The sequence below is a fragment of the Aptenodytes patagonicus genome, chromosome W (assembly GCF_965638725.1).
Source record: "Aptenodytes patagonicus chromosome W, bAptPat1.pri.cur, whole genome shotgun sequence".
In the NCBI taxonomy this organism is placed as follows: Eukaryota; Metazoa; Chordata; class Aves; order Sphenisciformes; family Spheniscidae; genus Aptenodytes; species Aptenodytes patagonicus.
This window is the reverse complement of record NC_134981.1, coordinates 31,512,622-31,656,800: the sequence shown is the minus strand read 5'-3', so window position 1 is coordinate 31,656,800 and position 144,179 is coordinate 31,512,622. Positions and strand designations below refer to the sequence as shown.

The window sequence follows — 144,179 nt, the reverse complement described above, 5'->3', positions numbered from 1 at the left end:
TCCCTTGACCTTACTTTGTTTTATGGCAAAACCGGCCTTCAGCAGGATTTGGACTATTTCCTTCCCTTTCTCAAAAACTTCTCCTGCTGTGTTGCCCCACACGATGATGTCATCAATGTATTGCAGGTGTTCTGGAGCTCCACCCTGCTCCAGTGCAGTCTGGATCAGTCCATGGCAAATGGTGGGGCTGTGTTTCCACCCCTGGGGCAGTCGGTTCCAGGTGTACTGAACGCCCCTCCAAGTGAAAGCAAATTGTGGCCTGCACTCCGCTGCCAAAGGGATTGAGAAAAATGCATTAGCAATATCAATTGTGGCATACCACTTGGCTGCCTTTGACTCCAGTTCGTATTGAAATTCTAGCATGTCTGGCATGTCAGCACTCAGCGGTGGCGTGACTTCATTTAGGCCACGATAGTCTACTGTTAGTCTCCACTCTCCATTAGACTTCCGCACTGGCCATATGGGACTGTTAAAGGGTGAGCGAGTCTTGCTGATCACTCCTTGGCTCTCCAGTTGACGAATCAGCTCATGAATGGGAATCAGGGAGTCTCGGTTGGTGCGATATTGCTGCCGGTGCACCATGGTGGTAGCGATTGGCACCTGTTGGTCTTCGACCTTCAGCAACCCCACAACAGAGGGGTCCTCCGAGAGACCAGGCAAGGTGGACAGCTGTTTAATTTCCTCCGTCTCCAAGGCAGCTATACCAAAAGCCCACCGGTACCCTTTTGGGTCCTTGAAATACCCTCTCCTGAGGTAGTCTATGCCAAGGATGCACGGAGCCTCTGGGCCAGTCACAATGGGGGGCTTCTGCCACCCATTCCCAGTTAGGCTCACTTCAGCCTCCAATACAGTTAGCTGTTGGGATCCCCCCGTCACCCCAGAAATACAGATGGGTTCTGCCCCTATATATCTTGATGGCATTAGGGTACACTGTGCACCGGTGTCTACCAGAGCCTTATACTCCTGTGGGTCTGATGTGCCAGGCCACCGAATCCACACAGTCCAGTAAACCCGGTTGTCCCTTTCCTCCCCCTGGCTGGAGGCAGGGCCCCTCTAATCCTCATCACAGTATTCGTTTCTCATTTATTGTAAATACAAGTCAGAAAGTCTCTTCATTAAGATCAGAAGTAAGATCAGCCCTTCTACTCTCTCTGGGGAACTGCCCGCTGGAAACTGGAGCAGCAATTTTCCTGGGAGAACCTCTTTCTGTGATTGTTTTCCCTTGCAACTCACGTACCCGTGCCCCTTGGGCTGAGGTAGGTTTTCCATCCCACTTCCTCATGTCCTCTCCGTGGTCACGCAGGTAAAACCATAGGGTGCCCCGTGGTGTGTACACTTTTTATTCTCTCTCTTGAGCAAAAGAACGCTGACTCCTAATAGCCGAGATATTGGTCCGTACAGGTGAGGAGTAGGACCTATCCTCTCTGAGTTGCTGGATCTCCCGGGACAATTTTTCGGACAGTTTCTCCACAGCCGAGACGAGGGAGGAAGAAAGACTTTCCTCGTATTGCCGGAGTTGACTAGCCAATTCACTGTTTGTTCCTCTCCATCTTTCCAGGTCATCACTGCCAATGAATTGGCGTATGACGATGGTGAGCTCCTTATAAACTTCCGCCACATGGGTCGTGTGCACTTGACTTCATCTGGATCTTTGGATAGTTGTTCATTGTTCAGGTCATCATAAATCCCCTCCAGCACAGCTAATTCCCTCAGGAACTGGATACCCTTCTCCATGGTGATCCACTTGCCTGGGCGACATATGACATCTTCCTTAAAGGGATACCTTTCCTTCACGCTTTACAAGAGTCCCCTCCAAAGGCTGAGGACTCGTGTCCCTTTTCCAATCGCTTTGTCAATGCCCCCTTCCCTGGAAAGGGATCCCAGCTGCTTGGCTTCCCTACCCTCTAATTCCAGGCTACTGGCCCCATTATCCCAGCATCGGAGCAGCCAGGTGACAATAAGCTCGCCTGGACGACGGCTGAAATCTTTTCGTATATCTCGCAGCTCACTCAGGGATAGAGATCGGGTGGTCACTGCCTCTTTCATGAGTTCTTCCTCTTCTTCCTCCCCGAGCAGTTGCTGGCCCTCCTCCTAGTGTTCTCGTGATGGCCCTTCTCCAGGGTAGTCTGCCTCGTACACTTCTTCCTCTGGCTCCCTTTTAGAAGAAGCTTCTTCCTCCCTTACTAAACGAGCCGACTTTTGCTTCCAAAATTTCTTCTTATGTACAGGGGCGACTGATACCGGCAAAGGCTGGTTCTTTGGTTCAGCCACAGGGCATGCCGCTGGGGTCTGAGTGGCCACAGAGCCTGTCGCCGGGGTCTGAGTGGCCCAGGGCGTGTCACCGGGGTCGGAGTGGCCGCAGGGCCTGTTGCTGGAGTGTGAGTGGCCGCAGGGCCTGTCGCCGGGGTCTGAGTGGCCCAGGGCCTGTCACCGGGGTCGGAGTGGTCGCAGTGCCTGTCGCTGGGGTCTGAGTGGCCTCAGTGCGTGTTGTTTTATCGTCAGATACAAAGACCTCTTCCCTTTGAGGGTACTGAATGGTGTTGAACAGGGCTCGGTAGGCATGGGCCAGGCCCCAGCACGTTGCAATGATCTGCATCTCTCTGGAGTTGCCAGGGTGACAGCATACTTTCTCCAAATGTTCTACTAGCTTTTCAGGATTCTGTACTTGCTCAGGGGTGAAGTTCCAAAACACTGGGGGTGCCCATTGGCCTAGGTACTTGCCCACCTTGTCCCACACACCCTGCCACTCGTAACTATTCGGCCTTGGGGCAGATCTCTGGATGATATTCTTAAATTGCTTACCAACTTTAGACAAAACCGAAACAATATTCCCAAGAAGTACCAATAGAAGTATCTTAACTACCCAAGGCTGTTCAAAATACTGAAAAGTTACTGTAATGAAGGAGGAAACATCATAGAAGAAGGTAGTGACCCTGCCATTCTGTGTTTCCTCCGAAAAGGACCTGGGGGTGCTGGTTGATAGCCGGCTGAACATGAGCCGGTAGTGTGCCCAGGCGGCCAAGAAGGCCAATGGCATCCTGGCCTGTATCAGAAATAGTGTGGCCAGTAGGAGTAGGGAAGTGATCGTGCCCCTGTACTCGGCCCTGGTGAGGCCGCACCTCGAATACTGTGTTCAGTTTTGGGCCCCTCACTACAAGAAGGACATTGAGGTGCTGGAGCGTGTCCAGAGAAGGGCAACGAGGCTGGTGAGGGGTCTGGAGAACAAGTCTTATGAGGAGCGGCTGAGGGAACTGGGGTTGTTTAGCCTGGAGAAAAGGAGGCTGAGGGGAGACCTCATCGCTTTCTACAACTACCTGAAAGGAGGTTGTAGCGAGGTGGGTGTCGGTCTCTTTTCCCAAGTAACTAGCAATAGGACAAGAGGAAATGGCCTCAAGTTGTGCCAGGGGAGGTTTAGATTGGATGTAAGGAAAAATTTCTTTACTGAAAGAGTGGTTAAACATTGGAACAGGTTGCCCAGGGCAGTGGTGGAGTCCCCATCCCTGGAGGTATTTAAAAGACGAGTAGATGAGGCACTTAGGGACATGGTTTAGTGGGCATGGTGGTGTTGGGTTGACGGTTGGACTCGATGATCTTAGAGGTCTTTTCCAACCTCAATGATTCTATGATTCTATGATTCTATAAACAAACTCTCAGAAAAGTTACTGTAATTGCTAGTTGTCTCCACGAAATGGTATCCGTGGTACAGTAACGGCTTCATTGGGAAACTTAGATACCACACTAAGGTCAAGGTCAATGTTCTAAAAACAAACCTCACAAGCAAAACATCACTAATCACTGCAGACCACAGCAAACTGCAAAAACCAACACCAATCTTTAACATGTACAGCAAAGAAAGGAGCGCGATGCAGATTATACAAATCAATATCGAGAACAGAGAAACCAACATTGTGACCCACAACTATTAACAGATATAAGTTCCTTAATACACTCGGGTTAATCTGTTATTATCTCAAACCCTTCGTGCCCCACGTTGGGCGCCATAAAGGACTGTCGTGGTTTAACTTCAGTCGGCAACTGAGCACCACGCAGCCGCTCGCTCACTCCCGCCCCACCCCCGGTGGGATGGGAGAGAGAATTGGAAGAGCACAAGTGAGAAAAACTCGTGGGTTGAGATAAAAACAGTGTAGTAATTGAAATAATATGATAATAACAATATAATAATAATAATAATAATAATAATAATAATAATAATACACAAAACAAGTGATGCACAATGCAATTGCTCACCACCCGCCGACTGATGCCCAGCCAGTCCCCGAGCAGCGGCCCCCCCAGCCAGCTTTCCCCCAGTTTATGTACTGAGCATGACGTCACATGGTATGGAATGTCCCTTTGGCCAGTTTGGCTGTGCCCCCCTCCCAGCTTCTTGTGCACCTGCAGCCTTCTCAGTCGGTAGAGCATGGGAAGCTGAAAAGTCCTTGGCTAGTGTAAGCACTACCTAGCAACAACTAAAACATGGGTGCGTTATCAACTTTGTTCTCATCCTAAATCCAAAACACAGCATTGTACGAGCTACTAGGAAGGAAATTAACTCTATCCCTGCCGAAACCAGGACACCGGGACATGGAGAAGGCGGAGGTACTCAATGACTTTTTTGCCTCGGTCTTCACCAGCAAGTGCCCAAGCCTCACTGCCCAAGCCTCACTACCCAAGCCGCAGAAGGCAAAGGCAGGGACTGGGAGAATGAAGAGCCACCCACTGTGGGAGAACACCAGGTTCGAGACCATCTAAGGCACCTGAAGGTGCACAAGTCCATGGGACCCGATGCGATCCATCCGCGGGTCCTGAAGGAACTGGCGGATGAAATTGCTAAGCCACTATCCATCGTACTTGAGAAGTCGAGGCAGTCCGGTGAAGTTCCCACTGACTGGAAAAGGGGAAACATAACCCCCATTTTTAAAAAGGGAAAAAAGGAAGACCCGGGGAACTACAGGCCGGTATGTCTCACCTCTGTGCCTGGGAAGATCATGGAACAGATCCTCCTGGAAGCTATGCTAAGGCACACGGAGGACAGGGAGGTGATTCGAGACAGCCAGCATGGCTTCACCAAGGGCAAGTCCTGCCTGACTAACCTAGTGGCCTTCTATGATGGGGTGACTACATCAGTGGACACGGGAAGGGCTACAGATGTCGTCTATCTGGACCTCTGCAAGGCCTTTGACACGGTCCCCCACAACATCCTTCTCTCTAAACTGGAGAGGTATGGATTTGATGGGTGGACTGTCTGGTGGGTGAGGAATTGGTTAGATGGTCGCATCCAGAGGGTAGTGGTCAACGGCTCAATGTCCAGATGGAGGTTGGTGATGAGTGGCATCCCGCAGGGGTCTGTATTGGGACCGGTACTGTTTAATATCTTCATCAATGACAGAGACAGTGGGATCGAGCGCACCCTCAGCAAGTTTGCAGATGACACCAAGCTGAGTGGTGCGGTCGACACGCCAGAGGGACGGCATGCCATCCAGAGGGACCTGGACAATCTCGAGAAGTGGGCCCGTGTGAACCTCATGAGGTTCAACAAGGCCAAGTGCAAGGTCCTGCACCTGGGTCGGGGCAACCCCCGGTATCAATGCAGGCTGGGGGATGAAGGGATTGAGAGCAGCCCTGCCGAGAAGGACTTGGGGGTACTGGTGGATGAAAAGCTGGACATGAGCCAGCAATGTGCGCTCGCAGCCCAGAAGGCCAATCGTATCCTGGGCTGCATCAAAAGAAGCGTGGCCAGCAGGTCGAGGGAGGTGATTCTGCCCCTCTACTCTGCTCTGGTGAGACCCCACCTGGAGTACTGCGTCCAGCTCTGGAGCCCTCAGCATAAGAAAGACACGGACCTGTTGGAGCGGGTCCAGAAGAGGGCCACGAAAATGATCAGGGGGATGGAACACCTCTCCTATGAAGAAAGGCTGAGAGAGTTGGGGTTGTTCAGCCAAGAGAAGCGAAGGCTTTGGGGAGACCTTATTGCAGCCTATCAGTACTTAAAGGGGGCTTATAAAAAAGATGGCGGCAAACTTTTTAGCAGGGCCTGTTGCGACAGGACAAGGGGGAATGGCTTTAAACTAAAGGGGGGTAGATTTAGACTAGATATAAGGAAGAAATTTTTTGTGCTGAGGGTGGTGAAGCACTGGCACAGGTTGCCCAGAGAGGTGGTGGATGCCCCATCCCTGGAAACATTCAAGGTCAGGTTGGACGGAGCTCTGAGCAACCTGATCTAGTTGAAGATGTCCCTGCCCACGACAGGGGGGTTGGACTAGATGACCTTTAGAGGTCCCTTCCAACCTAAACTCTTCTATGATTCTATGATTCTGTGTTTTCACTGCTGTCTATGTCAAAATGCTGCCAGAGCCAAGATTTTCGCAAAGGTGCATGAAGTCACCAGTAACTTACTAAAAGGTAGCATTTCTTGGCAAACTCAAAGATCTGGCAAGACAGATTATGTTGCAGACATTTTACTTATGTGAGTATTATGTGTGCCAGGTTGTATGAAAGCAAGGTCCTTGGATCTGGGCCCTGCATTCAGAATGACCAAACGCAGCAGTAAGTTAGAGAAAGAAAGGAGAGATGGCAGGACCCATAATGGACCCTGCCAGAATAGTTTCAGGACAAGGAGCAGTATTGGCTTGGAAGGAGGATCAAGTATTCCTTCCTCAGCCAAAACCAAATATACATCTGATAAACTAGAGTCGGCTTTTGAAGGGAGATTTTGCTGGTCTACAGCCTCTGCCTCCATAAGACTTAACCCATCTAAGCCCTTGCATTGTTTGCTGCTAGTATATTCTACACTGACATTCCTGAGAGTAAGTGGCTCACCTGCACTGTTTAAGAAACATTTTCAATGAAACTGCTAATCCTGCCAGTAAATAGGAACCACTTCACAAAATTGTTAAGTTATATCACTTTTATGCATGTACTACTGTTTGTTCCAGAAAGGAATTGTTCAAAAAGGATAAGTAATCCATGGACTCTATTTGTGATATGCCTCTGAAAAGTACATTGGTCTAACCAAAACAAGTTAAGCAGTTACCCAGTAATTCAGATACACTTAAAACATCTTAACTCAAGCATGTATCAATTTATCTTGCGTCCATAAGACCATAAACTGGTGATAGCAGCTTGCTATCACCAGTTTACATCAACTGAATGGATAAAAGGGCAAAAGTTCTTACATCATGTAGATAAACCAGTGCCAGGCCAGGCAAGACCTCAATATGGACTTAGCAAATCAAAGGGAAAAATAATCTCTCATAAGATCTGTGCTATAAAAACATTTAGGTATAATACCTAAATGAACATTTTACTATCAGGTATACCACGACAAAACCAGAACATGAGCAAACCATTTGGAACACAATTCTCAAATGTGGCACTTTAAAGGATAACTCAGGCCTGTTTTGGACTACTTCGATAAGATTTGTGTGCATAAGTGGAAATACCATGCAGAGAAAGCACTATGCATGTATGCACCCTTCCAAAATCCTAGATATTTAGACTTTGCAGTTTGCCAAGACGCTAATGTTGGCTCACTGAAATGATGATCTCCAGTCTTGAGAGGATCACAAACACCCCACACACTCCATACTTTCATACTTATTTCATCTGCTGTTAGGTGCAGGTTTTACATCACCTGCAGCAGCTCTGAGCTTCTTCCTAGGAGGTGATACAAGGGCTAAGACTGACATTGTAAACTAAACAAGGCCTTTCAAGACCCTCCCTATACCAATTCTACCCTGGTAGAATAAAAACAGATCTGAGAAATCCTCTAGGATCCCAGCATTTCACAAAGAACGAGAAGCTGGTGATGAGCCCCTGTTGTAGCAGTATTAAGGCACCATTGAAATAGCAGTTATTATTGATAACTGCTGACTGCAGAGATCCCACCCTCCTCCAACCCAACCAGCCCTTCTGCACCAAGGTGTGTAATCCAGAGAAAAGACTCAAACCTGGCAGCTGTAGGTAGTCAGCTCTCATAGCTTGGTCTTCACGCTCATCCACCCCAGGCTTGGCTCTTCAAAACAGACAGTCCGTTTCTCTGGCTGGCCTCAGAAATCCACTTCTCTTGCGGGAGTTGATTGTCCTTCATATGGTGAGTTGATCTCCCTTTTGCTTTTCAAGATCCAGACCTATTTCCTGACTCTGCACCAGGGTGAGTGTAGCAGGACTACACTGATGCTATGGTGCACAGCGGGAGTGATTTCCACACCACCAAGTACCCTCTGACGTGGCATCTGCTGACAGCTTAAGCCCAGACTAAGGCACTTTTAGCCATCTCACTCAGCCAGGACTCAGAACTCAGGACTCCTGTCCCTTTTGTAAGGCACAGCCAGCTCATAACACAGGAGGCAATTTAATAAGAACCTTCCTTGTTCCTACCCAGCTCCTCAGGGGTTCAACAGTCCAGTAGCCATGGAAGATATTTTTTTTTCTTAGAATTAATCCAGCTGTGAGCTGGATTAACTGACACAGAGGCTTCTCATCACCACCAGATGTTTTTAAAGTACCCAAATGGCAATGTGTGTCTGCTTTTAAATCTGGTTTGCATTCCTGAGGAAGAGGAAAGGGGGGGGGATAATTTGACCAGTGCTGGATTTGTGTGGTTAAGATGATATGTAACAAATTTTGTTTGGGCATGCCCAAATCCAGAAAATTGGTCCTTATGACCCATGGCTTCTTAGGGGTTTTTTGTTGGGTTTTTTTTGTTTTTTACCCTAGAAAAATGTGATATTCAGGGTCCAAGTCTTTGCTGATGGAAACCCCGCACAGGCTTATTAAGTCAATGCAGAACCACTGGTACTTGTTTAAAGTCATCTTCAGATACCTACTGCTTCTTGTCCTGCCCCTTAGCTGGTTATTCTACCTTAGCACAGCCACTGATTCCTTTATTTCTCATCACAGATTTTGCCTACCTTACTGAGATCAAGTCCCAGGCAATGCATTATTACCTGAGAGCTGTACTACAAAGGACATGCATGAGTTGATATGGGAAGGTATGCTACAGTTCCTACTGACACCAGAGATAAAGTTCCCCTTGAGTGCAATAGGAGAGGGCCATAAATCTTGGGGACTATAATTTGCTACATCTTTGTGTAATACCTAGCGTGAAAGGACCCCAGCCTAGCAGATGCTCAAGGCACTATTGCCAATAATATTGTAGCAGCAGGAGTTTCTGATTAAATAAGACACATCCCAAAATAGATAAGAGCTTGCAGTGGTGTCAGAGTCCTTATGTGGCAATGTGTCTCCCTCCCACAGCTGGTGCCAAGCAGCTCAGCCTGTCTCAGGATACCTCTTTCAACGCCCCCCCGCCCATGCCATCCAGCCAGGGGAGGGGGGAGGCTTGCATCAATCACAGCAGTTACTCTCAGCGTTAGGAGCAATGGAATTTTCTTTGCATTAGCCTCCCTTCATCCAGTGCTTATAATCTGTTCGCTCTGGATTTACAGGATTACATTACTGTATGTTCTTAAATAGCAAATGTTGTCCATTTTGGGATACCAATGTCCTTGGCTTACTGAGATCATCACTGAAAAAATTGTCCCATTAGCTTGCTTTGGAAAAAGCTCGCTTTCATTCTCCATCTGTTAACTCCTGTCAACATACACAGTGTAAAAGCCTTATGGTTTAACATAGCTATTTTAACAATAGATAGATAACAATAGAGGATCATAGATGAACCAATAACTAAACACAAGAAAGTTCAAAGAAAAGTTTTCTTAAATCTCGACAGAAATGTGACTGTGCAACATTCTGAGTTTGGCTGTTAAAATAGCCTTGCATGTATTTCCATTCAAAATATTGCAATCTTACTTTAATATGTTATGAAGGTAGTGTCAACAATAAAAAATGAGAATAGTGCATACAGTGACACCTTCCAGACTAGATTTCTCAGTTGTTTTATTTTCTTGTTTAATAGCCCATTACACAGAATAAAGAGTGAGTTTTCAAAGTCATAGATTTATTTAGCCAATCACTGGAGATTTAAAAGGCAGAGAGATAATTAGAATAGAATAGAATAGAATAGAATAGAATAGAATAGAATAGAATAGAATAGAATAGAATAGTTCAGTTGGAAGGGACCTGCAACAATCACCTAGTCCAACTGCCTGACCAATTCAGGGCTGACCAAAAGTTAAAGCAAATTATTAAGGGCATTGTCCAAATGCCTCTTAAACACTGACAGGCTTGGGGCATCAACCACCTCTCTAGGAAGCCTGTTCCAGTGTTTGACCACCCTCTCGGTAAAGAAATGCTTCCTAATGTCAACTCTGAACCTCCCCTGGCGCAGCTTTGAACCATTCCCACACGTCCTATCACTGGATCCCAGGGAGAAGAGATCAGCCCCTCCCTCTCCACTTCCCCTCCTCAGGAAGCTGCAGAGAGAAATGAGGTCGCCCCTCAGCCTCCTTTTCTCCAAGCTAGACAAGTCCAAAGTCCTTAGCCGCTCCTCATAGGACTTGCCTTCCAGCCCTTTCACCAGCTTTGTTGCCCTCCTCTGGACGCATTCAAGGACCTTCACATCCTTCTTAAATTGTGGGGCCCAGAACTGCACACAGTACTCAAGGTGAGGCTGCACCAACACTAAATACAGCGGGATAATCACCTCTCTTGAACAGCTGATTATACTGTGCTTGATGCACCCCAGGATGTGGTTTGCCCTCTTGGCTGCCAGGGCACACTGCTGACTCATATTGGGCCTGCTGTCAGCCAGCACCCCCAGGTCCCTTTCTGCAGGGCTGCTCTCCAGCCACTCCTCTCCCTATTTATACTTGTGCCTGACATTACTCCATCCCAGGTGCAGAATCTGGTATTTGTTCTTGTCAAATTTCATGCCACTGACGATTGCTCAGTGCTATCTAGATCCCTCTGCAAGGCCTCTTGTCCCTTGAGAGAGTCAACAGCACCTCCCAGTTTGGTATCATCAGCAAATTTGCTAATGGTGCATTCAACTCCTGCATCCAGATTGTTGATAAACATATTGAACAGAACTGGCCCTAGAATTGAACCCTGAGGAACACCACTGGTGACCGGTCGCCAGCCAGATGTAGCCCCATTCACTACAACCCTTTGAGCTCTGCCCTTCAGCCAGTTCTTCACCCAGCGCACCGTGAACCCGCTCATCCCACAGTTGGGCAACTTGTCCAGAAGGATGCTGTGAGGGACAGTATCAAAAGCCTCACTAAAATCCAGAAAAACTACATCCACCGCCTTCCCTTCACCCACTAGGCAGGTGACCTTATCATAGAAGGATATCAAATGAGTTAAACAAGACTTTCCCTTTGTGAACCCATGTTGACTGTGCCTGATGATTGCATTATTCTTTAAATGCCTTTCAACAGTACCCAGTATGATCTTCTCTATAATTTTTCCAGGTACTGAGGTTAGACTAACAGGTCTGTAGTTCCCTGGGTCTTCCCTCACATCCTTCTTGTAAATTGGAATAACATTGGCTAGCTTCCAGTCAGCAGGGACCTCCCCAGACTCCCAAGACCTTTGGTAGGTGATTGAGAGGGGTCCTGCTGTAACATCCTGGCCAGCATTCTTCAAATATAACCCCAGAGATTTTAATAAAAAAAGCTATATCAAGAGCTAGACAAAAATATTTGAAAGAGTTAATAAAACAAATTATAACATTAACCTATTCAATATTAACTGTTTTATAAGAGTGAAACTATTTTAAAAGATGAGAATGTAATATATTCCTCCTTCCCCCTTCCTGGAATTAAAATTATTAGGTTATCGTTGAAATATCAAAATAAGAAACAACTCTTAAAATCAGTTTTGCAATAAGTAACAGCTCAGATCTATCCCTTTTATTACAAATAAATTGTCATAGTATAACTCCAAGATCTATCACACATCTTTGCACATATAGCCTCTCCAGCATTTGTTGATAGAAAAAGGAGCAAAGTGTGCCTGTTAGTCTAAATGCTTTAATTAGCTCACATGAACAACACATCCACAGGATCATTTTAAACACACAGGGATAGTAGCTTTCTGAAAGAAGCAAACCAAGGATGACATTTGGATGAATTCTGATGAGAACATAACAATCCCCAACTCTCTGGGAACTGAACAGACTCGAGAAAGTTCATATAACTAGTTCTGCTTTCCACAATTCTTACACTCATGCTGATATTAATTAATTCCTTTGGTAGTCAAAAGGCAAATGAGAAAAGACACTGATGTATATTAGACAGGCTCTAATTCTGCAAGGTGTTTAGTATCTTAAAAAATAAAACACTACTCAAATCGGAATGGCCTTTGACTATATAACACACAACTGAGACTATGTCAGTTGCAGAGACGGGCTTGGATATTGTTAGTACAGCAGCCATGGCAACCTAGGGCTTACTGAATAGCCTGGATGTGCATAGCAGTGGTTAGCCCACATGGTTAGCTGCTGTGGTTAACCGGTTAGCTAGCTTAAAACATGTTCCTGTGTGACTGCAGAGGAAGCTCGAATGCTTCAGCTGTGTAATGTGGCCATCCCTGTGTCCATGTACCGCCTCCCTCATGGACTTCATGGAGGTGAGCGCTGAGGAGAGGCTCTGGAGGAGATCCCACGTGCTTGTGTCCACGTTCACTGTAAACCAAAGCCCTCTCTTTGTCTGCGTTACTATGCACTGTCCTCTTCTGTAACAGTCCTCATGCTCAGCCAAAATGGCAGCAGCTACAGGAAAGAGAAAAAAAGGAAGGAAGGAGCTGAAGAGTAGTCACCCTCCCTGCTGTTCCTGGACTGAATAACTAATACTCTTTTCATATTCCATCACACTGCCTGTTAGCAGCACAGATGGTAAAAAATACCCCCAAATTGAAAGGAGTACAAAATAAAGATATAACCATGTGGAACCTAGACAGGCCGACTGTGTGAGGTAAGCAGAGTACATTTGAATACAGCTAAACGGCAAATCATCCATTGAAGACCACAGAGCATAGTGTAGGTTTGCAGGATAAGGGAACTCATCCCAGCAGTTCGAAGAAGGACGTGGGGTCATGGCAGATACTTAGCTAATCGCGAGCAACTTGTGTGACACAGGGGCCACAAGGGCTAAAGCAGGATGTAAAAACGGGCCTGCATCCAGTTGCAAGGAAGTTGCCACATGTCTGTCTTTGACATTGGTGCAAATCCTGGAGTGCTCAGCTGGTTCCTGATGCCTGCAGTTCAAGAAGGATGCTGGTGAATTAGAGGCTGTCAGAGCCAGGAATGATTAACAGATCAGAAAACTGCAGGAGCTCTGTCTGTGCAGTTTAGCAAAAAAGAGGTGTTTGGACGTTCTTGATGACAGTCTAAGAATACTTGCAAGGGCATAGAAATAGGATGTTAAGTTTCATCATTCTGGCAGAGAATGGTATAGTCAGATTCAATGGCCAGATGTTGAAGTGCAATAAACTCTACCAGAAATATGGCACTGTATTCTTAATAGGGAGAATATTTAGTTCTTGGGACCTCTTTGCAATGTTGTGGTGATTCCACCTCCGTGGAAACTGTAAAATTAAGAGGGGTGGTTTTCCAACTGATCTGCTCCAACACAAGCTGAAATTAATTCAGGACACTTTTCTGGCCTGAGTTTTAGAAAAGCTCAGACTGGATGGTCGCAGCATCTCTTTTGGATTTTCAGTACAGAGACACTTGCATCTTCCCTGGCCCAGCCTAACATCTTTCTTGAAATTATAGTTCATCTGCAGGCACTAGGCCTACATTTCAGCCATACAATTAAGGCTTGGTCCTGGAAGGTCCTGGAGGCCTTGGGGAGCAGTAGATAGCTCAAGGGATCTGGCCTACAAATAAGAGAGGAATCAAAAGGTTTCAGTACCTGAAATTACTATTGTCTGTAGCAGCATGCAACTTGTTTGCTAATGAGCTCATTAATCCTTTGCTCTCTGAAGATTTTGCCTTTGAGGTTAGATAAAAGCTGTTCTCTGAGGAGACTTCCTCTTCCTTGGCTGTTTTTCTTCTCCAGGAGCAAAGATGAAGCTTGTGCAGATGGGTGTGTTTGAGTCAGGAGTTTGGCATTTGTTGAAGAGGGCAGCTAGGGCATTCCCTTGACATCCCAAGTGGTGGTAACATTGGATAATTTCTGATCTTACCCCCTGAAAGATTTACTTTGCTTAGAGAGGGTGGTCGCTGAAACTATTCAGCAGCTGGAGGGGAGCTGAATCGCATTTGTGAAACTGTGCTCATGCTCTTGCCTCCTAATCCTGAAACTTGGATGGATCACAAAATTGTGAGTGTTATGGGACCCTGGGAGCAGGTGATGGAGGAATAAAGCCATGTGTATTATGGACACCACTGTTTCTCTCTACTGTATCCAGCCTTTAAGGGGAATCTGTTTGAATGTTTCCAAAGCTCTCATCAGGATTAGCTTTTACATGTGGCCTGTTCATGCTGCTGCATTTTTGTTGCCTCCTTTTTTGAGGCACTCCAGAAGCCAGAGGAAGGCATATTAGCTGGAGTCCAGCAATAGGAGTGAGACCATGGTCTATATAGGCCCAAGGACTCCACAGGGACAGGGCAGAGCTGCTGAAAATCTGTAGGCTGAGAGCTAAACCCCCTTACCTATGTTTCCATGGGTGAACCTGACATGATGGCTTCACTACTCCCCAACAACATACTTGTGTTTCCCTGAAGGGGAGGTTTCTGGCTCTAGATTTGGGGTGTGGGAAGGAAAACAGTTGCAATGCTTTGATGGGGAAGAACTCATCAGTGAAGACATGACCTTTACATTGGGGAGGAGGTGGGACTGGGAGGCAGTGGGGGGGAGAAAACCACAACTATTTTGATACGTTAAAGGTGGCAGGTGCCTATTTTCTGACACTGTTACACAACCATCTTATATATCTCTTTTGTCCTGGCCCTCAACATATGGGAAGAACATTATTTCTTCCTTTTTTTTTTAAACAGATGGAGGCTGCTGGTCGCCACAGCTCTGTCGAGAGTCAGTTCACTATTTGGAATGTACATGGACTTGGTAAAATATATTCCTCTTATGAACTGGCAAATCTTTGAAATTTAAATTTCCTGAGTTTCCTGTACCATCTTCAAAGAAAAGCAGTTGATGCTTTTCCTCCCCTCTTAACAATCATGCTCTAGAAGTCAAATAACTCAGAAAACAGGAAATTAAATTAATTACTGCAAAATCCTGCAGACTATTCTAATTTTGTTTTTACAGCTAATAAAGATAATATGTTTTTATACAAAACCATAAAATAACTACACTGCTAGAAATTTTTTGCATGTAATTTATTTACTTACACTATACTTAGTGTCAGAGTCCTTTTTCTGTAACCTTTATTCATAATAAAAGAAAACAGGTATCTTTCATGTAAGATCTTTGGAGCATATGTCCCCCAAGGGCTTCATCATGACACTCTCTGGAAGCTCAGTAGCTTATAAATGAGATCTTTTGAGCTCAATGTTCAAGGAATATGCTTCTACACACATACCAGCAGAAACAGGAGCAGTTTTTAGATAATGACAGGCCCAGTGACAATTCCCAAAAGATTAAGGCGAGAGACCAAAAGGAGGGATCTTCTTAAAGAATGAAGAAAGCTCTGCTATAAAAGATTGAAAGTATCAACACTCGCTGTACTACTCCAACATTTCTGTTTGCTGAAAATGATCCTCTGTTGGGCTGGAGACAGCAGATGGCACAGTGTGCCTGTCCCTCTAAGGACTGTTGGATTATGTATGTGGAATGAGTTTTGTTGGTCTCAACCCAGGCAGGTCTCATCTCAAAGGCAGTCATGACTCATCATATCCTGGCTGAAGCCCCAGCAGAGAAGCCGGTTCTGGATCTGCACAGCAAATGAACTGACCTGAAGTGTGGCTTCCTACTGGCACACTCCTCCAAATTAATTTTTGGTTGGTTTTTTTAGAAGAGACCGTCCTCCTCTAGGCCTAGCACCTTCCACAAGTATCAGGAATGTATGGCTTCTTAAAGAATATAAAATGCTACTCAGTATTTTGTGAAAACAAATACCAGTGAGATACCCAGAATGGGGTTGTATTTGCATTAGTGTGTGACATGGGTCTATGCTTAGTTAGTGAGAAAACCTGCCATATGGTATCCTTTGAAAATCTCCACCCCCAAGCTATCCTGATACCTACTGACAGGTGCAGAGATTAGTAACATAAATATTACAATTCTAAGATGAAGTGTTAGTGGAAATTAGCATTAGAAGAAACAACAGAGCAAGGGTTAAAAGAATGGCCTGGGACAACCAAGGACATGACTGTAATTGATAAAGCTGGTAAACACAGAGGAATGTGTTGTTTACACCAAGACCAGAGGGCCTGTGCTCTGACAATGCCACAGTAGTACAGGTGACTCATCAGCAGAAGACCCATGGTCTGGTACCAAGAGGATGACAACAAAAGTACAGCCTGGTGCATGTGCCATTCTTCTTTCAGCTCTCCCAACAGGACAACAGACTACAGCTGCAAAGATACCCAAAACTGGGAAAGAAAATGGTCAGGAAACTTGCCTATATGTCTTGCTGCTTTGGAATATGTGCATGTGAGAGTGTCAGTGGGTAGAAGCAACTTACACAGGGATTTGTAAAATAAAATCCCACTCCCCTTTCACAGGGTCTTGTGCTCAGTCTTGTTACACTAATTTCCTACACAGACAGTAAATAACACTTTAATCTACAACTGGGAACTTCACCTAAAGGAGCCCAGCCCTGAAACTTTGTTAAGAGGTACTTGCCTTTCTCACCAGCAGATCTCAAAAAATAATAATTGACAGCCTATTATACCCAGAGGCCATGGGAGCTAGCTCCCACCTGCAAGACATTTTGATTGTCTGTTGTTTGAGAAGGATGACAGAAGGTGGGTTAAAAAAAAAGCATATTTGCACTTTCAAAATGTCATTAGTCAAATGGATGTCTAGACTTGTAACTCCAAACATGTAAATCAATGCCTGTTTGGGAGCTCAGAGCACACACTCTTTTCTTTTCACCTTGTAGGAAATTATCAGAAGCAGTCAGAAGGAAAACTCCCTGCCTTTCCTGACCTGGAAAGAATACTGGGGCTGAAATGTCATTGCCTGAGGTGCAACACAAATAGCTAGGGGGAAAAGTCAACCCCACAGCATGGAGGGGTGAGAGAGGGGACAGGATGGGTTAGATTACTGCAATAGCAGAGAAAATGTTCAACAGCGTGGAGTTCTGTTCCAGTAGTTAATGGAAATGGCTACTGAATGAAGTGAGAATAAATAAAATGCCAAAAATCAAGCTTTACACTTGATATGCCTTGTTACTAGCTTGAAGGTACAAAGGCACAGAGAAAGTGCTTATAAAGAAATGGGAAAAGAGCCCATACTTCAGAAAAATAAACAGAAATGTCTTTGCTAACTGTAAGGCAGGTAGTCTGAAGTAAGCAAGTAGCAGTAAGGGGGGGAGCTCGCCCTGGGATCAGACTCTCTTAGCACTGAGATGTATGCAGAGCAAGTGCTCTGAATCTGAGAACAGGACAGAGGCATCTATGACAAAGAAGAGCCCAAGAAAGGTGAGGTCTGTCAGACCACCAGAAAAACAGGAGAAACCTCACTGGAAGAAGGGGTAAATCAAAGCAGAGGAAATAGATCCCAAAGTGAGCAGCGTGCCATTCCTGAGATCATTGCTGAATTGCAGAACTCCTCAGGAGAGGTGGCCTCTATAATTCAGTATCTGGACCTTGAGGGCCAGGCAAATGAGGATGCAGATGAAGGTCCATCCAGGGGGTTGCCTAGGGTGAGGCAGTCAGCCCCACGCATTATGACTGCCTCTGCTAAGAAAAAAAGGAGGGTAATTGTCATAGGTGATTCCCTTCAGAGGGGAACAGAGGGCCCAATATGCTGACCAGACCCGTCCCACAGGGAAGTCTGCTGCCTCCCTGAGTTAGAGACATTACTAGGAAACTCCCTGGTCTGGTACAGCCTTCTGATTACTACCCACTATTGGTTATACAGGCTGGCAGTGATGAGGTTCCAGAGAGAAGTCCTGCAGTGATCAAAAGGGACTTCAGGGCACTGGGGCCATTGGTTAAAGGATCAGGAGCACAGGTAGTGTTTTCCTCAATCCCTACAGTGGCAGGGAAGAATACTGAAAGGAACAGGAAAACACACCTGATCAACACGTGGCTCAGGGGCTGGTGCCATTGGAGGAATTTTGGCTTTTTTGATCACGGGGAGGTTTACACGGCACCGGGCCTGCTGGTGACAGATGGAGTTCAACTGTCTCACAGTGGGGAAAAGGATTCTCGCTCATGAATTGGCGGGGCTCATTGAGAGGGCTTTAAACTAGGTTCGAAGGGGGAAGGGGATAAAACCAGGCTCGCTACAGATGAGCCTAGGGGTGGCATGCCAATGCTGGGGGCGAAATAGACAGCCCAGCTCAAGTGCATCTACACCAATGCAAGCAGCATGGGCAGCAAACAGGAGGAGTTGGAAGCCATTGTGCAGCGGGAGAGATATGACTTAGTCGCCATCACAGAAACATGGTGGGGTGACTCTCACGATGGGAGTGCTGCAATGGATGGCTATAAACTCTTCAGAAGGGACAGGCGAGGAAGGAGAGGCGGTGGGGTGGCTCTGTATGTTAGGGAGTGTTTCGATTGTCTGGAGCTCAACAATTGTGATGATGATATGGTTGAGTGTTTATGGGTAAGGATGAGGGGGAAGGCCAACGAGGCAGATATCCTGCTGGGAGTCTGTTATAGACCACCCAACCAGGACGAAGGGGCGGATGAAGCGTTCTACAAGTGGCTGGCAGAAGTCTCTCAATTGCTAGCCCTTGTTCTCATGGGGGACTTCAACTTCCCGGACGTCTGCTGGAAATCCAACACGGCAGAGAGGAAGCAGTCTAGGAGGTTCCTGGAGTGTGTGGAAGACACCTTCCTGACACAGCTGGTAAGTGAGCCTACCAGGGGAGGTGCCTCGCTCGACCTGCTGCTTACAAACAGAGAAGGACTGGTGGGAGATGTGGTGGTCGGAGGCCGTCTTGGGCTTAGCGACCATGAAATGGTAGAATTCTCGATTCTTGGTGAAGTAAGGAGGGGGGGCAGCAAAACCGCAGCCGTGGACTTCCGGAGGGTGGACTTTGGCTTGTTCAGGACGCTGGTTGAGAGAGTCCCTTGGGAGACGGTCCTGAAGGGCAAAGGGGTCCAGGAAGGCTGGACGCTCTTCAAGAAGGAAGTCTTAAAGGCGCAGGAGCAGGCTGTCCCTGTACGCCATAAGAAGAACGGGCGGGGAAGACGACCGGCCTGGCTGAACGGGGAGCTCTTGCTGGGACTCAGGGAAAAAAAGGAGAGTTTACCGCTTGTGGAAGAAGGGGCAGGCGACTCAAGAAGAGTACAGGGATCTCGTTAGGTCATGCAGAGAGGAAATGAGAAAGGCAAAAGCCCAGCTAGAAGGCAATCTGGCCGCTGTCGTTAGAGACAAGAAAAGATGTTTTTACAAATATATTAATGACAAGAAGAGAGCCAAGGAGAATCTCCATCCTTTATTGGATGTGGGGGGGAACATTGTCACCAAGGATGAGGAAAAGGCTGAGGTACTTAATGCCTTCTTTGCCTCAGTCTTTAACAGGCAGACCAGTTATCCTCAGGGTACTCGGCCCCCTGAGCTGGAAGACGGGGACGGCGAGCAGGATAAACCCCCCATAATCCAAGAGGAAGCAGTTAACGACCTGCTATGCCACCTGGATGCTCACAAGTCTATGGGGCTGGATGGGATACACCCGAGAGTGCTGAGGGAGCTGGCGGAGGTGCTCGCCAAGCCGCTCTCCATCATCTGTCAGCGGTCCTGGTTAACGGGGGAGGTCCCGGACGACTGGAGGCTTGCCAGTGTGATGCCCATCTACAAGAAGGGCCGGAAGGAGAATATGGGGAACTACAGGCCTGTCAGCCTGACCTCGGTGCCGGGGAAGATTATGGAGCGGCTCATCTTGAGGGCGCTCACAAGGCATGAGCGGGACAACCAGGGGATCAGGCCCGGCCAGCACGGGTTCATGAGAGGCAGGTCCTGCTTGACCAACCTGATGTCCTTCTATGACCAGGTGACCCGCCTAGTGGACAAGGGAAAGGCTGTGGATGTGGTCTACCTGGACTTCAGTAAGGCCTTTGACACTGTCTCCCACAGCATTCTCCTAGAGAAGCTGGCGACTCACGGCTTAGACAGGTGTACTCTTCGCTGAGTAAAAAACTGGCTGGACGGCCGGGCCCAGAGAGTTGTGGTGAATGGAGTTCAATCCAGTTGGCGGCTGGTCACAAGTGGTGTTCCCCAGGGCTCAGTTTTGGGGCCGGTCTTGTTCAATATCTTTATCGATGATCTGGACGAGGGGATCGAGTGCACCCTCAGTAAGTTTGCAGACGACACCAAGTTGGGCGGGAGCGTTGACCTGCTCGAGGGTAGGAAGGCTCTGCAGAGGGACCTGGACAGGCTGGATCGATGGGCCGAGGCCAACTGTATGAGATTCAACAAGGCCAAGTGCCGGGTCCTGCACTTCGGCCACAACAACCCCATGCAGCGCTACAGGCTTGGGGAAGAGTGGCTGGAAAGCTGCCTGTCGGAAAAGGACCTGGGGGTGTTGGTCGACAGCCAGCTGAACATGAGCCGGCAGTGTGCCCAGGTGGCCAAGAAGGGTAATGGCATCTTGGCCTGTATCAGAAACAGTGTGGCCAGCAGGACTAGGGAAGTGATTGTGCCCCTGTACTCGGCCCTGGTGAGGCCGTCCCTCGAATACTGTGTTCAGTTTTGGGCCCCTCACTACAAGAAGGACGTCAAGGTGCTGGAGCGTGTCCAGAGAAGGGCAATGAAGCTGGTGAAGGGTCTGGAGCACAAGTCTTATGAGGAGCGGCTGAGGGAACTGGGGTTGTTTAGCCTGGAGAAGAGGAGTCTCAGGGGAGACCTTATCACGCTCTACAACTACCTGAAAGGAGGTTGTAGCGAGGTGGGTGTTGGTCTCTTCTCCCAAGTAACTAGTGATAGGACGAGAGGAAATGGCCTCAAGTTGCGCCGGGGAGGTTTAGATTGGACATGAGGAAAAATTTCTTTACTGAAAGAGTGGTGAAACATTGGAACAGGCTGCCCAGGGAAGTGGTGGAGTCCCCATCCCTGGAGGTATTTAAAAGACGTGTAGATGAGGCACTTAGGGACATGGTTTAGTGGGCATGGTGGTGTTGGGTCGATGGTTGGACTCGATGATCTTAGAGGTCTTTTCCAACCTCAATGATTCTATGATCTGCAAGACTCTTTATATTCAAAGAAAAGCTTATGCCAGCTGGATTATAACAGGAAACTTGGAAACTTTCCCAGTGATGAACCTCAGCCCATGCTTGGAATAGCTCAAGGTCACTTTCCTCGGTAGCTGGAGAGGCAGATAATTCACCTAAGATGATTCAAAGCCCTTGACAAGCTGCAAAGGCAAGATGCATGCTAGGCCCGTATGAAGTCTGTACACATTTAAATAGGACCAGTGAAACAGAATGGAGGTTTACTATTGCCTATTTGGCATGAATCTCACTTGTGTACAATATCAATGTTACCGAGTGTCACAGGGGCTTCAGCAACTCTTCAAAGGAAAATGGGTGTAATTTTCTAACGCCAAGAAGGGACTGGACCTCTGTACACCTCTGGATGTTTAGGTAAGGGAAACCATCACATCTGTAACACGTAGTTAGAAGACAATTGAGGCTGCTGGACTAGAATTATGTCCAAGAAATGCACATCATCCAGAGAAGCCAGCTACAATTCTTAGGGCCTATGATTGATATATGAAGGGAAGAGCAGGTCCAAAATGGGTCAAACCTGAAATGTCACCACTAAAAATACGTCAGGACTGGTGCAGTCCCCCATGTGATACACTTACAGAGGAATATCATGACTAACCTGATCTCAGGACAGTTTCTTGAAAGAAGACCTAGAAATACCTGTGAGAATTTCTCCTGACCACATCCTGCAAGCTGTATTTGATGTCATTTCCAAACCCATAGCCACTGCAGCAGATGTCAGCAGTTTTGGTGTTAGTGGGTGCAATACAAGTTATGCAGAGATGAGTGGAAGTCTAGAGCGAATTGTTCAGCTGGTTATCAGGCACCAAAGCTTAGGCAAAGGATGTTTAGGGAACATACAGCTACTTGTAAGACACTTGCTAAGCAAGTGTAGATTCTCGGTATCTTCACCATCACAACAGGTCACAAGCACCTTGTAGCCTGAATAGACAGCAGCCTAGGAAAGTTACTGCTTAGATCCCAGAAACTGTGCTTCTCTCGCAGTATTTTCTTCTAACCTACAAGTAAATGGGCTGCCAGAGAGAGCAATGCATATCCATATTAAAAGAAAAAAATCAGCAATTCAGAGACTCCCTCTTGCTTGCCAGAACAATCCCTTTATATCAGACAGCATTACAGGGCCAGCTCAGTAGCTATGGTTTGAAAAGATCAGTACACTGACAGCCTTAGGGGTAAATCCCATCCTACCATAGGTAGCCCTACTTAAAGCTCGTGAGGCTGAGAGACACCAAATCTACAAAGATTTAGGCAAGGCTGTTTTTAACTGTCAGACAGCAGAGTGTGACCTACCCAGACTTAAACAAATTCTGATGAAAACCTGGATCATCAAAAAGTACTAGGCAGCATTGCTTAAGAGCTGCCCCCAGGGAACATGTCCAGCTGAAACACAGCTGAGCACACAGTATGAGAGCTGAGGAGGAATTTTCTGAAGAAATATTTTCTGTCAAAACCTGCCCATTTCAGAGTAGCCAACAGCTTGCTGGTCTGAGTTTTTACATAGGAATTGCAAGATGAGAATTCAGCTGCCTGCTGTTCTTACAACAGTAGCATCATCAAACGGTATCAACTGGAAAGGACTGCTGGAGCTCATCTGGTCCAATGCCTTGCTCTGCTGAGAGCTCTGATAACTCCAACAGTTCACTCCTCTGGACCTACCAATCATCTTTTCTTAATGCTGTTTGAATTTCTGTCAGTATCAGGGTCCCAGGGACTGGAACTTCAGACATATGGCTGGACTCATGAACTCATGGTTGTTTCTGGGTGGATGAGACAATAATTTTTTCATGCCAGAAGATCTTAGTCTCACCCCAGTTTGGAAGAGGAATACCGCTGAAACCTTAAAAAAAATCTGTAGCATAAAAATCCCCGGTGTCTTCCCAGGAGCACAGGGGGTCTAATAGGAACAGAGTGAATCTTTACCTGGTTCTAAACACAACTGAATGTAGCTCAGCAACAGTGTTATGGCCTTGGTGCAGAGAAGATTTTGAGAAGAATTTCATAGACTTTTATCAGACACCTTCAGGATTTGATAGTTGAAAGAAAAGAAGTCATGAAAAATCCTCCTGAGTGCCACATGATTAAATCTGAATGATGGGTGAAGCTGATGATTCGTGGGAACCATTATGCTATTTTAAAACAGCAGTTCCTATTAAAGACTGATCACTGTCTTCACAGATCTCAGCAAACAACCACTGAAAGAAACCAGCACTACTTGTATTGCAAAGGGCACTCAAATGCCCTACTCATGAAGCAGGACTCTGTTTGGGGCAGATGTTGTACAAATGCAGAAAAATGCCAGTCTCCAGTCTCTGTGCCCTCACCCTTGCCACAGAGTGTCCTACAACCCATGGACACCAACACCTCATCTGACTAAGACCCTTGCTCTGCACCAGAACCCTTAGGGTTTTTTCTGTCTTGGCTACAAGCCCACATGGTGTGTCCATTTCTAGAGCCTCTATCTAGGTTCAGGTTCTTCTGAATGAGATATCTGTTGAGGGATTGTCGTGGTTTAACCTCAGTCGGCAACTGAGCACCACACAGCCACTTGCTCACTCCCCCCCCTGCCCCAGTGGGATGGGGGAGAGAATCGGAGGAGTAAAAGTGAGAAAACTCGTGGGTTGAGATAAGAACAGTTTAATAATTGAAACAGAATAAAATAATAATAATAATAACAACATACAAAGCAAGTGATGCACAATGCAATTGCTCACCACCCGCCAACCGATGCCCAGCCAGTCCCTGAGCAGCAGCCCCCCTGGCCAGCTTTCCCCCAGTTTATGTACTGCGCATGACGTCACATGGTATGGAATATCCCTTTCGCCAGTTTGGGTCAGCTGTCCTGGCTGTGCCCCCTCCCAGCTTCTTGTGCACCTCCAGCCTTCTCAGTCGGTAGAGCATGGGAAGCTGAAAAGTCCTTGACTAGTGTAAGCACTGCTTAGCAACAACTAAAACATCGGTGTGTTATCAACATTATTCTCATCCTAAATCCAAAACACAGCACTGTACCAGCTACTAGGAAGGAAATTAACTCTATCCCTGCTGAAACCAGGACAGGGGTGAAGGCCTGACTCAGAGGAACTTGCAGAATGGTGTTCAAACAGCCTTCCCAGGGACTATCTTGCTCAAGAGATGTGGAACCAATACTGCATGTCCAAAACATTCAGTATCCTTTCCTTGGGATGCTGTGAATTTACATATCATTACCAGTGTCAGTTCTTGTCTTTGTGACTCAGAACAGCATTTAGGTTAAAATTGTTTAAAGGCAATAATATTTATGTGCTATGACAGGAAATGAATCTCTAGTGGTAGTTTTTAAAAATAGCAGATATTCTATCATCCACGACATAAAGACTCATGACAACTGGAAAAAACAGAACAGAATTAACTGCACCCACGGTTTGCAATAAAATCCCATTGTGGATATCGGACATCTGCGGTCATTATCAAGAAGTAGGACATACTATGGCTAAACTCCTCAGCAAAGTTCCAGATCACAGTCTTGGGAATCTCCCAGTTTTTCCACTAGGTGCCTATCAAAAAAGCCTAGGGATGTGAGAGGATATCCAGATTTAAAATTGCAATTTCTATTGCCTTAAGCCTGAAAGGTGATACACATTTTTCTAGCATCTTGTAGTATCTGGAATTCTCACTTGTGTTCTTTCTAGCACAGCCTTTTGTGGGACATGCTTTATTTGCTGCCAGACTGTCACAGTGAAATTTCAGCTATATAAATGTGATGAAATCTAGCCTTTTCATGCATCCGTTACCAGTAAGAAGGCAGAACCCGACCTCCTGGGGAATTCCTGCATCTTCTTGTTATAGACTCTCTTGGCCACTATGGCCTTTTCTCAAGTCTAGTGCAAAAGCTGCTTATAGAATACATTAGTGCAAAAATAAGTTCCTTCTCCCTTATCTTTCTGATATCCTCTGCAGGTCTTACAAATCTGAATTGCCAAAAATTTCCTGTTTCACAGTCCTTCCACTTCTTAAAAACCAGTTCAAACTACCTCAATGAAAATTGAGGCCAGTTGCTATTGAAGACAAAACCCATTTATCTTTTAGGCCCAGAATAACTCCCTCTTTCTCTATTTGCCTAGAAATATCTTTTTCCACTACCTTCTCATCTTCTCTCTCTGATGGCTTATAAATCCAGGTCATTGATTTCTCCTATGTTTATACCTTCTGTGTGGAATAAAGGCAGCTAGCACACTAGCACACTACATTTTTAAGGTGTATGACCAGATGGGATTCTATATGGCAAGAAGAAAAGGACAAAGGCTGGAGAGCTGGCATCTGAGGAACAGAGAGCAGGAGCCTCCAGGAACCTGCAGCACCGTCAGGAATGGGAGACAAACAAAAGCCATAAGCGGTTGGTGTTCCCATTTAGCACTGCCCCATTAAGTAGCATTGTTGTCCCACAAGCGGGGTCTGGTACCCGGTGTGCAATAAGTCAATCTTACACACAGAGCTGAGATATTTGTTTAGCTCATGTTTGCGCAAAGATAGGTGCTAGGTGGTAATTCCACAAAGCTAGCACACCACACAAAAGAACTACAGCATATTTATATTGTTACATGATTAGTAAAAATCCACCTAAGTTCATGCTCATTAGTTAGTTGTGTTCAAATTAGCCTCGCTTGCCATGTAAATTAGCACACATGCTCCTTGCAGGTGTGGGGGGGCAAGTCTTTCCAGTCTTGAATTGAGTCAGTGGTCACGATCTCCCCCTGCCGCCTTTACCTTTCCCCTAGTTACCGCAGTTTTTTGCTGACTTCTTGGGTTTTTGGCAATCATCTAGCCTCTGACACCTTCTAGGGCAGGATGTTCCCCTTTTATCAGTCTTCTAGTTCTTCTTCAAGGGCATAGTCGTTGTAAGGCATGCATTGTTTATACAAGGTAATCAAGCTAGTACAACAAAGACTATAGTCTAGGATAGGTATTAACCCAAACATATGGCTACATTTTCCCCCCTTTGAGACTATAGAAGAGGAACTTCACTGTAGTTTCTCTTATATTAGTCTCATCCTCTCATAACTTTGTCTCCCTATTATAGAACAACATTTCCAAAAATACTGTGTTATTACGTAGATGCATACAAAAGCTGATAAGGCAATTATAATAATGCTTAATAACTTTTTTATCCATACGCTCAGATCAGGGAACCAGGAAGTCAACCATTTAAATGTTTCTTCAAATCCGTAAGATGTGTCATCCCTTCATATCTCATGGAGCATTTTAGTCTGTTTCCAGATCTCTTCTAAATCTGTATAAATCCTACCATTCTGGTCTACATATACACAACAACTTGTATTTAAAACTGTGCACACTCCTCCTTGGGAGGTTAGCATCATATCTAGAGCCATTCTGTTCTGTAAAGTGATTTTAGCCAATTCACTGTTATTCTGTACATGTTTTACAAATATCAGGAAAGAGAAATTGAGGGGTATTCCTATTAAAGGAATACCTTTCTTAGAATGCGCAGGGAAATGAGTACAGATCCAACAATTAGACTTGTTCACCATTTGTGCTGGGGTTTTTTTCAGGTTTTTTTGGATTTTTTTTGCATCAAAGTAAAATGCCAATTCTGTTCCCACGGATTTCCTGGTTCCCCATAAGACACTTCAGCATTTCTTAATTTCATCCATAGGCAACAGAGGAGTATCACCCCCCCCTTAGCTCCTTCATTTCTTTTCCTAAAGAGATCTGTATACCTACACAAATACACTAGCAAAGATATGAAAACAATTACCAAAACGCAATACAAAGGTATTAAGCCTTGTATACAGTCTAGCTCAATATATGACTTTCCAGAGTCCCAACTACAGTTCATTGGGATTGAGAGAGCTTCAGCTTCAGTGGTCCCGTTTCTTCAGGGATCCACTCCTTCTGCAGAGCTTTCTTCATGCGGGTATAGTGTATCCATGAATCTGTACCCTTCACTTTCACAGCGGTATAAGTGATAAGTAGCACCAGGTAAGGTCCTTTCCACCTTTCTTTCAAAGGCTCATCCTTCCAGGTGCGGATGTAAACTTCATCTCCAGGTTGAAATTCATGCACCGGTGAATCTAAAGGCAAAGGAGCTCGCTGGTTAAGGTACCTGTGCAAGGAAGACAAAGTCTGCGACAAGGATAATAAATAATTGACCAGCATTCCCTCTCCTTTCATGTGCGTTTGGTCCTCTTTTCCTGTCATCAAATTTACAGAATATGGTTTTCCATACAGTATTTCAAAAGGACTCACTTTTTCTCTTACTCTAGGAGTAACCCGAATTCTCATTAATGCTATAGGTAGGACATCCACCCACTTCATTTGCGTTTCCTGACATAGCTTCGAGATCTGTCTCTTCAGGGTCTGATTCATCCTTTCTACCTTCCTGCTTGACTGTGGCCTCCAAGGGGTATGTAAATCCCATTGTATTTGTAAAAACTTAGAGACTCCTTGAACTATTTCTGCTACAAAGTGAGGTCCATTGTCTGATGACATCCCTTCAGGGATGCCGAATCTCGGAATCACCTCTTTGAGCAGAATTCTAACCACTTCCCTGGATTTGTTGGTACAGCACGGGAAGGCTTCAGGCCACCCAGAAAAAGTATCAACTAACACCAAGAGATACTTAAACTGGTTACATATTGGTAACTCAGAGAAATCTATTTGCCAGTATTCCCCCGGGGTTTGACCCCATCTCACTTCCCCGAGAGGAGGTTCCCATTGAACTTTTCTCAGTGGAATCAATGCTCCAATCAATGATTCCTTTTCAGCAACCCTTTTAGCTGTTTCATATGCCTTTTGATTTCCTTTAATAACCTCAGTTTGTCCTTTCTGGTGGGCTTTGCAGTGTACAATTGCAACTTCTTTTGGTCCCAAAACAGCTTGCAGCAGTTTTAAAATCTCTGGTCCATACTTGATAGGGGTTCCCTGAGAGGGTAACAGTCCACGCTCTTTCCAAATGGCTCCATGTGCATGGACCACTCCAAACGCATATTTGGAATCTGTGTGTATGTTTGCCCTTTTATCTTTGGATAGTTCTAAAGCTCAAGTAATAGCTGTGATTTCTGCTTTCTGAGTGGAGGTATTGGGTGGCAATGCTCGTGCTTCAACTTCCTCTTGTAGAGTTACCATGGCATATCCAGCTTTTCGTTCTCCAGCTTCACTGTGAAGCTACTTCCATCTGTGAAAAGTTCAACTTCTGGATCGCTTAATGGTACATCTTTCAAATCGGGTCTGCTGGAATATACCTTTTCGATAACATGTAGGCAATCGTGTTCTAGCTCTCCTTTCTCGTCTATTGGCATTAAAGTGGCAGGATTTAAGGTTGAAGACATTTTTAAAGTGACATCGTCTTGTTTGATCAACACCGCCTGATATTGGGCTAGCCTGCTAGGAGAGATCCAGTGGTGCCCCTTTTGTTCAAGTACAGCCATCACTGCATGTGGTACAAAAACTATGATAGGCTGCCCCAAGGTTAATTTCCGGGCTTCTTTGACTAGCAGCACCACTGCAGCTACAGCTCTCAAACATGCAGGCCATCCTTTGCTTACTTCATCTAACTGGAGAAGTAAGCTACCGGTCTTCTCTAGTCTCCCAGAGTCTGGGTCAGAACTCCTAATGGTTTTGTCAGGTCCGACAACCCCAAAGCGGGGGCCCTCATTAATTCAGCTTTGATGGTATCGAATCCTTTCCGGCATTCTGGAGTCCGTTCCAAAGTTTCCCCAGGTCCTTTGATAGCAGCATATAATGGTTTGGCAATTAAACTGAAATTTGGTATCCAAAGTCTGCACCACCCTGCCATTCCCAGGAATCCTCACAGTTCTTTCTTAGACCGTGGAGGAGCTATTCGACAAATAGCTTCCTTTCGTTCCACGCCCAGTTCCCTTTTTCCCCGAGATATTTCAAATCCCAGGTAAATTACAGTTGTCTGCACAACTTGGGCCTTTTTCTGGGATACTCGGTACCCAGCCAGTCCTAAGAAATTCAACAAAACTATGGTTGCAATTTTGCATTCCTGCTCAGTCTTCGCCCCCAATATCATCTACATATTGTAACAGGGTAGTGGAAGGATTCTTACCTTGCCATTCTTCCAATTCTTTGGCAAGTACGTTACCAAACAAGGTTGGGCTGTTCTTGAATCCTTGCGGCAGTACAGTCCAGCAGAGCTGTGTCTTCCTTCCAGTGGTGGGACTCTCCCATTCAAAGGCAAAAATCTTCTGGCTCTCCTCTTCCAGGGGAACGCAGAAGAAGGCATCCTTTAAATCTAACACTGTAAAATACACATTGTCTTCAGCTATTGCAGACAACAAGGTGTAGGGATTTGGTACAACTGGATGTACATCAACTGTGATTTTACTAATTTCTCTTAAGTCTTGTACCAATCGATACTCGAGGTATCTTGAGTATAACTTGAGTTCGAGGTTTCTTAACTGGCAAGATGGGAGTATTGTACTCTGATTGGCACTCCCACAACAGTCCATACTGCATAAAAGTATTAATCAACGGTTCTAAGCCCACTCTAACCTCTAATTTCATAGGGTATTGCCTTTTTCTTACCGGTTGAGCTCCCGATGTTAATTTGACCTTTATTGGAACAGCGTTCTTGGCTCGTCCAGGTTTCTTGGAAGCCCATACCAGGGGTATTATAGCATTCAAAATTTCCTCTGGGATTCTAGTCCCTTCTTGTTTCTTTTCAGTCAATAGACACAGTTGAGCTCTCCACGCTGTCTCCTCGGGCACATGTAACTGAATGGACTTATCAGAGAATGTTAATTGCGCTTTCACTTTACACAATAGATCACGTCCCAGCAATGGGAGGGGGCATTCTGGCATATACAGAAATTCGTGAGTCAATGTAGTGCTTCCAATTGTGCATTCCATAGGTTTTAAAAATGGCCTAAGAGCTCGCTTTCCCGTGACCCCAACAATTGGCATATACATTTTACTTAAGGGCCCTTTACAACTAGTTACTACCGAATGGGTTGCCCCGCTATCTACTAAGAAATCTATAACCTCATTCCCCAGTTTTATGGGAACCAGGGGATTGGCTGGGGAAATCTTGATATTCTCCCCCGGTCCCTTCATTCAGTATCAGATGTCCCTAACATGATCAGATTAGCATCTGATTCTTGCCCCCCTTCTCCTGAGGATTCAGCAAACGATTGTCTTCTCTGTGGGCATTCAGATTTCCAGTGTCCTTTCTTTCTACAATAAGCACACTGATTAGGACCCAAAGGAGTACGGTTTGAGGAATTAACTCCCTGCCCCACTCCGCTCCATCCACCTTTTCCCCTATCTCTACCTCGGTCCCTACCTCTACCCCTACTGGGGTTTCCTGCAATTGCTGCTGCCAACAGCAAGGGTTATAATTTTATACCTTTTTGCTTTTCTTTAAGTCTTTCCCTCTTCTCTCCCTCATCTCTATTATTATAAACCTTGTATGCTATTTCTATCAACTGTGATGCAGACATTCCTCCAGTTCCATCTACCTGTTGCAGTTTCTTTCTAATGTCAGGGGCTGATTGCCTGCACATCCTCAGCCTCCCCAACTGTCCTCAATGCATTTCTTTTCACGTTCTTTGCAACAACCCTTTTTCTTTCCTTTCCCATTAACACTTTCTGCTAATACATACATCCCATCAGCATCGTCCATCAACGATCTACATTTTTTTTTCTTTTTTTTTTCTTTCATGATCAGGCCTCAAAACAAAAAACAAATCGACGTACGCAACCTCATCCCATTTATCCATCCTTCTACAAAACAGCATTAACTGCAAAATAGTGTTATAATTCAATGATCCATTCCCTGGCCATTTTTCTCCATCATCCAGTTCATACATCGGTCACCATTGGGCACAATAAGCTTTTAATTTATCTTTCTTTAGGGGATCCCCTCCAAACCTTCTCCAGTTTTTCAGGATGCATCCTAAGGGAGTACACAGGGGTACTTCGGTACAGGCAGCCGCACCCATATTATCAGTTTCCGACTCCCTGTCGGAATAGGATTCCTCTGAGCTCTTACTGCGGGCCTCTCTTGGCACGTCTTATGTAGAGCAAATTTGAGCCACTCAGCTTACCAGATTCTGACCCCCTCTCGGAATAGGAATCCTTTTTAAGCTCCTGCTGCGGGCCTTTCTTGGTGCATCTTATGCAGAGCAATTCCAAGCCATTTCAAAAGCGGCTACTTACCTCTGTAGTCCCTTGCCTCCTTTTAAATATCTCGTATTGGCGTTGCACCGTTGAGTTGCCTGTCGTCCGTCCGCAGAGAGGAACCGGTGGATTCCCCGATCAAAAGGTCAGTGCGCACTGGAGTCCTTCCCGGTCCCATCTCTCATCCGGAGCAGCAGGACAATCCAGGCAAGGCTTAAAATAGCGGTCCCATCTGGGTCTCCGGAAACTGTTCTCCCACAAGCGGGGTCCGGTACCCGGTGTGCAATAAACCAATCTTACACACAGAGCCGAGATATTTAGTTATCTCATGTTTGCACAAAGATGGGTGCTAGGTGGTAATTCCACAAAGCTAGCACACCACACAAAAGAACTACAGCATATTTATATTGTTACATGATTAGTAAAAGCCCGCCTAAGTTCATGCTCATTGGTTAGTTATGTTCAAATTAGCCTTGCTTGCCATGTAAATTAGCGCACATGCTCCTTGCAGGTGTGGGGGGGCGAGTCTTTCCAGTCTTGAATGGAGTTGGTGGTCGTGATCTCCCCCTGCCGCCTTTACCTTTCCCCTAGTTACCGCAGTTTTTTGCTGACTTCTTGGGTTTTTGGCAATCATCTAGCCTCTGACACCTTCTAGGGCAGGATGTTCCCCTTTTATCAGTCTTCTAGTTCTTCTTCAAGGGCATAGTCGTTGTAAGGCATGCATTGTTTATACAAGGTAATCAAGCTAGTACAATGAAGACTACAGTCTAGGTATTAACCCAAACATATGGCTACAGTATTCTTTGCTGGAAATAGCACCAACCTCAAGTATCTTCCCTTGGGAGCCATTCCAGTTAGGAACTTTTCCCAATTAAGTGAGGAATGTGTTAAAAAGTGGCCAGTCTGGGCATCACTCAAATAAAAAAAATGATGTTGGTGTAATTTAAGCTGAAGAACAGCAAATAAAGTACAATGGAGAGCATTTACTTACTTTTTTTTTTTTTTTAACTGTTTGTCCAGAATAGCAGCTTTGTGAAAGAGACCTTTTCCTAAAGGGTCTGTTGCATATTGTACCAGTTCAAAGGGAGGAGCAGTTTGCTCCTTCACTGTGTTACCACTTGAGTCAGTGTCCCCTTGGAAGATGGGTACATCAGCAGTTTAATTGGTATGCTGTGATTCAGTAAGCACAAGTTTGGAGAGAGCTCAGCATTTGGAAAAGGTATGTTACTCAAATGCTGATGCACATCTAGCTCCAGATTCAATCCCTGTTTGAGGGTGTTGTCTGAAGGTGTCCAGACAGAAGAGCTGTACTGAGGTTTTTCAAATGCCGTGATGCTCAAGTCAGATCTGATCTTCCCCAAAGCACCCACTGTTCTCACTTGGAGGCTTAGCTCAGCTCTCTGTTATTGTTTATTCTGCTCTTCTGAACTGCCCAATATCCTAAGACTTTAACCCACTGAATAAAGTGAAGGAAAATATTTCTCCTTCAAATATTCCCATAATGCTCTAGCTGACTTCTTAACTCCGATGTGGCATTGGGTAACTAAAGTACCTAGCCTCAGGTATCTAGCATGTAGTAGGCTGTAGTAGGAGTATCTCTCTCTTTTATCTGATTAAGTTTCCAGATGATCAAACATCCTGCACATAGTGGATTCAAATTCCTAGAAGCCAGTCTTCTATTTTCCAGAGGGATGTGAAGCATTACCTTAGGTCATAAGACACTCTCCGTGCATAAGGAACTTCATCCCTCAGAACAGAATTAAAACATATCCCAAGCCAGATACTCTTGGATAACAGGTTTGAACTTGTCCTCTTCCAGATGAAGGCTGCTAGTAGACAAGGGGTTATCTCAATACATTACTTTGTTAACTGGTTTGTGCCTTAGTTTCCTATGTTATTCTTTCTTTTTTTTCCTGAGGGGTACTTTTTTTCCCTTCAGTCTTTTAGGGATCTCCACTTGTCTTCATGTTAAGGTTCAAGCTTCTTAAATTACTCATGGTACCCGCACTCCCCCCATCTCTTGAGATGGCCCATTTTGAACAGAAAATGAATGCTTTTAGCAAACAAAATCTTTTTGCCTTCTGGGCAGAATATACAAAAAAATCTGCTTATTGTTATTCCTTCTTAATATTTTTTCAAAAGAAAACCCCAGTAAGATTCCAGGTCCACATCTGTCAAGCATATACACAGACCAGAACCATGCCACTGAACAGTGAGCTGCTGAAAAAATTTGCTTGCAAGATTTTCTCAATGCATTAAGCTGATATAAAAAGTTTCCACCTAACCTGGACACAATTAATTACACCATCAGTAAAAACAAACATCATTTTTCCAGTCAAACATTATGAGTTAAGGCAAGTCCACTCATTTCTGCTTAATAAGGATCCCAAATTGTTTTGCAAGTATACTGTTTTTGTCTTAAATCCTATCTGTGCACATAGGCAGAAACCAATTAGCAGTTTATTAGTGTGCTAAGGTGTTAGTAATTCTTATTATATAATGAATCAATGTTTCTGTATTAACCTTTGGTCACTGATTAAGCAACACACTTAAGCACAGACTTAACTCCAATTATGGGAACAGTCCACTGAAGTAAGGCATGTGTTCAAGCATGTAAATTATAAAATGTATGTCATGTTCAGTGTAAGAAAAATTCAAGCTGACGTCTCCTACTGTTGTAGCTTTTCAAAAGGTACAGATACTTCCATTTCTGTTCCTGCCCCCACTACTGTGCTGTAAGTTAATGGTAAGTCAATCCAGAATAGCCTTGTGGGGAGAGCAGCAAATTGCTGCAGGTCCTAGAGCAGGGCATTAGTTAGCAGTGCAAAGCATGCAACGTAACAGTGAGAGAAGAGAGGTGCCCAGGCCTCATGTCTGCTTGGAGCCCCTTTCACTGCCATTGTGGCTCTGAGCCATCCATGTATCAGAGTAAGCTGAGCAAGGAGTGCCCTAAGCCTGTAGCGTGGTAAGTAATGAAGAGGGTACTCTATAAAGAGCTCTGTCTGAATTTGGAGATAAGCAGTATATACTCCTCGCTGAGTTTTCAGGCCTCCAGCCCATGAAGAAGACAGCTGAGCTGAGCAGTGCCTACAGAGCAGTCATGACTGGTTAATGCCAGGCTGTGCCAGATGCTTTCAAGCTGACCCAGCAGAGTTCACCATCACCAATGGCAGGGTCTGCAATCTGGTCAGTCCTGACACAGGCAGCATGATTGCTTATAGGGTTTCTGTACTACCACACTAGCAGCCTGCCCATATCCATCCCCCCAAAAGGGGGGGATGAAGTCAGTGATTCAGAGCTGAGAACAACAGTACCACCTTGCATATGTCTTTTCCTTGTAAAAAATGACTGAAGCAGGCAAGTGTTACTTTTTTTCAAAAAAGAAGAGCCAAAAGATTTCATCTTCTCCATGAAGTGATTCGTTCTGGCAGGTTTCAGCCTATATGCAATTGCAGTCATTTAAAGATAGGTAACATTTTCTGTATGAGAGAGTTTTATTGCCTGCCTTTATAGCACTGCCATTTCTTGGGGCTGTCCTTTATTGTACCAATCAGTGACCTACTAAATGGTACCAGATTAATGAAGTACAATAAATTCACTGTTTTAAAAGCCCTGAACTTGACAGAAATCCTCATGTGAGCAGAATAACACATTTTTAACTAAATAACTCATTTTAAACATGCTTTTATGCCAGTGAAAGGTAGAACCTATCAGAGAAAAAAAAAAAGGTACAACTCTTATCCAGTACTTTCTCTTTGCCTTGTCTGTTTCAGCTCTATTTCCTCACCTTGATATTTTTGGGGTGGGAGAATTTGTCTCCACTACTGTATCCACTGGAGAATTTGTGACCTAGCTGATGTTCTTACCAAGAGGTAAGAATGGGATGACTAAGATCAAAAGCTATTTCCTCTGTGTTACTGCTGAAGGCACTCTTTATTGTCTCACTCATTTTCAGAAGAGGGAGGAGAGGAAGAAAGCCTCCTTGTCTCCTTAAATCTGTGGACAGTCTTTTATCCACTTACCCAGTAAAGCATGATACAGAGGACCACTGAGTTCATCATGTGTTATCCACTCACTGGGCTGTGAAGCCCCTGAAGGCACTCAAGCACAATACTGCTCCCCATGGAGATTAAGTGGTTGAAGCACACAGATGCCTGTGCCCCCCAGACCCTCGGAGTCTGGCCCCTTGCCCATGCTTCTGATGTTTCTAGGTGTCTTCCACCATGGCTCCCTAATCCTGCTGAAATGGGAGAAGTACAGTTAACACACTCACTGCCTCCATCAGTTGGGTTAGCAGTCTGTCTATCAATAACCCACAGGTGGATGAGCTTCATGGTAGCATGGTGCATCTCTGACATCTCCCACCCCAGAAATGTCCTTCCAACCCCAAAGTGGTTGGCTGCAGATCTGCAGTCATTTGGGTCTTCAGTTTCTGGAGCAACATGTATAGGTGTGGGCTTCCTCAGGTGCGGGAGGTGGTATTGGATGGGGGAAGCTCTTTACACAGTTCTTGGGAGTCTGCACCACGTAGGAGTTGTGGAGCTGCTGATGGTCGCCCTGTGTCTGCCAAATGATGCAATTTCATCATTTTGCACCAACGCTCACCCTCCAGAAATGCCACTGACAATGGCAATGTTTCAGTGGAAACACATCTCACCTCAGCCAGATCTGTTTGGCTTTTATTCCTCTATCACCAGCACCCTCTGGTTTTGCAGGACAATGTGGATCCCAAAAAATTCTCTTCAAAGGACCTTTTTGGTGAGAGTGTCCCATGATGAGTACTTAGGCTGTAATCACAAGGATCTCCTCACCAGATCCGTGGTTCTTTCTTCCTGCTATTAACTCCCTGCACTGAGCAGCATGCTGCAGAAACATAGGTGTATGTGAGGGCAGGTGCAGTGCCCACTGCCTGTATTGGTGGCACAGGAAAGCTTGCCATTTTCCTTTCCAGACCAAAGTTATCACAGGTATCTTGTATGCTTATTAAATCTACAGCTGGTAAGAAGCATTGTGAGGCTGACAAGCATTGCCATTTTGGGGTCCTGCAATATAGTAATTTACTCTGTGGCTGTAGCCACCTCATGATAATCTTTCCCAGTCAGCAGTCAGAATATCCTCTCTGGAGGCCTACTTCAGTGCCTCAGAGATATAATAACTACTTCCATTTCACGAGATATGAATTTCTCAGGAGCTGGACTGAGACCCTGGAAGTTGCTTCCTCAGCCATGCCAGGAGCTAGAGGGCATCTCAAAGCTCAACGGTATTTACTCAAAGCATAAAGAGTGTTTTTTAGAGTTTGCCTTCTCCGATGTGAATATACAGCAAAACAAAAGCAAATTAGCCTCCCCTAAACAAGCCTCAAGAGCTCGCCAGACCATAAACCATGATCATACAAGTCTCTCCCTTTGGCAGAACAATATGAACAATATACCAGAACTGTTAATTTTATTTTTCATCAGTTCTGTAAAGCATTTGGGTGTCAGAGCAGTACACAGCAGGCTCAGATGCAATGCTGAGTCTATTTCAGCTTCCTAGAGGAATGAGGTGGGATTAGTTTTTATGTAAACATTCACATCACAGTTACTTGTTACTTGTTTTCACATATAAATGTTCAATATATTCTTGGAGGAACTTTTACACAACCTAACTTGAACACCTATTTTAGTGCCTAAATTGGGGATGTAGACTTGGGCTCATCCCCTCCAATCTTTAATCATCTGGCTGAGGTGATAAGGCTGGGAATATAAGTGCTCTTGGCTCCCTGCAGAGTCACTAAAGGGACTGGGGGGGGAACATGCAGAGGACAAGTTGGCCCAACTGAAAACTGAATCATCCTCTCAGTTACCACCTCTCTCCACTCACCCCACACATATCTGGGGGCAAACACACTTCTAACTTGGGCATCTCAGTCAAATGGGCCTTGCATTATCCATATAGCTCTGTACAATCAGTAGTGATGTATCCAGGGCATGCCTTTAAGTGCTTGTCCTCAGGCTTGGGATCAACACCACGAATTTGTGCCTAAATCTTAACCATTACGGTGTATTAAGTCTGCCAGATGGAAGTCAATATATTCTCTTGCTAACAATCTCCTTCTGTCTTGTTGTTGACAAGCCTTCTCTATGGTCTTCTTAAACTAGCACAGGTTAAATATATACAAACTATTTTAAAATAAGAAGCTTTAGGGAGAAGGAAATTCAAGCCTCTATTAATGTGGCAGAACATATATTCAACTCTGCTCCATGCAAGCAGCGAGCTAATTGCTGTGGGAGGCGCAGCACCATAGCAGCTACTTGCCTTTCCTATGAACAAAGTGCAAGGAGGGAAGGCTCCTGGGAAGGACCTCAGACAAGACACTCTCCGGTGTGCCAAGTCTCTGTCCTGAGCCCAAGTATTCCCAGGGGCTGCAGCACTGAACTTGAGATTTAAGAGATCTGCAGTATGAGGACTGAGGAGCATTAGGGCACTTTTTGAAGTGGTAGAGCAACCAAAGGTTGTGGAAATGTCCCACAGGTTGATTCAGAGCATCCAGGTCAGGAGCTTCACACTCTTCTCTGAATTGTCAGGAAAGTCAAAGGGAGAAGCCTGACTTTAATCTGGGTGAATGCGCTTCCCGATATGTTCACATATATCTGGAGTGCCCATTTCTCATATGAATCTTGATTTTTTTTCTATCTCATGTTCTATGATCTGTAAAGGATGGAAAGTCCTTGAATGTAGGGCCCCACTTCAGCTATTTCCTCCCCATGGACATGTATGGTATGACATTTATGGATGCAAACTTTTATGTGCATGCTTATATGGATGGGAAGTCGGTGGCTAGGCTGAGGACACCTGGAAGTGTGTCCCTACTCCAAGCCCATTTTCTGCCTACACCCCTTTTCCTTTTTGGCTCTTCCCTGATAATTTCACTCCAATACTATTTTTGGTTTTTAATCTCTTTTCTCCTCTTCTATCCACTCCTTTCCTTTCATTCACCTCTGTTTCTTCTCTAAGCTCCCTGAACACCTTTGTTTCCCACACAGAGGTGGCAGCATAGGGGTTGCTTGTCTATTTTTATTTCCCTTTTGATTTTTTTTCCTCTCTCTCCAGTATGTTTTTCTTCTTTTAGTTCCCCCTTCTGAATCATTTTTCTGTTTTGGTCTTTGCAGAACCATTATCCTCTGAATCGTCTTTGCTCTTGACTATTCAACACCCTCTGGGCTGACTCAGCCCAGGCTGTGTGGGAACTGATTGGGAGTGAATCAGCAGCTCAGTGCTCAGAAGGGAATTAACAATCTATTTACTCTCAGATGATTACTGTCTCTCCACCTCCATCTCCAGTGACCATTTTCCAAATAAAACTATTTATAATCCTCAGATATATGAACAGGCAGAGTGGTAGAGAGGGGCTGGAAAAGTTGCGTTAAGGCAGTAGGTGGCTGAAACCATTAAAAGTTTCAAGTGGCAATAGCTAAAATTAGTCCAAGTGGAGAGAAGATTATTAGCTAGAAGACTTAAGGGTTCTACGCAGCAGGTGGTCTGTTTCCAGAAATCAAAATGTTCTAAAAAACAGCAAATATCTTTCACATTCAAGTGTTATTTTTATTCAACTCTAGTTACAAAAATGGTCTTTCCTCATGCAGAAGTATCACAAAGCAGTAACAGCAACAAGTTCATATACAGGGTGGGAATTTTTATAGTATACAGAAACATTTTGTGATAAGGTTTTGAAGTACAGTTTCTAAATACTTCATTTCCAGCACAAAGGCCCTTTTCAGATATGTACTTAGAGCAGCCAAAGGATGAAAACCACAGAACATGCAGAAGCTATTCTTCAGCAAAGCCATATTCCTCTACCTCTGCCTCTGGGGAAATGCTCTTGTTAATAGGATACTTCCTAATTCTTTTTCATAGTTTAATATTATTGTACTGCCTGCTGTTCCCACTACATTGGATGCCTGAATACGTGGGAATATACTGTCTACTGTTGACAGGGGATAAAACAGCAGCTAGTCTATAAACATCAAGGTCTTACAATGGCATAAAGGGGATATAAGTAATCAGAGGACTGATTCTGCAGGAGAGGGAACAGTTTCTGAATGGCTATTTCTCTAATTGCTGCAGTCTGAATTTGACAGATGCACCTTTAGATGAAACTGTGAGGTCTTTCCCTTGTTTGTAATGTGATTGAAATGAACTTGTTCTCTTTTGTTCCCCTCAAAATGACTGTGGTCAGTCCAAGTGCCTCAGAAGTGATGAGAAAAAGCAGAGCCTTGTCATTTCCCTGAGTTTTTAGGCTTAGAGAACAGGATGATCATCCATGAAAAATGCTTCTTGAAAATTCAATTAGACTCTTGTGCTTCACTCTCTGTGCTTTGCCCCAGTTGAAAACATGTCCATGGCTGGCCTGTAATTACAGTACTGCCAAATGAAACAAATTGAAGGGAGAGTCCAAAACATAATATCAAAACTGGAGTAGAAAACATTTGCTTTGAGGAAGCATCCTTTGATTTGGGAGATGGAGGGGCCAAACCCTTATTTAGGAGGAAATGCCTCAAAATATTCTCCCTTTGGGCATCTGGCAAACATTAAGTTTTTAACCAGTCCAAACTGAAATGGGCTTTGAATGTTCTAGAAGTAACCCTCCTTGTAAATACACTGTCACAGGCCTGCCACAGAAGAACGGCGAGAGATCTAAGACAGCATAAATTGCTAATAACCCGATTACTTGAAATAAAAATGTACCACAAGAGAACTACTTGCTTGGCTTCCTCTTTCAAAATGATTCCCAGGTGATTATAAAGCAGCCTAAGAGAGCAGAAGAAAAAGATGACAAGATGTTTTGGGTTTTTGACAAATTTTGTGGTGTCCACCACGGCAGGTAATATACTGACTTCAAGAAAAGTTTAGCAGAGAGTTGAAGGAATTGCTGGTCCTTCAGTTATCACTTGTGCATCGTTAGAGGGGAGGAAAGAGAAATATTAGTTTTTTGAAGCAGACAAATAATTTCTTACAAGTCAAACCCATTTCAATGGGTTTTACATTTAGGAGGCTAAGGTTTCAGTTAACAACAACTGAGCTTTACAGAGCCATCTCTGGAGAAGAACAATTCAGCTGTTTATAAGCATGCTGCCCTGCTAAGCAAATGTCTGAAGGGCTGGAAACAGAATATATTTTAGGGTCAAGAAAATAAGAGATCTTACTATTTGCCTTTTCTTCATCACTACTTTACTTGAGGAACAATTGCATTACAAGCATCATTACAGAGAAATTGTCTAGCTCTTGCACAAATAGATTATTAATGAAAACGTACCCTAAGAAGGCAACCTAAGGTTTCTAACTGACAGTGTTTTTCAATGTCACATAATGTGAGCAGTACAAGGAGGGCTGTGATTTTGTTGCACACTGGTTACTGAGAAAAAAATGAAAAGAAGGAACTCTGAATTAAAAAACAGAGCTGTTTTCTCTGCAGACATAACCACTAAGGGATGGACATTTCTATTCAACAGAATAATCAATTGCATTAGCCTTTCAGCTGTTCATGGTCCCAGTGCAGTGGGAGCAGGATACAGACTTATTCTAGGCTCCTTTATTCTGCCTGAACTTTTTTTTGAGGCCCATCTGTTTTGCATATCGAATTCATAAGAGAAAAATATTTTCAGTTTTAGAATTTTAAATCACTTTATCTCCCTCCTTCCTTTTCTTAGTCTTCTTGTTAGCTCTAATTTTAAAGATATATTTGATCCTGAAAGTCAGAGAGTATGTTGAAATGAGGAGTTATGTGGCCAGTTAGGGAGACCATATACACTTAGATTAGAGTTTAAGGACACACAGTCAGACCCAAGTCCTTTAGTGCTCATTCTGCTTTGGCTTGTTGCAGCCATAGCAGAGGCGGTGTGATGGGGATGGTTCACAAAACCCCACACAGGTCTCCTGAGGCCCACTGTCTCAGATCCCAGTTGGAGGCAGGGACATGTGTGTAGCCATATGTGAAGCCAACTAAGAAGCAGCAACTACCTGCATAACATTTTACTGGGGCTAAAGGTCTAGGCTAGGCAGTGCAAATATGAATGCCCCATCTCTTTCCAAGGGCTCAACTTCTGTCAGCACAGAGCCTGGCCTGACTAAAAAGTGCTTTTCTAGGGCCATTCAATTACGAGTGGGATAAGAGAAAAGTCAAATGGAGAAATAAATCTGAGCTCCACTGGTGGTGGCTGCTGCTGCCTAGAAAGGAAGAGGGGCATAAAAGAAAAAGAAGTTTAGGCTGTGGAGAGGGGAAAGGACAGCATCATGGAGACTAAAATATCTTTTTATGCACCTGCAGCATTGGGGCATAAAAGAAAAAGAAGTTTAGGCTGTGCAGAGGGGAAAGGACAGCATCATGGAGACTAAAATATCTTTTTATGCACCTGCAGCATTGGGGCATAAAAGAGTCGACTGCCAGATGGCCCATCCCAAGCCTAAGGAACATGTGCTATGCTCCACACCAAGATTCCCAGCCCTGTGGAATGGCAGAGTAATTGCAAGGTCACTCCTCTCATGCTATTTTTCGGCAAAGGAGTGAATTCATTTTCCCAAAGAGATGATCAGGACTGACTCAGACTGCCTGGTATTTGAATGATATTGGGAAGCTGGCCTTTGTAGAAGCTAACGACTTTAGTCATTAGCATAGTGAAGGTATTGTTTGCTACTGTTCCTGGCATCCATTCAGAAACATTACCATACCACCAAAATACTTAAATAGTACAATTTGCTCAGAGTGGACTTTCAGATGACAGCAGCTGGAACCAACCAAAAACTATTAGAGACTCGTTTAATAGGTGCAATTCCTGGCCTCCAGTTCACTATTACTGTCCTCAGCTAAGTGACCCATCTGGATACTGACTTAGTCCTCAGATCTTTCAGTCTGTGTCTAACAGAAAAGAGGGTGAGACTGCTGGGGTCTCCTCTGCATGATTTTCCTTCTGGAACTATCACGCAGTGTCTTTTCTTGCATATCACATACTATATGCTTTTCAAGCACTGCTGTGTCCCACTCCAAGACTGCGGCACAGATAAAGGAAATAGGATATGGCTGGAACATCATCTTCTGGCTAATCCCAGCTGTTGGGTATTGATGGCACCTGGCCACAAGACTTCTTTATTTTACGTGAAGGGTCAGGTTGGGCCAAGAATGGCAAAGTCACATAGGACCTGGAAAATTACCTTTCCCTCCCCCAATTCTATACAGAGCACCACTGTGAGAGCATAAATGTGGATGAACTGCCAGTGAGCTGATCTAGATTTCCCTTTTAATACCACTGAGAGGATATTCCTCCTGTAATCTCATTCATTTCTGATGATAAACTTCTTTTTCCAAAATTGTATAGCTCCAGCTTAACAAGATTTTCATACTAGTTCTTGATGTGGCATACCAGAAAGGAAAAAAATGTTGCCCTGTTTTCTTCAAAATAATTTTTCTCACCCTCTACAGGAAAGCAAACGCTAAACATAGCACAACTGTCCTAATTGAAGGCCATATTTGTGCAAAATGAAATGAGCTTCTCAACAGACATCAGACAGAATACTGTTTTTGAAAACAACACCATAGGGTTGGATTCCTTCAAGTTCCTTCTCAGGTGAAGAGAAGCAGAGATACTCCAGTGGGAAAAGCAAGGATACACATAATCTTGTGTCCTGAAAACACTTTCTGTGCAGTTCAATAATTCTGTTCTTGCCATATATTGCCCCCTTGTGGACAATAGGTGACCAGAAACAGCAACAAAATGGATTCTCAAAAAAACCCTGTTATTTATAAATGATTTATTGGAAAATACGTGTTTCTCATGTCAAAAATACCCAGATGGAAGAAGGACTACTGTAAGAAGTAGGAAGTGGAGGCTAGGAGAGTTTTTGTGAGTTCACCGCTATTCCAGAGCAACTTCAATGGCTTGGATGCTGGAACAGGAGCTTACGCAAGAGCCTGATGACACTAAGTCACAGTGACACAAGGCTGTTGGAAGACAGAATCAGAGCCCAAAATGACCCTAACAATAGGAAGAGGGTGCAAATCCTGAAGAACAAGTACAAATACTCTGAACTTAGGCAAGAATAAACAGCTACACATGCATAGGGTGGGAACAATTTGTTTTGCAGCAGTATTTCAGGAATGGCTCTGTAGGTTTTACTGGATCATAAGCTGAACAGCACTGTGCTATTGCACAGAAGGCAAACATTTTATGGGAGTACATAAACATAAGTAAAACCTAAGGAAAAAAACTCTTCCTGACTCAGTACTAGATGGCCTCCATTTCTTGTATTAAGCAGTAGATGTCAGAAAAAAAAAAAAGCAGATCAGTTGGAGAGCATCCAGAGAAGGAAAAGTCTCTGTTCAGGTGTGGAAAATATAACTTCTGAGAAAATAGAATTAAAATTGGATTTAAGCAAAAGAGCAGAGACACAATAATGTAAAAAAGTATCTGCAAACTGGAAGGAAATAGATCTGTCCGCATGTCACTTGTAAGAAAAGTCACTGCTTATATCATAGCAAGGAACATTTACATTTGGCACAAGGAAAAAATCTGGAGCCACAAGGAACATCAAGTATCGGATTGCTTGTTGGAGAGGTTACAGAATTTAAAATCTTATTGGACAAGAGAACTTCCTAGAGCAAAGCGATGATGAATTCTGAACACCAATCTTCAAGACTGTGGGCCTAAATATAGCTCCGAAATGTTGCCACAGAGACCATATAAGATACTGGTTAAGACTGCCTTAATATTTATAGAAGAAACTCCAAGGCAACTTCTTAATATTTACAGAAAGGACCCTAAGAAGTGGCAGAGCAATGTAAATCACACATCAGAATGGACTTATTAAAGGATAATGAAAATGACAGGAAAAACTGAGAGGTGTGAGATAAGTTAGCTAGGATGCTATCAGAGATTAGGGTCAGTTTTTAACAGAGAACATTTGAAACACAGCTGAGAAGCACATTTTTTTCCCTTTTGTCTCCCCTCCATATACAGTGTCTTGTTTTCTTGGCAGGGAAGGATGCAGAAGGTTGTAATAAGAGGGAAAGAGAAAGAGTATATATATTCTTTCTCCTCCAGAAGAGGTGCAAAGTATCAACTTGAGTCCAACTTCAGGCAGTATTGATAACACAGGACAAGCGTCTCTTTGCTAGTGATCCTGCAGCTGGAGCATACTCTGAATGGACTGTGTCAGACATCTGTGGACATGCCCATTACTCACTGGAAAATAACCGTTGCTCCCAGTCTGGATCAGCAATTGCTCCTTTCCTTCATCTGTCTCTCTGCAAGGCCAATTCTAGAGCTCTGGAAGAAGATCAGTAGATGCTGCACCTTACAGAGCAGACCTCCTGTGGTAATTTTACAGATGAGGGGACAGATCCCCACCACACCAAGCAAGTACTGAGCCTCAACTGGCCCCAGCTCCCCACAGGTGCATGGCCAGTGTTTCTCAAGGCTGGACTGAGGAACTGAATAAACCTCACTGAAATGTAGAAAAGATCTCTGGTCTGATTGTATGAAGGATGGATTTTCAGAACAGCCTGGGTTCTGACAGAAGGACTCCTGTTGCAGGCCTATAAGCAATATCCTTACTGAGGAAAGAAGTGAGCTTTTCTCATGTCCCCAGAGCACTGGGGAACTCTGCAAGGCAGTGGCAGGCTCTGAGCTGCGCTTGGTTCAGATAGTGGCACAGATCATGGTGTGAGGAATAAAGCCATCAGTATCTTCTTGGACATGAAGTGCTGAGAGCCACCCACTTCACAGTTTCAGCTCTCCTCCTCCTTCCTAGATGGCAGTCACAGCAACCAACTTCCAAGCTGCAAAGGATTTGCTTTCTCCTGAAGAAGCTCTTGGTTGCTAAGCAGTAACTATGTGGGCATTAGACCTCCACAAAATCTTGGGGATCTACCTCACCAGCATGTCATGGTGAAGCTCAAACATCCCACTGAGATGTGATTACAGGCAAAGGTTCCATTATAAAGTGTTAATTTTACTGCAGCAGCTTAAAATCCTTTTTTTTTTAAAGGGGTTAGAGAGGAGACTTTTGTTGATAGCTTGGGCAGGTGGATTCAGCATGGTGATCAATTGTATGAAGTCTAGTTGGAGGCCGGTAACTAGTGGTGTACCCCAGGTGTCAATACTGGGTCCAATATTTTCAACATCTCCGTTAATGAGTTGGATGATGGGGCAGAGTGTACCCTCAGCAAGTTTGCTGATGACACAAAACTGAGAGGAGTGGCTGATATGCCAGAGGTTGTGCTGCCATCCAGGGGGACCTCGACAGGCGGGAGGAACGGACTGAAAGGACCATCATCAAGTTCAACAAGGGGAATTGCAAAGTCCTGCACCTGGGGAGGAACAAGCTCATGCACCAGTATATGCTGGGGGCTGAACAACTGGAAAGCAGCTTTGCAGAGAAGGACCTGTGGGTCCTGGTGGACACCAAATGGAAGACGAGCCAGCAATGTGCCCTGGTGGACAAGAAGGCCAACAGTCTCCTGGACTGCATTAGGAGGAGTGTTGCCAGCAGGTCGAGGGAGGTGATCCTTGCCCTCCTCAGCACTGCTGAGGCCATACCTGTGTCCAGTTCTGGGCTGTCCAGCACAAGAGAGACATGGCCATACTAGAGAGAGTCCAGCAAAGGGCCACAATGGTGATGAGGGAACTGGAGCACCTCCCATAGGTGGAAAGGCTGAGAGAGCTGGGGCTGCTCAGACTGGAGAAGACAAGGCTCAGGCAGGATCTCATCACAGTGTACAAATGTCTGGAGGGAGAGTGTAAAGAAGACAGAGCCAGACTCTTTCCAGTGGTGCCCAGTGACAAGAGGCAATGAGCACAAATGGAAACATAGGAGATACCTCCTGAACACCAGGAAACACATTTACTGTGAGAGTGATGGAGCACAGGCACAGGTTGCCCAGAGAGCTGGTGGAGTCTCCATCCGTGGAGATCTTTAAAAGCCATCTGGGCACGGTCCTGGGCAACCTGCTGTATGTGGCCCTGCTTGAGCAGGGGGGGTTGGACAAGATGACCTCCTGTATTGTGTTTGCGTGGCAAGGTTTTGGTAGCAGGGGGGCTACAGGTGTGGCTTCTGTGAGAAGCTACTAGAAGCTTCCCCCATGTCCGATAGAACCAATGCCAGCCAGCTCCAAGACGGACCTGCCACTGGCCAAGGCTGAGCCAATCAGCGACAGTGGTAGCACCTCTGTGATAACATATTTAAGAAGGGGAAAAAGTTGCTGCGCAACAGCAGCCAGAAGAGAGAGGCGTGAGAATATGTGAGACAAACAACTATACAGACACCAAGGTCAGTGAAGAAGGAGGGGGAGGAGGTGCTCCAGGCACCTGAGCAGAGATTCCCCTGGAGCCTGTGGTGAAGACCATGGTGAGGCAGGCTGTCCCCCTGCAGCCCATGGAGGTTAACGGTGGAGCAGATAGCCACCTGCAGCCCGTGGAGGACCCCATGCCGGAGCAGGTGGATGCCCGAAGGAAGCTGTGACCCCGTGGGAAGCCCGTGCTGGAGCAGGCTCCTGGCAGGACCTGTGGACCTATGGAGAGAGGAGTCCACGCTGGAGCAGGTTTGCTGGCAGGACTTGTGATCCCGTGGGGGACCCACGCTGGAGCAGTCTGTTCCTGAAGGACTGCACCCCGTGGAAAGGACCCATGCTGGAGCAGTTCATGAAGAACTGCAGCCCATGGGAAGGACCCACGTTGGAGAAGTTTGTGGAGGACTGTCTCCCGTGGGAGGGACCCCACACTGGAGCAGGGGAAGAGTGTGAGGAGTCCTCCCCCTGAGGAGGAAGGAGCGGCAGAGACAACATGTGATGAACTGACCAGAACCCCCATTCCCCGTCCCCCTGCGCCACTCGGGGGGAAGGGGTAGAGAAAATTGGGAGTGAAGTTGAGCCCGGGAAGAAGGGAAGGGTGGGGGGAAGGTGTTTTAAGATTTAATTTTTATTTCTCATTATCCTACTCTGATTTTGATTGGTAATAAATTAAATTAATTTTTCCCCAAGTTGAGTCTGTTTTGCCCGTGATGGTAATTAGTGAATGATCTCCCCCTGTCCTTATCTTGACCCACGAGCCTTTTGTTATATTTTCTCGCCCCTGTCCAGCTGAGGAGGGGAGTGATAGAGCAGCTTTGGTGGGCACCTGGCGTCCAGCCAGGGTCAACCCACCACACCTCCAGAGATCCCTTCCAAATTCTGGGGCTTTCCCACCACAGACAAGGGGTGAATCCTTCTCCTCTGACAGCCCTCAGAGGAGCCGAATCAGGGCGCCCCATTTGCTTCGAGGAGGTCACCAGGGTTCCCTGTTGTGGTGGTTTAACCCCAGCTGGCAACTAAGCCCCACACAGCTCCTCACTCACTGCCCCCCAGCAGGATGGGGGGGAAGAGGATTGGAAGGGTAAAAGTGAGAAAACTCGTGGGTTGAGATAAGAACAGTTTAATAATTGAAATAAAATAAAATAATAAAAATAATAAAATTGTAATGAAAAGGAAAATAACGAAGAGAGAGAAATAAAACCCAAGAAAGACAAGTGATGCAAATGAAAACAAATGCTCACCACCAACTGACGGATGCCCAGCCAGTCCCCGAGCAGTGGCCTCCCGGCCAACCTCCCCTCTAGTTTTATTGCTGAGCATGATGTCATATGGTATGGAATATCCCTTTGGTCAGTTGGGGTCAGCTGTCCCAGCTGTGTCCCCTCCCAACTTCTTGTGCACCCCCAGCCTACTCGCTGGCAGGGTGGTGTGAGAAGCAGAAAAGGCCTTGACTCTGTGTAAGCACTGCTCAGCAATAACTAAAACATCCCTGTATTATCAACACTGTTTCCAGCACAAATCCAAAACATAGCCCCATTCTAGCTACTATGAAGAAAATTAACTCTATCCCAGCCCAAACCAGCACATTCTCCACCCCTTATTCCATACCATTTACATCATGCTCAGGTCCCACACTATCCAATACATTCTCAATACCCACCACCCCCCTTCCCATCCTTTGATATAATACACAGACATCATTCCCTTAGTCTATGGACCACCCCTGTGAAATGTCTGTAAAACGTCCAGAAATGTCCAGAAATGTCCACAAAATGACCATTGAGTTAATTTAGTCCATGACTTTGGGCTCCATCTCTTACGGTGGTTACTCAGGACAGGAAAGGTGGTGTGTTGCGTGGAGTTACTAGGCACCAAAGCCAGCTCAGGTCGGGTCACTGCTGCACTTGCACTGCTTCTTGTAAAGCTTCTCCTCCATTGGTTTGGGTGGTTCCTGCTATAGTAATTCCCATAACATGCAACTCAAATCATGGATTATTTTCACCCAGGATTAAATCACTTCGAGGTACACATTGGACTTCCCCATCCTTCTGCATTACCCACCAAGTGCACCCAGGTCCTTGAGCAAAAGCAATCCCACAAATAGGTTTACCATTTCCTGAGGAAGGAATAACCCAGACTGTTTTTCCCAACAAGTTCCTGTCCTGGTTTCTACAGGGACAGAGTTAATTTCCTTCCTAGTAGCTGGTACAGTACTGTGTTTTGGATTTAGGATGAGAATAATGTTGATAACACACCGATGTTTTAGTTGTTGCTAGGTAGTACTTACACTAGTCAAGGACTTTTCAGCTTCCCATGCTCTACTGACTGAGAAGGCTGGAGGTGCACAAGAAGCTGGTATGGGGGCACAGCCAGGACAGCTGACCCAAACTGGCCAAAGGGATATTCCATACCATATGACGTCATGCTCAGCATATAAAGCTGAGTGGAGGAAGAAGGAAGGGGGGGACATTTGGAGTGATGCCGTTTGTCTTCCCAAGTAACCATTACGCGTGATGGAGCCCTGCTTTCCTGGAGATGGCTGAACACCTGCCTGCCGATGGGTACTAATGAATGAATTCCTTGTTTTGCTTTGCTTGCGTGCGCAGCTTTTGCTTTACCTATTAAACTGTCTTTATCTCAACCCACGAGTTTTCTCACTTTTACCCTTCCAATTCTCTCCCCCATCCCACCAGGGGGGAGTAATCGAGCGGCTGTGTGGTGCTTAGTTGCCGGCTGAGGTTAAAACACAACAGTTCCTTATATGTACTACGGGGATCTTCTCTCCTTCCACAGTGCACAGGTGTTTTGATTGGGCAGGGCCAGGTTGACTGGCAGATCCCCTAGTGTTAACTAGCCAAGTGGTTTCTGCTAAATGTGTATCCCAATGTTTGAATGTCCCGCCACCCATTGCTCTCAGCGTAGTCTTTAACAGTCCATTGTATCGTTCAATTTTCCCAGAGGCTGGTGCATGATAGGGGATGTGATACACCCACTCAATGCCATGCTCTTTGGCCCAGGTGTCTATGAGGTTGTTTCGGAAATGAGTCCCGTTGTCTGACTCAATTCTTTCTGGGGTGCCATGTCGCCATAGGACTTGCTTTTCAAGGCCCAGGATAGCGTTCCGGGCGGTGGCATGGGGCACGGGATATGTTTCCAGCCATCCGGTGGTTGCCTCCACCATTGTAAGCACGTGGCGCTTGCCTTGGCGGGTTTGTGGGAGTGTGATATAATCGATCTGCCAGGCCTCCCCATATTGATATTTCAGCCATTGTCCTCCATGCCAGAGGGGCTTTAACCGCTTGGCTTGCTTGATTGCAGCGCATGTTTCACATTCATGGGTAACCTGCGCAATAGTGTCCATGGTCAAGTCCACCCCTCGATCACGAGCCCATCTGTATGTTGCATCTCTTCCTTGGTGACCTGAGGTGTCATGGGCACATGGAGCTATAAATAACTCACCCTTATGTTGCCAGTCCAGATCCACCTGAGCCACTTCAATCTTAGCAGCCTGATCCACCTGCTGGTTGTTTTGATGTTCTTCAGTGGCCCGACTCTTGGGTACGTGAGCATCTACGTGACGGACTTTTACAACCAGGTTCTCCACCCGGGCAGCAATATCTTGCCACAATGCGGCAGCCCAGATGGGTTTGCCTCTGCGCTGCCAGTTGCTCTGCTTCCATTGCTGCAACCACCCCCACAGGGCATTTGCCACCATCCATGAGTCAGTATAGAGATAAAGTACTGGCCATTTTTCTCATTCAGCAATATCTAAAGCCAGCTGGATGGCTTTCATCTCTGCAAACTGATTCGATTCACCTTCTCCTTCAGCAGTTTCCATGACTTGTCCCGTAGGACTCCATACAGCAGCTTTCCACCTCTGATGCTTTCCCACAGTATGACAGGATCCATCTGTAAACAGGGCATATTACTTTTCATTTTCTGGCAATTTATTTTACAGTGGGGCCTCTTCAGCACAAGTCACCTCCTCTGGCGACACTCCATGATCACTTCCAAGATTCCTGGGCGACTGGGGTTTCCTATTCGAGCCCATTGTGTGATCAGTGTGACCCACTTCCTCCACGTAGCATCAGTTGCATGATGTGTACAGGGCATCCTCCCTTTGAACATCTAGCCCAGCACAGGCAATCAAGGTGCCAGGAGGAGCTGTGCTTCAGTACCAACTACTTCTGAAGCAGCTCAATTTCCTTCATATGCTGCTAATATTTCTTTTTCAATTGGATCGTAACGGGTTTCAGATCCCCTATATCCCCGGCTCCAAAATCCTAGAGGTTGACCTTGAGTCTCTGCAGGCGCTTTCTGCCAGAAAAAAGCAGTTTCACAATTTTCACAGTTTGTGAAAGCAAACTGTGGCCTGCACTCCGCTGCCAGAGGGATTGAGAAAAACATGTTGGTGATATCAGTTGTGGCATACCATTTGGCGGCCTTTGACTCCAGTTCATATTGGAGTTCTAGCATGTCTGGTACGGCAGCACTCAGCGGAGGTGTGACTTCATTTAGGCCACGATAGTCCATTGTTAGCCTCCACTCTCCGTTAGATTTTTGCACTGGCCATATAGGACTGTTGAAGGGTGAGCGAGTCTTACTGATCACTCCTTGGCTCTCCAGTCGACGAATCAGCTTATGGATGGGAACCAGGGAGTCTCGATTGGTGTGATATTGTCGCCGGTGCACTGTCATGGTAGCAATTGGCACCTGCTGTTCTTTAACCCGCAGCAACCCCACCACAGACAGATCCTCTGAGAGACCAGGCAAGGTGGACAGCTGTTTAATTTCCTCTGTCTCCAAGGCAGCTATACCAAAAGCCCACCGGTACCCTTTTGGGTCCTTGAAATACCCTCTCCTGAGGTAGTCTATGCCAAGGATGCACGGAGCCTCTGGGCCAGTCACAATAGGATGCTTTTGCCACTCATTCCCAGTTAGGCTTACCTCAGCCTCCAACACAGACAGTTCTTGGGATCCCCCCGTCACTCCAGAAATACAGATGGGTTCTGCCCCTTTGTAATCTAATGGTATTAGGGTACACTGTGCACCGGTGTCCACTAGAGCTTTATACTCCCATGGGTCTGATGTGCCAGGCCATCGAACCCACACAGTCCAGTAAACCTGGTTGTCCCTTTCCTCCCCCTGGCTGGAGGCAGGGCCCCTGTATTCCTCGTCGGAGTCTTCATTACTTTATTTTTGTAACTGCAAAACAGAAGTCCCTTCATCAGGGTCAAAAGTACAATCAGCCCTTCTACTCTGCCCAACAGACACTGGAGCAGTAATTTTCCTGGATGGATGCTTTTTGGCTATTGTTTTTCCTTGCATTTCCTGTACCCGAGCTTCTAGTCTCCAGGTAGGTTCACCATCCCACTTCCTCATGTCCTCCCCCTGGTCACGCAGGAAGAACCACAGGGTTGCACGTAGTGTGCGCCACTGGTACCCTTTTACTTGAACAGAAAAAGGCTGACTCTTAATAGCTGAGGCCTTGGTTGGAGTGCGTGAGGAAGACCTACCCTTCTCGGCTTGGTCGGACATTTTTTGGGTCAGTCTGTCCACAGCTGAGACACAGGCCTGCATGGAGGAAGTGAGATTATCTTCGCATTCTCAGAGTTATCCGGCCAGTTCATCTATAGTTGGTGCCTCAGCGTCTGTCCAGCTCATTATCGCCAGGGTGTGGGTGTATGCCATCGGTGCATTTTGTACAAACTTTCACCACATGGACCGCATGCACTGGATTTCATCCGGGTCTTTGGATGCCTGGTTGTCATCCAGGTCATTATAGATCACCTCCACCATGGCTAATTCCCTCAGATACTGGATACCTCCCTTAATGTTGGTCCATTTGCTCTGGGAATTTGCAAGTTCTTCCTTGAAGGGATACCTGTCCTTCACACTTGACAGGAGTCACTGCCAAAGACTGAGGACTCCTGCCCTTTTTCCAATGCCTTTGTCAATGACCTTATCCTTAGCAAGGGATCCTAGCTGCCGGGCTTCCTTTCCCTCTAATTCCTGACTACTGGCCTCAATATCCCAGCATCGGAGTAACCAGCTGAGAATTAGCTCACCTGGTTGACAGCTAAAATCTTTTCGCATATCTCGCAGATCACTTACTTAGGGATAGGGATCAGGTGGTTTCTGTCTTATTTATGATTTCAGTCTCTTCCTCCTCCTGTTCTTGTGACTGCTCTGCTGCAGAACAGGCTGCCTCTTCTGATTCTTTTTCCTTCTCCCTCTTAGGAGAAGCTTCTTCATCCCTTACTAAACGAGCTGACTTCCGCTTCCATTGTTTCTTTTTAGTTATAGGGGCGGCTGATATAGTGTCCGGTTTAGCCATAGTGTCTGTTGATATGTTTTCCCTCTCTTCTCCCTGAGGGTGCTGCATAATATCGAGCAGTGTTTGGTAGATGCTGGCCAGGGCCCAGCACAGTGTGGTAAGTTGTGCCTCTTTGGAATAGCCACGTCATTTTTTTTTTCCAAACATTCTATCACTTCATCAGGATCCTGTAGTTGTTCGGGAGTGAAGTTCCAGAACCTTGGAGGTGAGAAGTTCTCTAGATACCTGCTCATATTCTCCCACATGCCGTGCCACCCATGACCATACTCTTGCGGAGCCTGGGTCATATTCCTAAATTGCTTGTTAACCTTAGACAAAACTGAAGCAATATTCCTAAGAAATACCAATAGAAATATTTTAACTACCCAAGGATGTTCAAGATACTGGAAAGTTATTGTAACAAGGGAGAAAACATCACAGAAGAAGGTAGCGAAGGTGCCATTCTGTATTTCCTCCATAAAAAACCTCTCCGAGGAAGAAGTATAATTGTTAATTGTCTCCATGAGATGGTACCAAAAGTACAGTAATGGCTTCAGTACAGAGCCCAAATACCAGATTAAGCTCAAGGTCAGTGTTTTAATAACAAATCTCCCAGGCAAAACATCTAATCACTACAGAGCACAGCAAACTGCAAAAGCCAACACCAATCTTTAACATGTACAGCAAAAAAAAAGAGCATGATGCAGATCAGATAAACTAATATCGAGAACAGATGAATCAATATTGTGACCCACAACTGTTAACAGATATAAATCCCTTCTAATACACTCTGGTCAATCTGTTATTAACTCAAACCCTTCAAGCCCCATGTTGGGTGCCAAAAAGGACTGTTGTGGTTTAACCCCAGCCGGCAACTAAGCCCCACACAGACACTTGCTCACTCCCCCCCAGCAGGATGGGGGGAAGAGAACTGGAAAGGTAAAAGTGAGAAAAGTCGTGGGTTGAGATAAGAACAGTTTAATAATTGAAATAAAATAATAATAACAATAATAATAATAATAATAATAATAAAATTGTAATGAAAAGGAAAATAACAAAGAGAGTGAAATAAAACCCAAGAAAGACAAGTGATGCAAATGAAAACAATTGCTCACCACCAACCGACGTATGCCCAGCCAGTCCCCGAGAAGCGGCCCCCCAGCCAACCTTCCCCTTAGTTTTATTGCTGAGCATGATGTCATATGGTATGGAATATCCCTTTGGTCAGTTGGGGTCAGCTGTCCCGGCTGTGTCCCCTCCCAGCTTCTTGTGCACCCCCAGCCTACTCGCTGGCAGGGTGGTGTGAGAAGCAGAAAAGGCCTTGACTCTGTGTAAGCACTGCTCAGCAATAACAAAAACATCCCTGTGTTATCAACACTGTTTCCAGCACAAATCCAAAACATAGTCCCATTCTAGCTACTATGAAGAAAATTAACTCTACCTCAGCCAAAACAGGCACACCTGTCTGCATTATTGGGCTCTCCATTGCCAGGCCCTTGTGCCCAGGGGCACCAGCCTCTCACCATGGGACCTGACGAGCCTGAGGTTCACCCACCTTGACAAGGTCAGGAGAATATGGTCAATGTCCTGCAAAGCAGGCTTTCCCTCTTTGGGGCATTTGCCATCCTCACTGAGTGATGGTTGGGGGGCAGCCCCAGAGACCCCTGTGATGTCACCAGGGGACACCTGTGACAGCCCCAACCTCACTGCTCTTCAGCAGCTGCATGCTCTGTCCTGGCACACTTGGTCCAAGGCTCCTACGAGTGCACATGTACAATGTGCAAGCTCCATCGGGACTGTGGCCCTCCACTTGGAGTGCTGCCTTTGTGCAGAGACTTGGCAGGTGGGGGTGCTGTGAGTCCTGCACAGTGGCTGTCCCGGGGCTGTGGGCACCACTGAAGACTCCCAGCCAGTTCCTCCACCTTCCTTGATTGCCTCCTTCAGGTACCCTGTGCTAGCTTGAGTCATGCTGGTTGTCTGCGGAGGAGCATGGGGTGTGGGAGGTCTTGGACTGGGGTTCAGCATCCCTGGGGGGAGGTGAAGGGGGCAGGCAGGTGTGGAGTGCCCTTGGGGCTGGCTGGACCATGGGGTTGCTTCTGCTGCCACTTTTCAGCCTACAAGGAGATCCTTCAAGAGGCCCTTACCTCCCCTCTCCCACCGCTTTCTGGGGCTTTCTTTGCTTTTCTGTTCCTGGCGCCAGAAAAGCTCAGGCACTTTGAACATCTCTCTTGGCAGGACATGGTGTCAGGTGCTGAGGAGGCTCCGGAGCAGAGCGGCTCTGCCACGATGGCCAGCACGAGCCAGCTGCAGCAGGCAGGGCGGTGGGAGCCAGCAGCAGACAGCCCATGCCCCATCTGCCTGGGCGACATTGACGACTCAGCCTACATCGATGCCTGCTGCCACCACTTCTGCTTTGGCTGCATCCAGTGGTGGGCCGCCACAAGAGCTGCGTGCCTGCTCTGCAGGCGGCCTTTCAACCGTGTCCTGCACACAGTGGGGGAGGATGATGACTACCAGGAGTACATGGGTCAGCTCGTCCGCCCACCAGCAGAGGACCACGGCCAGGGAGAGGGTGCGCAGCAGATCCCTGCAGTGGCGCTACAACCTGCGCCGAAGGCCCACCAATGACTAGCCCGCAGCCGGGAGAAGGGGTCCTGTGGGGAGGGACCGAGGAGCGCGGGGTGACATAGCTCCAGGGCCCTCCAATGCCTCCTCCCGGCAGGCTGCAGGGGAGTGCCCAGTCAGCCCTGCAGATGGACCCGTCCTCCACTACAACCTTCTGGCACTGCAAGCTTGACTTATTGGCTTCATAGACATCGAATAAAGATCCAGAAGCTTTTCAGGGCGTGTTTCTTTCAAACCCAAAGCACAAGCCACTGCAGGGAATGCTTTCTAGCCTCCCTGCCTCCCCCTTCCAAGCACCGGGGCAGGGCTGTCCAAGCCCCTTGAGCATCTGCTGGGCCACCTGTCCTGAAGACCTGCGAAGCCAGGTGCCATGGACAGAGGCCATGCTGACAGCCCTGTCCCTGTTGGGTCCTCCTGCCACTGCCTCCGCACCCAAACAGCCCCTGTCATCCTCCAGTCACAGCCCTCTGAGCCTTTCTTTGACGCTTCTCTACAACAGCAGCCCAACTCCTCCAGCCCCAAACCCTGTGGCCATGGATGGGAGGCAGGAAACACTTTTTTACTGTGAGGGTGACGGAGCACTGGCACAGGTTACCCAGAGAGCTGGTAGAGTCTCCATCTGTGGACATCTTCAAAAGCCATCTGGACAGAGTCCTGGGCAACTGGCTCTAGGTGGCCCTGCTTGAGCAGGGGGAGTTAGGACAAGATGACCTCTGGAGGTCCCTTCCAACCTCATCCATTCTGTTATTCTGTGATTCAGGTGATGGGGCTTTTAGACTCGTAGATCTTTGGGACTGAAGAGGAAATGGCACTATTTTCCAAAGCAGCCATATGGAAAAATGAAAAAAAAAAAAAGCATAATGAAAAATATGGACCCATCTCGTTCGAGTTACTGAGTTACTGAGTTACGTGGCTCAAAAACATTATCTTGTCTTCTGCTGTTCTCCCTGGAAATTCCACACAGCCCATTTTTCTGAAAATGAAATACTCTTCCTCTCCCCTCAGCCTCAGTTATAAGAATTGGTCTGCTGGCATAAAACTGCTCAAATTCTCATCGGGGGTAGCGGAGTCATTCCAGGAGTGAGATCAGAGAAAACAGTGTTTTAAAAATTTGTCAGTCCGTCTTGTGAAGCCATACTTGCATGATGTACTCCCACACATGCATACTTTGACTCTGTAGACTAAAGTAGGAGAAAGTGAGAGAGCTGCTCATACTGGTGCAGTCACTGAATTAGACACTTGCAAAAACAGAAATCAGTGCTGTCACTACAGGCTGCAGGAGAAATGAGAGAGAAAACGTGATACTTGCTATGGCTGCTAGTTTGCTTACTTGTAGATGTTACGGGTTGTAGATGTTACTTTTGGTGGGTGCAAGGACACTGCAAGCAGGATATAAACATTTTAAAAGTATAAAGCAATCATGTATTGGCTAATGCACAAAAGGTAGGCAGGATTGAACAAGCTATCGGGTGAATATTAGTATGCTCACCAGACTGGTGAGCCAACCAAAGAGTCTTTGCTAGCCAAGCAGGCATCATTCAGGAGGGATGATATACCATATACTCTGGTGCCATACCAGAGCTGGCCTGGATTCCTGGTACAAGCACCTTCCACACACACCCACCCTTTGGAGAGAATGGGGAAGCTCATGGAAGGGATTACGGAGTGCTAGTTCCATACAGCAAGTCAAGAATTTCCTTATAAAGCAGTTTTTAATTTTAAAAATGTCTATTTGTCAAAACTGGACTGTGCAAATTTCAGTGGGACTTGCAGAACAGTAATTGCACTCTTCCAGAATTATGGCAAGAGACATGTATCTGTGAAATTGCCTACCATTTTTGATGGCAATGTTCAACGCTGACCATTTCGAGCCTGAGGTGAAGAATTTCCCAGGCTACGATTCAGAGGCCATTAGCAAGCAGAGTGATTGCTGGACACAACTGACTAGGAGGAGAAGCAGGGCTCAGGGAACTGCTCACTGCTGGTCTGCAGTGGAGAGATCAGGCCTCTTTGGAAAGAACCAAGTGTAGTTATTCCAGAAGCACTCCTGGAGAGTTGGCATTAATCCTCAGGGGGTGCACAGCAACCTTATGGGTTGGGGCAAATGAGATTCCTCATTTTCTACACAGGAAAAAGGAAACACAAAGCTATCCCTTAGCAAAAGCACTTGATGGGTGCACAAAAAGCCAGCTCCCCCCCCCCCGAAAGAAAAGGACACTGCGATGGGTATTAAGATAGTGCCTCCAGGGACACTTTGATGGTAGCAGTCAGAAGATTGAGATGCTGATTCAGGATCAACTCAGGCAATGGCAGAGAGCAGGAGGACAAGGAGGAACCCAGCCAGCATAGAAACTTGCGCCAGCAGCAGTCAAACTGCACAAAATGGCATTAATCACCCCATTGCCTTCTCCCAGGTCTCCCTCTTGCCTGGGAGACTTCAGAAAGACCAAATTGGAGGGAAGGACAGCCAAAGGGACTGCTGGTCCCTCAAGGCTGATTGCCCCAACTGAAGAGATGTCCCCTCTCTGACATGGATCACCCCATGAAAGGAGGAATGGGCTTTCCAGGAATGTTTTTTTCTTTTCCTGGAGCACAAAACACCTGCTCTGATTTGTGTCTGTTGAGATGGTTGAAAGCACGTGCAGCCAAAGAGCTGGCTTTTTGTGCACCCATCAAGTGCTTTTGCTAAGGGATAGCTTTGTGTTTCCTTTTTCCTGTGTAGAAAATGAGGAATCTCATTTGCCCCAACCCATAAGGTTGCTGTGCACCCCCTGAGGATTAATGCCAGCTCTCCAGGAGTGCTTCTGGAATAACTACACTTGGTGGAGGCACTGTGCAAAGTCCTGGGAGGGAGGCGCTTGGGAGGCCAGGAAGAGAAAAAATTCCTTGCAAGGAACTGAAAAAATTCATCGGCAGGACAGCAAACATTTAGCAGTTGTCTTTTCCTAAAGCCGCCCCGCAGACTCACCTTGTGTGCTCACGAGAAGCTGCGAATCACTCTTGCCCCTTCCCGATTCCCTCGAGCACATGCAGGTGAGGTTGGTCCCAACACTTCATCCAGGAGCAAGCACTGATGGGTGCCTGCTGTGTCGCTTGTGAAGTTGTGGTGCATGTGGCAACCCAGGCGTTGTTTTGCTGCACCGTGCCTATGTCAACACTCCCCTGCCCCGCTGGTGGGTGGGATGGGTCACTGCTGGTGCTGGGGGGGCTGGTAAACATCACAGGCTGTGGGTTGGAGTTGCTGCTTTGTGAAGACCAGCTGTTTCATGTGCCAGCACCTTCTGTACTCTTTCTGCCACCTGATTTGAAACTTGCTATTCTGTCACTCCCATTTTTTCGTTCCCCTAAGTGTAGAAGCCAGGGGCTGAAAGGGGTGATTTAAGTTTACTCTGCTGCATCTCTGCAGGGCTAAGAAAGCACAACCGCACTCCAGCATCACGGTCCTTTTTTGGAGTCCCCCTTAGCGGCAGTCCTGAGGGAAGCTGGCCCTGCTGGCAGCATCTGTCTTGGTTCTCACTGTTAGCCTCATTTCTGCAGTTTTATTCTCCTTTGTCTACAAACCAGACTGGAAGACTCAGCTGAAACAAGCAGTGAATCAAGGACGGCTGTTCCACAGCTCTAAGCTGTAGGGAGTATCCAAGGAACTGGATTACATCAAACAGTAATGTGGGAACTGTTGCTCTGGATTCATTTCGATGTCACAAGTCTGACATAATGTTTGCTTTTCCAATGTATATGTATGCGATCCATTGGGTTCATATAAAGTCTAATTAACTGTACATTAAAAAGAGGAGTTAGATATGCTGTTACACATCTGTTACAGGTTGACAAAAATAAGCCTCTGGTCCTAACATCCAGCACCTCTCTCTTGCCTATTAGCTCCTTTCTATGTACAGTAAAAGTCAGCATTCACATCTTCCTTGGGTTATGACTCTCTAACATCTCCAAGCTTTTGCTTCCCTATGCTAACATCCTGCTGTCTACATATGAGTGGTGCTGTTCATGTTCTTGGATTTGCTGCTTTATTAGCATCCTCTTGAGGGTTACAGCCACAGTGCCTTTTCCTTTAACCCATTACTTCATAATCTTTAATGTTCTGCATAGCCACTGCACTGCAGATAATAGAGCTGCCATGCAGTTTCAAGACAGTATATGAGCAGACCATGTCTACCACCTTAAAACACAGATATCTATCTATAAAAGGAAGATAACTATTTTAAGCTTGAAAAGTTAAAGCTCTGTATAACTGCTTGGGTTTTCTTGTAACTCGTTTTGCTGTTAGCAGAGCTCCTGCCTTTTTTAAAGATGAGGAATATGCTACAAAGTGGTTGGAAAGCAAGCATTCGTTTTTGCCTTCTGCAGGGCAAGTAGCAGTACAACAAATGCTTCCTTACAGTAGGCCACAACCCCATGGTACTCAGTGGAGTAACTGGGGAAGAGGACTTTTTTTTTTTCCTGGTAAATTGAATGTGATCTTCAAGGGGCTGAGTTTAAATTCTAAGGCAGTAATTTTTAAAGAAAAACAATGAAGTGCAAACATACCTACCTTTGTCCTGTTAACTCAAGCAGAAGATGTACTTCAGGCATGATTAAGGCCCAAAGTAGGCTCTTCCAGCATGAATGTTTCTTGCAGCAGAAATACTGTTCAGATGGAATCTTACTGCTGCGCTCCTTCCGTGGGGATTTCCAGGGTCCAGCAGCCTTGGAAGAATAACTGGAAGAAAAGCTGATGGCCTTTTTCCACCACGGATATGCAGGTGTCCTGGGAATCCCACACTTTGAGGAACTGTCTGATTTATTGCTCTTTAATTGCCCAAATGAGCCACATGTGATCAGCAAGCCCAACCTATTCAGGCTCCACTAAACTTACTGAATGTGTGCAAAAACAACTGCAGTGCCATGCAGCAAAGCTGTCTCGTCGCATTGCAATCGCAGAACATAGCATCGATTTCTGATGGAGAAGCATATAATAGAAGTATATGGCTCTGAGCTAAAAATGCAGATTTGAACTTGGGCTCAGTGACACAATGGGCTTTTTTTTAACCCCCAAGAAATGCCCTGATTTAACTTCCAAAATCTCCTTTGATACTCTAGAGAGTAATGCCCTTTCTGTACTTGGGTAGGCTATTAATATGTGTTCCTGTGTAATTCTGCTGTGACTGAACCACAGAAAATTCTTTACCTATCTCAGCACGTTCTTTGCTTTGAAAGGAAAGTCCTCACTTTGTACATTAAATACCGATACAAATTATTTCCTAAGCACTAGCAGTCATTTAATAGTTATTTACACTGCTAGTTGCACATCTTGCACATAATATTTTTATTAATATGTTTCAGAAAAAAACCAAACCTTCATGGGTAAAAGAATGATACTAGTAGCCAGTGTGGGACACCAAGACCAGTGGATGCTGCTGGAGCAGCATGTAAAGCTCCCTCCCTTGTTACAAAGTATTCAGAGTTTATGTGTTACTTTTTTCTGAAGGCTGTACTTCATTCTACAAGTATCATTTTTCAGTAATTTTCTTTTTTTTTTAAAAGATAGCAGGAAGTGGGCAGACATATCTAAAACAATTACAGAATTAGGCAAAATAATCTCTGTTAATTTTACTTCAAAATGTAGATCTCTTCTTCATGGTGAATACGAAAATAAGAGTTGTGGGACTACATACACACCATGCCTTCTGAGCCAGGCTCATGAAGTGATGTGAGACTTTTACAATCTCAGAAGGCTGGGTTATATAAAGTTATGCTCAGATAAAGGTCTCCTTTTGCCAGCCCCAGCATTAAAAGCCACACTGGCTTCTTGCTTGCTCAGCAGAAGCCAGTTCTCTCCCGTACGTGTTGTGGCTGGGGTCCAGCTCTCCATCTCTCACTCCTCAGTAGCGTGGTAACAGTTTGGCAGGTTGAAATTCAGCTGACTGCTGCATTAACGGTGTATGACAAGCTATGGGCTACTTCCATCTCTGCTTGCAGAACTGTTTCTTCAGGGTTGAGAAGAGTATGATTTAGAAATACAGTGTCTCTGTAATACAAGTCCTGAAAAGGAAGGTGTCATTTCTGCACAGATATTTTCCAGAGTGGAACTGCACTTGAAATTATGCATTTTTTAACTGTTAACAAAATCATTGCAGGGCCTGGGGTGGAGATCTGCTCCATTTCCTTCCAGGTTGTGCTCCTGTAGGAACTGTACTGTGGAGTGGTCCCTGGTCATCAAATGCTACTTTCCGCTATGGCAGAAAATTGGACAAACTCAACACAAAAAATGAAGGTACTTTTCTAGTTCAATCTCACTTCCACAGCACTTGTCTGGAAGCAGAAGAGATGCTCTCACTTCCTTGCTGGTTGTGTGACTATCTGAGCATATTGAGCTTCTTGAGAGCTAGTAAATCCATCAGCAAAATGCCAGTAATGTAACAGTGATTCCATCACAGAAAGTAATTTTTCAAATCCAATTTAAACCTCAACACGGCAGAAGTCCTATTTATTATTCTGAAATGAGGATGGTTCAGAAAGATCATAATTTCATATTATTCTTAAATCCATCTTTACATACCTATTCAAAACCCTGCAGTGCTAATAGAAATCATATTTCACATGTATATCACAGACAATATCACAGTACTGTGGATTTAGCAACAATTTATTGGTACTGTGCCTTACTGGGTCTATGTCTTACAACAGGCTTAGTGATAACATGTAATTAAGTTCCACAATGGTAGTATGGAGGGAGTTTAATGTACGCATTTCTAAAATAAGGCATCACTAGACCATTTTCAGTACACATTTAAATTTCAGTGACATTTCCCTTTTTAAAAAGAGGTAGTGCAAGAGCAAAGTTGTGCCTGTATGCATGCACACCACGCACTGCGGTTCACAGACACATTGCCAAGTTCCTCTGCCTGATGTTGCACGGAAGCATTAAACTCTTTCTGGGGCAGAAAGACCTAAGCGAGATTTGTGAATCAGTACTACTGATACTAGCAATATTCCAGTTCAGCACTATTTTGACAGTAAAAATTAATGTTTATCTCTTACAGTCAGGCCTATATTCTCATCTCAGTGCACAAGAGTTTACAAGCCTAATCTAAAACCCGCTGAAGTGAAAAGAAATCGTTCCTTTTAATGCAATGTGTTTCAGATCAGTCCAAATATTTATTAACAATACTTGCAGTGTTAGGCATCAGCTTTCATACTTTCAGGATGAAAATAAACCCCAAATTATCGGTGAACTCTTTTACGGTTCTTTGTGTAACTCTTAAAACGTATTGTTATGTAATTCTAAGCATGGAATGATGATCAGACTGCGTACATATACTACATAACCCTGTCAGCATTTGTATGAAGTCTTAGTTACTATCAGCCAAGCAAACATCCTTTGCTGAAAAATAAGTCATGCTGTTTTTAAGGTATTTCTAAATGCTAAAGTCATCAAGTGCAAGAAAAATACAGTGACCGGGAGTTTTTTGTCTTTCTCTTCTAGTATATGGTTACAAACTACAATGACCAGAAAAAAAATGGATGCAACAAGCCTCAGAATGTCAATTCATTGAATGGAAAGTCAGACGGACTGCACTGTACATTCAAGCATTTGTGGACAGTTACCTCCTGGAAAGTGAATTCCTGAACTTGGTGCCACTTCATGCCCATCAGGCAAATAGAAGATCACAGCAGTTGTACCTCTAGGCTTTCCAAGGGCAGGAGAGTTTGCACCATGTATTATAAGTCCTAGCAGCTTAATTGTGGCTTTCAGGATCTGCTTTCCTCACTATTATGAATTTTCTCCCTATACAGAATCTTAACTCTTGTATATTGTTTTTTGTTTAGTGTGCACTTTGTCCCATCTCTCCAAACCAGGATACTCTCTCTAGGCATTTCTTCATCTGGCATGGCTTAATGCAGACCAGATTTAGACATTCAAAGCTCCTTCGAGTGACATTTTCATCTCCAAATCATTTATCCATCTTTCACATAAACAGTAAATACACTTTTTGATACTGCCCAATCTAAAAGTTGAACCTTAAACAAAAATTAGTAAGAAAACAGTCAGGCAGTTTTTCAAAATGACACAAATATTTCTAAGAATGAGGTGCTTCCAAAAAAACATTTTGCCAAGCTCAAATGTTGCAGTAGTACCTGAGTAATAATGTGTGGCAATAGCTGAGGCCTTTGCTTTTCATGTTAAAACCGCTATTTACTAATATGCAGTTGCCTTGGACAAGGCAATTGCTTCTTTCCCTAATTGAAAAAGCCACCCAAATAATTTCATGTCATTTTGCTCTCCTTCTCACTGGCTGTCCCCTTGGCAATACATCACGTTGGTGTCCGTGAAGCAATCTCACACTTGGGACAGCAGCGACCAGGGAGAGGAGAACGCAGGTAAAATCGCCCCAATGCTGGGATTTTTCAGGTTAAATGCAAAGTGCCACGTTAAGCTCTGGAGATAGCCGAATCTCTGGTGAGCTCACTGGCTGTGGGAGCCTGAGGAATGCACACTGCCGACACCACTGACCTGCCTCTGTCACCATCTGCTCTGTGTGAGTTTCCAGCCTGCCTTCTGCCTCTTCCTCCTCAGCCTTCATGATAACACTACCCTCAATACCCTTTCTGTCTGTCTTTCCCAATTAATCCTGGATCTTTTTCTCACCATCCTCCACACCTCTACAAAATACTCACTTGAGCCAATAGGACACTACCCTGCTTTTTTCATTCCCCTCTCTCCCCGGCAGGGAATCAGAACTGGCACTCTAATTGAAATGCCGAAAAGAGCTCTGGCTTAAAATAAATGGTCACAGGATCTTGTTTATCTTGCCTCAACCATCCTGCCCTAGCCTGCTGTGAGTGTAGAGTGTGAGCTCCTCCGGGACATCAAGCATACAGCAGGCTAAAGCAGCAAGCACATGCCTTGGTGGTGGTAAATCATAAATAAAACAGCAGCAGCAGGCACCTCCTCTGAGCATAAAAAGCAGAAGCCTCCTTGTAACTCATTTAAGTTCTCCCTTCAGAAGCAAACCCTCTCTGTTAGATTCCTGAAATCTGCTTTACTTTGGGGAGTACAGCTCTTTAGCTGAGCTCAGAAATGAGTCCGGCAGCACAGTCCCCTGCAACAGTAATCTCCAGAGCAGGCACAGCATGAAAAACATTGCCCATCTTCCTTAAGATTAATTTCCCCCCAGAATTCACTGGAGTTCGGCACCACTGGCACTCGTGCGTTCAGCCCTTGGGGCAGGCAAGAAGACAGCCGTACCATGGATGTGTGAAGTGCTTGGAAACACGGTTTGAACAAGCCAAGGGAGAAAATCAGCATCCTATTCCTCTACCGGCATCAACGATGCTTAGCCTGCCTATTTCAACAGCCGTGAAACACTACGCCTCACTGACGTGATTCTGGTGCTAGTGTAGATAACAGGAGAGAGCAGGGCAGACTCAGGAAAATGTCCACAAGCCTGAAATTAGAAGCATCAAATCTGTAAGTGCAAAGGTAAAAAGCAGTGATGGAAAAAGGGTGATCCACAAGAAGGTTGCTGACAATTTGACTGTTCTCTAAGGTCCCAGGTGACAACCTTCCCTTCACCATCGAAACCACCTACCCAACAAATTGAGGACGAAAACCATAGGGGAAGACTTTTACCACTTCTATCAAGTTTCCTCATACACATACATGTGTTTCATGAGTACCTATTTACAGGTACAGATATTTACTGACACAGTCAGGTAGCTGTCTGTTAGTCTGGTGTGAGCAGGGTAGGTAGGTGTTGCATACTCAAACTTTATATGACTGATATGAAGACTAGTCTGGGACTCACTCATTTTGCAAACGTGCAGACTTCTAAGTTTCCAAGTTTTCTTAATTTGTGCATTTAAAGAAAAGAATTGGCAAACAATAACACAAAAAATTAACCTGCAGAATGTTTCAGTTGTTGAAATTTTTGCACTTTTTTTCAAACACATCATCTTGGATTCAGGCTCTGACTGTCCTGGCAAATGATTAAATGATGGCTTTCATGTATTGCAGTGAGAGATGCATTTATTTCATACACACTCATCATCAACTTTAAAAAGACAGCTAGTATTGTCATTATTTTCACAGGGAAAGTACATTTCCCCCCCCCCCCCCTTAATGGTCATATCTAACAAACCTTTTTTTTTCCCCCCTCAAAAGTACTGCTGTGTATATTACTAGGTGCACACTCCATCTGAAGAAGTCTATTTTCTCTCCAGGCTCAGGGTGATTATGTGGCTAAGCACTAACTACAATTATTGACGATGCGGGGGAGAGCTGTGCATGTAGCATTCATCAGTGAAGACTAGACATCCCTCCCTGACACCCCTCTTCCCCTCTCTGCCCCCTGATGCTGTAATTGTCAGTTTTCCTGAGAGTGTGAAGCATGGGATTAGCTGTGTTTCACAAACTCCAGCAGCTCCATTCCCATGCGCAGGGTAAGCACTCCAGCCTTCTCCAGGGCAAAGGTTGGGTGAGCAGCATCAGTAAATTTGTGCCTGATGGCGAACAGCACCAGTTCTCTCTCTGCATTGAAGAACAACAGTCTGCCATCACTGTAATCCAACAGGATGCCGATCCTGGCCAGGTGTTCTGTCACATGGACATCACTCATCACACCGATGTGAAAAAATCTGTAAAGAAAGCTGCAGGAAAATGGAAACCAGAATACAGTGAGCTTCCTCATGGTGATTTACCAGAAATAACCTATCGCTGAATTCCCACCTATTAACAGGTTGCCACATACAGCAGTGTATCACGTGGCAACAGAATTTTGCTCAGTACATAACCCTCCTACCTGAGCGAATGTGGCATTGCTTTAAAGCCCTGCCTTGCATGCCGATGAGCCCTTTCACTCAGCATCTTTGGGCTCTCTGAATAAAAGCAGACTTGCTGTAATCATATTCATCTATATCTTTCTTGGCGATTTAAGCATGAGCTGTGCTTTGGTAAAACCCTTTGCATCTCAGATGTTTCATTTAGCTAGTTATGTTCATGCATCCATATGATTTCACACTAAAACCCACACTTGTTTAGATCAAGAGCACCTTTACACCATTAACAGGGTTATGACTTACAAACCTCCAAATTGCCTGGCACTGGCCTGCTGAAGACTACCCCAGTGCCCTGCAGTCCTGCCACAGTGGCAGGTGGGTGCCTGTTGCTGTGAAGGACAAGGCAGAAGGCATTCCCTATGGAGGCTTGAAGTCTCCTGGAGCTGGAAATAGATTCCAAAAAGATCACGTTTACATACATAAATATGCTTGCTGCGATTTTGTGAAGTAGTTCAGGATATGAGCCTGGAATGACAAAGCAGTGGCAAAGGAGGTATTAAAGTTTGATTCACTGGCTGGGTGAAGGGAGGCAAGTTGGTCTGTTTGAGATTTTTTAAATTATTATTATTTTTTTTTAAGGTGCATTATAAGATTTTTTAATTAAGAGGAGGAGGTCTAAAGCTCCTTTGTAGTTGTCCTTTTCTTATTACTCAAATTTGCAGAAAGAAAGCAGATGGTTCCTTTCTGCTCTCATGATTCTTGAAGCTGGCCAGCTTTATTTACGTGAAGGACAAGTGACTTCCCAAGCAGCTAGACTGACTCAGCTTTACCTGGTTTGTGTCGGACAGCAGCGCACGCACCAGGAGGTATCGCTCAGCCCCAGGACACTGCTCCATGATGTTGCCTTGTAGCAAATCCCAATCCTATAGCTTCTGCAGGCAGAGACAACGGTTTCCCAGTAATGACGTCCCCGAGCAGGCAGCAGTTCACCCAGGATTGAAGGAAACCTATTTGTGGAAGAGGTGTACAGTAAAGTGAGTGTGGTGGTAGACCAAGCATATTGTGATATTTCTTATAGTCACGTCATGCAGCAGCATCTAAAATTACTAACGGATTGCACTCTGTTATTCTAACTGCAGGGTTTTATCAAAGATTTGAATGTTGTCACCAAGAGTCATTTCATCTTTGCATTGAGATGAACTCATATTGAGGAGTGAAAACCATGAAACTTTACCCAAAATTATATGAAGCTAGCAAAAGCGGTTGTTGCGGTTTAACCCGAGTCGGCAACTAAGCACCACACAGCCACTCGCTCACCCTCCCCCCCCAGTGGGATGGAGGAGAGACTTGGAAGAGCAAAAGTAAGAAAACTCGTGGGTTGAGATAAGAACAGTTTAATACTTGAAATAATAAAATAACAACAACAACAATAATAAATTGTAATGGAAAGTAAAACAATGAGAGAGAGAGGAACAAAACCCAGGAAGGAAAAAAAAAAGACAAAAAAACCCCAGGAGGTGATGCAACCACTCACTGCCCGCCGACCAACACCCAGTCAGTCCCTGAGCAGCGATCGCTGCCCCCTGGCCAAATCCCCCCAGCTTATATACTGAGCATGATGTCATATGGTATGGAATATCCCTTTGGCCAGTTTGGGTCAGCTGTCCTGGCTATACTTCCTCCCAGCTTCTTGTGCACCTCCTCGCTGGCAGAGTATGGGAAGCTGAAAAGTCCTTGACTAGTGTAAGCACTGCTTAGCAACAACTAAAACATCAGTGTGTTATCAACATTATTCTCATGCTAAATCCAAACCACAGCACTATACCAGCTACTAGGAAGAAAATTAACTCTATCCCAGCCGAAACTAGGACAGTGGAAAAGGTGACTTTGGAGGCAAAAATGGACCTCAAATTTAGCAGGCTTGTTCAAACTAGAAAGCATGGCTGTTTTAAGTAGACACAGTGACAAACATCTTGTGTGCATTCAGCTGTAACAGTAAAAAAAGTGCTTAAAGCAGTAATACCCCATTACCTTTTAAGAAGCCATATCAGTATGGCACAACTTCATACAAGTGTACCTGTGCTTGTGATGTGACAGATATCAGCATAGATATCACATAGATGAGGCGCTTAGGGACATGGTTTAGTGGGCATGGTGGTGTTGGGTTGACGGTTGACCTCGATGATCTTAGAGGTCTTTTCCAACCTTAATGATTCTATGATTCTATGATTCTATGCCAAAAAAAAATGTTTGCAATTAATGGAGCTAGCCTGGTACAATGATTCTAACATATCCCAGGAGCAATTCCTAATTCTCCAAAGCCACAGATGCTTTGGAAAATGTTACCAGTAATGCCCTCAGCAGAGGAAGCAAAGTAAAAGGATGGATTACTTCTAGCCACAATGTATTCAAAAATAAGCCCACAAATCTGGCCTTCTCGAGGTAGCAACAAGTTGCTTTGAGACTGAAGTGCACTGAAGGATTAAGCAGTGAACATGGACTGAGGCAAACCCAGCAGTCCCAGTAGTGCGACACTGAACTCTTCCCAGCACCTACATCAATGCTGCAACTGGCTTTATTGAGGTATTGCAATGTTTGAAAGGGAGGTCTATCACACAGACTGAAAAAATTCAGTTCTACAAAATTAGTTAGCGCCATGTGAAAGCTACCTATAGGAAAAAATAAGAGCAAGAGGCCCATCCCCACCCCATGGATTGGCATGCTCGGCATGCTGGTACTCACTCAGTGAATTTGGCTTTCTCAGGAAGGCGGATCACAGTTGCGTCGGGGGAGATTTGCAAAGTGGGATGGGCTGTGTCGCTCAGTAGGCGAAACTGAGTTCCTGGTACAATTCACGACAAAGAAACATCGAATCTGAGAGGTTGGCAACATTAACACGAGATGAATCGTAAAATGTTAAGCAACAATTACTGCCATCTTAGCTGGACAGAGGTAGGAGTGACAGAAAGTTGGGTGCAAATGCAAGGACTCTTCCAAGCTGTGCCTGACTGGGATGGCAGTCTTCTAGCAACTAGGCCCAGGGAGCGTAACAGGTTATATTATTCAGAAAAGTAGCTAGGTGATAAAGAAGTCTTCGGTATTAAAGAAGGTTGAATCATTTTCAATCAATTGCTTTTTCAGAATAGCAAATTTGAATTTTGAGGCTGGTTTGGAAGAACCATACATGATTTAACACTATTTATCTGGAAACCTTAAAATTTAAATCATCCATTACATTTTAAAACTGCTCTGCATGCTTCCTCATCCCTGAACTCCAAAGTCCATAAGGTTTTAATTTTGGGGTTTTTTAAGGTCATGGAATCTTTTATCAGAATGTGCTCTGCCAAACTCAAGCAAACTGAAATGCCTGAAGAATATTTAACCATTTCATATCTCTGACAGAATTCAATGTTTTTGCTTCTGAGGTCACATCGGTTTTACATTGACATAAATCTACCAACTTCAAGTGAAGTAGTCCCAGACTGTGCTTATTTTAAGCAGCTAAAATATGGTCCCTTTTATTTCAATAACTTGCTTACTCCCGTATTGGAAAGCTCAGTTATGATTTCTGGAGGAAAATGCCATCTTTGACCGCTTTGCCCCTCCATCCCATTGTTTTGACATCAGAAAATGGTGATGTACCTTTAGTTGAGATAAGAGCAGCTTCACTTTGTTCACTTGTCCCAAATGGGTTGACAGCTCTCAAGTAGAAGAAATAGTTCACATTGGGCTCCAGGGATACTTTCAGTTCAGGTCTCTTTATACTAGCAAAAGATCTGCAAATTTCAAAGATTTTCATACATGAAAATGTATGCAGATATTCAAACCAGGAAAGGATAATTTATGCAAACAGCTAAGCCACCTAACAGTATTGTTGACTACTGAAACAACAGGCACCATAGAGAAACTCCAAATTGGAAAGGTGAACGCTGTTTTCACACACAACCGGGTTATGTAGGAGCTTTTGGCATTTTACTTCAGGGATCCTCCTTACTTTGTCCGACAAATTTTCAGGCCTTTGTTCCTGTACTGCCTTCTCACTCAGTGCAGTCATTTGGTGTAATGCTCACTGTATGTTCATTTTGCAGCTGTCGTGGTTTAACCCCAGCTGGCAACTAAGCACCACACAGCCGCTCACTCACTCCCCCCTGGTGGGATGGGGGGGAGAATCAGAAGAGTAAAAGTGAGAAAACTCGTGGGTTGAGATAAAGACAGTTTAATAGGTAAAGCAAAAGCCACGCATGCAAGCAAAGCAAAACAAGGAATTCATTCACTACTTCCCATCGGCAGGCAGGTATTCAGCCATCTCCAGGAAAGCAGGGCTCCATCACGTGTAACAGTTACTTGGGAAGACAAACGCCATCACTCCGAACGTCCCCCGCTTCCTTCTTCTTCCCCCAGCTTTATATGCTGAGCATGACGTCATATGGTATGGAATATCCCTTTGGTCAGTTGGGGTCAGCTGTCCCAGCTGTGTCCCCTCCCAACTTCTTGTGCACCCCCGGCCTACTCGCTGGTGGGGTGGGGTGAGAAGCAGAAAAGGCCTTGACTCTGTGTAAGCGCTGCTCAGCAATAACTAAAACATCCCTGTATTATCAACACTGTTTCCAGCACAAATCCAAAACATAGCCCCATTCTAGCTACTATGAAGAAAATTAACTCTATCCCAGCCCAAACCAGCACATTCTCCACCCCTTATTCCATACCATTTACATCATGCTCAGGTCCCACACTATCCAATACATTCTCATTACACACACACCCCTTCCCATCCTTTGATACAATACACAGATATCATTCCCTTAGTCTATGGACTACCCCTGTGAAATGTCCACAAAATGACCATTGAGTTCATTTAGTCCATGACTTTGGGCTCCATCTCTTATGGTGGTTACTCAGGACAGGAAAGGTGGTGTGTTGCGTGGAGTTACTAGGCACCAAAGCCAGCTCAGGTCGGGTCACTGCTGCACTTGCACTGCTTCTTGTAAGGCTTCTCCTCCATTGGTTCACTTGCCTGGGTGACATATAACATCTTCCTTGAAGGGATACCTTTCCTTCACCCCTGACAGGAGTCGCCTCCAGAGGCTGAGGGCTTGTGCCCCTTTTCCAATTGCTTTGTCAATGCTCCCTTCCCTGGAAAGGGATCCCAGCTGCTTGGCTTCTTTACCCTCTAATTCCAGGCTACTGGCCCTGTTATCCCAGCATCGGAGCAGCCATGTGACAACATGCTCGCCTGGACGATGACTGAAATCTTTTCACATATCTCGCAGCTCACTCAGGGATAGGGATCGGGTGGTTACCATCTCATTTATGGGTTCTGCCTCTTCCTGCTCCTGTTCTCGTGATGGCCCTGGTTCATCTTCATCCCTTACTAAACGAGTTGATTTTCTTGTGTATAGGGGCGACTGATACTGACACGGAGTTGGTTCTCTGGTTCAGCCTGTCGCCGGGGTTTGAGTAGCAACAATGCCTGTCACCAGGGTTGGAGTAGCCGCAGTGCCTGTCGCCAGGATTGATCTCTGGATGGTATTCTTAAATAATTGTTTAACCTTAAACAAGACCTGAACCACATTCAGGAGACAGAGCAATAGGAACATGCTGGTTTGAACATCCCAAGGATATTCAAAATTCTCAAGAGCTGTTGTAACTAGCCTGAAGGAGAAAGGGAAGGTGAAGGAGCAGGGGAAAGTGTGCCCCCCTGTCTTCCCCATAGATTGGTTCCCCGAGGAGAAAAGGTAAAGAGTGTAATTATTAATAGTTTCTGAAAGGTGGCTCCCAAGGTACAGAGATGACGGCAATGCTGAGTACAAATACCAAATTAGTCTCACGACCAAAAATTCTATCACATCATAAACCAGTAGTGTTACACAGTGCAGCAAAATGATATCCTTGATCCAGCTCCCAGAGGTGATAGACAGCACAACAGGGAACATATACAGCAAGTAAGGGGTTACATAACACAACTGTGAGAGCAAGCACGACAACTTTGAGAGTAAATTAATCAACATTGTGACCAGCGGCTGTTAAACCAATATGATGAATGCTTACAAGTTTGCCTTAACACGCTCTGGTCAGATCTGTCGTTATCTCAACCCTTCGTGCCCCACGTTGGGTGCCAAAAAGGACTGTTGTGGTTTAACCCAGCAGGCAGCTAAACACCACACAGCCATTCGCTCATTCCACCCCGGTGGGATGGGGGAGAGAATCAGAAGAGTAAAAGTGAGAAAACTCATGGGTTGAGATAAAAACAGTTTAATAGGTAAAGCAAAAGCCGCGCATGCAAGCAAAGCAAAACAAGGAATTCATTCACTACTTCCAATTGGCAGGCAGGTGTTTAGAGCCATCTCCAGGAAAGCAGAGCTCCATCACGCATAACGGTTACTTGGGAAGATAAACACCATCACTCCGAACGTCCCCCGCTTCCTTCTTCTTCCCCCAGCTTTATATGCTGAGCATGACGTCATATGGTGTGGAATATCCCTTTGGTCAGTTGGGGTCAGCTGTCCTGGCTGTGTCCCCTCCCAACTTCTTGTGCACCCCCAGCCTACTCGCTGGTGGGGTGGGGTGAGAAGCAGAAAAGGCCTTGACTCTGTGTAAGCACTGCTCAGCAATAACTAAAACATCCCTGTATTATCAACACTGTTTCCAGCACAAATCCAAAACATAGCCCCATTCTAGCTACTATGAAGAAAATTAACTCTATCCCAGCCAAAACCAGCACAGCAGCATAAGTCATCACATAAAATGCAAGCAGTACAGAAAGAAATTCTCATCCGTCTCCTCTAAAAAGTCTGCATTACAAAATGAACAAGCTTCTCCAGAAAAAAATCCTTGTAATTAATTCAGCTGCATGAGAGTGAACGTGCTTGCTGTGTTTGTACAGTCTGGGCACATGCTCGACATCCAATAGAACGGATACCCTTATCTGAGACAGCAGAGAAACCGTGCACTTCTTATCAACTCCTTGCTCACAAATTGTTCATCAACAAAGTCTTGGCTCTGTCTCCCTCATGGTTCTGTGCACTCTAACAGGCTGGTTTTGCAAGAGGCAGCAGCAGGGGAACTGCCTTTGCACAGTGCCCTGCTTTGACTAAGTCTCCCCTTTGTGGTGCCTCAAAAGCTCAAGGCCTCACATCCTCAACCGCTGATGATGTCTTGACACACTGCAGGAAAGCGAGTGTCAGCACCCACTCAACCTGCTTTGCAGGCACTTTGAAGTGCCAGTGAAAGTACTTTGGATGACTAGAAAGATGCCAATTTTATTTTCTATATTGTCAGGAGTATGAAAGTTTGGCTTAACAATTCTCACACACTGGATCCCGATTTTCCTCATTTTTGCCTCATATAATAACGGCAAAGCCAGACAGTATATACCCACTGCTTTGTACACCTGAGGTAAAGACTGTTTATCTGTATAAATTAGACAATTTCCTCCAAAAAATGCTTATAGGAATCTTCAAGGCAAGTATTTAATTTTTCAAGTGTAATGCGGGTCTTTTGAAATAACCCCCCTGCCCTCTGGACTGAAAGACGATAACCTCAGTAGTATGAGGAAGGGCTGAATGCAGGAGTCTTGCTCTGCTCTCCAGCAAATTCACGAACAGGAGATGTGCCTTCAGAGAGCGTGCAAGGCACTTTCCCTTCCACCACGAGTTCGAGAGTGGAGCCCAGGATGGTCTCCCTCCTGCAGGTAATGTCTCTATGGGGAGATAGATTAAACAAATCACCTTTTCCAGCACTAATTACTGTGACCCCAGAGGAGGTAAGGCAGACAAGTCAGCTGTCAGATAAGATCATTGCTATTCATTTGTAGTGACTGATTTTTCATGTATGTCCCACCAGAGAGCAGTACAATCTGAAGAATAATCAGTGCTCATCCATCAGGATTTTTCACATGCCTGCCTCTGCTGCATTTATCAGATATAAAGGTAAAATCCCACAGCCCTTCATACACCAAATTCCTGTTAACACCACATAGAGCTCTATGTCTAGGAGGATGGCATTCTGGGGAAAGACTGGTGCATCATCCTTATTAGTCTGTAACAGGTATTTTGTACTGACAGCTGTCATTAAAAGTGATTGAAAACATTGAGAAAAAGCACTGGGTGCTCCTGTGATCTTCTTTCAATTTGAAAGAATTTCAGAGAGTTTGGGGCTCTTGTGTGATCAGCGCTGGGCCATGCCACCTTTGGGGAACATGTTACATTAATGCTGGAATTGATGCAGTAAACAGAAGTGGGTTGTCCAAACATGGTAGCAATTGCACGGTTTGCTTCACCCCCGTGACTAACTAAAGCCCCGACCACGAGAGCACTTCAGCAAGGCACTGGGAGTTTGGCAGGCTGGTCGGTTCTTACTGAAAGGTTCAGGGAAGAGGTGCAACCTGATGAGTTGCCTGATGAGAACCTGAGATCTTTAGACTTGAAAGAGAAAAAAGGCTCATCTGAGTATAGGGGATGAGGAAAAGGAAAGATGAGTCGAAAGATATAAGATGGGAACTGAGCAAGGAGGCAAATATAAAAGAAATGAGAGAAAGGAAAACGGGGATGGAAGCAGAGGCATGGGAAAAGAAGCAGGCACCCAAGCTTTGAAGAAATTTGTCCATGCTTCCTAGACAAGTCTGGCCCAGTCTGTTCCTTAAAAGCACCATCCTGACATCTTTGGTGTGAATCTGAAGCACAGAGCACCAGAAAGAAGTTTTGAGCAAACAGTTACAAGTGAGATGAAGGGAGGACACACTAAGCTATCTGTCAGAAGCTGTTTGTGGCAACATGTAGATCAATGTGTTTTAAGCACAGTGATGCCCTCTATATGGCTCCTTCTTCTGTCTTCTGGAAAATACCACATAAGTCAGTGTCCTCCCAAAGAAATTAGGAGATCTTCTTTTTCACTATTAGCTATTTAACTGATGACTAGTTAACAAAACACAAAATTGTTTCTAAATCCAAGTAGACAGGTACATTCTGGTGTAATGAGTAGACCTACAGTATTCATATTCTGGAGTTTGGATCCCAGAACCTGGGTATTCAGAAAACATTTTGGGTCCAGCCGATTGCAGAATAGGGTCAGCCATCAAAGTTCAGACTTGCGTCTCTTTCAAATCTGAAATTCTCCAAATCAGAATTTGGTTGCATGTTTAAATCAGAAAGAAATAGCATGCCTCTTTTCAGTTGTAATAGTGAGACAGAAATGTCTGGACTTTAAGCAGATCTGGTCAGTAAAACAGTGATCAGATTTTTGAATAGCATTCTCTGCTTGGTAATCTATTTTAGCCAGCTTTAAGCTGCCTAAGAATAAGAGTCCATCAATTTTAGCTACGATTAAGGCTTAAAAAACAGTCCCGCTGCTGCCAACTAATGAAACAGAATATGCCAACAAGAAGGAATTTCATTTGCAACAGTCTGAGCCAGCTCCAAGCTCACAAGGGGCTGCGTGCAAAGAAGAAATAGATCTTGCTATCACCTCTCCTTCTGTCTAGAGGATAGGGTGAAGGGGAAAAGTGAATACTGAGTGCTCCCCAGCAATCACTGTAGCTTGTCATGCTTCAGATTAACCCTGTAATCAGTGATAAAAAAAGCAAGGATGAGAAGGTATGATTACTGCCTAGCTTACAGCATACAGGACACGCATGGGAGAAGGGAAAGGAAAATGCATCCTGACTGTTGGGGGAAAGCCTGTTTCATTTCTGAGTTCTTATAACAAGCATTGCAGCTAGATCTTCCTCAAGCTCACCTAAAGTATTGTACCATGTAATTTTGGTCATGAAAGAAAGAGAAATCAACCTACAACATTTTTTATGTCACCTATTTTCTACTTTAAATACACCTGCTCACTTTGTAGATGATTTGAAATGTAGTAATGTTATTATCAAAGCACAAGGCATCCTGGCCTTTAGCCTAAATAGTATCATATTTGCACTGTCCCCACAATGCCTTGGTATCATAATACAAAATTCAGCACATCGAAATTCAAGAAACATTTGAAGTTAAATATTTTAAGTATCTCCTCCTAATCCCCTTCTTTATAAGAGGAATCTATAAGTGTCAAAATCCAGTCTCCAAATTTCAGGTATGTGCTATTCAAAGCAAAGCAGAAAGGAGTTACATGTTTCTTCACCTTTAAATTGCCGAGCAATATTATAGTAGCAATTGTCTGTTAAATTTGTGATTTCCCTGGTTTTAGGGAAATCTGATGCTGTGTTTTGATGCATATTTCTCCCATCAGCATCCTCATTTATTTCAAGGAAACAACATCTAGAGGATATTTTTTAATATTGCATGAACCCAGCAAATGATATGCCTTGCAGTGATTCAGAATGCCTTCTGTGCTGTAATTGTCATTTCCACCCCAAATATCCCACTGAAACAGCACCTCCAGACCTGTGCTGGTATCACTGATGTTGAGTTAGAGCTGAAAGCATGCAAGCTTCTCAAGATACATATAGAAGCACACAGAAGGGGTGCACCATGAGCAGAAAAAAACTCTTGAAGCTAAAAATAAAGAACAAATTGCTCTGAGTTCCCTCCCAGCTGTGCCGCACGCTTACTTTCCTCTCCTCTGTCCCAGCTCTGGCTGTTTTGGGGTTAGATCACCAAAGCACCACCTGCAACGGTCCTCGCTGCTATCTCAGACAGCAAGCCCAGCACAGTCAGAGGGGAGGAAGATTCCCTATTTTCCACACATTGTTTCCTGAGCTGGCAGGACAGTCATGTGGGCAAAGCAACAGGAGGGAGGCTTGCTCTCCTTTTTCCAGCATTAGACCTGCTCTATGGGTAGATGGAAAATTTTGGTTGCTAGCAGTGCCAGTCTTGCATTGGCGGAGAGGATGACACTCAGTCACTTCCACTTTTACAAACTCACTGCATACTGTACTAATTTCTGCCTCCCTGAGTCTTACAGATTTCTCATGATGTGATAAATGGTTTCCATCTGAACAGCCCACACACCTAATCCCTGGACTACATTTCTCGCAGTTTTCCATTTTACACCCACAGCTCCATTGACTTCTCAACACAAAGAGGCTGAATGGCAAGAAAATAGCAGAGCTCTGGAAACTGAAAGAAACATTTCAAAGCCTCATAAAGATTCTGGAAAAAGAATCAACCCAGGAAGGTGCTTTAAAACCACAACAGCAGGCCATGGACTTGTTATTGCAGAAGATTTAAGATGGTTTTATATGGAACCATGTCCCTCAGGTGGCAAGCTAGCAAGGAGAGAGAACCCAGAGGGGAAAACCTAGGGAGTTTTTTGATGGTATGTAGAAGGAAACTTTTAATGATGATTTATTTCCAGAGGTTCCTCAAATTCTCTTGCTGGGGAGCTGCGACTGCTCCAGGACTGCTCCAAGGACCTCCTTGGAGATATTCAAAAGCCACCTGGACATGGTCCTAAGCAACTGGCTCTAGGTGGCCCTACTTGAGCAGGGTGTTGCACCAGATGACCTCCAGAGGTCCCTTCCAACCTCAGCCATTCTGTGATTCTGTGACTTGCCAAGTGCTACAGGGGGCTGGCCCAGACCAGGGACTCCACACACAGCTCTGGCTGTTTGATGGAGGCATTTCTCCCTGCCTGATCCCTTGGCAGTGTCCCTTGCCTTGGGTGAGGTCCCAGAATGACATGTGCGAAAGCAGCCTTGTGGGATGAGACTGTACTGCTTTATCCAGGGCTTCCCTTGGATGTCCTTCCCCCACCTCTGCTTTCCTGCTGTGCCCCCAGCAGCAGCTGCATGAACTTTCCAGGGTTGCTGAAAAATGTGTTCGGACTCCCACTTGGGGACTGGGGAATTGCTCAGCTACGGGGCCACCGCAAACATAAGAGGCACAGGCTACCACGAGGGCTCTGTGTTTGGCTGGTCCCCAAGATGCGTGTTGCTCAGGAAACCTGTGAAGGACAAACTCCAAGCTTTCAAGGAAAGTAACCAGAAGAAACTACAGCATTTCCAGGCCCAAATGCTCCTAGGTGGGCATAAAGACAGTTTTATTCCACCTGATATAGGTACTCAACATAGTAACTCTAGGCTCCTTACAGGTACTTCCAGAAGGCAGCTCAGCCCATCTATGATCTGACTCATCACCTGGAGCTATTTGTCTCACTATATCACCTACATAAGGAACTGATTTCTAGTCCTAATGTGCACCTTGATGGCCTTGGATGGGAGCAATACAAGCAGTATGCTCCATCCATCAGTGGGCTTGTGCTGGTTTTGGCTGGGATAGAGTTAATTTTCTTCATAGTAGCTAGAATGGGGCTATGTTTTGGATTTGTGCTGGAAACAGTGTTGATAATACAGGGATGTTTTAGTTATTGCTGAGCAGTGCTTACACAGAGTCAAGGCCTTTTCTGCTTCTCACCCCACCCCACCAGCGAGTAGGCCGGGGGTGCACAAGAAGTTGGGAGGGGACACAGCTGGGACAGCTGACCCCAACTGACCAAAGGGATATTCCATACCATATGACGTCATGCTCAGCATATAAAGCTGGGGGAAGAAGAAGGAAGCGGGGGACGTTCGGAGTGATGGTGTTTGTCTTCCCAAGTAACTGTTACACGTGATGGAGCCCTGCTTTCCTGGAGATGGCTGAATACCTGCCTGCCGATGGGAAGTAGTGAATGAATTCCTTGTTTTGCTTTGCTTGCGTGCGTGGCTTTTGCTTTACCTATTAAACTGTCTTTATCTCAACCCACGAGTTTTCTCACTTTTACTCTTCTGATTCTCCCCCCCATCCCACCAGGGGGGAGTGAGTGAGCGGCTGTGTGGTGCTTCGTTGCTGGCTGGGGTTAAACCATGACAGGGCTCTTTTTTCCTTGGCTTTACGCAAAAAAATTAAATAGAAATCTTTAAAAAAAAAATTCTCCATCACTGAAACATCTTGTGCCATTATAGAAGTTTTCCAGGTTAATCTCGGGGGGGGGGGTGCTTTTGGAAAAGGAAGGAGAGGCACTGTTTTGAGGGAAAATAAATGATAAAAGATGGTCTTTGACACTGTAAAAAGAGGTCAGAGCCCTTCTACAAATACAGAAATTTCAATTACAGCAATTCTGAGAAAATACATGATTTTCTCCTGTGGAATTTTTCACACTTGTCACAGTAAAAGGCCAGCTTCTGCCCGCAGAGAGGCCAAAAAGTCAAATGTGACTCAGTATAATTATAGACATGTTAGATTTTGCACAAGCTGACTTGAGAAAGAGAATGGGTCAGTTCTGGCAGCTTGTTGCCACAAGCAAACTGCTTGGTGTTAACAATACCTCGCTCACAGATTACAGAAAGCAGCACGCTTTCTGGTTCAGTTTTGAGAAAAAGAGGCAATTCCAGTTAACAGCAAAGAAACTTGAGGGCAAACACATAGTACAGGTTTTGGGAGCAGCTACATTATCCCTGACCAACAGCAACTTTGACAGTTGACAGGGACCTGATGGCCTCATGAAATATGTATGAAACAGAGCAGATCATGGCTGCACTCCTCTCCTTGTTTGCATTAACACAGCACGCTGATACTGCATGAAAAAAAGGTCTCCCAACCCCACAGAAGTTTTTTATTTCAATATTTAGCCTACTTTTGTAAGGAGCAAGGCACGCGCAATTTCACTGTCATACTTGTCTAGTAGAAACATGTGAACCATTTAGTCAACTAATTTTGACTGCAAGGGGTGAAGCCCATGTGAACTAGCCCATGGGTGAAGACCCTAATCAGGCTCCCTGGGAGGGGAAGACAGGCAAACTCAGCTGAGGTCCCATATGGCAAGTCACTCCCCTGCCTCCCAAAGCTTCTCAGACCTCTGCAAATGTATTTTTCTGGAATATTGTTGTTGTTTTTAAAAAACAAACAAACCAACCCCCAAACCCCCAAGGACATACAGAGCACCATATAACTTTCTCTGCATTTCAACACACTGCATGGCTTCATGGCTCAGTGGTGCCTACGTCCCTCCTCGCCCTCTCCTCTACGCAGCACAGACTTAACGTAGGGGAAACCAGAGAGGGTCTGGCATAAGCAGACACCACCCCCAATTTCAAAGCTGCTCTTTGGGTTGCTCTTCCACCCCTGTAGCATGCCTGCACAGCTGGGCAGCGCTGAGCTCAGCTGTGCTTTTGGGAGGGATCTGCCCACACATCCAGACAGCGCAGATGGGTCACCAACATTACCGGGACACCACCATGACCCTTGCTGTGTCTCAAGCTGGCTCCTATCTTGTTTGTCACAAAACAAAGAGCAAACTGGGCCAGGCTCCTCCATCCCGCTCCTTCCTGCGAAGCTCAGCTGCCCTCCCCTGCCCTGCCTGTGGCTGTGGCAGCTGCGGAGGAGCAATTGCTTCCCCAGCCAGCACAGCCTTGCAACTTCTGGTTGATTGCAGACAGTGCAACATCTTCAGGGTTTTGGCCCCAAATGAGTGGGGTTACCCAGTTAAGCAGAATAAAAAGGAAGTATTTTTACGTCTCTCAGCCTAATCTCATAGATTAGTGTCCAGCCTGTAAATTCCTCAGCGTGCAGAAGCTGATTTCTTCCTTGCACGGTTGAAGACAGAATAATCTCTTGTGTAATGACCCGCAGTCTGGGGCAGGGCGCTCATTAACAGCTGCCTAATCCGACCAAGCAGTGCTTGTGACTGCGGCACTGACCTGAGACCCTCTCCTTCTGGCGAATGCTGTTGGCAGTACTCCAGAGTAAAGGACTCCATCACTGCCGAGCCGGCGTGCCAGCGGATGGTGGCCATGTCCCAACACACCGTGCAGTCCTCGGCCTTGATGGTGGGGATGGCAGGCGCTGGGGACACAGGGACACATTAGCTGTACCGCAAAGAAGGCACCAGTGGCTGGTGGGGGATGCTCATGAGGGAAAGGAAGAGTGACCTCCCTGAAAACCCATGGCATAGTTAGTTTTATCAGTCCAGCAATGATCTTTTGCTTATTTATGTTTCAATGGCAGAGGGCTACATTATGGGGAAAAAACCCACAATGGGAAGGTCACTACGAATATTTGTGCATTTCCTTGCACATCCTTAGAACATCCGTGTAGATTTTTATGCCTTCTCTCAAGCGCATTTTCCCCATTTCTGCCATTCTTTAAGGAGCAGAGCACCGAAGCAGTACTGCGTACAGCTCTCCCCAGATCACCTCAATCCTGTCCTCAGCCATTCCTGCATGAATTGCATCAGAAATAAACGTGCTGCTGCAGAACTGAGGGGGAGATGCTGACTTTCTGCTTAATTATGTCCTGTTTATTTTTGCAATGCGGATACTAAAATTTGGTCCTGTAATTTCTCTTTTGTAGAGCCTCAGTTTAAGAACTACAGGCCCAACTGCAAGACAGAAAACTGAATGTAAAATAGTGCACTGAATGCAAGTAATCAAAAGCTATTGTGTGAAATAGCACATCCAACATCATAGGCTGAAAATGGATTAGTTGTATTCACTTGCTCTATCTCTTTCCAAGGAATAGCAACATAAACGAACCTTATGACCTGTTGTTGAAACTCATATAAACAGTCTTAATACCAATCCTTAAAAGAAAAGTTATTCATTAAAAAAAGGTCACAGAAAGTTATTTTACTTTTAAAGAGATCGGGTTCCAAATAGGAGGCCTAAGACAAAAGTAGAAATTAGACAATTTTATGACAAGATAATCTTATAGAACTGCAACCAGCATTCCAGATGCATTCTGTTTTGTAAGAAAAATAATTTGTTGTTAGTAGAAAAGGAAAGGAAAAAACCTCATAAGTACATATTGATTTCCTGGTTTAGTGAAAATCAGGAGGTTAGCAATCCAGGTTAAGATGTACTTGATGTTTTACTACAGGAACAGCTAATCTAGGTATTCAGCAGAACAAAGAATCTGTGGGATAGATTCTCATCTGGTAATAAATCTGTGTAGCTCCCTTTGCAATAATCCTTTAATTCTCTTCTGACATATTTGATTATTGTCTGGTTTTAAATGCATCTGTTTCTAAAGAATGAAAAATTAATCGCTAAATCCCCCAATATCTGCATTCAGAAACTTACACACATACCCACATTTATGTATGTGCAAACAGTACATCACAAGACATCAAGTACTTTTTTTAATTTAAATTATCTGTCTAAAGAGTAGATGGAGTCAGCATACCAGAAAAAAGTTGTTACTGTGCTTCTGAGATTTTTAACAAATTAACTGCAGTTACTCAAGCTGTACTAATTAGAATATATATCTGATTTCCTGGTAATATTCCAGCACTCATATAAGTGATCTTATAAGAGGCAAAGAGCAGAAAAGGGTAAGTTCTTACTCTGTCCCTCAGATACAGGATGAGAATCACATAGGTTTTGAACGACAGAAGAAGGTGCATTCACTCCTATGTCTTTAGGATTGCAAAGAGCCTTCATCTGGAGATCAGTTTGAGATGGATGGGGTGGGGGGAAGGTGGGGCTATAGAGGGATACTTGCTGCCTTCAGCATCATTCCCTCACAGAAAATACTGCTTGGAAACAGCATGTTCCCCAGGGGAGGGGAGGACAGGCTGTAAGTTTGGGAGGTGGAGGAGCAGGAGACGGGAGGTGCTGGGGGGATGCTGCAGCAGCAGCATGCTGCATTCCCCACAACTCCCCAGGCCCACTGCCACCTCCATGCATGCAATCCCAATGGGGAAGCCTTGGAGGGGTTCCCAACACCTGGAAGAGGCACAGCTTTGATCCACTATTAATGTGTATGTTCCTGTTACTGCATATACCAGTAAATTATTTTCTTGTATGTGCCAACTTTTAATCTGAATTACTGAAAATAAACTCTCTGAATTCTTGCTTCTGAGTTTATATTGCTAATTGGACTACTTGAAAAATCAAAGTATATCAAAGTAGCCAGGCTCACACTGAAGAACTGGTTTCCATTACTGGTGCCCATCTTTCCACCCTTGGCCTTAAGGGGATGCAGCGGTTTTGCATCAGTCAGTGCTCAGCAGTGTCCCCACAAGTCCACCTGGGGCTCAGTGCTCCAGAGGGAGTTCACTTAGCTTGAGGGAAGGTATTTAATGAGCCCTTATTTGATCTAGTTTGTTTTCTTAAAGAAACAGACCAAAGGAAGGCATCAAAGACTTGAGGAAATTAATTTCTGAAGGCTTCAGTTTTGGGAAAAAGAATGATGAGCCTGATGCCAAAAGGCAAATACAGTTCTTAAAAATAATGGCTTCAGAGAGGCCATAATTTTTAAATCATAATCATAATTTTTAAATTATGATTTGTTAGCTAGTAATAACTCATTATTATTTGACCATTTCGCAGGAATTCTCACAATTACATTGTTGTAATCGCTCACAAATACATTGTTGATGTCATAAAATTTGAATTTCTACTTTGAATTCTTTGGAAAATCATCTTTGCTAAAAATATGAATAGCAAATTGAATATCAAGGAGAATTATCAACAAATTTGAAGTCTAGTGGATTAAGCAAAAGGCTTGAAGCTGTGGTTGCTGCCAAGTGATTTCAACAATACACTCAGTATTGTACAGAGTTATTTCATTATGAAATTGTTAAATGTCTGTATTTTGTAACTGCAAGAAGCAGCAGCACTAAAAAAATCATCTGGCAAAAGGGCCTCAGACACAAGAGACTTCACCTTGCTCATAATTCAAGAAGCAAAAGTTTTGTCAATACAAATTATTAAAGAAATTAAATCTCAGAAAAATTAATCAGTCGAAGCTCATAAACAATGCTTCTCTAATTACTCATCTTAATTTATACCACTTAAACAGTAGCAGAGCCTCTCAGCCACACCTGAGATTTGTGTTCCACTGAGCTAGACACAGCATGTAACCTTGGTAAAGCAGGCCTTCCCCTGAAAAGTTAATCATTTAAATCAATGCAACGTAGATGTATTTGGGAGGATGGCAGAGAGGCAAAAAATGCAGCTGTCGCCTCCATTTTCCACAGGAGAAGCAGCAGCACAGAGCAGCCAGATGGCTTTCTCAGAGCTGCCCTGGAGCATTGCAGCGCACTCAGAAGAGAAATTCATAATGTGCCACACCAATGCCCCAGTCACAAGGCCTGAGACTGGAAACATCTTCAAATCTGAATACCTTCAAGTTTCCTCCCAGGAGCAATTATGCTGCTATCTCTTAGCAAAAAGGGAAATGATTGTGAGTTGCCTGCTATCTGCCAGATGGGCTAACTGAAACAGTTTCTTCTGTTTCAGTAACACTATGGACTAGAATTGGTCTAAGAACCTGAAGCTTATAATAATAAAATGACAAAATAACAATCAAATGCCAAAATATGTACATACCCATTTTAAAAATGGCTTTTTCACTGGGTAAGCTACAGCCTGTGCAGTTCACAGCCATGACCCACACACTGTAACAGCGATCCGGCTCCAGGTCCTCCAAAATGCAGTGGCTCTCCTTCACTGTCACTCTGTATTCTTCCACCAAAGCTAGGAGGAACACACACACGGACATTACACTCGTGTTTCACTGGTAGGGCCTATGATTGCGCCTCTTGACTAACATGTAAAAACCAGTCAATTAAAAAAATCCAGAAAGCATTGGAGGATAAAATATGGCTCCATAAAATATGGAGCCAAGATCTCCATATTTTACTCTGACTCAGTTTTGACAAATTTTTGACATGCCCTTGAGTTGCGTGCATTCAAACCCCATTGATGGCAAGGGGAGATTATGGCCCTTGGTCCTACTGAGGACTAGGCTGCAAATTTGGGACATACAATCAGCAGTTATCAACTCTGGTTTCACCTCTCCATAACATAACAATACAATTTATCATAATGGAATTTATAGCCCTTAGCTATAAATTAGCTATTATAAAAAGCCCTTAGCATCCTTTAGAATGCACACAAATGCACACATGCACCCACATACACACACATGGATTTGTGCAGAGCCCAGTTGCTTTAAGTGACTTTATGATCAGCCTGAGCTTTTTAATGAACAAGCATTTCAATCCTCTTTTCTCAATTTCCATATTTAAGATTTAAAATATTTTAATGTCATTTTGAAAAAAAATCCTTGCTTACATGTGGAAATACTGTGGAAATAGCCACATTTTTCCTGTCATTTTTTATTAGGACACATTTCTGAAGTACATGCAGGGCCATAAAAAACAAATCAAGCCTGTCCCTTTGGGAGCTCTATCTGCAGTCCCCATTAGTACCCATGGGGCAGCAGGGACACATCCTCTCTGAAGGTCAGGCCACTTCATAAAAGGGCACCTAAACAGGGATGTTGCTGCTTCTCTGCAAGCAACTGCCCTGTACTTTGTAGACCATGCTATTTACCTTGCATTTTGGGGGACAAAGGGGAGAAGAAGGAACGGCATCTACTTCGCGCTCTCCACCACTGTTACCTGTCCTTAGTCCTATGCATGATTTCTTCACAGCCCCTCCTCTCTCTGCATCCTGGGCCCTCCCCTGCTGCTTGGCCTCCCCTCTGCTGACCTGAGACCAGAGCAGAAAGGGCTGCTGCCATTTCAAAGGCAAGGCCTTACGCACCCCCCACATCTTTTCTGGCTTGTGGATCCTCCATACAATAGACCTGGAAGCAGTTGATGGTGTCCCTGTCGTTCACAGCCCAGTAGACAGCAATCGAGGTGCTGGTAGCCAAGTTTGGTTCCTGAGGTATGACAGTCAGTGTCTGCGGGACTGAGAGGAAAATCTTCAGTTGTTATTCACACTCCTGTATTTTCAGCCAAATTACCTACAGGTTCACGTGGCAACCTGGTCACTTATTTTCACAGAACAAACACAGCAAGCACTTGAAATATGGACAATACTGGTGCAGTTTTAGAGCAATGGGTCCGCCTAAACTAGGAACAGAAGAAATTAATTGCTCGGCATGGGAATCTGATTGCCCATTTCCCTCACAGTCTGGACAAAATAAGATCCAGACCCAGTACTGGGACCACCTGAACCCAGCACAAAGTGTGTGCCCATTCCCTGCCCGGCTCTTGGGGTCCTTCCCTATGGGGCAGGACCATCGCACAGATGAGTCATGGCACGGCCACTCGTTTCCAACCTCCAGCAGGGCGAGGGGAGCAGTGCACTACCTCCCAGGCCTGCGGCAATCCTGGACACGCAGAGCTGTCATACAACCCCAGTGGCATCAACAACCCCTCTCCTTTCCCCAGGAGACCTGCTCCCTTCAGTCACAGGGAGAGCATTCCGGCTCTGCACACCACTTTGAGGCACACATGCTGATGAAACCCCAAGAGACAACTAACTTCAGGTCACCTCCTCAGAAAGGCCAGAAGACCCTGGAGCCTTACGCAGGCTCCTTTGGGCGACTGCCTTCTCCATTACCTGATCTTGCCTTGCAGCGCAGGCACCAGAGGAGAAGACACCCTATGAAGAGGATGCCTGTGAAAGCGGAGACTGAAAGCACTTGTTTGTAGCAAACAGCATGGGACAGCTCACTGATGGGAACAGGGAGCTTGCAGAAGAGAACCTCCTCCAAAGACAGACATAACTGATCCCAGAAAGGTGGGCAGGGGGGAGGACCTGCCACACCAGGGAGGGATTCACGCAGTGTGTCAAACCCGCCAAGAGACTGACAACAACAGGGATGTGCTTTTAGGAAAAGGAAGGCTCAGAACTCACAGCCCGGGGAGCAGGAGGCTCCCTGCAGCCTTGGGTCCGCCCCTGCCCAGAGGTGGACTCCTACTGCAGGTGCACGACCAGGTGCTCCTGCCTGGCACAGTTATTTTCCCTGCAGACCCAGAGGACAGAGGATCCTTGGTGGGTAGGTTGAACCCGAGCTCTGCCTTAGCCAAAGTACCTGAACCCCATGGGACAGCCAGGAGCATCCCTCACAAAGAGTGCTTCAAAGACCTCCAAGGTTCCCCAGATTTTATATAAACTTTGTCTGCTGATCCGCACAGATCCATCCCTGATGAGATATTGTTCCCCTCTATGATTATGGCTTAAAAGAGAGGGAGGGGAAAGAAAGAAAGAAAGAAAGAAGCAAAAAGCCCTAAAAGATGTTCATTGTTAAAGTGATTGCAGGGAACAAAAATACATGGTTCTATTTCTTCACCCAGTAAATTTCCATATTGCATGAATTCTGTTAGAATCTCAGCAGAAAGCTTTTGCTTTTTTTCATTTATCTTCACAGTAATGATGATGATCCCGTGGCATGAACAAGGCAAATGCAGATGCTGGCTGTTTCCTTATAATTTATACAGAGAGCTACCAGTACAGTAGGATTACATCTGCATCTCATTGAAAAAAATTATCCTTCTCATTGCTAAAAACAATCCACATTTTGTCTTTTGACTGTATCTAGAGTTGGCCAATTTAAAAATTGATCATCTTTAGGAAAAGACTTCCTTTCAGTGGACCCAGTGGGGAAACCAGCTTTTTTCTCCTGTGAAGTTGCCTAGAAACCGTTATTTGTGATCACAGAAACCCCATAACTGCAAAATTTATTATTATGCCAAATCTGAACAGAAGCTAGCTTAATGAATGAAGCTTCTGGAAAAAAAAAAGAAGTTATAGATCAAAATTCAGTTCAGTAACACTGAAAAACATTTGATTTCTAATTTCTTTTTGCATAATATGAAACAAACTTTTGAAAGGAAGTAATTTCAAAGCAAGAAGTTGAACTATTCTCTTCAGAAACAGAACATTTCTGTGTTATCAAAGTGCTAGTCCCTTTTTTAATGAATTTTAGTCAAAGAAATGAGATATTTGCACAAGTTTGACCAAATCATATTTTTCAACAGAAAAGTGGGACATTTTCTGATCAGTTCAGTTTTCATTGAAGTGCTGTGGTGTAAGGAAGCTTTCCCTTCATGCTACCTGATCTCCATGGCCCCCAAGAGAAAAAATAATAATCCCAAATGTTTTATGGATATTTACCCTTTTCCAGTGTAATGGGAAATAACATTTCCTTAACTTTGTGGACTTGAAGAAGGAGAGCAGTTGCATTCCTCTGTGACTTTAATGGAAGATTGTTACCATCAGCAGAGGTCCTCGTCTTCTAATGGGCAGGACTCACAGCAGGCTTTGGAAATAATAATTTTCAAATTTTGAAATTATTCCCACCCTTCCTTCTGGCAGAGCCTGGGTTCCAGTATGCTCAATGGCATGCTGCAAGGGTTTTTTATGCTTACACATTTGTTAATGGGGTGGCTTACATGAAAGGAGGAAGAATTTGAGGGAAAAGGACTTTTCATTAGTGGATATGGAAAATTTGGAAATGGAGGGTGTTTTGAAGGAAAGATGTTTCTGAAGTGGTGAAAATAAAGTTCTATGAAATTGTTCAGTAAAAGACTATTCTTTCTGAAGGAAAAATATGTGGATTGGAGAAACATGGCAAATTCACATCTATTTCATCAAATGGCTTCAGTCAAAACAAATTCTGAGTGTCTGAAATTTGCCTCCTGTATTTGATAAATTATGTACTCAAGGCGTTCAATTCCAAATAAAGTTTCATGTAGACATTTACCTCTATTTTCCTTCAGGAAGGGCGTAATCTTGAAAAAAATAATAATATATGTTTTGTCTACTGCTCACCAAAGTAAAAATCACAATAGCAATTGAAATACTTGGTAGTGGAAGTGAAGGATGAAAACCAGGTATTTTAGAAAGAGAAAGAGAAGAAAGTATAAAGGATGAGGAGCTTTGAAGGTCACTTGCTAGTAGACAGTCATTTATTTCCAGTTTGCCAAAGCAAACTGGTCTGGAGCCATTTGGTGTTCAGCAAACACAGTAGCTAATGCAAATCAAACCAAAAAGTGGATCTCAGCAATTTGGGGAAAAACATGTTGGAGCGACTTGTGGAAAAAGGAAATATAGCATGATAAAACAGGTCTGTTATCCTGGATGACCTTGCCAGCAGGTAACAGCCCAGGAGGAAAGAATGGTTGCACTCATGGGACTGCAAGAGGGAGTTTAGGAACTAAACCAAGATACATAGCACATTTACACCACTAAGTTAACGCTGGCTGAAAGTAGGTTAAAAAAAAGATCTTTTTGTCTGACTTCCTAAAGAAACGAGGCTGAGATAACGCTGCATGCACAAGTGCCTGTCCAACCTCACCTGAGAAGCTTTGAATGCCTCAGGCAAATTCATACAAATCTGTCAAGGAAGTTAAGGTCTGAGAGATATTCAGTTCCTCTAAGTCTAATATAAGTGACTGTGTGGAGGAGAGAGACAATCTCCCCATAGTAACACTGCTGAGTGCACTCAACTCTTATTAGACACCGGAGAGTCCGTGCAAGATGGCACTTCTCCAATGTCCCATTAGGCACCTGAAAATCCATCCAGGAAACAAAGCACCTTACAGAAATCCATGCTCTAGTTCCAGTGCTCAGGGACCAAACGTGACAAAGCAGCATCATTTGAAAAGCCAGAGAGTGACTACGACAGCAGTGGTGCATGAGACGGTGAATGGGAGGTCATAAAGCATGACAGTGAGATGTGAGCTCCCAAAACAAACCTTCTCTTGAGAAAGAAACACTGGAGTGAGACCCCGTTATGAGGAAAAGGAATCCACAAATTGGTGCTGATAAATTCTTCATTGACAGCTGTCCAGATCCAGATAATTTCTATAGGTGTACATACCTACCCAAGTAACTAGTGATAGGACGAGAGGAAATGGCCTCAAGTTGCGCCAGGGGAGGTTTAGATTGGACATGAGGAAAAATTTCTTTACTGAAAGAGTGTTTAAACATTGGAACAGGCTGCCCGGGGAAGTGGTTGAGTCCCCATCCCTGGAAGCATTTAAAAGACGTGTAGATGAGGCGCTTAGGGACATGGTTTAGTGGGCATGGTGGTGTTGGGTCGACGGTTGGACTCGATGATCTTAGAGGTCTTTTCCAACCTTAATGATTCTATGATACAGGCAGAGCAGAAAGCCCACACAGGCAGGCTTTTTTACAGGATATGAAATATGAGAGAGAGATTAATAAACCCCTTTATCACGTACAATTTTCACTGCTGCCCTCCGGAGTAGAGGCTGTTTCCAGCTACAGTTAAGCACTTTCCCTTCACGTCCCCATACACAGGGGTTTCAGGTGCCTCCTTTCACTTGGCAGAAGCCCAGGGACCTCAGCCATCAGCCAGCCCCTCCACTCTCCTCCCCACACCAGCGCTGCTGGGACTTCCCCCCCTCAGAGGAAGCGAGTTCAGGAGACCCTTTGATTGCCTCTTCTGTCCCTGCCTGCAAGGGAACAGCGACTTCTTTAGCCTTGGGAGATTTACAGATAGAGACCTTCTGCTAGTCTGAGGTACAGATATCTTAAATGATGCAAGAATCCCCCACTTTAGCACTTTTCCCTCTGTTGCTCATCTTAGTGTCCTACTATAAGCCAAACGCTTATGCACAATTAGACTTCATTTTACATCCAACTTTGCTAATTATATGGTTTGCAAATTTATACTTCTCAAATAGATTCTGTTCTTAGCTTCCTAAAATTTCCAAAGCATTGCCAAAACGTTAGCTTTTGTAGAGATGATATTCAGAGATTCTTACCAGCCATATGTTTTAAGGAGTGCTGGTTGCTTTTTCCTGAATGGTCCACGTAATGCTCAGTGAAAAAGTACTGAGCACCTTTTCTAAAGAGAGAGTAGTATCCACTGCAGAAAGTAACCTATTTAGAAGAAAACACATAGCTGAATAAATCCCTTGTGGTATCACATAGTTTCCAAAGGCCAGAAGCAAAGACCACATGACATACGCTTCTCTAAATATTTCCCATGAACTTGAGGACGACATGCAAGGAGAAGCTGTTTCCCTGCTTTTGAACATTTAGAGCATACTGTGATTTCAGATCAGGAGCGCAGTGAGAACAAATGCAATCTCTGTACACTTAACCCACAAGAACACAAGGATTTGAAGTTCACAGCAAGACTCCTAAGAACACAGTGCCTTTAAAGGTTACAAACGTTAGCACTAAACTACAGCAGCTGACTCCAGAGATGTAATGTAAAGCAGCTGCTTGTGGCAAGCAAAAAAACTAAGAAAGATGGATTCCGCTTAATTAGCCCATATTTGCTGAGTTCATTATAGGAAAAAACATAACATATTTTTAACTCTGAGGCAGAAACAGCTTCAAGGAAATTAAAGATTTTTTCAAAGCAACTGAATTTTACCTTTCTCCCCTTTTTTTTTTTCAGTCACTGAAGTAGTTAACTATGAATAATCTTAACAAAGCACAACATAAAATATACTTTCTTTAGAAAAACATGCATTGTTATATAGACTTGTTCTTAACCTTTTTTAGCAAGTCAGGCATTATCAAAGTAAAGTAATAACCAAACCCATGCATGAAACAGAATAAACATTAAGTTTAGCGTGTAAGTTAACAAATAAAGACTAAGTACACAGAAAGCCTTGGAAAATTGTTTTGTCACATTATACCTGTTCTATTCTTATGCAATAAACTATATGCAGATATGTGGCCAGGCTGTCACATTTTGACTTACAACAGGGGAGTCCAAATTGTCCTAATTCTGCAAATTAATGGGAACCACGAAGGGGTGTTTGGCATATTCTCTTCAGACCACTCTCCTGGGGTTGTAATTTGACCATGAACTGAAACCCTCGTGTCATTTTTATACCCCAGTCCATCAACACATATCAGCATGTGTATCGCTGTGATGGCTGAGGCAGCACTGACAAGGGTATGTTTGATATGCACCACGCAACGCCCAGGCCCTTTGGGCAAAGTCAGTGGTGGTGGTGTGGATAAAGCAGGATTTCCCTCAGTTTGGGGGCTTGCATAGAAGCCTGCAGCCAGCCTGTCTGAATATTCTTAGTTCACCTTGAAAAATTTATTGGGGGAATATGGGCTTATAACTGAACACTTCTCTCATAAAGGATGGGTCTCACCAAAATTACTCCCTTGAAGAAATTACACATGGCAGACAACTGTTTGCAATTGTATGTATTTACTGGTATATGCAGGTGGGCCAGGATGCAGCTGTGATGAGGCATGAGCCCTCTGACACATCCTGAATCAGGTGGTGCTGATGAGGAGAGATAGGAAGACATCACCCCATAGTCTCCCAGTAAGCTTTTGAAAAGAGCAATGGTGGAAAATGTGGATAAAACAGCTACTTAATCTCATTTTTTTTCTGGAGTTGTGTTCAGAAATACAGTCCAACAACCCCAGCCATGTGAGTGACACTTTGCATTATAATCTTTCAGAGACCATGTAATACAGAACCAGACTAGTGAAAAAAGAATGTACCAGTGATGTTTAAGAGATGTAAGCATGGTCAAAGTGTTTTCTAGTATATGTGTGTATAATAATAACTACAAGGAACATCTGTTTAAAAATGTCAGTGTAGAGATTTAAAATTGAGCTGACATTTTAAAATGCTACTTGTTTAACTGATGTATTACAGAACACGTGCAAAACACTTCAAAACCAGTCAGTTACAGCAACAAGTATAAAACTTCTTCTCTTATTTTCATTATTTGCAAGGTTTATAAAAGTAGCTACAAATATTAGCAGTATGTTTTCAAAGCTTGCAAATAGTAAATGAAGCATCCGGCATGTTAGGCCTAGTACTCACTACAGTGCACTTAACCCATACTTCATATACCTTTTATTCAATTCTTTAGATGACTAAAGGAGGAAAAAAAGAAATGTATTAACAGTTTTCAAAACCCTGAAAATGTTGAAGAGCCACTCATCTAACAGCCCTGCTACTCTCCACAGACATAAAATACACACAGCTTTATTGACTTGATGTCGGCTAGGATGCTGCTCATTCACACCAGCAGAGAATTTGGTTCCTTAAGAATATTCCACTTCAAAGCTCTGGCTCAGTAGGGTGTTAGAGTCTATATCTGGTTTAAAACTCCTGAGGGGTCAGTATTCAATATCCAGGTATAAAGACCAGAGCACAGTCAAATACTTTCCTAAACCAAGGCTTTTACAGAAGGAAATCACTTGTGCATTAAGAACACTTAAATCCAAATTCTGGCTGAAATCTCCTTCATAACTTCCGATTACCAGAAGCTGGGTGAGATTTGTACCCGTGGAGTGAGAGCTACTCCCATGCTCTATGAATCTTCAGATTACATTTCCTGGCTCATAGACAGAAAAGTTCCTGTCCTCTATCGCTAACAGTAAGGGGCAGGGAATCTTTTATGATCACATCTAGTTAAAACCTTGAGGGCTGTGGGAAATAATTTTCCCACCCCACAAAAGAATTTCAGATTACAAAGTTTTCTTTTTGCCAAAGGACTGATCCAGTACCTTGTAAAGTTCAGGAAAATAAGATATATTTCTCACCCATCCCAAAATAGCCAATCTTCCATGGCATTCACTTGGTTACAGGATACTAAGTCATTAGGTAGCTTGGAACAGGTGAGAAAGCTAAATATTGCTCCACCATTTCTATAACTGATGGTATATGGGCTGGGGGCTTGTATTTGGGAAGCTGTTTTATTTTGCCTGAACAATCAGTCTTCAAACAGTAATTTGAACTTTTCATTTCTTGAACCCCAGGATAGTTTCTGCAACTTCCAAACTACATGCTAATTCCATAATGGGAGAAGATTATTGTCCCAGAAATCCCATCCCCTTCAAGACTGCTGATACGCTTCTATGGAGGAGAAAGTGCCACAGCTGATATACGGACAATTATTGCAGCACAAGAACAATCTTGGAGAACCCAGGCCGTTAATGATTCACCTGCAAGACTCTGAAACCAGTTTATGACTGACTGATGACTGTATCAACCAGGTAACACAAGTCATGCAGATTTACAAGGAATGTTTTTTAAATCCAGAAAGGACCGTTACAGACATGAATTTCACGTGCACATTCCTAAACCTAGCCCGTTTAGACATTTTTCAGCAGTAAACATTTATCACGGCCTCAGTAATTTGAGTGTGTAACTACTCTCAGTGTCTGCTCATTAAAAAAAAAACCCACCAAAAAAACAAACCCCCAAAAACCCAACCCAACAACTACTCTGCTTCTGGTTTGGATAATTTTCAATTACACTTTATTGTTTCACCTTTAGTTTTCCTACAGCAAAGTACCTTTTACTATAACATTTCTTACTCCTCAGTGGATAATTAATTCTAGATAAATTATCGAGCTGTCTCTCAGGCTTCTCTTCACAAAACAAAACAGATAGAACCATTTTAATGGCATAAGGCATCATCTTTGCAATTCTCTCTGAGCGTTCACATGACAAAAGCAAACAATCTAGCAGTTTCAGAGTGGAATAGCTGAGCTTGCAGGATTTAGCTAGCTTAAAAAAAAAAGGAAGGTAAATAACTTATTCTCAGCCTAGATACTGTATAAGTGCTTTCCTAACTAGTATCATAAAAGCTACAGTATGAAAGCCATTTTTACTTACATTTAGGAAAACAAATCCATCGAGTACTTCCATTTCTTTTGCTGTTGTCTCCAAAGTTTCCTTTGCTGAATCAACAGTTTTCTGGAAGTTAACCATCTGCTCATACAGGTACTCCATTTTCATCTTCTTCACTTCCTCAGAGTTCTCTGATTTCTCATCATATTGTGCTATCACTTAAGCATCTCTTCATTCTGCTTTTCCAATAACTCTGCATTTTTCTTACAGTTTTCCTGGAAAATAAAAACAGCTGTAAATTGATCTGCAGAATAAAATTACAACATTTAATGAATACACAGAAATTCTCAATTACCCATACATGAGCCATCCACCAGACTCCTTCTGGCATCCTGACAATAAGAGAACTTTATTTCTGTAAGCAAGCTCATCTGGGAGAAAAAACGCTGGATAAATATGTTAAAAACAATGGCAGTTTTTGTTTTTTTAATGTGAGTGTTTAAAATTAAACTTCTATATTTAAGCATAGAGACAGGAAGTCTGATTACAAAATAGCTAAAATTCCATACTTTCAATTGAAGTTAATACAGTCCTCAAGGCTTAAGAACTTATGGACGTTGGGCAACTCATTTAGATGCTTAACACAGGATTCTAAAGACACAAACAGTGTGAGCTTTTTTTATAAGCATAAAAAAATTAAGGGAACTTTTTCTTCCAGTGCTTGACAGTCATATATTCCATTTTGCAATAATGTGCAAAAAAAGCAATCTTTTTTTTTTTTTCCTCTAAAGGTAACTCCTTCCAGTGGGAGAAGTCAGTTTGAGGACTGGAGACAGCCCATTTTAGTGGGAACAATGACACTACAAAACAAGGCAAGCATATCTTAGAAGTAATTTTGTAGAGGGAAAGAAAACTAGTGTGATAAATCACTGGACTTACCTCAACAGAGTTAAATAGCGATTCAATATCACTCACAAACTCTTCAATCTTCATTGACTTTTCTTCCAGTGCTATTAGCAATTCACCTAACTGATCCTGAAATTTCAAATGTTTCAGTAACTAAGTATGTTATTTTATAAAGTTTTCACACACAACTTATTTTAGGTTAATATTTTTGTTTTGCCATGAGCCACCATTGGAACAATTGCTAAATTAAGTTCAAGTATCTCCCTGGCTACAAAGACAAGCACAGAAATAGCAACAGGAACAGTCACAAAACTGTTTCCAAACAAAGAAAAAAAAAGCGAGCTCAGTTCAACAAGGTGCCGAGTGTCTATACAAGTTGTTGAACTCTACGAATTCCAATGTAGCTTTGCTAGAAACTGAGGGTACTCAGAGCCTCATGAGAGTCCTCAAGAGATCACAGGAACAAGCCCATAAAAAGGAAGATAATGCAGGTAATTATGAGGCTGATAGATTATGCATAATTGTGATTTTTTTTTTTTATTTAGAATTTTAAAGATATTTCTTATAAACCAGAATCCATCAAAATCACTGTTTGAATTAGATGTGGAAACAAAAGCAGTCCAAGGGACAACAGGCATCAGAGACAACTCAGAACTTTTTCTTAGTCCTTCTTGACCTTTTGTGAAAGCAAGCTGGCCATCTGCTCAGGTGCAATTTATAATTTATAAAAATAGTTTTAATTATCTGGCATAAATCTAAAAGGAAGGTTAACTTCCTTTGGTAACAGCTTCCTATTATGGCAAACTTCTACAGCTAGATCTGTTGAAAACTAGCATATGACTTTCTATTACTTATAAATGTCACATTGGACTGTAAAACTGAAAGCTCACTTTATAAATATTTACGGCCAGTCACCAAGATTCAGAGGCAAACTTCTGTTTGTCAAGATAACCTATAAAATCTGACAGATGCTATCCATAGCTCATTTCATTTACTGTGAAACTATGTTCCTACAGTTAAAATTCAGGTGACAAGCATTTTGCTATATTAATGTTTTCTCAGTAATTATACAGAGGTAACAAGAAACGTACAAATGCCATCTCAGAGTAACCTGAGCCCTGAGTGCTAGAAATCATGTGAAGCCAAGCCCGTGTTGTGGCCAGATTTAATATTGGATTCATGTCCGTGCTCCACAGCCAGAGAGTGATATTATGGGATGTTTATTTGCAGCTTAACTTGACTTGCTGCAATGCAGGTACATTCGAGGGATGGCTGGGGTCTGTGACTTTATTACTGACTTACTGGTGACTAATTATCACTTCTAAGTCAAGCATGAATGGACATATATAAAAAATAACTCTGCTGTCATACATCTGCACTCCACGGAGATAGTTTGTAAACACTGATATTTGAAACTGGCACATTAACTCCTCCTACTTTTAATTTATCTTTCTTGCATATGAGTTAACATAAAAATAACATAAATACCAGTGATACAAGCCCTTGGGGAATTTTAATGAAATTACACAAAATCTGTATTATCGTCAACCGAACATGTGCCAGGAAAGAGACCTCACCTTTCAGATACTGGGGTGAGATTAAATAGCTGGTCACCAAGAAAGGAACATCTGTATACTTATACATGAACAAATCTGATATGGGGAAAGTGAGACATCACATGCATGCCGTTTTCACAAGCAGAACTGCAATTTAATGAAGAATAGCTTCCACAGAAACAAAAGCATTTTCACTAATATTGCTAGCAAAGGAGTACACTACTGAAATGGAAGACATTTTTATCTATCTTTTAGAGTGGTACAGCTTAGAAATAGTGGGAAGAAGTAGGACTTGCTAAACTCTTACCTGCACAACAGCTAAAACACTACTGGCAGAGATGAACATGAACTGAACAGAAAATGAGGATGGAGTTTCAACAAAACTGTGTAGTGTAAACTGTGTAACCAGTCTAACATCTCTGAGCAACCAACACACATAACTGGGATGGGGAACACTTTATGATGATACTGGTCCCCACATATGGAGGTTTCTGTACCTTGTCAAGTGAAATGAGCTGCTGTTACTAAAAATTTCTTTTCATAGAAACAACACTCTTCCCATTTCTCCCCCTACGCATACAAATCAGACAAATTTACACAGATGAGAAGGCTAAAAGATGGAAAGTCTGGTAACAGCTACATATAAACAAGGTCATTCAAAGTTCTGAACAAATAAAAATATCAGCTTAACAAGCCTAGGACTCTAAAGAATACCTTAATGATAAGATAGTTTCCCTTCAGGAGCTCTCACAGGTGTTTAGGAATAGTTTTTATTTTATAGATAATGTGACTTAGCCTCTGGACTGCTCTCTGAAGCCTCCCCACTGACAACGCAGGAGGCCTGGAGAAATTAGCCTCAGTATCTCCTTCCCTCACCCAAATTAATTCTTACCTTCATCTTGGTTGCAGCAGCATCTAGTGTTGTGACTTCATGGTCTTTATGTTCTCCAAAAAGCTTGTCAATAGCAGATATTGGGCATTTGCAGTGGTAACAATATGTGTCTGCTTGCGCTTTCTTCAGTTCTCTTTGTGGGCTCTCAACTTGAGGAATGTTTGTTGCTGATTTTTCAGGATACATCGCCACAAAGCCTGAATCTTCAGGCTCAACAGGTGTTCTTTGCTCTGGCTCATTATCAAATTCATAACTATCACCAACATGCTCAAAAGAGTCCCTGTCTTCAAATAATAGCTCCTCGTGTGTGAATTCAGATGATGTTACATCTTGTAAAAGTTCTTCTTGCGTAATCACATCATAGTCCATTGACTCAGCAAGATCTTCATAAACATCAGGGTGCTGCTCATCTCTTTGCAAGTCTGGATTCTCTGTTTGCTGAATGGTAGGGACACGTGAAAGATTTTCCTGGGTATATTGATCATCTTCACTGTCTTCAACAGGAGTCCTGACATATGGGACATATTTTTCCATTTGAGGAACTGCTGTTATTTCATGCTGTTCTTCCTGCTTATTACCAGCTTCTTGATATGCAGCTCCCTGATAATCCACTAGTTGACTATACTCTTGATGACTTGACTGCTCTGGCAATTCCTCAGTTGTTTCTACAGGTACATTTTCTTCTTCTCTTTGTTCAGTGGTATCACTTCTTGCACCTGAAAGAATTACTTTGCTTCCAAAAGGAACGGCATGCATTGGTTTACAAATTGTTGCTTGAATCTCACTGTCAACCTGGACTTTCTCTTTCTCCACAACACCCCTTTCTGGCAGAATCTCAGTTCTGACACGTGAAACATCACCAGACCCCTGCTTGTGTTTGTCCTCTGAACTCTGAACTGAAATTCCTCCACTAAAAGACTCATCCCCTGGTATCTGATCCTTCTGAGGCCCTATGGCCTTACTTGGAATTTCATCTTTAAGAATGTATTTTTCAAAATATATTCCCGTTCCATCTGTGTCTGAATTTCTACTAGGGAAAGACACATTAGAGTTACCACTTTCCTAATCAGGAGTCTCATCCTTTGTCTTTTCTCCTACTACTTCTGCATAGAGGTCCTTGTATAAAAACGACAGAGCAGGTGGCTCCTCTAGAAGCTCTGGATTAACTGCAGCAACAGTGGTAGGGAACAGAGATCGTTCTAGCACTCCTTCTTCTGAATCAAAGAGTGGGGTCCCTGGTGACTTCTGTTCATCTTCTACATTTGTAACTTTTTTACTGCTAATGTCAATTGATTTCTGCAGAGGTAAAGGTTTTGGAGCATCTGCATAGGACTGCATTTTGCTTTCTCCTTTCACAGTACCGTAAAAGACTTCATCCAGATCCTCAAGTAAGGAAAACTCCCCTCTCAAAGTATCTACCTCAGCGCTTTCTTTAAAAGATGTGGCTTTTTCCACAGGTTCATTGGGATCTTCTGTCACAGGAAACAATGAACTTGGTCTTTCAAAATGTGGCTTAATTGTGGATTTTTCATCAATCAAGGTATACTTTTCAAAATAATCCATATCGGCCATACCATTATTAGGATCCAACACTGCATTATTATTGTTTTCTGGCAACATGGAATTTTCTTGTTGCGTTTCTTCAGTTTCCTCAACATCATAATTTTTGACCAATTCTTTTAGCTTATGGCTTGCAGGCTTTCCCAACACTGAGCTTTCTGAAATTTCTGTGGTTGTTCCAGAAGCTAAGGCTCTATGGCCATCATCAGCTAATTTGCTTTTAAATGAAGGATTTGTTTCCAAGTATTCTAGATTATCTGGCATGTGTTTACTTTCTTCTTGATCAACAGAAGAAATATGTGTAGGAGCATGAATACTGAGTATTTTATAACCTTCTGAAATAATATTAAATAGATCTTTTTGTTCAGTTGGTTCTGGAGCATGCTGACCGTCTTCTACAGCGCTCACATGTTCCATTTCTTCTTCTTCTCTTCTCAGGTAATGTTCAGGCACTTCAGACACTTTGTCTACCTCCAGATGTTGCATTGCTTCCATTTTTGTAGGGTTTCCAATGCTAGTTTTGTCTGGACCTGGATTATCTCCTCCCAGAGATGGTAAATTATACCTTTGCACTCTGTGACTAGTTTCTGAGGACACTCTGTGGGAAATTTCACTTGACACTGAATCAGAAACTCTAAACATATCTCCTTTATTCTTTGTAGTACCATGAACTGTAAGTTCTGTGCAACTTCCAGCTGGGAATTGTTTTGATTCAAAATCAGAAGCTTCATTTGGAGAAAGTTGAATTCCTTGCTTGTCTACTTCTGTAGCTCTTATTGGACTAATTGAGCAAGCTTTCACCTCTTCTGCCAGCCAGCTAGCTAGCCCAAAAGATGGAATATATGGGTTCTGCTTTTCATCAGAACTAGAGCAAACAGATTTTGTCTCTGCTGAAGAAAGGCTGCTCCATTCACCAGAATAATGCTGAGTTTGGTGTGTCAGTTTCATAAACAAGAGCTGATGAAACAGCTCCCAGATGCTCTAAGGATGTGTGCTTTTGCTCTGCAAAATATGGTTGCATTTCATGTCTATCCTCTCCTTCAGTATAAATGCCTGAAACTATGTTAGATTGCTTTCCAAGCATGCCTACTACGTTGGATAAAGATGATGGAATATTTTGTTTCTCTTCATCATCAGTGAAAGCCACTGATACTGATGTTTCAGGTAATGTATGAAAAGGTACAAATGAATCTGACGAGACTGCTTGTTGGTCTGCTACAGCAGTCACCTTTGACTCTGTGGTCACCAACCTTGGTACTTTCTGCACATCAGGTTGCATTTCTTGCTTATCCTGATCAGTAGTGAATTTGGGGGGACTTCTTAGCTGCTCTGATGACAAATATTCTGTGTCCAACAAATTATCTTGAGATTCTTGCTCATCTTGGTCTTCTGTGCACATTAGAGACGTACTCTACAACTGCACTGTCTTCAAGCTTGCTGGTTTAGGTGAATATAGCTGAATTTTTTGCAATTCTTTTTCATCATGTGGTGGAATTACATGTTTACACTCTGATTGTGCAGACTGGGGAATAAGTAGCTGCATGCTTTGCTTTTCTTGTTCAGCAAGGGACCATGTGGGAACCAAATACTGAGAGGCAGGTTTTGAATAAGGTGGTGTCCTGGTTTCGGCAGGGATAGAGTTAATTTCTTTTCTAGTAGCTGGTACAGTGTTTTGGATTTAGGATGAGAACAAAGTTGATAACGCACCGATGTTTTAGTTGTTGCTAGGTAATGCTTACACTAGCCAAGGACTTTTCAGCTTCCCATGTTCTACCGACTGAGAAGGCTGGAGGTGCACAAGAAGCTGGGAGGGGGCACAGCCAAACTGTCCAAAGGGACATTCCATACCATGTGACGTCACGTGCAGTACATAAACTGGGGAAAGCTGGCCGGGGGGGCCGCTGCTCGGGGACTGGCTGGGCATCGGTCGGCGGGTGGTGAGCAATTGTACTGTGCATCACTTGTTTTGTGTATTATTATTATTATTATCATATTATTATTATCATTTTATTTCAATTATTAAACTGTTTTTATCTCAACCCACGAGTTTTTCTAACTTGTGCTCTTCCAATTCTCTCCCCCATCCCACCGGGTGGGGGGGAGTGAGCGAGCGGCTGCGTGGTGCTTAGTTGCCGACTGAAATTAAACCACGACAGGTGGAATTTCTTGCTGACGTGTTTCATCAACTGAATAAAATGGAACTGAAGATTCAGACTCCAGTTTTGAAGGTACAGTTAAATAATCTTGACTTTCTAGAGTTTCTGGTTTATCTATAGAATATGATAAATTTAATTGTTCAGATTCTAATTGTGTAGCTGTGTGGAAGTAATGTGGGGTCTGTTCTCTCTCTGTTTCAGGTAAAATTACATGTTCAGCCTCTGATTGTGCAGCCACAGGCAAATGTGGATGAACTTTTGTATTCTCTGCTTCTTTTCTTTCAAAGAAGAAACCTGACTCAGGCTGGGCAGTTTCTGACTGTTCTGTTTTACAATGGGTGTAAGATAAATCTAAGTGCTTGGGGGACAGGCCTCCAGTTATAGGTGAACACTCTGGACTTCCTTCCGTTTTTGTTTCAGAAACAGAATGTGAAATACCCAAAGGTACAGACACTGTTTGTTCAGGAAGAGATGAATACGGTTTAATTTTTTGGCGCTCTGCTTCCTCAGTGGAAAAGGATAAACCTTGTTGTTCAGTTTCCAACTGAGCAGTTAGAGATGAAGTAGCCCCAGTGTCTCGCTTCTCTGAACGTCCTGCTCTCAGCGGGGCTGTTTCATGCTTTTCTGCTTTGTCAGTAGAACTTGATAAATCTGATTGTTCAAAGGCTGGTTGTGCAGTTTCCTGCTCCTCGATCCTGCCAAAGGTATATGATACAGAAGGTGTTTCTGGTAGCTCTGTTTCAACAACAGAGTACTGCAAATTAATGCACTGCAGTTCAGGTTGGGCCCCATCCTCCCGCTCTGTTTCATCCACGAAGTATGACATTTCTGGGTGCTCCAGCTGGGCAGCCTGTGGCTGCTCTGCTTTGCCATAGGAGTACAATAAATCTGGTGGTTTTATTCCACGAGTCTCTGCTTTGCCAAGAGAATATGGCAAATCTGGACATTTTGATTTTAGTTGTTCCATTTGCAACTGCTCTGCTTTTCCCATGGAATATGAAAAATCAGAGAAGGCATGAACCCTGCTTGTGCAGTTTCCTGTTTTTCTGTTTTGCCAAGTGAATGTGATAAACCTTGTTGCACTAACTGTGAAGCTGGTTTCCACTTTTCTTCACCAAGGGAGTGCAAAAAGCCAGGCTGGGCCATTCCCTTTTCCTCTAGTTTGCCAAAGGACTCCAGAAGCTCTGGCTGTTGCAGTACTATTTGGGCAGATTGCGAGTGCTCTGATTTGCCAGCTGGATAGGATAAATTCATTTCTTCCACCTCTAGTTGTTCAATTTCATGGTGCTCTTGTTGGCCAACAGAATATGACAAATCTGGATAGTTTGATTTCTGATGTGTAGCTTCCTCTTCTATTTCTCTAACAGGATAAGGTAGCTGTGGATGTCGCAACTCTGGCAATACTATTTCTTGTTCTCTTTTGCCAGAAGAATACAATGAACCTGTATGTTCCAGTTCACCTTGCACAGGTTGTATTTCATCTGTTTTACCAAGGGCATATGTTAAATTTTGTTGTCCTAAGCCCATTTGTGTCATTTCTTGTGACAGTGTTTTGAAAATGGAATATGATAAATTGGGAAGTTCCCACTCTGGATGTGCCATTCTTTGTTGCTCTGTTTTTCCAATGGGATGGGGTGTTACAGGCTTCTCTGATTTCCATTGCGTAGCCTGTGTCTGCTCTACTTTGCCACTGGAATATGACAAATCCAGATGCTCAACCTCTGGTTGTGCTGTTCCTTGCTGTTCTGTTTTGCCAGTGAAATGCAGCAAGTCCTGATGTTCTGCTTCCACTTGAACAGTTTGTGGTTGCACTGTCTTGCCAGGGCAAGATGATAAATCTGGTTGTCCTAACCCAAGTTGTGTGGTTTCTTGTCGCTGTGTTTTATCAGTGGAATATGATAAATCTGAATGCTCCAACTCTTGTTTTGCCATTTCTTGTTGCTCTTTTTTGCCAGAGGAATACAAGTCTGGGAATTCCCCTTCCAGTGGGGCCCTATTTGATTGCTCTGCTGTGCCATGAGAACTTGACAACATCAGCCATTCCAATTTCAGTCGTACTGTTTCCTCTGGGTGTAATGCATAGTTTCCCCTCTCCTGTTTGAACTCCAGTTGTGCACTTCGTTTTTCTTCACCAACAGAAGAGGACAAATCAGGGTGCAATACTTTGCCCATGGCATCTGAGATGTCTGGATGTTCAGACTCCAGTGGGGCTGCCCATGATTGCTTTGTTTTGACAAAAGAATGCAACAAATCATGTTCTTTCAACTGTGGCTGTGTTGTTTTATGAGTTTCTGCTGTGCCAACAGAGAATGACAAATCTGCATATTCTGATTTTGCTTGGGAATTTTGCAGTCGTTCTGTTTTCCCCATAGAGCACTGCAGCTCAGGGTGTTCTGCCTGCATTCCTGCACTTTCCCATTGCTCTTCTTTGCCAAGAGATGATGAAAAATCACCTGGCTGTTCCAGCTCTGGTTGAACTTTTTCTTGTTGCTGTACTGTGCCAGTGGAATGCAATTGTGGCTGTGTTTTATCAATGGAATATGATAAATCAGGATGCTTCGGCTCTGGTTTTGCCATTTCTCTTTGCTCTGCTTTTCCATTATGAGATGATGCATCTGGAAGTCCTAGTTTCTCTTTTGCAGCTTGTGGATACTCTGCTCTGCTGACAGACTGTCCCTCATCAGGACATCCCAAGGCTGTGTGCTCCATCCCTTGCTGCCCCACTTTGTCAGCAGGGGATGCCAAGTCTGTGTGGGCCAGCTCCAGCTGGGCAGGTGGGAGTTGCTCTGTTTTGTCACGGACATACAACACATCCAGCTGTTCCAACCCCAGCTGGGTCATTTCCTGCACTTTGTCAAGGGAACATGATAGACCAGGGTATTCAGGTTTCAGCTGTGCAGTTTGCAGTCCTCCTGCTTTGAAAACAGAATAAGGCAAGTCAGGATGTCCCTGCCCTGGTTCTGCCATTTCTTTTTGTTCTGCTGTACCCACAGAATGGGCCAAATGTGGAATTTCCACGTCTGGCTGAACTGTTTTCTGTTCTGCTTTTCCAAAGGGGAAAGTTAAACCTGTTTGCTCTGATTCTTGTCGTACCTCTGCTTTGTCCAGAGGATGTATCACATCAGCGTGTTCTGTCTCTGGTGGGGCCATTTCATCATCTGGACTGTCAATGGAAAATGATAAATCTGGTTGTTCCAAGTCCTCTTGGGCGTATTTTAATTGCTCTGTTTTGCCAGGAGAATATGATAACTTTTCTTGCTCTAACTGCTGGTTTGTGGTTTGCTGCTGCTTTTCTCTGTCAACAGAAATTTCTCTGTTTCTGATCCAACAGTACTACTTCTTGTTGGTTTGTCTCATCAGTGGAATGTGACAAATCAGGATGTTTCATTTCCCATGGTGCAATTTCCAGCTCATCTACTTTGCCAAGGGAATATGTCAAATCTGGATGTTTTGACTCTATTTGTGCAGTTGCTTGAGAAGCTCTTTTTCTGGCCACTTTAGGCAATTTTTGATGTTTTGGCTCAAACTCGAGTTGCTTGTTCTTTGGCTTTACCAAAGAAAAATGATAAATCTGGATATTTTGAATCCAATTGTGAAGTTTCTTGCTGGTTTTTTTGGCCATCAGAACATGACAAATTCGGGTATTTATTCCACTTCCATACTTTCATCTTGTGCTGCTTCACCCAGGGTTCCCGGTGAATCCAAATGTTCTGATTCTTGTGTTTCTCCCATGGAGTATGACAGCTCTGGATGTTCTGACTCCTGCTCTACAGTGTCGCCTGGTTTTGCTTCACCACTGTCACATGAAAAATCTGGATGTTCCATCACCAGTGGTGCAGTTTCCTGTTGCTTCAAACTAAATGATAAGGTTGGATGTTCCAATTTTTCTTGTTGCTCAGCTTCATGAAAGGAATATGACAAATCTGGATATTCTGAACTCATTTCCATTTCCAGTGGAGCTTCTTTTCCACTGGAAGATGGCAAAAATGTTTGCTCCAGCTCTGAATGTACTATTTCTTGTTGCTCTGTTTTGCCAGTAAAATATGAAAGAAATGGTTGCTCTGATTTGTGGTGTCATTTTCTCCTGCATTTCTGTACTTACATAAAATGTCTGTTCTGGATATGCTGGCTCCATTTGCATTTCTTCTTGTATTTGTTCACTGAAAGAATATGGCAAAGACAGATGCACTAACTCTGGTTGAGCTGTTTCTTGCTGTGCCAAATTCATTTGGTCTATGTCCTGTGGCTCTTTCCCCCAGGTTTCTGACAAATCTGAATACTCCAGTTCCATTTGCATAGCTTTTTGTTGGGCTGTTTCCTGCTGTTCCAGCTCTCTTAGTACTATATCTTGTTCCATTCTGCCAAAGGAATACGATATATCTGGCTGGGCCAAATCCAGTGATGTGGCTTCCTGTTGCTGACTACCAGCAGTGGAATAGGAGGGAAGCGAATGCTCCTGCTCCAATTGTGCCATTTCCCAGGGCTTTGCTCTGTCAATCAAATGTGACAAGCCCAAAGATTCTGACTCCACTCTTTCTTGCATTACTTTTCCAGTGGTAAATGAGAAATCCCTATTTTCTGAAGCTAGTTGTACATTTTCATGTTGCTCTGCTTTACTAATGAAACATGATGGCTCTGGACCTTCTAAGTCTTTTTGTACAGCTTCTTGTGCTGTTTCTCCATGGGAATATGATGAATCTGCTTGTTCCAACTTTGGTTGCAATATTTCCTGTTGTTCAGTTTTGTCAGTGGAATATGATGTATCCAGCTGTTCTACCCTCATCTGTGAGGTTTTATGTTGCTATTCTTTTCCAGTAGAATATGACAAAACTGGGTGCTCTGACTGCAGTTGAGTAGTTTCTCTTTGCACTCCCTTGGCACGGGAATACAGCTTACCTCCAGGTTGTGAATCCTGCTGTACAGGCTGTGGCTGTTCTCCTTTGTCACTAAAATATGACATAATAGAATTGTCCAAATCTACTTGTGCCAATTCTTGCTGCTTTGTTTTATTCATGGGATATGGTAAATCTGAATGTGCTGTTTCCAGATACCCAGTTTGCTGTGTCTCAGCTCTTCCAGTGGAATCAAATATATCTGGATGTACCAATTGGAGTTCTGTAGTGTTTTCTTTCTCTGCTTCTTCCATCAAACGTGATAAATCTGAAGGTTCCAATGCAAGCTGTGCTGTTTCTTCTTGCTCTGCTTCTTCAGGGGAATAAGACTCTGGCTGTTCCAGTTCAAAAGGAACAGATTTTTGTTTTTCTGTTTCTTCCCTGGAAAATAAAAACTCCTGATGTTCCATTTCCAGCTGTGCACTTTCTGATTCCTCTGTTTCTTCCCTGGAAAAAGAAAAGTCTGGATGTGTCATCTCCAGCTGTGCACACTCTGATTCCATCATTTCTTCTCTAGAATACGAGAAATCTGGATGTTCTGTCTCTGGTTGTGCACTCTCTAATTCCTCCATTTCTTCCCTGGAAAAAAAGTCTGGATGCTCCATCTCCAGCTGTGCACTCTCCAATTCTTCTGTTTCTTCCATGGAATATGAGAAATCTGGCTGCTCTGTCTCCAGTTGGGCACTCTCCAATTCCTCTGTTTCTTTCATGGAAAAAAGCAATTCAGGATATTCTGTCTCCAGTTGTGTACTCTCTGATTCCTCTGTTTCTTCTCTGGAATATGAGAAATCTGGACGCTCCATCTCCATTTGTACACTCTCTGCTTGTTTGTTTTTTTCAATGGAAAAATCAGGGTGATCCAAATCTACTGCTTTATTTACAGTTGAAGTTTTCTGAGTTTCTTGTGTTTCTGTGCAAATAGGATATGAAATGCCAAAATATTTAGAATCTATCTTTTCAGGAAGAGGTGAATTTAGTTTAATTCCTTGCTCCTCTGTTTCCTGAAGGGAGGAGGAAAAGTCTCGTTCGGACTCTGTTTGCTTCTCTAAGTGAACATTTTGTGTTTCTGGTGGTGGGGTCTTTTGACTCTCTTTTTTTTTAGCAGAATGCAATAGACCCGAATGCTCAGTTTCTGACCATGCAGTTGTTGATGAGTGACACTCAGTTTCTTGCTTCTCGGTTTCATATACAGAATGTGGTAAAAGCACGTGTTCAGACTCAGATTGTGCAGTTTCTGATGACTGAGGAATAATATTCTCCTGTCTTGTTTCAGATAGAGTGGAATATTTGGATTTAGCTGATGGAGCACTAGATAAGTAAGACTGAATTGCTGACTTCTGTGCTTCCCTCTCAGGATGTTCTGACATGGATGCTGTAGGCAAAATAGGTTGGGTACTTTGTCGATCATCTAATTCATTAACAAAATCTGCTGAAACAGACTGTGGTGCAGAATTGGGCTGAATTTCCTACTCCATCGATTCATACAGAGGATCTGATGCTGTCAGCGGGGATTGGTCTGGTTTCTTGTTTGCAGTTTCAGCTGAAGGAAGCAGCACTTGTTTCTCTGATTTATCATCAGACTCTAATGAAATGGATGTTGATTGCTCTGTTATTGCCGTTTTGGCCGCAGGTGAATAACTTTGCTGCTTCCTGGCTTCTTCAGGAGAGCAGGACTTCAGTGACTGTCCCGATACCTGATTTGGAATCTCCAAAAGAGATTGTCTGTCTTTTCTTTCTTCATACTGAAGAGTTGTTTCAGCACCAAAGCTTGAAAATCTGCTTGGTTTATCTTTCATTTTAACAGGTTTAACATTTTCAAATGAAACATCATCTTTATTAGTAAGCTGTTTTTCAAGAGGCATTGTTGGTGAAGAATAGCTTTGATTTGAATGTGCTGCAGGTTGTTGTCTTTGAAGGAACTGTTCAGAATCTCCTGAAACTGAGCTAATTCTATGGATTCTAGTTTTCTCTAGTGTTTCAGGGGCTGGCCCAGTCCCTCCAAAAATTGAGTTGAACAGCTGGATTCTAGCTCGTACTGGTCCTCCAAGGATCAGCCCTACTTTTCTCAGTCTGCTTTCTCTAAATATTGATATTATTGTAGCACGTTTTACGGGCTCTTCTGCAATGGTCTCTAGATCTTCTTTGTCGTCCAACATTTCTTCATCTGTATCTTGTGCTTTCATCTGTTCAATGTTTAACACTGAGCCCTGCACCTCTCCTAGAACAGTTCTTGGTTCTTGCCTCTGCATTCCAGAAGAGTCACGTTTTTTATTGCCCTGACCTCCCTTCAGATTTGTAGGCATCGGCACCCTGTTTGAAGATTTACGCTTCCTTTTCCAAACAATCTTACCTTCATCCATACTAAAGATAACTTTTCCTGGAGGAGAACCTACTGGTGAACTTTCCACACTGTAAAGATCAGAAGTTGTACTAGTTTCTGACGCCCAGGGAGTAGAACATCTGCTCGAGCTGGTTTCCCAGGTTATCCCACTATCTTCACTTTGAACTGTTACCATAGAAATGGAAGGGTTAGTCATGATGTACTGCAGCTTGGGTTTCACATCTTCACTTTGGATAAGATCTTTTAAACTAAAAAAAAAAAAAGAAAAAAAGAAAAAAGCCATAAAATCACACAACAAATCAAATTATTGCAGTGAAATCTAAATTTTTGCATTCAAGCAAAAATACTTTTCAAAGTTGTAAAAATACTGCATGTGCATAAATTTTGAAACACAAGCATAAGCAAAGTCATATTTCATCTGACAAATGTATTTTAGATAAATTTTTGTAAAGCTGAATGTTGCAAGATTAGTTCAATGAAGGGGAGGTGTTTAAATGCTCTTGACAATGCAGGAAAAACAGTCTTTGATCTGACCTTGTTTTGCCAGTGTGAGATTGAGCTGATTCTGGGGCTATTCTCCAGTGCCTGGTTATCTCACAGTAATTTAAACCTTGCACTAAACACTTATAAGATACTGTCAGTGTTTTATTAGCACCCACACTTGCTTTGTCTAAGTGTAAATGATTATACAATGCTCAAAGGAGTAGAGAATCTATCTGCTAGTTTGTTAGTGTCTTCTCATATGTTTCATCCTCTAAGCACTCTACATATTTAACAAAGTAATTTAGAATACATTCAACAATAAAAATATACTGAGCCCTCCCTGAACAAAATAACAATGTTTTATAAAGCTAAATTTAAACCTTATGACATGCAATCAGTATGCTATCATATGCTGCAATTAAATCTCCCTCAGTTAAAAAAGAAAGGCTGGAGAAATGTTTTCTTGGAAGCTTTAGAAAAAAAATGGTATTAGAAATAAGAATGTAAAGAATAGCAAAAGCAATTAAAAGACATAATACTATTTAAAAAAAAGTCTTTTTAGGGTTACAATAGTTATTTCAAAAAAGCATAGAAAAGGTAATCATAACGCTCAACCCCAATATTGTGTAGTTCATTTAGGGAAATCGTGTTAGTAGCTGATGGAAAGAAAGGCAGAGTATCTTCTGGCAAAGGCTTCAGTAGAACAGAGCTAGTGAAGAAGTGGTGAAGTCTCTGTCACTCTCATGGAAGGATGCAAGCCTACGGCCACACAACGTCCAACTTCCACTGAACAGAGGGAGGGGTCACTTTCTAGGTGATTAGGATAAGGCAAAATTGAAGAAATCTGGCTCCTGACCACAGGATCGGAGAAGCAGAACCCAGCTGACCGACTGCCACAGGCTGCGACCCAACACCACGCGGGTGCCAGAGACGCCTGCAGGCTGCAGAGGCGGGGGGACACCCCTGAGGAGCAGTTGGCACTGCTCCAGAGGGTGCTGAGCACGTGGCAGAAGGCAGAGGTCTTTGAAGGAGTGAGACAGATGCACTCCTCCTGTTTGAACTAACTGAACTTTGGTCCAGGCAGATGCTCCGCAAGCAGGCCTAACCAAAGTTAATCCTATTGTGTGAGGCTATCAGTGAGAACCCAGCACCAAAACAAAAAATGGTTTGGCTGGAGACTGGGCTGATAAGCGGCAGAAACTGCATGAACACAGCAGAAAATCAACAGACTACAAATCAACCACTTTACGCTATAAATATCTGCAGCCACCAGGGCCTGTTGAGCTCTCCCTCCGTAGCAGCTGGCTGCGCGGCAGTGATCTCCCCTTGAGTAGGGACGCCTCTCAAGGTTACCCATGGGCCCACCAAGCTATAAATAACTCACCCTTATGTTGCCAGTCCAGATCCACCTGAGCCACTTCAATCTTAGCAGCCTGATCCACCTGCTGGTTGTTTTGATGTTCTTCAGTGGCCAGACTCTTAGGTATGTGAGCATCTACGTGACGGACTTTTACAACCAGGTTCTCCACCTGGGCAGCAATATCTTGCCACAATGTGGCAGCCCAGATGGGTTTGCCTCTGCGCTGCCAGTTGCTCTGCTTCCATTGCTGCAACCACCCCCACAGGGCATTTGCCACCATCCACGAGTCAGTATAGAGATAGAGCACTGGCCACTTTGAGAGTAAATTAATCACCATTGTGACCAGCGACTGTTAAACCAATATGATGAATGCTTATAACAAATTTGCCTTAACACGCTCTGGTCAGATCTGTCGTTATCTCAACCCTTCATGCCCCACGTTGGGCGCCAAAAAGGACTGTTGTGGTTTAACCCGGCAGGCAGCTAAACACCACACAGCTGTTTGCTCACTCCCCCCACCGCCCAGTGGGATGGGGGAGAGAATCAGAACAAAAAAAGTAAAATTCGTGGGTTGAGATAAAGACAGTTTAATAGGACAGAAAAGAAAGGGAAAATAATAATAATGATAAAAGAATATACAAAACAAGTGATGCACAATGCAATTGCTCACCACCTGCCGACCAATGCCCAGCCAGTTCCCGAGCAGCGGTCACCCCTCCCCCGGCCAGCTCCCCCCAGTTTATATACTGAGCATGACGTCATATGGTATGGAATATCCCTTTGGACAGTTTGGGTCAGCTGCCCTGGCTGTGCCCCCTCCCAACTTCTCGCTGGCAGGGCATGAGAAGCTGAAGAGGCCTTGACTAGTGTAAGCACTACTTAGCAACAACTAAAACATCAGTGTGTTATCAACATTATTCTCATACTAAATCCAAAACACAGCACTATACTAGCGACTAGAAAGAAAATTAACTCTATCCCAGCTGAAACCAGGACTTTAAGTGACATTTTTTGCACACATGTAACATTTAAAATACATATAGTAAGATTATGCGATAATCTTTGTATCCCATATGTCGCAGATGGAGTGAGACTGCACTTCACTCATAAGAGAGAAGCAACAATACTTTATTGATAGAAAACAGTGAGTTAAAGCGTGAATTAACAAAGTTCAATGGAAAATGCGACAGTGAACAAGATTCGATGGCAAGGTACACTTGATTATTTACTACATAGAGGACAGGGTCAGACATTACTGTCAGGGAGACCCTCCCGTTGAGTCATGAGGTTCAGAAAGGACCCCCTTGCTTTCTAAACTTCTCAGAGAGGAGTCTAGGTGCGGCTGGATCCAATCCTAATCCCAGTCTTGGTCAATGGTTTATGTCTAAAGGATTATATATATGCAATTAATCCTTTATATCACTCAGCTAAGATTTCAAAGTTTAGCATGCTATTAGTCACTTACCGAGGATCTGTCGCGGCAAGGAATCTCTCAACCTCGAGGAGTAAACTTGAGAGGCGTCCCTACTCAAGGGGAGATCCTGCCGTGCAGCCCACTGCCGTGCAGGAGAGCTCAAAGGGCTCTTGGGCTGCTCACTATTTATAGGGGTAAGATGATTGACTCATAGTCATATTTGCATACTGATAACTGTGGTTAGGTGGGCGTATTTCTCACAATAACCAAGGGCTATTGTGTTGTTATCTGGCTCCCGAATCCACTTCCTTAATGGACGAAGTATCACCATCAGCATCCATTAACGACTGCCCCTGGTAGTCCTCACTTAGGTAGGGTTACAGGAGATAAAGGTCAGGTTGGGTGGGGGAGCACACCGTCACACTCCACCCCGTGACTATAGTCAATTCATCTTACCTTCACAGAGTGGTGGTACGGTCACCTCTTGCCTCTGTGCCATAAATAGTATATTAATAGTATATGCGCTTATAGATCCTCGGTAAGTAGATAGTGAAGCACTGCTATTTGTTGTGCATTAATTTGTATGTTTTGGGTGGTTGAAGTTGGGTTATTTGTTTTATCATGTACCAAACCTTTATATACAGTATAATTATAAGCAACAGACAAGTTAGAGTTAGTAAAATTACAACTGGATGAAGCATAAAATTAAACACTCCCATTGCTGTTGGTGACCATCCAAGAAGAGTTTCCCACCAATGGTGTTCTCCATCCTTATTCACTCTTTCCAAGACATGGCGTATCTCTTCTGTATCATGATGAACGGTGATTATACACGTTCTAGCAGTTGACACAGGTCATTGTGTTGTAGTAGTTTCTTCACCAGTGTAAGATTCATTCCGATGGGGATAGGCAATAAATCTTCACTCAATGTATAATTAGATTGTAACAATTGTAAGACATAACAGGAGCTGAATAATTAAAGTCGCATCCCACAATGTTAGTGAAGTTACAAACACAAATATTTGAGCAATTGCTTGTATTTACAGTAACGTTATCTACAAAGATAAAGTCACAAAGGGTTCTCATACAAACACATCCTTTTCCAATATATACGAGCACAGTTTCAGGTGTTTCATCGGGATGTATTTCAAAATGGCAAACATTTTGCTCAGTGTCGAGACAAATGTCTTGGGCTTTGATGGTGTTACTCTCACAAATAAATCCCTGCTGTTCTCGTACAACGCATGTGCTAACATCGACAGTCTGCCACTTGTTTCCATTTCGTTGGGCCCATACTCTATGTTCTAGTGGATAGAGTATAGCTCCATTGTGATTTAATCCTAACGCAATGATTGGGTATATGGTGTATACCGAAGCATTGTGAATTGTTAAGACAAAAGCTGTAGCCTTATTGTTGATGGGGTCATAAGTGAAATTAACCAAATACCACCAGGATTGGAATTCTTTCTCAAATTTAGTTCCATTATCCCAAATTACCTTTCGAATTTCAGTGGGTAAGGTGCCCTCTTCACCTTCTCTTATAATTGCTGCTACCATAGATTGCATCCACAGTTGAGCCTGGGTACAACTAAGGGCTAGAGAAACATTATTTTGGGCTGCACCAAGTGCATCCACCATCAATTGGTGGTCCCTTTCATTAATTCTTTCCCACTGAGGCAATATATCGGACAAAAGCCATTGGTTAGTTCCCAGTGCTAATAGAGAAGACCGCAGTGGGTGTTCTAATTTGTTTAAATCACTTGTTGCTGCGCTCAGTGTATTTACGAGTACTTCGGCATCTATGCTATTTAAGACTCCCAGTCCTGTCCCTATGATACCAGTTATCTCTCTCCTTGTTCGTCTTGGGGAGGTAAGGTTTTGTCCACGTAACCATGCTAACCATCCTGCATAGGTCATACTTAGGAATGGTGAACAGGTCGGTTTGATCGTAGAGATATTAATTTGCATTAGTAGTTCTACTCTTTTAAAAGACCATGATGGATTGAATAACACTCGTTGTTGGCCTGTATTTTTGATCACATATGGTCCAATTTCAGAAATTTGTGGGGATAGAGTTTTCTTATCCTTTACAATCGAGGCAGATGTTGTTGTACTAGGTTTAGTAATGTCTATTTTAAATTTAAATGATAGTCCCACGCTATGGTGAGCCCAGAGGCAGACTATAAAAACAGGTTGTACTGAGGTAAAATTGTACCAACAGTGCAATCTTTCAGAGGCGCAAAGTTTAGTATCTTTTACTACTGGGTTTGATGTAATGTTGTACACAGAAATCCGAGACGCCTTCTCATGGGTAGACCCATTGATCATTCGGCATCCTATTTTAATTTCTTTTCCTGCCGTTCCTCGAAGTCGGGGAATTTTATTATCAACTTCATCTTCATCCCAGCCCCATTCGTTTTCTAAGTATGTTTCAGTTCCATGCATGACCACGGTGGAAAGATTTAAATCTCCCTTACTAGAGTGTATTCCCATACTCCCAGTGTACTTAACACGAGCTTGAGACCATGGCCATTCGGGGGTTCTTTGACCACAGGTTAAGAGGAGAGGCATTGTCAGGGTTTGGAATAGCAGCATGAACACAGCATTTCTGTTTGTCATCCTGCGGGGTGCTATAAGAGAAAATAGAGACTTGTTTCGGTGGGGAGAGTCCGAACAGGTTACCCCATTAAAAAGAAGGAAAAATCCATCGTGCAGTAATTCTATGTTTTGCACCACTGTTATCGGTAGCTTCCCAGGCAAGTGGGCCACGAGATTTAATTAAAGTCATAGGCACAGTACCGATGGATGGTAAATTGACCATCACAGGCTGTCCTGGCTGTAATGTTGTCGGATATTCTCTTTTCCCAGCAGGCGGAGCATTAAGCTCAGTTTTTATAAAGAATGCTCGGCTTCCGGGGCTTCCGGTAGGCCCGTATCGATTATTTAATTGATGGAGTACTTTGGGGAGTCGCGTATCCCATTGAGCCTCCTGTGGTTTGAGATTCCTTTTCAATAAGCCATTAGCTCTTTCTACCATCCCATTTGATTGAGGGTAGTATGGGGTGTGGAACACCCATTTAATTCCCTCTTGTTTTGCCCAATCTTGCACTTCCTTACATGAAAAATGTGAGCCATTATCACTTTGGATAACATCAGGAGTAGGCAGATTTGAGAACCAAAATGATAGCCCTCGCACTGTATTTCGTCCATCGGCTTTCCGACACTTAGTCGCCATAAGCAAGCCAGAAACTACTTCCACTCCTGTGAGGATGTATCGATATCCCGCAGATGATTTGAATGGTCCGATATAATCAATTTGCCATGTAGACCATAAAGTTTTCCCTTCATTAATATGTAGAGGTGGTGCTTTAGCAGGATGATCTGCTTGTAATTTCAGTCTATGCTGGGGACATTCTGTAAGAATAGTTTCACAAGTTTTCCTGTTTATAGGCCAGCCTTTACTCTGTGCAGCGAAGTAAAGTGCTTCTTTACCTGTGTGGCCTAGGTTTTGATGTAACCATTCTCCCAATCGATACCACTCAGGATTTAAGGTAATTTTCCTAATTTTAGTTAGCTCATCTAGCTTTTGATTCCACTTTGTGGCTGGTTGATTATCCTTAGCGTGAGCTTTTACCCATCCCATCTTTCACCTTTCAGTGTTTTCCTGGCTATATCTAGTAATAATTGCACACTGTCACACCATACTAACTTTAAGTGTAGTAAATAGAGTATTGACCGCCAATCCATCTGTACTTATTAAATATATTACATACCTAAATTTACTGATTAGAACTCAATAAACTAACTACTAGATCAGATCTGTCTGAGTGATCTCTGACTCTTCTCCTACGACAAGGAGAAGAGGAAATCCTGAGGAGAGCCATAATCTCTCCATCAAGCAAACTCTTCTAACCGTAACGTTTTTGTAAAGGGCACTCAGCAAAACTGCTGAGAAACAAAAAGGTAATTCTGATACTAGCAGTGCTGGCCTTACTTTTCCATGAATTTGCTGTCCAGAGCACAGCACAAGAAGGGTTGCACTGGGCTGGCCCACACTGAGGTCCATGCAGACTGATGCACGGACCATCTCATCTCTGATATGCTTGGTGCTAACTGAAGACTGAAGTTACCCTGTGGGACAACAGCCTGACCAGGCAGTGGTGGGACAATGTGGTATCGAAGCCCAGTGATGGGACTTAGAGCCAGTTGTGGTGACTGGGCTGGACTGGAGACCATGCCTAGCAGGACATCTTGGACTAAAGCCCACAATTCGATGCAAGACTGACAGTGCAATATTAAATAATCACATCTTAGCCAAAACCCCCAAACACCCAGCCTCCAAATAAAAAACAAAAACCCAGCATGTACAGCTGTTTATCTGTACTACAGCCTAGGTGTAGTACTCTCTAGCAAGGCTAGCTCTATAAGGTAAGATTTATAGGTCAGCAGAAAAGACAAAGCAAACAAATCTATGCCAACTTTGCTGCTAGCTTTTCCTTTGCCAGTTTCATGGCTTGGCATTAGGTTGACTTGGGCATAGCAAAAAAATAAAATAAAAAAATCAATAGCATTAGTACTGAGGAAGCTTTCACGGCTTATTTGAGTCCACAATAACAGATGCCTAATCTTTTTTTTACATTTTTCAACTTCTCAATAGCCCTCATATTTTTTACCTATTTTTCTGCACTACCTGGTGTTAAATAAAACCCCGTGCAGAACAGAGCAGCACTCCCACTTCAGCTGATATTAGTGAATAAGAATGGGCTGCCCTGGCCCTGCCTATGCAAAAAGCTTGAATTATTCACGTCATTGTCTCATATTCAAAGTTCCAGTCACAGTCCATATTCCTCTACAGTGCAATGAGCTGGTGCTTTATATTTTTAAGACCAGAATGAAAGACACAGAAATCAGGCATTTTCTCCCAATATACTTCCAAATGCTGCCCTAGTTTTGTATACAATTTGTACACTGCACAGTAGTAGCTGAAAGACCCCTCTCTAGTCAGAGGAAGCGTCTGCCATTGCAAAAAGACGTTTGCAATGTTTCAGCTCCATAAATGCAGGTATGAAACCATTGACATCCAGGGACAAAAGCCAGTGCTGCCTTTTTTTCCACATAGACATTTCATACCCAATCCTGTCGGCACGTGTGCTGTCAGTCTGTTATTTCCATGCTAGGACACTAGCTCAAACCTTTTATAATTCTGACAACCTTTTTGTGCTTCCTGTCATAATAGCTCAAAACTAAATTTTTCTTATTGCCTCCTTCTGCTTCTCAGTCCTCTGCTTCTCACTACAACTTCCATTCTGCATCTGCTGGGATTTCAGGTTTCTAGTCCAGCCCAGCAGGATGGGCACACGTTCCCTTATGTATCTTACCAGGGAAGAGTTTTCACCTCCCCAGCTGCTGGAGCAGTCGTGTTCAGACATGCTGAGTGAGTTCTGTCCATCTGTACTACACCACCATCATTGCAGAGAAGCATAGCCAGCCCATCAGCTTTCTAAAATCCTCCAGACCCTCCCTTCATCCTCTTCACATCAGACCTTGTCACTCCTGGTATCAACAAAATTTGTTGCTGTTTGCTGCATGACACCTCGCAAGCTGAAAACAACCCAGATAAAATGACTGAGATGTCAAGCTGTGGCAATAGCCTGCACTGAAAAGATCTCTCATCCCCTAAAGGCTCCTATCTGAACCCTGTAGACACAGGGCAGGGGCTAAAAAAATTGTTATTGGCCAACTTGCCTTCCCAGTTGAAGGAAATATTTTCTTTTTCTGTGTTTTTGTTCTGTACCTTCCTGTAGTTTTTGCCTTTACCATGCTGCTCCTTTTCCCCTACAGCAATCAGTATGCTCAGCGAGGTCTCTGCCTATTGCTCTGCATTTCCTAGGGCTGTAGCTCATCCATCTTCTTCAGGATAAGAGAATTAGGAGCTACAGAAAGTCACTATTTTAAACCTAGCCTTTCACTTGTTAACCTGCTGATAACTTCCTTCAGTGTTAATGATGCTCCTTCTGGCAACACAGTGGCTCATGCATCTGTCCAAATTCAAATGAATAATTATCTAGAAGCAATAAGACAGCTACTCTCTGCTACAAAGCTGATTTTTATTAAGAGTTGCTGGGAGCCAGGAGTTGGGCCAGTCTCAGACATTTTGTTCCATCCCTGATGCTTGCAAATGCCTGAGAAGCGATACAACCCACTGCGGTGCTGGTCTCTTTTCCAGACATCAGGTCTTGGCATGGCCCAGTGGCGTTGCCGGTCGCAGCTTCAGGTGCTGCTTGAGAAACTGCAGCACTTTTGTGCCCCAGAGGTCTGCATTGCTCTTGCATTTTGGATTCTCCACCATACAGGATGTGGAAGGAGCACAGGTATTGAACAAACACTTTGGTCTGGGTGGGAGACTTCCTTTACACAGTGATTTAATCACTTTGTTGAGACCTAATAGGGAACTTCTCAAAGTCTGAGTGTTATTTCAGATCCAAACTGCAATCTAGAGCTTTATCAAGGACTCAGTTAATATTCTATAAAAGGCTGAAGAGAAACAAAACAAGAAGGTTTACATGGGTGAAAAGTCAACCTATTTAACCTTCCTCCACACCCTTTGACACAAAACAAAAACCACAGGAAGGCTTTTCATAGGCTTCATTTATACTCATAGTGCAAAACTTCTCCAGTACCTGCGATACAGATTTTCATTTGGCCTCTTTGCCAAAAATTAACTGAAAATTATTTTGCGCTTAAATATCAGTCCTTCAGAAACAGTCATGCCCTAAGGTACGTACTTTGACTCCCTTTGCCCTCAACCAGCACCCACAGCTTGAAAACACGGAGTGAAGTATTTTTCCCGGTTGCGGCGGCCACTGGCAGGAGCCAGGAGGCGTGGTAGCGTCCCCAGCTGAGCCGCTCCCTGCCGCAATGCCCCCGCCTCGATGCTTCGCCCCATTCAGCTGCTCCCGGCACCCTGTAACTCGAGCCTCCACCCCACAGCGCTCGAAATGGCTCGTGCGGGGTGCCGGAAAGCCTCCGCTTCCCGCCGTTCTCGTCTTCGCCGCGCACACGTGCCTGCAGCCAGCGGTGGACAAACGGCCCTGTCAGCCCCTTCCACACCGGCCCAAGTCAGGCGCTGCCTGATCTAGGAAACTAAAAATCACACATCCTTTCCCCACGTCTTTCTTACTTTGCTTTGGGGAGGGTATGGCAAACTTTTTCTTGGGAAGACAAATCCCCAGTGCTCCCCTTCCTACCCCCTTCTTTCCCACCATCCCATTTGCTATCATTCAACTCCTCCGCTCTCCTGGATAATGCAGCATTCCCTGGGTGGCAGGCAGCCCCCTTCTCCACTTTGCTTCCCCTTTCATCCATTTCACCACTCATCCTAAGCTAGACTTGGCTCTAAAGCTTCCACACCTCTGATCTTCTCGTGGAAGGACTGCTTCATTTAAAAAAAAAAAAAAAAAAGATTCCAGAACTCCAGGACTTTCTCCCCATTTACTGGTCTTAGGTCATCACTAAATGAATAGATAAAAACAGCCCCATGCTCATTCCAAGCAAACCAGCTACCTGGAAACACATATAAATTGGCTGCAGAGCCAATTTTAGGTAAGCCCTGCACACAGACACATCCTGAGACCTTCCCACTGCAAAAGGAAATCAGCCAGGAACAGTCTGAGAGACAGAACCGTGTAACAGCAGCTCACGTGTCATGTAGTTGTTAGAGACTCAGATATTCCAGTGGGTACATAAACCAGTTAACCAGTAAACTATCTTCCTATAGCTAGATTTTAATCTCAGTTATAATCACAAAAATTAAAACCTATTAACTTCATACTCATGTTTGCCTTAAAATACACAATACACACTTTCAAAATAATTTCCCTGTTTAGATGATTAATTTTACATGGAGCTAGAAACAAAAGACATCTGCCACAATCCGTCAATCTCAGATAGTAAAATGCCCAAAGGCAAGAAAATATTGCATGAACTCTGAAGATCAGTGGGTTATTTGTGCTGACAAGGACATGATGCCTTATGCTATCTTTATAATAGGTTCTGATGCCTCATGTTAGTCTCATTACTTTCATAAAAACCTGTGTTAGGAAACCAAATTATTTAAAGATTACATTAAAAAGAGTAACAAAGATGTGAAACCTGAACTTTTCTACTTTTTATGTGCATGCATCATAATTTTGGGGCAAGTCATAAACTCTGCTGAAGCTTTTGGGATTTTATTGAACACACTGAAGATACTTATGAATTAAGTGGCACATCCCCTATAGGAAAGCAGTTCCCATTGGACAGGCACTATTTTCTGTTAGTCCTCAGAAGTGCTGTCAGTAACATGAGGGGGCCTGAGAGCTGACAGGAGGAAAACAAACCTAACCCTGACACGCCGACAGAGCCCCGTATGCAAGTGCCCACTCACGCTCGGTGGGGAAGAGCAGGTTGCAGATGCCAGGATGCTCAGCCACACGGTGAAAACTGCAGCAAAAGCCACACCAGGCTCCGTGGCTGCTACAGAGGGACTGGTGTGGAACAGGTCAGTCAGGGCTCAGGGGGGTAGCGTGAAGGGAGTAGGGTCCTGGGGGAACACCAGGACTCTTCTGCTTCTGTCACATGAGCGCTTGCTGACCTTGGGCCAGCCATCTTGCTGCCTAACTCTTTTATAAAATAGGAATGAGGATATTTAGCATGCTTGAAAGATGGAAATAGAAGGAGTTCCCGCTGACTGCAATGTTGCACAACCAGGTGCTGTTCAATTGCATGCAGAGGAGGAAGACGAAAGCAGCAGAGAGCTTGGGGTTAAAAATAAATCAATGACAGCAGGGTCCAGGACAGGCTGTCTTCAGCCAAGTTTGCATATTGGTTACACCTCCTCTAAGCTACATTTTCAAAGCACATAAAAAATTCTGTTCTGCAACAGGGGCTTGAAAACCTGTTTGTCAACAAATAATTAGCTTACAGACTAAGTATGTTTCGGGGGCTCAGCCTGGCTGTTCTTGCTTAGCCAGCACCTCCCAGGAGTTCTGCCCAGGCACTAAGCACAGGAGAAGGCCTTAAGCTCAACAACCACACTGACATTTGCAACAACAAAATTTAAGCAGTTAAAGAGTCAGTTTTATTTAACTTTACTAAGCTATTTCTGAGCACTCAGTGCAGTTACCATATCTGTGCCAAAACTAAAATTTTACATCTCCATTAGCCTAATTAAACTAATCAAATGGAGTTAAAAATACTCAGTTACCACTGAGCACAGCTGTTAAAAGCCTCTCTGTTAGACTTTGACCTCTCTTATTAGTAAGACAGTTAAGGATAGAGATAGACTCTGCAATTCTTAATATAACTGAGAGCTAAAGGGAATGATTGCTGTGATTTAATTAAATGGCGAGATGCAATGCCCAAGTTTGCATTGCAGAGGCTGCCAGCCAGAAGCAAGACCCAGCTGCAGGGAGCTACTAACAGGTACCTGTGGAGAAACCATCCTCCCAGCACAAGCAGTAAATAACTGTGAGGCTACATGTATTTCCCTCCCTTTAAGGGAAAAGTTAGCCATTTCCACTTATGTTTTACAATTTTAGATTTATTATTAGCCATTGCATTAAAAAATATAAGTTGTGTTTTAGCTCTCTGCAGTGAGTAGCTCCACTCCACTGACTTCAGCTTGTTTTCTCGTAGGATTGCAGGTACACCCATGTACAAGTATCATTTATAGTCACATAACCCCTCTCTCTGCCAGTATGGGACTGAAGAGTCAACATCTCCCTTGGGAGAAAAGCAGTGTTACACACCGGGGGTGTCCTCCCACTTCTTGGAAAACTAGCTCTCTCTTTCCACTGCAAGGAGGTTTTCCTACAGTCCTGGGCTACGTTTCCATTTGAATTTCATTCCCGCAGCACTCAGTGTGGGTTAGGCTGCACAGAGTCCCCTCGCCTCTCTTCTGCCATCTTACTCTCTTCCAGTGACCATCAGCAAAGTTAGAAAGTGCTTTGAACTGTGATATACTTGGAGAAGTTTGTAAACGCAGGATGGCTCCACAACACTTAGGTTTTAGGAACTGTATGACCCAAATTTCTTAAAAACGTGGTTTCTGAAAATACCTTAAGTTGTCAACATTAATGTTTTTGGTTCTTCCTACAGTATCCACCCAAAACTGATAGGCTTTACTCAAGACAAGGAAGAAATCTTGCGACCCGCTACATGCAGGTGCACTCTCAGGCCTCACGGTCTCTTTTGAAACCAACAGCGTTAGCATGGCCAGAGAAGTCTGTAAACGTGGATCGAATTGCAGACGCCTCCACATCCTGCACAGGACCAGTGCCATGCACTGGGTGCTGGGCCACTGTCTCTCTTGTTATTTTCCTGACAGTAGGAATGCAATATTAGAATAACAGTTTCTGTGCAAGAGTTATTAAGAAAAAAAAAAATCAAAGTGATAAAGTATTCCTCATTCCACCCAAAAAATCAGCCACACAAATCCTGACCAGCGGTGGTGAGTGCATGGAACAAGTTTTTCCTTTTTAGGGAAGAAGAGACTGAAGAGGGAGGAATAAGTGGGAAGGAAGAAAGGGCAGTAAAAAGGAACAAATTTCAATGCGCCATTATATTCTTTGACCATTTTCTCCCTGACAGGCAAATCTGCAGAGCATTTAAGATCAGTATGTGATAGTCAGCCAGAAATGGAGGAGCAGAGGGAGATGCCACTTGAGCTGGCACACCAGAGGATCTTTAAATAGAAAAGCTTTCAAGGAACTCAGGGCAGGCGCTTAATGCACAAAACTTAATTACAGCCATACCCATCTGAAACACACGCCCCCCGGACACCTTCCCACACTTTTTATCTGTGGCAATCGGGGAAGGGAAGGGAGGAAAAGGCACTAAACCCAGTGCTGGGCCCCAATCCTGGCATCCCCCCCGGGGCTGGTGCTTTGAGAGGAAGGTGCCAGCTTCCTCTGAGGCTGCGAGTCCCTGGGGGAGGCAGTATCTGTTAGTCAGCTCCTCCACTTCCTCTGGGTCCACAGCCTCCTCCTCCTCTTCTTCATCCTCTATGAAGGACGAGGTTTCAGATGCCCTGTCGCGCTCAGTGACGTGGTACCCCTCCATGCCCTTCCCAGCTCAGGCTGTCGCTGGTGATTTTTACCCCCGACCCTGTCCTCCTGAGGGTTGCCTGAAGCAACTGTCATCCCCAGCAGCTCTCACTTCTGACTCAGGGCAGTCTTTAAATAGAAGGCAGTGAAGTTAAAGCACCAGTCACTGCCAGCCCTACCCTAGGTCCTAGGGCACCAGGACACGTGGCAAAACCTGACAGCCACCTATCGGGGCTGCTCGGGCCCTTCGCCTGCCCATTGCTGCTGCCAAGGTATTTTTACAACAAAAGACAGCGGAGCAGGGCAGGGGCAGGGAGGAAGGAGCTGGGGCCCCGGCAGACCTTCCCAAACCAGCTCTAATGAATTCGGGGTGGACAGCACACATGAAGCTGAAGGAGAGTTTTCTTCTGCCCCCACAAAAAGGTGCATTTAGCATGTTCAAAAGCAAGTTCCAACCCTGAGCCCACCGGGAGACTCAGAGTGCCTTAAGGCGAGACTTATTTGTGCGAGAGAGGTCAAATACAATTACTAGTGGATGAGCCTAGGACACGAGCCTTTAATAATTAATACCATACTGTAAGAGGTATCAGGTGCACTGTAGTTTTTAACAACATGCAGGGAATATATTTGAACCCCCAAATTTGTCGATGTGTTAAATCACAGAACATTTCAAATTTCTTCTTCCAGTGGACTTGAACCAATTTTAATTTAAATCAAAGACAAATTATGTAGGGTTTAGGTTAAGCCATGTTTGCCCATTATTATTCTGCATTTCACACAAAATGCAGTGCTTTTCACAGACAAAATGGGAATATGTACTAGCCAAAGTAATGACTTTTTAAAAAAATAATTTTTTAAAAGAAAGAGAGAAGCACCAAAACTCTGAATCTAAATAAAGAACTTCCAAGTTATTTCAGGTATAAAACATTGTATAAATTTTTAATAATTTTTTTTCTTCAAATAGATAGCTGGTTATAAATCAATCAGCAAACTCTTCCTAGTGTTATGTCCTGGTTTCGGCAGGGATAGAGTTAATTTCCTTCCTAGCAGCTGGTACAATGCTGTGTTTTGGATTTAGGATGAGAACAAAGTTGATGATAAGGCACAGATGTTTTAGTTGTTGCTAGGTAATGCTTACACTAGCCAAGGACTTTTCAGCTTCCCATGCTCTACCGACTGAGAAGGCTGCAGGTGCACAAGAAGCTGGAAGGGGGCACAGCCAAACAAACATTCCATACCATGTGACGTCATGCTCAGTACATAAACTGGGGAAAGCTGGCCGGGGGGGCCGCTGCTCGGGGACTGGCTGGGCATCGGTCGGCGGGTGGTGAGCAATTGCACTGTGCATCACTTGCTTTGTGTATTATTTTTATTATTATTATTATTATCATATTATTATTATCATTTTATTTCAATTATTAAACTGTTTTTATCTCAACCCACGAGTTTTTCTCACTTGTGCTCTTCCAATTCTCTCCCCCATCCCACCGTGGGTCGGGGGAGTGAGCGAGCGGCTGTGTGGTACTCAGTTGCCGACTGAGGTTAAACCACGACAATGGGAAACTGAGAAGTCCTTGACTAGTGTAAGCACTGCTTAGCAACAACTAGAACATCGGTGTGTTATCACATTATTCTAATCCTAAATCCAAAACACAGCATTGTATCAGCTACTAGGGAGAAAATTAACTCTATATGTCAAAACATAATTTCTCCAAGAAGTGTATTTGAAACAGAATCAAAGTTTAAACTCCAGATTTTTTCATGAGCACAAAGACAGTGCACACAGCACAATGAAAATTTTTAAGGTAGAGGACTAAGCATTCTTTACACATGGAAGAGAAGAGCATTACAATCTTGTAGAAATGCTTATATACTAAGCATACACATATTGCACAAGTTTTGATTCAGTGTTCAACACAGCAAGAGGAAGGTGAGTACCCTTTTACCAGTATGCCTTCAAATTATTTCCAGACCTAGTGCTCTCCCTTCTGTACTTCTCACCACTTAATTTGACCTGTAAGCTGACCAAAATAGCATATTCTTTCATGCTCTTCCTACAAGCATCATACTCTGTATAATCAGTGAGAGAAAGATTTATATCAAAACACAAAAGGATTAGAGAAAACAAGAACAAAATAGAGAGAACAAAAACAAACACCACAAAATACATGTGAGATTCCCCAGAGCATGAAGAGTCCATTAGATCAAGAGTGACATTCTCTGGACTTAAATTTAACACCAAATATACTGTGAATTGAGTCCAGTGACCTAAATTCAAGTAGAGTATTGGTTCCAAATAAGCATTTGGGATGGTATTCACAAACACTAACTTCAGGTCATCTGCAAATCCTCTTATATCCTTTTATTATGGTTGCCTATTTCTCCCAAATAACCATGTCACCCTTCAATTTGAGTCTTTAAATTGGTTTATATTGAATTCTTTGTAAGGGATTTCTTAAAAACAACCTCTCATACTGTCAGAACACCTTAAGGTACACAGAGTACATTTACAAAATCACATTTTAGGAGAAACGAGAGCAAGAGAGCTAGAAGACAAACTTCAAGTTTCACAGTATACAGCCTATGCCAGTTCTGGCACTACTGTTATTGAATGGGAAGCTCTTGCTAATGTTTGGTCCTCCTGTACAACTCCGAGCCTGTTAATTAAAAGCGTTGCTAAAAGACTAAAGAGTTCCTAAAATCCTAGACAAGACACTAGCAGTTTCTGACATTATACAAGGTGAGAAATGACAGGCAAACACAATGCCAAAATAAGTAGTCAAAACTATTCCTAAAATAACAGAGCTGAACTAAAGCATTTTCATTTCAAGGCATTAAGAAGCCTCAAATGTTAGCATCTTGCACACATGCCGAAACCTTGGTCAGCCATGAAAAAAACACCTTTTACCAAAGGTCTCCCAGAAAAACTGTTCCTGCTAGGGTGCACGCCAAGGGATACGTGTAGTGAAGGTTTTTATTTTGAAGTTGAGAAGGGAAAACTTGACACTAACACTAAGATTTATGATAGCCATTAGTGGATTTCTTGCTCTGGATACCTGCCCAGAGTAGATGAAAATCCAGGTCATTAAGCCTCTCAACAACTTCAGAGTATGCAGAACTGAATCCAAAGTTAGTTAAAGTTCAGCTCCTACTCCCTCTCCCCAAACAATTTATTTTGTGGTATTTTATCTGAAGTTTTCTGACAAAAGTTGCAGCCCACCATTTAACAAAGATCATTACGTTTACTCATTGTCGTTCCAGTTGTCTGGCACTTCCACAGGAGTGGAAGCTGCTCTTTTTTGCCTTGACAGGAAAATAATATGACGTCTGGTGAAATTTGTTTTCTGAACCTTTCAGATTTATTTTTTTTTTTAAATATGTGAGAGCACTGCCACTTTCCGTGCTCTTGCCAGATTACCCACTAGCTTCTTTCGCTATAAGTCACACCAGCTTGCACCTTGCTTAGCTAACGCAGTAAATTACTGGGGAATTTTCTGTTGTTAGAGAGGATGCAACTAACAGGCTCATCCCCAAACATTTGGGGAAAACGACCATCTAGACGTTATATTTCTGATTATAAATATAGCTTATCAGAAGTACATAAACTTGAGAAAATGCACGAAAAGATTCTTTTTAAAGACACAGGTCACTGTGGCTACAGATCCTGGCTTGTATTAAAAAGATCGCTGAGCTGGTGGGTCAATTTTTAGAGTTGCATAGAGGTATCACAATTTTTTTTAAATTGTCTATTTTAAAAACAGATAGGAAGAAGCAGTTTCAAACATAAAGCAATAATTTAAGGTGTGGGATATGTTGACACCTTCGGTAATGCAGTACAAGCTCATAAGAGAGAGACATGCATAAAGTTTTGTGCCTCACATCCAGCTCACTTTAAATACATTTTTGCCAAGTTTGAACATGTGTGTCCCTTCTTAGTTGTCCTACGTTGGGAAAGTTTTACATTTTGTAGACAGAGATAGTCAGCACCTTTTAAAAAAAGAGCATCCCTCTCCTCCCCTCTCCCCAAAATCCATGTAGAACATATTTGAATCCAGACATCATCCTGTACTAAAAAACTTTTGGTTGCATTTTACATAAAGCATGTCAAAGTGAATGTTTCACTGAGACCAAATCTACCACCTTCTAAAGAGGAGATGCAGGTAGGGGGAACGTACACATGGAGGGAGAACATTTTAGTAGCTTGTTAGAGTCGGATTAAAACTGTTTAATTTGCAGAAGGAAGCTGTTTTAAGAAGCAAGCCAAAATCTTAGACTAGATCATGAAGTGTGTAGTAAGTAACCTCACAGCAGGCAAATAGTTTACAGTTTCTAGAACTTCTAAATTGTAAAAATTGAAATAAATTAGAACTTAAAGTTTGCACAAGAAGAGATAATGCTTGTTACTTTACACAGTTATAAGGGTTTTCACAATCTAGTTAGAAACGGCAATAGATGAAACTTATACCTGTATACATACACAGCACAGAATAGCCATATAGAAGTTTATGATTTGCAACAGGGGCCTTATCTTTACATACCATTTCCTTTTCTACTTAATTATAGGAAATATTATAAATATCCAGTAAAAAATAACATAAAACTGGAAAAAGAAGCTGTATTTTCCATATGTAAACTTTATTCTACTGGACACCATAAAAAAATATTAACCAAACAGTGAAAATATGAATTTGTCAATGATAAGTACAGTTTTAACAATGAATTGATCTTCAATAACAAATACATGAGGCATAAACTGTCCTACAGCAGGTCTAAAATTTCAAAAAATTTTTTTAAAAGCTAAAATTTTCAGATTATTTCTTTAAATACTATTTACAGTAGCTAACCAATTTACAGTAGCTAACCAATTTACAAATATTTACACAAACTCAAAACAGCCTCCAGCCAGGGGGAGGAAAGGGACAACCGGGTTTACTGGACTGTGTGGATTCGGTGGCCTGGCACATCAGACCCACAGGAGTATAAGGCTCTGGTAGACACCGCTGCACAGTGTACCCTAATGCCATCAAGATATATAGGCACAGAACCTATCTGTATTTCTGGGGTGACGGGGGGATCCCAACAGCTAACTGTATTGGAAGACGAAGTAAGTCTAACTGGGAATGAGTGGCAGAAGCACCCCATTGTGACTGGCCCAGAGGCTCCGTGCATCCTTGGCGTAGACTACCTCAGGAGAGGGTATTTCAAGGACCCAAAAGGGTACCGGTGGGCTTTTGGTATAGCTGCCTTGAAGATGGAGGAAATTAAACAGCTGTCCACCTTGCCTGGTCTCTCGGAGGACCCCTCTGTTGTGGGGTTGCTGAAGGTCGAAGACCAACAGGTGCCAATCGCTACCACCACGGTGCACTGGCAGCAATATCGCACCAACCAAGACTCCTTGATTCCCATCCATAAGCTGATTCGTCGACTGGAGAGCCAAGGAGTGATCAGCAAGACTCGCGCTCACCATTTAACAGTCCCATATGGCCAGTGCGGAAGTCTAATGGAGAGTGGAGACTAACAGTAGACTATCGTGGCCTAAATGAAGTCACGCCACCGCTGAGTGCTGCTGTGCCAGACATGCTAGAACTTCAATACGAACTGGAGTCAAAGGCAGCCAAGTGGTATGCCACAATTGATACTGCTAATGAGTTCTTCTCAATCCCTTTGGCAGCGGAGTGCAGGCCACAATTTGCTTTCACTTGGAGGGGCGTCCAGTACACCTGGAACCGACTGCCCCAGGGGTGGAAACACAGCCCCACCATTTGCCATGGACTAATCCAGACTGCACTGGAGCAGGGTGGAGCTCCAGAACACCTGCAATACATTGATGATATCATCGTGTGGGGCAACACAGCAGGAGAAGTTTTTGAAAAAGGGAAGGAAATAGTCCAAATCCTGCTGAAGGCCGGTTTTGCCATAAAACAAAGTAAGGTCAAGGGACCTGCACAGGAGATTCAGTTTTTAGGAATAAAATGGCAAGATGGACATCGTCAGATCCCAATGGATGTGATCAACAAAATAACAGCCATGTCTCCACCAACTAGCAAAAAGGAAACACAAGCTTTCTTAGGCGTCGTGGGTTTTTGGAGAATGCATATTCCAAATTACAGTCTGATTGTAAACCCTCTCGATCAAGTGACTCGAAAGAAGAACGATTTCAAATGGGGCCCTGAGCAACGACAAGCCTTTGAACAAATTAAAGAGGAGATAGTTCATGCAGTAGCCCTTGGGCCAGTCCGGGCAGGACAAGATGTCAAAAATGTGCTCTACACCGCAGCCGGGGAGAATGGCCCTACCTGGAGCCTCTGGCAGAAAGCACCAGGGAAGACTCGAGGTTGACCCCTAGGGTTTTGGAGTCGGGGATACAGAGGATATGAGGTTGGCTATACTCCAACTGAAAGAGAGATATTGGCAGCATATGAAGGGGTTCGAGCTGCTTCGGAAGTGATTGGCACTGAAGCACAGCTCCTCCTGGCACCCCGAATGCCGGTGCTGGGCTGGATGTTCAGAGGGAGGGTCCCCTGTACACATCATGCAACTGATGCTACGTGGAGTAAGTGGGTCGCACTGATCACACAACGGGCTCGAATAGGAAACCCCAGTCGCCCAGGAATCCTGGAAGTGATCATGGATTGGCCAGAGGGCAAAGATTTTGGAATATTGCCAGAGGAGGAGGTAACGCGTGCTGAAGAGGCCCCAGTGTATAATGAACTACCAGAAAATGAGAAGCAATATGCCCTGTTCACTGATGGGTCCTGTCGTCTTGTGGGAAAGCATCGGAGGTGGAAAGCTGCTGTATGGAGTCCTATGCGACAAGTTGTAGAAACTGCTGAAGGAGAAGGTGAATCGAGTCAGTTTGCAGAAGTAAAGGCCATCCAGCTGGCCTTAGACATTGCTGATCGAGAAAAGTGGCCAGTGCTCTATCTCTATACTGACTCATGGATGGTGGCAAATGCCCTGTGGGGGTGGTTGCAGCAATGGAAGCAGAGCAACTGGCAGCGCAGAGGCAAACCCATCTGGGCTGCCGCATTGTGGCAAGATATTGCTGCCCGGGTGGAGAACCTGGTTGTAAAAGTCCGTCACGTAGATGCTCACGTACCCAAGAGTCGGGCCACTGAAGAACATCAAAACAACCAGCAGGTGGATCAGGCTGCTAAGATTGAAGTGGCTCAGGTGGATCTGGACTGGCAACATAAGGGTGAGTTATTTATAGCTTGGTGGGCCCATGACACCTCAGGTCACCAAGGAAGAGATGCAACATACAGATGGGCTCGTGATCGAGGGGTGGACTTGACCAGGGACACTATTGCACAGGTTATCCATGAATGTGAAACATGCGCTGCTATCAAGCAAGCCAAGCGGTTAAAGCCCCTCTGGCATGGAGGACGATGGCTGAAACCTAAATATGGGGAGGCCTGGCAGATCGATTACATCACACTCCCACAAACCCGCCAAGGCAAGCGCCACGTGCTTACAATGGTGGAGGCAACCACCGGATGGCTGGAAACATATCCCGTGCCCCATGCCACCGCCCGGAACACTATCCTGGGCCTTGAAAAGCAAGTCCTATGGCGACATGGCACCCCAGAAAGAATTGAGTCAGACAACGGGACTCATTTCCGAAACAACCTCATAGACACCTGGGCCAAAGAGCACGGCATTGAGTGGGTATATCACATCCCCTATCATGCACCAGCCTCTGGGAAAATTGAACGATACAATGGACTGTTAAAGACTACACTGAGAGCAATGGGTGGCGAGACATTCAAACATTGGGATACGCATTTAGCAAAGGCCACCTGGTTAGTCAACACGAGGGGATCTGCCAATCGAGCAGGCCCTGCCCAGTCAGAACTTTTACGTACTGTAGATGGGAATAAAGTCCCTGTAGTGCACATAAAAAATATGCTGGGGAAGACAGTCTGGGTTATTCCTGCCTCGGGCAGAGGCAAACCCATCCGTGGGATTGCTTTTGCTCAAGGACCTGGGTGCACTTGGTGGATAATGCGGAAGGATGGGGAAGTCCGATGTGTACCTCAAGGGGATTTGATTTTGGGTGAGAATAGCCAATGATCTGAATTATGTGATGTTAAGTACTAATTATAGTTATAATAGTTATACTAATAATACACAGATATACTAATAATAATATTATATGCCATACTAATGTTATTACAATAAGAATCACCCAGACTAATGAAGAATAACTTCAGTGAAACCAAGCAAAGCACAGTGATGATGGTACCAGAACTGACTTCAACATGAAACAATCCACCACCACATACCATCTCCATCTTTCCTGCCCTGGAAGATTATTACGACAGATGGAGCCCGAAGTCATGGACTAAATGAACTCACCGAACGTTTTAGAGGGATGGCCCACAGACGAAGGGAATGATATCTCTGTGTGTGTGTGTGTGTGTATATATATATAGAAAAAAAGGGGGTGGTGATTAATGAAAATGTACTGGAAAATATGAGACTTGAGCATGACGCAGATGGTATAGAATAAGGGGTGGGTATTGTCCTGGTTTCGGCAGGGATAGAGTTAATTTCCTTCCTAGTAGCTGGTACAGTGTTTTGGATTTAGGATGAGAACAAAGTTGATAACACATCCATGTTTTAGTTGTTGCTAGGTAATGCTTACACTAGCCAAGGACTTTTCAGCTTCCCATGTTCTACCGACTGAGAAGGCTGGAGGTGCACAAGAAGCTGGGAGGGGGCACAGCCAAACTGGCCAAAGGGACATTCCATACCATGTGATGTCATGCTCAGTACATAAACTGGGGAAAGCTGGCCGGGGGGGCCGCTGCTCGGGGACTGGCTGGGCATCGGTCGGTGGGTGGTGAGCAATTGTACTGTGCATCACTTGCTTTGTGTATTATTATTATTATCATATTATTATTATTATTATCATTTTATTTCAATTTTTAAACTGTTTTTATCTCAACCCATGAGTTTTTCTCACTTGTGCTCTTCCAATTCTCTCCCCCATCCCACCGGGGTTGTGGGGGGAGTGAGCGAGCGGCTGCGTGGTGCTTAGTTGCCGACTGAGGTTAAACCACGACAAATCCTTAAAAGAAAACATCACTGGGGCATGCACCACATGCGGAATACATAAGCTAAATCCATATGGCCTGTGGCAATTCATGAACTAATTGTACTTTTTGCATGCTTAAGTCTGATTCTGAGAGATTTTTCACATAAAGGATTTTCCTTCAACAATCTCTGCAGAAAACGGAATGGTCTTTTGTCCTACAAGTTCCTCCTGAGTACCTGTCTTTTCAGCTGGCAAGGTGCTGTTTGCTAAACAGGTAAATTAGACACCGATGGAGGATATCCTCAAGTTCCTAATTTATGTGGGACACTAGATGCATCCTTTGCTACTTATCTGTATAATGAGTTGTTAATCTTCTCATATATAAAAGAGGTCTATTTAGTAAATATCTTTTCCATTAAAGTTGTTGTTTCTGGTTTGCCTGTGCAAACTAGCAAGGAAAGTCTTGTCCAAATGCAGGAAAAATACCTAATTTGACTTTCCTGATTTGGGTGCTTGTGAACATAGTCAAGAGCAGATTTCTGCATAAATCAGTAGCTGGTCCCTATGTTCTCTTACTTTAAGGGAAGATTTTTTTTTTGTCTGCTGTTAGACATGCAGGTTATACTAAGAAGTATGAAGACTAACAATGCTGCAATATCAGTACTTGAACTGATGGTAATACATTAATATTATATATGATCATCACAAAAGATAAAGAAAAAATGTTACCTCAATTTAATTGCAGAGGCATGGGGGAGCTTCTGGTTAAAACAAAGCTTGAAAAGGTGGAGAATGAAGGTAGGATAGTTGCTGAAGTCAAGGGAAGAAAAGATTTTGAAACAAACAATAAAAGACTATCTGGCTAGTTTTTTCCAGTGTTAAGTACATTTTAAATATTTAAACATTTGACTGGTGATATTCTGTTTCAAAAACAAAGAAAAAAGACCCTGTAAAAAAAAAAGTAATTAGGATTCCTGTGTTGAAAATGTTACATAGCTGAGAAGTCATATCAGAAAATGACACACCTAATGCAGCAACCTATATTATCTTTAACTTTTTCTACTATAGAAATAAAACTTAGTCAGTTGTATTGTTTACTTGACCATCTGTGTATCCCTGATAATTAGAATTCCCGTTTGAAAGGAGCAGAGTGTGTGTCTTGAAGATACCAAAATTCTGATAGTTTCATAAAAACTGGTAATTGGCTGGAGAAGAGAAACTCAAATTAATGCCCATGTGGAGGAAAAGGCAGGCAGGACATGGTGTTTAAACATTTTTGTGTGTGTGATAGCCAGCCAATGAGAACAAAGTGTCACACTATCCACAGTATGTTATCTTTGCTTTGAGGTTGCTGATGGAAACAACATTATAGGTGGGAATGAGGATAAGAGTTAAACAAATACAACACAGGGCTCTGTTAGTTTTGCCTTTCATGGAAGAAATAGTATTTTACTTCTGAATCATAGAATAGTTTGGGTTGGAAGGGACCTCTAAAGGTCATCTAGTCCAACCCCCCTGCTGTGGGCAGGGACATCTTCAACTAAATCAGGTTGCTCAGAGCCCCGTCCAACCTGACCTTGAATGTTTCCAGGGATGGGGCATCTACAACCTCTCTGGGCAACCGGTTCCAGTGTTTCACCACCCTCACAGTAAAGAACTTCTTCCTTATATCTAGTCTGAACCTACCCTCTTTTTGTTTAAAACCATCACCCCTTGTCCTATCGCTACAGGCCCTACTAAAAAAATGTCTCCATATTTCTTATAAGCCACCTTTAAGTATTGAAAAGCTGCAATCGGGTCTCCCCGAAGCCTTCTCTTCTCTAGGCTGAACAACCCCAACTCTCTCGGCCTGTCCTCATAGGGGAGGTGCTCCAGCCCCCTAATTATCTTTGTGGCCCTCCTCTGGACCCGCTCCAACAGGTCCATGTCTTTCTTATGCTGAGGGCTCCAGAGCTGGACACAGTACTCCAGGTGGGGTCTCACCAGAGCAGAGTAGAGGGGCAGAATCACCTCCCTCGACCTGCTGGCCACGCTTCTTTTGATGCAGCCCAGGATACGATTGGCCTTCTGGGCTGCGAGCGCACATTGCTGGCTCATGTCCAGCTTTTCATCCACCAGTACCCCCAAGTCCTTCTCTGTAGGGCTGCTCTCAATCCACTCATCGCCCAGCCTGTATCCATGTTTGGGATTGCCCCGACCCAGGTGCAGGACCTTGCACTTGGCCTTGTTGAACTTCATGATGTTTGCACAAGCCCACCTCTCTAGCCTGTCAAGGTCCCTCTGGATGGCATCCCTTCCTTCTAGAGTATCAACTACACCACTCAGCTTGGTGTCATCTGCAAACTTGCTCAGGGTGTACTCAATCCCACTGTCCATGTCCTCGACAAAGATGTTAAATAATACTGGTCCCAATATGGACCCCTGAGGGACACCACTCATCACTGGTCTCCACCCGGACATGGAGCCGTTGACCGCAACTCTTTGAGTGCAATCATCCAGTCAATTCTTTATCCACCGAGTGGTCCACCTGTCAAATCCATGTCTCTCCATTTTAGAGACAAGGATGTTGTGTGGGACAGTATCAAATGCTTTGCACAAGTCCAGGTAGATGATGTCAGTTGCTCTTCCCTTATCCCCCAATGCTGTAACCCCATCGTAGAAGGCCACCAAATTTGTCAGGCACGATTTGCCCTTAGTGAAGCCATGTTGGCTGTCACCAATCACATCTCTGTTTTCCATGTGCCTTAGCATAGTTTCCAGGAGGATCTGTTCCATGATCTTGCCAGGCACAGAGGTAAGACTGACTGGCCTGTAGCTCCCCAGGTCTTCCTTTTTTCCCTTTTTAAAAATGGGGGTTATGCTTCCCCTTTTCCAGTCACTGGGACCTTCACCAGTCTGCCATGACTCCTCAAATACGATGGAGAGTAGCTTAGCAACTTCATCTCCCAGTTCCCTCAGGACCCTCGGATGCATCTCATCAGGTTCCATGGACTTGTGCACATTCAGGTTCCTTAGATGGTCTCGAACCTGATCTTCTCCTATGGTGGGCAGTACTTCATTCTCCCAGTCCTTGCCTTTGGATACTGTGACTTGGGTGGTGTGGCTCGAGCACTTGCCAGTGAAGACTGAGGCAAAAATATTGTGTCCAGCTCTGGAGCCCTCAGCCTTCTCCATGTCAGTTGTAGCCAGGTCTCCCGTTTTGCTCATCAGGGGAGGTACAGTTTCTTTCATCTTCCTTTGTTGTCCTATGTACCTGAAGAAACCCTTCCTGTTATTTTTCACGTCCCTAGCCAAGTTCAGCTCCAGCTGTGCCTTTGCTTTCCTGATCCCCTCCCTGCACTCTCATGCCATATCCCTATAATCTCCCCAGGATGTATGTCCCTGCCTCCGCTGCCTATACATTTTGGTTTTGTGTTTTAGTTTGGCTAAGAGGACTTGACTTAGCCAAGCTGGCCTCCTGCCTCTCCTGTCCAACTTCTGGGATTGAGAGCTCTTGCACCCTAAGAAAAATGTCTTTAAATATCTCCCAGCTCTCATTCGCTCCTTTGCCTCTGAGGGCAGTGTCGTGGTTTAATCTCAGTCGGCAACTAAGCACCACGCAGCCGCTCGCTCACTCCCCCACAACCCCGGTGGGATGGGGGAGAGAATTGGAAGAGCACAAGTGAGAAAAACTCGTGGGTTGAGATAAAAACAGTTTAATAATTGAAATAAAATTATAATAATAATAATAATAATAATGTAATAATAATAATGCTACACAAAGCAAGTGATGCACAATGCAATTGCTCACCACTCGCTGACCGATGCCCAGCCAGTCCCCGAGCAGCGGCCCCCCCGGCCAGCTTTCCCCAGTTTATGTACTGAGCATGACGTCACATGGTATGGAATATCCCTTTGGCCAGTTTGGCTGTGGCCCCTTCCCAGCTTCTTGTGCACCTCCAGCCTTCTCAGTCAGTAGAGCATGGGAAGCTGAAAAGTCCTTGGCTAGTGTAAGCATTACCTAGCAACAGCTAAAACATCGGTGCGTTATCAACTTTGTTCTCATCCTAAATCCAAAACACAGCATTGTACCAGCTACTAGAAAGGAAATTAACTCTATCCCTGCCGAAACCAGGACAGCACCATCCCATCTTCTGCCCCATCCCTTTGTAAGATATGACTGCTCATGAAGCTGAGGAAGCAGAAACAAAAATGTGCTCATGCTAGAGTCCATAAAGTTCACAATCCAGAGCACTAGTGGAGACCCAGCTCCATCTGGATTTAAGCTAATACACCAGGCTGCTCTGGAACACTGGAGACTGAGGCGCACGTTCCCTTCTGACTCCCAGTTGCAGCAATGTTCACCTCTGGCAAATACACAGGCAAAACAACCAGAAGCAGTAGTGGTCTAAGCCACCACAGGTTCTCCAGGGCTTATCTGTCAAAGTCATGACTCAGAGGCAAGTTCTATATAAGCTTCAGAACCAATCAACTCATTTTGTGGGCTACTCTTATCTACCCCATCTGGCTGGGGGGCCAGGAAGCCCCAGAATCCAACCCCACATCTGATATGCTCCAACATTCCCTCTAAACTAGCAGTTGCAAAACATCAGCTCGGTGCTAGCTGGAGACTCCCCCATGGCAACAGAATGCACAGGTGGTCAGATCTGGTGGCTTTCCAGGACTTCTCACCCTTCACATCTGCAGTAGGGATATACCAAGTCACAGAATCTGCCTTTTGTTTCTCGCTCAAGGTAAGTATGTCTCTTTTACACAGCACCTACATTTTAAAACAAGCAGTTTCCTTCAAAGCACAGAAGTATTTTCAAACTGCAGAAAGAGCTGCAAATTTGATTTGAAAAAAAAAAAAAAAGACCCCAACAGACTGTAAGTAGGGTGGTTTGTTTCAGAAGGGGAGAAGCAGCATTTATGTGTAGTATTAGAACAGAGACACAGCTTTGACTAGCTACAATCACAAGAAAAATATATGATTTCTTTGGGTACTGACATTTGCCCATGCTTTGTAGTTATTATTGCAAGCTACAAGACCAGAATCGTTTTGGTGTATTTCTCATTTTCATTTTAAATTTCTTTGCAGTATCAGTATTCAGAAATTGTAACTTTCACAGCACATTTTAAACACTTAATTATATTCCTAGTGGAGACAGGCTAAAAATATATTTGCAAATTTGTAGCATAATTTTTTTCTTTTAGTATCCCGATCCATAGTTTTACTTTGGTTTTATAGTAAGCATGTATAAAATATTATTTTTATTTTATTAGTAATCCTAGAATATTTGTCCATACTCCAAAGGCAAGATAACCAAAGAAATCTATGTTGAAACAGGGTAAAAAAATGCTATTCCTACAGCAGTGTTCTAGAAACACAGGAACCTGCAAGTGATTTACCACTTCCACAGGACAAGATGAAACCTTGCATTTAGTACAAATTCATCAGATTTTTCAGCTTATGGTATTGTACACTTTTGCTTTAATAATTTAAACCATTAATATTTGTATAGTACTCTGAAGGCATTTACACAGTTCAAACACTAAAAATATAAATGTTTGAATTATTATTACAAAGAAGTCAAAATTACTGATTCTTACAGTTGTTTTTTTTAAATTACATGCTACACAAAACTTAAAATACTACAGCATATGAGCTTTAGGCAAATATAATTAGCAAATTTAGTAATTAAAAAAAACACCAGATAAAGCTAGGCGTACAAGAAATGAAAAACAGCTTCAAATGCTTTTAAGCACTAACAATGAAGAGATTACAAGGTACACAGTACAGTGAAAAAATCAGAGAAAAAAATAAAGACCATAAAAATTTAGCACAGGTATACCTAAGCAGGGTTACAAAATAGAAATAAAACAGTTTACTATAGCTCAAAGCTTTCTTCTGCATCTTGATAATTCTAATTACCCAAGATGGCTGACACCACAGTATTTTCTCCCTGATGTACAGTGTCATCAAATATTCCCATTTCAGCATTATAGGAAGTATATGCAAAAGAAAGAATGGCTTTCTGATACTACTACCTCAGCACAATTATCAGCAACAGTAAAAAAAACATAGACAGGAACATCAAACTATAGCAACTATGAATAAAGAAAAAATTTAAGAAGTGACACATGAAAGGAAAGGTAAGGAAGAAGGAATGAGGTATTTCTCTAAATTAGTTATAGCATAGAACTATTCAGCAATAGCTCTTTTGTCCCCAGACAAATATTTAAGAGGGTAGCTGTTATTTCTAGGTAATCTTCCTTAGATTAAGGCTCACGAATTGCAGTCCTAATTCTGCAGAGGATCAAAGCATACCAATTCACAGAGTTCTCTGGAACTCAGAGTATGATCTGGACATAACAGCAAAGTCCCCAAAAGGCATTTTCTTTTTGGACTGAAGCCCAATTTTGTGAGGTCTCAAAAGTCTCCTTAGTAAAACATATATCATTCACTCTCTGCACCCAGAAATATCAAGCAACTCAACAGCTGTGGGAAGGTATGGAATTCTGAAACACCACAGTTGGATGGAAACAACACTACTTAACATATTAAGAAATAAAAATCAGAAGGTTACAGATGACAGGGTGTCCTGGTTTCGGCAGGGATAGAGTTAATTTCCTTCCTAGTAGCTGGTACAGTGCTGTGTTTTGGATTTAGGGTGAGAACAATGTTGATAACACACCGATGTTTTAGTTGTTGCTAGGTAGTGCTTACACTAGTCAAGGACTTTTCAGCTTCCCATGCTCTACTGACTGAGAAGGCTGGAGGTGCACAAGAAGCTGGGAGGGGGCACAGCCAGGACAGCTGACCCAAACTGGCCAAAGGGATATTCCATACCATGTGACGTCATGCTCAGTATATAAAGCTGGGGGAAGAAGGAGGAAGGGGGGGACGTTTGGAGTGATGGCGTTTGTCTTCCCAAGTAACCGTTACGCGTGATGGAGCCCTGCTTTCCTGGAGATGGCTGAACACCTGCCTGCCGATGGGAAGTAGTGAATGAATTCCTTGTTTTGCTTTGCTTGCGTGTGTGGCTTTTGCTTTACCTATTAAACTGCCTTTATCTCAACCCATGAGTTTTCTCACTTTTACCCTTCCGATTCTCTCCCCCATCCCACTGTGGGGGGAGTGAGCGAGCGGCTGCGTGGTGCTTAGTTGCCGGCTGAGGTTAAACCACGACAGTCCTTTTTGGCGCCCAACGTGGGGCTCGAAGGGTTCGAGATAACAACAGGTTTAATTGGAATGTGCTAGATTGAATTTATACTTGTTATAGCTATTTAGCTATTAAGTGGCAGGCTCCTGTGCTTGCCATGGGGCTTGCTTGCCTTACAGTATATTAGAGTCTAATGCTCGTTAGTGGCTGCTTTTTGCTTTCACTGCTTGCTGTACTGCTGTACTGCTTATCATCATATTCTACTGTGCCTGGGAACATTTTGATAACAGCAATGGCGATGTGCCTGGGCTGGCAGATGGCCAGGGCATCGCTGCTGTTTCTGTGCTGCTGTACTGGACAGGCTGGAACTCCAGTGTGAACTCGAGTCGAAGGGACTGTGACCTGTGGATGAGTCCATGCGGGAGCAGGACACCCCAAAGCGTCTGTGGCCGTGGATAAGCCTATGCCAGAGCAGGTACATCTCGAAGTGTCTGTGGCCACAGTTATGTTTGTGCTACAGCAGGTTTACTTCTGAAGGGACTGTGGCTGCGAGTAAGGCCATGCTGGAGCAGGTATATCTCTGAAGACATTGTGGCCCATGGAGAAGGCCGTGCTGGAACAGGTGCATCTCAAAATGACTGTGGATAAGTCTATGCCGCAGCAGGTGTACCCCTGGAGAGACTGTGGCTCATAGATAAGGCTCCACTTGGAGCAGGTACTACCCTAAGGGACTGCAGTCTGTGGATAAGTCCAAGCCAGAGCAGGGGCAAGGGGAGGAGTTCATTGCAATGTTAAACCCTATGGTTTGATCCGAAGGGACCAGGGGTGGAGATTGTAATGGAAACACCTTTAAATTGTTGTAACCCATGATTTGAGTTGCATGTTATAGGAATTACTATAGCAGAAACCCCTTGTTGCTAGCCAGGCTAGGAGCAAGGGGAGGAGTTCATTGCAATGTTAAACCCTATAACCTGGCCCAAAGGGACCAGGGGTGGAGATTGTAATGGAAATACCTTTAAATTGTTGTAACCCATGATTTGAGTTGCATGCTATAGAAATTACTATAACAGGAACCACCCAAACCAGTGGAGGAGAAGCCTTACAAGAAGCAGTGCAAGTGCAGCAGTGACCTGACCTGAGCTGGCTTTGGTACCCAGTACCTCCATGCAACACACCACCTCTCCTGGCCTGAGTGACCACCATCACAGATGGAGCCCAAAGTCACGGACTAAATGAACTCAATGGATATTTCATGGACATTTCTGGACATTTTACAGACATTCCACAAGGGTGGTCCATAGACTAAGGGAATGATATCTGTGTGTTATATCAAAGGATGGAAAGCGGGGTGGGTGGTTAATGAGGTTGCACTGGAAAATATGGGACTTGAGCATGACGTAGATGGTATAGAATAAGGGGTGGATACTGTCCTGGTTTCGGCAGGGATAGAGTTAATTTCCTTCCTAGTAGCTGGTACAGTGCTGTGTTTTGGATTTAGGGTGAGAACAATGTTGATAACACACCGATGTTTTAGTTGTTGCTAGGTAGTGCTTACACTAGTCAAGGACTTTTCAGCTTCCCATGCTCTACTGACTGAGAAGGCTGGAGGTGCACAAGAAGCTGGGAGGGGGCACAGCCAGGACAGCTGACCCAAACTGGCCAAAGGGATATTCCATACCATGTGACGTCATGCTCAGTATATAAAGCTGGGGGAAGAAGGAGGAAGGGGGGGACGTTTGGAGTGATGGCGTTTGTCTTCCCAAGTAACCGTTACGCGTGATGGAGCCCTGCTTTCCTGGAGATGGCTGAACACCTGCCTGCCGATGGGAAGTAGTGAATGAATTCCTTGTTTTGCTTTGCTTGCGTGTGTGGCTTTTGCTTTACCTATTAAACTGCCTTTATCTCAACCCATGAGTTTTCTCACTTTTACCCTTCCGATTCTCTCCCCCATCCCACTGTGGGGGGAGTGAGCGAGCGGCTGCGTGGTGCTTAGTTGCCGGCTGAGGTTAAACCACGACAGTCCTTTTTGGCGCCCAACGTGGGGCTCGAAGGGTTCGAGATAACAACAGGTTTAATTGGAATGTGCTAGATTGAATTTATACTTGTTATAGCTATTTAGCTATTAAGTGGCAGGCTCCTGTGCTTGCCATGGGGCTTGCTTGCCTTACAGTATATTAGAGTCTAATGCTCGTTAGTGGCTGCTTTTTGCTTTCACTGCTTGCTGTACTGCTGTACTGCTTATCATCATATTCTACTGTGCCTGGGAACATTTTGATAACAGCAATGGCGATGTGCCTGGGCTGGCAGATGGCCAGGGCATCGCTGCTGTTTCTGTGCTGCTGTACTGGACAGGCTGGAACTCCAGTGTGAACTCGAGTCGAAGGGACTGTGACCTGTGGATGAGTCCATGCGGGAGCAGGACACCCCAAAGCGTCTGTGGCCGTGGATAAGCCTATGCCAGAGCAGGTACATCTCGAAGTGTCTGTGGCCACAGTTATGTTTGTGCTACAGCAGGTTTACTTCTGAAGGGACTGTGGCTGCGAGTAAGGCCATGCTGGAGCAGGTATATCTCTGAAGACATTGTGGCCCATGGAGAAGGCCGTGCTGGAACAGGTGCATCTCAAAATGACTGTGGATAAGTCTATGCCGCAGCAGGTGTACCCCTGGAGAGACTGTGGCTCATAGATAAGGCTCCACTTGGAGCAGGTACTACCCTAAGGGACTGCAGTCTGTGGATAAGTCCAAGCCAGAGCAGGGGCAAGGGGAGGAGTTCATTGCAATGTTAAACCCTATGGTTTGATCCGAAGGGACCAGGGGTGGAGATTGTAATGGAAACACCTTTAAATTGTTGTAACCCATGATTTGAGTTGCATGTTATAGGAATTACTATAGCAGAAACCCCTTGTTGCTAGCCAGGCTAGGAGCAAGGGGAGGAGTTCATTGCAATGTTAAACCCTATAACCTGGCCCAAAGGGACCAGGGGTGGAGATTGTAATGGAAATACCTTTAAATTGTTGTAACCCATGATTTGAGTTGCATGCTATAGAAATTACTATAACAGGAACCACCCAAACCAGTGGAGGAGAAGCCTTACAAGAAGCAGTGCAAGTGCAGCAGTGACCTGACCTGAGCTGGCTTTGGTACCCAGTACCTCCATGCAACACACCACCTCTCCTGGCCTGAGTGACCACCATCACAGATGGAGCCCAAAGTCACGGACTAAATGAACTCAATGGATATTTCATGGACATTTCTGGACATTTTACAGACATTCCACAAGGGTGGTCCATAGACTAAGGGAATGATATCTGTGTGTTATATCAAAGGATGGAAAGCGGGGTGGGTGGTTAATGAGGTTGCACTGGAAAATATGGGACTTGAGCATGACGTAGATGGTATAGAATAAGGGGTGGATACTGTCCTGGTTTCGGCAGGGATAGAGTTAATTTCCTTCCTAGTAGCTGGTACAGTGCTGTGTTTTGGATTTAGGGTGAGAACAATGTTGATAACACACCGATGTTTTAGTTGTTGCTAGGTAGTGCTTACACTAGTCAAGGACTTTTCAGCTTCCCATGCTCTACTGACTGAGAAGGCTGGAGGTGCACAAGAAGCTGGGAGGGGGCACAGCCAGGACAGCTGACCCAAACTGGCCAAAGGGATATTCCATACCATGTGACGTCATGCTCAGTATATAAAGCTGGGGGAAGAAGGAGGAAGGGGGGGACGTTTGGAGTGATGGCGTTTGTCTTCCCAAGTAACCGTTACGCGTGATGGAGCCCTGCTTTCCTGGAGATGGCTGAACACCTGCCTGCCGATGGGAAGTAGTGAATGAATTCCTTGTTTTGCTTTGCTTGCGTGTGTGGCTTTTGCTTTACCTATTAAACTGCCTTTATCTCAACCCATGAGTTTTCTCACTTTTACCCTTCCGATTCTCTCCCCCATCCCACTGTGGGGGGAGTGAGCGAGCGGCTGCGTGGTGCTTAGTTGCCGGCTGAGGTTAAACCACGACAGTCCTTTTTGGCGCCCAACGTGGGGCTCGAAGGGTTCGAGATAACAACAGGTTTAATTGGAATGTGCTAGATTGAATTTATACTTGTTATAGCTATTTAGCTATTAAGTGGCAGGCTCCTGTGCTTGCCATGGGGCTTGCTTGCCTTACAGTATATTAGAGTCTAATGCTCGTTAGTGGCTGCTTTTTGCTTTCACTGCTTGCTGTACTGCTGTACTGCTTATCATCATATTCTACTGTGCCTGGGAACATTTTGATAACAGCAATGGCGATGTGCCTGGGCTGGCAGATGGCCAGGGCATCGCTGCTGTTTCTGTGCTGCTGTACTGGACAGGCTGGAACTCCAGTGTGAACTCGAGTCGAAGGGACTGTGACCTGTGGATGAGTCCATGCGGGAGCAGGACACCCCAAAGCGTCTGTGGCCGTGGATAAGCCTATGCCAGAGCAGGTACATCTCGAAGTGTCTGTGGCCACAGTTATGTTTGTGCTACAGCAGGTTTACTTCTGAAGGGACTGTGGCTGCGAGTAAGGCCATGCTGGAGCAGGTATATCTCTGAAGACATTGTGGCCCATGGAGAAGGCCGTGCTGGAACAGGTGCATCTCAAAATGACTGTGGATAAGTCTATGCCGCAGCAGGTGT

General features: G+C 44.1%; 1 protein-coding gene across 1 annotated transcript; it reads right to left on the bottom strand.

Moving 5' to 3' along the window:
* Positions 1–66,065: 66,065 nt before the first annotated feature.
* Positions 66,066–133,493, bottom strand: LOC143172229 (uncharacterized). The gene is given in 24 exon segments (XM_076361462.1): positions 66,066–66,318; positions 67,278–67,454; positions 69,190–69,289; positions 70,090–70,223; positions 81,062–81,206; positions 84,695–84,841; positions 85,916–86,065; positions 90,898–90,957; positions 90,960–91,015; positions 92,976–92,998; positions 94,749–94,921; positions 94,924–94,978; positions 95,643–95,738; positions 98,058–100,557; positions 100,559–101,236; positions 101,755–102,782; positions 102,785–102,837; positions 103,732–105,089; positions 105,091–105,303; positions 105,305–105,421; positions 105,423–105,813; positions 105,848–109,254; positions 133,117–133,197; positions 133,486–133,493. Coding segments are annotated over 24 exon segments (11,403 nt in total).
* Between the last annotated feature and the right edge of the window lie 10,686 nt (positions 133,494–144,179).